This window comes from Tasmannia lanceolata, unplaced genomic scaffold (genome assembly GCF_043159265.1).
Source record: "Tasmannia lanceolata isolate RefF3 unplaced genomic scaffold, GAP_Taslan_0.1 ptg000023l, whole genome shotgun sequence".
Taxonomy (NCBI): domain Eukaryota; kingdom Viridiplantae; phylum Streptophyta; class Magnoliopsida; order Canellales; family Winteraceae; genus Tasmannia; species Tasmannia lanceolata.
The window spans coordinates 17,720,193-17,864,371 of record NW_027518700.1 but is presented as its reverse complement, the minus strand read 5'-3'; the positions used below and the strand labels follow the sequence as shown (position 1 = coordinate 17,864,371).

The window sequence follows — 144,179 nt, the reverse complement described above, 5'->3', positions numbered from 1 at the left end:
GGGTAAGCTTCTTCACTCTTGATCCTTTTCTTTTTCATTAGATATACGACTTTATCGTTCTGATATCTTCCTCTTGCAGATGCAGCTTCCCCTTAGGCAGGGGAATGAGCTTCTCTTGATAGTTGAAGGCCTGAAGGCCAAGATATGTGAGCTCCTCGTGGAGGTATGATATAATGTTTGCATTTCTGCTTCTATGCATACATATATTGCTTCCTTCCTGTCCAAAATTCCTTTCATCTACAGGGAGAGAGAGCGAAGGCAGAGAGAGACACGGCAGTGGCTCATCTTGCAGAGGTCGAGGCAAGAGCCAAGGTGGTAGAGGATGAGGCTCAGGACTTGAAGGAGGCAGTGTCTCAGAGGGATGAGACGATCACGCTTCAAGAGCTTCGCATTCGAGAGCTGGTACACTTTCTCTATTTTCTTGCATTCTTCTTTGTAGATTTTGTCCTTTGTTTTATTTGATTCCTCTCTTTTTCAGCAACAGCAGCTTCGCGATAAAGACTACAACGTGGGCAGAGAGGAGTTCGATAGTGAGGCCACAATATCAACAAGACATGACGGGCTTGAGCTAGACGTTCCACGTCTTGGTTATAGCAACACCCAAGCTCAAAGAGACATCCCAGCTGACACGAATGAGCAGCTCCTCAATGATGACCAGGTCCAGGCTGATGAGCAGACACATGTTGACGACCAGGTCCCAATTGGTGATCAAATGCAAGCCGAGGATCAGTTTCCTCCAAATGAGCAGGTGTGCGATGATGATCAAGTACTGGCTAATGAGCAGATACAGAATGACGAGCTGGCACAATCCGATGATGATCAGAACGACAATCATGCTATTACCCCAGCGCCGACAGAGGAGGGTACAAATCTTGATGGATTTCCTCCGAGGAAGAAGAGGAAGATTTTGACTATTGAGGATCTAGAGATCGACCCTTCCTGGAGATTGAGAGGCGGCGAGACTTTGGGCACTATAGAGTCTGAGCTTCCGGGTGAGAGCATTCCTGCTTCTACCATTGAGGAGCCTGCTCCGACCATTATCCCCTCTACAGACGGTACTGTGCCGATGATTATTGAGTCCCCCATGACTCTAGACAACTTGTCGGATGCAGACCGAGCTTTTGTTGATTCCTTGTTGGTCCAGATGAGTCCACCCTTTGACGGTCCCACCCAGATTTCTTCATCATCTGATACCGTCCCTCCAGGGAGTGTGCCACCATCCTCTGTTGATGATCCACTGGTTGCTGCTACTCCATCTGCACCTCCACAGACTGATTCTCTTGCTGCACTGATAGCCTATGATGGAGGGGACTCTACAGAATATTCTCATTCCCTATGATTACATACATGTTTATTCTTTTATTTATTTTCTTGATGATGTGGCAGATTCTTTCTTTATTCTTTTTGGGTATATATATTGGTTGATCCTCTTCTGGTGGATTATATTTTGGTTATACACATGGCTACACATTTTTTTTGTTTGATTAGTGCTAATAGTGCTCCTGTACCTTTGGCTAAAGCATCCACAGACTCTAGACATAGTGGAAATGCTGCTATAGAACAGTGACCCTCTCAAGCTCTGATAAAATCAATTTCCTAAGTAAGAGGTAAAAGGGATACTCTCAAGTCCTAATAAAATTCTAGAGTCTCTCTCTGTCTCTCTCTCTCTCTCATGTGTGTGCATTGTCGCGTGCCTTTTTCAATGTCTAAATCACTACAAGAAATACACTCATTGGTGACGAACAAATCCGTTGCCAAAGTCACAAAATTCGTCGTTATATCTTTTTTGCTACATAAGTTGTTCTGTTGCAAATAGCTAGTGTTGGTAAATCAGATTAGACCCAGATTTTGTGATGGTTAGCTAATTGTTTAAGGCTGATATAATTCTGAAAAAACTAACATAAGCCAACAAAATGGTATGAGGATTTGAAAAGGTGAGAAATGCCATTATCAAAGCAAGGGACCGAGGATATCTTTTCCCTTCAGAGATATTGAGAAGAAGGGTGAGATTAGTAGTACTTCCCAATAAATAAATCATTGAGTATTCTTAGCCTGGAGTGGAATCTTAATATGACAAAAAAGGACTTCTATGCTTGCATCTGCTATATCATTTTAAGCTTAATGTTGATTTAATTAAATAGAAATTTAATCTAATGATGATTTAATTAATCCTTATTTGAAGCAAAAGTCACATATCATTTTAAAATACTATTCAAATCTTTTTAAAACTCCAGAAAATATTATTATAAAGGTTGTAAAAACCCCGAACAAAATCACTACACATAGCGGAAGAATAAACCGTGTAGAACAAATTTTTTCCTCTAACCCAGGATTCCTAGGGACTAATTGATTTTATTGTGATTTAATAAACTCAAATATAAATGCCTTTAGTTGCTGTAGAAAAGAACTTGTCTGCTTGATCTACTAAAAAATTCGCAGGCGATCTAATCGACGCGAAACCGCAAGTTGGATCGATGGATTTCTTTTGTCCCACAAAGGATCTTGTGTATAACTCTTTGTTCACTTTATAATCTGATCTAAATCGATTATAATATGAGAATATGTCTTTAGATCAATGGAGCTTAGTTGGATGATTGTCTTTGACCTTCCAAAGACAAAACTAGTTGATGGAATTGAGAGAGAAGAAGAAGAGAAATACTTCGGGGTGTCTCTACCAATTTCCAACACATGGAATTATGGAAGAGCTGTTGAAAACTCCAACAATATTTCTTGTATTTATAGAGTTTTCAATTTCCATATGCACAATCCAAAGTTTTTAAAGAAATCCCAAAATATAAGAAAACTAGCCACAATTGGAAGCTTCTATTGGGAAAGCAAGCAACCCCACAATTGGAAACCCATATGGGACGACCAAGGGTGGCTTGCTTTCTGCCCAAGCAATCCTTGGTTGCCCCATGTGGTTCCCATGTTTCTAATTTTGTTTGTTCTTTCTTTCTTTCTCTCTCTCTCTTTCCAATTTCATCACATGTGTTGCTTTAATTTGAAAAACAAATCTAGCAATAATATTCTAAATATTATTTGAATTCCAAATTGATAATGGCACACCACATGGGGCGTGTGGGCATGGGTCCCACCCAAATTCGTCCTATGTTGGTCCACTTATCCAATTCAAACTCCCATTGCATGTCACATTTAATTCCTAATTAAATTAATGCAATCCAATCCTATCCAATAGGATTAAGGATCCAATATAATTTATGATATTCCTAAAATACCCTTATGGTTAATACTTAACCATTTTGGTATTCCCAATGTATCCCATAGTGCATATACACTATATACATTGTGTATATCCTTTCAATGCATCCAATGCCACGAAACTAGTTCGTGTAAGCAACTAAATAAATACGGGACCTCTATCCAATAGATTATAATAGGTCAATCAATTAGTGAGTGGGATCGTAGCGGGGATTTAACGGTAGATCCTGTAAAACCCACAAGTGGGCCCCACTGCGATTATTGCTTCGTAGCTAATACTACAATCGCATTGAGTCATTGGCCTCCATCGAGACGTAACCCTAAAGATAACAGTCAAATCATCATTCACGTAATCACATCAAATGTGCAAGTCCTTTCTCCAAGTCCACATCTACCTAGTTGATTCCTACGGGAGGTAGACATCAACTACCCCCTGGGCTTACTCATGGTATACCTTTCAGTAAAGCAGCGTCGGCCCGCAAATGCATTTGCTAAAACCATTTCAAAACTTATTTTGAGAAATCCTTTTTGATAAACATCTTATCAAATCCACCCGGCCAGGTAAGGTTTGTCCAACACTCCAGTACTACCGTCTGGTGACTCCAAGAGAATCAAGTTTAGATAGATCAAAAATGAGAGACTCGCCAACAGACTAATATGACCCCTTAGGTCAAAGGACATGTAAAGGGTCATGTCCAGTAGAATAGCTTAACGTTCTCCTGTCCACAAGCTATTCTGATGTGATCATGTTCAGTACACAATCTTATTGTCGTACCCATTCTACCTTGCTTAGGGTCCACTACCCAAGTGATTAAGATAAGTCACTCCACATCTCGTGCATGTAGGCAATATAGATGCTAGTTGTTTACAGGAGGAGGTGTCCAACCTCAATCCCAACTAGGAACTACTAAGGTCTGCAAAGAATCGGAGTCCCATATCTCTCCCCTTATTATTATGCACATTTAATAGTTTAAATATGTGTTTAAATAGCTGTGTTTAAATAGCTTGGGAACTCAAACATATTGACAATGAAATAACCAAATCTTGAGTTTCCCTTAACCCAAAGTGATTAAGTAAATTAAATATGATTAAAGTACAACTTAAGAACTAATGAAGTGTGGGTGATATTTTGGTAATTTCATCAAAGAACATGAGTGTCATTACTATAGATGAACAAGGGTAGTTTGGTAATTTCTGTTATTGAATACAAGGGTAATTAAAACAAGTCAAGGAGAGAAATGGAATGGTATTTTGGTCATTAGCTAAATGTATGGCAGGGATTGTTGTGAGAGTGACACATGGAAATCCAAGTGTCACTTCTCTTTCATGCTAGCTTTATCTAAAGCAAATGAGAGGAGAAATTCATTTAAATATTAGAAAATCAAAGAAAAAATGACAGAAAAAGAAATAGGAGAAAAGCTTGGTGAAAGGATTGAATTGGAGAACAGAAGGTGAAGAAATTCCAAGGTAAAAGATTAAAATCCAGAAATTCGCTATTATTCGTAACTGATTTGGATGTTCTGAGATTTTCAGGCAAGAATTGGCCAAAATATTCAACATAAAAGTTGTAGATCTTTTTTTGCTTATCTAAATTCATATACGGAATGTGGAATTTGGTGAATTATTGAATAAGTTATGTTACTTATAAGTTTTTAGTTTTAAAATGGAATTAAAATGGTAATTTCCATGTTTTATGGCCATCTCGGATGAGATTTGGCCTGCGGTCTAAACATAAGAATTGTTGGTATTAATATTAGGAATAACGTTTATGTTATTGAATTGTCCCAGTTTTAAGTGTATAAAGAGATGCGCTAAGTCATAAATTTCAGTTTACCATGAAACCATCTTTTGAAGAATCAGTTCGAAAAAGTGAGTTTTTTGGCCATCTCCAGCAAGATTTGGCCAGAGGTGTAAAAGCAGGGGTGAAACTACGTATAGCGTGAGAGGGCCCACGGCCCCCCCAAAGATTTGCAAAAATCGTTAACTTTTATTTTAAGTAATTACTTCTTAATTTCCACTAGGATTTAAAAAAATCCCAATTTTGTCGAGAATTCATCCCTATAAAATAGGGATATTATCAAAGGAAGTGATTTCCCCCCTAAACCGATAAAACCCCCATTAATAGTTAAATGCTCGAGGATAAATTCACCCCCCCTTTAACGCTTTACATAGCCTTTAAAACTTAATGAACAACGTTTGGATTTTACTAAAGGGAAGTGATACTCTACTCCCCCTTAACCAATAAAATCCCCTAACCGCTCCAGGATAAATTCACCCCAAACTTAACCAATAAAGTTAAGGGGAATTTCATCCGTCGGATGGGGGAATATCATTATTTCCCTTTATTAAAGGCAAATGTTATCAGCACTACTGTATTTTGATCAACACTACTGTATTTTGATGATCTCAATCCTCAATCTATTAAAAGTACGGTATGGCCCACACCATAGGATGATCCAAACCGTCCATTATATCGGCCACACCATAAATAGGTTGTGCCCCAAAAATAATTTCCATGGGTTGATTCTAACCCTCCGAACTATAGAGGGTTAGGATCATTCAGTCCCAAAAATTACTTCTATTTTCTTTTGCTAATTGAATTGGTGTTTTTAAGGTTTCTCAGTAGATTTTTTTAACGCTTCACTCCCCTTTCCTTGAGCACTCAAGAACGGTTTCTGACTTTCTGCGAAAAAATTGCTTGAGTTGGTTGACTTGCTTCAATCTCCATCGTGGAAGAAGAAGGAGAAAAGGTTAGTTCTATTCTTCTTCCCTGTATTTATAAGGTTTCTTATTCTTTTATGTTCTTTTTATTTCATTTTTTTCTAGGATTTATCAGTTTATGCTTATGTCTTTTCTAGTGTTCTTTCGTTTTCTGATTTCCTTTTTTTTTTAGAGAGGGAGAAGGAGAGAGATTTGAGACTTGAGAGGGCCGATTGAAGTTAGAGGGGTTTGGACTCTGGACCATTAACACCATGTTTGGCAGCATGAAATTTTTTCCCATGGAAAAATAGTTAATAATTTTTTTCCCATGAAATTTTTTAGCGCCCCCCCCCCCCCCCCCCCGCCCAAATGACCAATGCATACAAAGTGTAAATTGGTCCGACCCCCCCAAGTGTAAATTCCTGGCTCTGCCCCTGTGTAAAAGTGAAAGTTGGTGTAAATATTTTACCAAACAACTCTTATGATTTATAAAATGTCCAGTTCTAAGTGTATAAAGAGTTATTCAAGCTTAAAGATTTCAGTTTTCATAAAAATCTGTATCCCTCATGTCTATCGGAGATTTGAGTTTTCCGACCAACTCCGGTAGGAGTTGGCCAGAGTAGATAACTGAAAAGTTGTTTTTTAATTTATATATAATAACTTTTCTGTTTAGTTATAAGGTCAGTTCAAAAAGGAATTTGAGTTATGTGTATTTTAAGATTTCAGATTTTAGGTAATAAGGGCAGTTTATTGCCTGATAGGAATTTTGTGTTTTTCGGCCATCTCCGGTGGTAATTGGCCATATCTGATAACTGAAAAGTTGTTCCTTACTTCACATGTAATAATTTTTATGTTTAAGAGATTTTTTGATTTTGACATTTAGGATGTATAAAAGTATTAGTAAAATCCACACTTAAGTTATGTTTTGGGTTTCGAACTATGGTTTTTCGCCTCGAGTAGGTTGTGCATGATACATATGAAATGGAATTGGCATTTATGTAAGACCCCTAATATGTAGGGTGGCAATAAGAGGAGAAAGAAAGAGGATAAAGTGGCAGAAAAGGAAAAAGCGAAGTATTTTCACGTAAGTAACTCCGTAACTTTCCCTGTGCTTATTTTGTTATGCAGACCACATGAATAAAAGATATGATTGATAAGAAAGTTATATATGTATTCCAGTAACTAGCCCGGTAGCTTTTAGTGTGAATATTTTGTTATGCAAACCATATGAATAAAAGATATGATTGATAAGAAAGTTATATATGTATTCTAGTAAGTAACTCGGTAGCTTTCAATGTGCATATTTTGTTATGCAAACCATATGAATAAAAGATATAATTGAGAAGAAAGTTCTAAATGTATTCTAGTAAGCGATTCAATACCATTCAGTGTGCATATTTTGTTATGCAAATTAGGTGAATAAAATACATGATTGATAAGAAAGTTATAAATGTATTCCACTAAGTGATTCGGGACCTTTCCGTGTGCATATTTTGTTATGCAAACCAAGTGAATAAAAGACATAGTTGATAAGAAAGTTATGTATGTATTCCATTAAGTAACTCAGTACCTTTCCGTGAGCATATTTTGTTATACAAACCAAGTAAAAAAAAGACTTGATTGAGAAGAAAAGTTATATATGTATTCCAATAAGTGACTTAGTAACTTTTCGTACTCTGAAATTTGTAGTAATTTGAGAGGTAAAATTAAAATAGTAAAGCATGTCTATTTATATTGGTAAATCCAAATAAACTTCTATGGATTAAAAACTTATGCTTTCTTCTGTGATGCATATTGCAAATAGCATGTTACAAGTACTTAGACATTACATGATTCATTGACAATTAGAAATTCTATTATTGATTATATTGAGAATGCAATTCTTGCAAATGCAATGTGGAATATTGTCAATGATTTGATTATTGGACGCCTTGGCTGGGTCTTCCAGTAAGGTGTCATCTGATTATTGGTCGCCTTGAATGGGTCATCCAGTAAGGTGTCATCTGATTATTGGTCGCCTTAACTGGGTCCTCCACTAAGGTGTCATTTGATTATTGGTCACCTTGACTGGGTCTTCCAGTAAGGTGTCATCTGATTATCCTCGCCATAAGGGCATTGGGTATCGTGGCTTGTGCAAGTCTTTTGTTATTATTTGTAGACCCATTAAGATGTGGTTGTATGTAAGATATGATCTTTGATTATCAATGATTGATTCTTTATGTGACTAACTCTTTGAGAAGAATCATGTTATAATGTGTTTAATGCATACTATTATATGTGATACATAACATATTTCGATGTGGTAATATGGTAATGTGGTGATGTGTTTGATGTGATTTATGAATATTAATGATGATTCTCTATGTGAAAGAGTCTAATGAGATTATCTATATGTGCCTATTTTTCATGTGCTACTCACTTTTTTGGGGAAAATTATATGATGGTGTGATTAAAGTCAACTAGCTAGTATATGTGATACATAACTTATTTCGAATGTAGTTTTATGTACGATAAGACTCTTGAATATTAATGATTGATTTGTTATATGAGTGTCTCAGATGGTATTTTCTGTACGTATTACCTACAAACTTTATGTTTATGTATTCGATGTTCTAGTTATATAACTATGTGTGCCTATTGACTTTGAATATAAAACACAAGACATATCTTGAATATTGATTCTATATGTGAATAAGTCGGATAAGATTTTCTATGTAAATGTCTTTGATTTGCCATGTGTTTCCTATGAAAACTTAGAGAAAGTGCATTTGTAATGGGTTTTCAGCAATCTAGTTTATGTGACACGTGACTTGTGATTTGCTCATTTAGAATGACTCTTTGGATATTAGATATGAACCTTTAAGTATTGGTAAATAAATATGAATAATGAATCTGAACTTTGAACCATTGTTTATTATGTTTAACTTAGTAGAAAATTGAACATTGGATATGAATCTTTGAAAGTATAATAGAAAATGATTACAGATAATATGTATATGATACAAACTAGTAAAAAATTATGATACACTACTAGATTATTATTTTGCTTATTGGCTATTTGCTAATGTGCTCAATGTTGCACATTTCAGATCTAGAGTAGTTTCCCATTTGTGAGCTTTGCTGATGTAGTGAGAGTGTGACCATACTAGAGTGAGTATGGGCTTGTATATTGTATTTATTTTCTATTTATGTAGAGATCCTCAGAGGTTGTGTAAATAAAAGAGTTTCTTTTATTTCCTGTCTCTTAGTTACTGTGGATATTATGTTTCTACCATGCTTATTTGGATGATTATGTGTTCAAAGGCCTTGCACGCTTGTCGGGTTTGCTTAGCTAGCGTGCGGCCTACCATGTGCTCCGTGGATCCGGGTCGGAGGCGTGACACATACCTTGCCAATGAATAAGGCTCCCTTTACAGGTTTTCGACTTAGTAGACCGTTTGTGCCATAAGTTTTGCCAGAAACATTTTCTCAGGTTTTTGTTCCTATGGGCGTGATGACCCTAAATTTTGTCTAAGTCGCCTTCTCAGGTTTTCGACCTAACAGGTCTTCAGACATTCTTGTTTTTCTTTATTTTTCTTTTGTCCTACCATCCTCTTACCTTGAATATTGGGAGGACTTGCTGGGGAAGTCTTGAGGATTTTGGGTAGTTTTGCAAAATGTGGCCGAACATGGATTTGTCAGGCTGCCTACGTTCCCCAAAAAAGGTTGGGATCAGGCCAGCGTAGTTCAAGGCTTTTTGGGGAATTTGAAGAAAAAGGGTTTGTTAGTTTTGCAGAAGGTGACCAAACCTGAATTTGTCAGGCTGCCTACGTACCCCAAAGAGATTGGGATCAGGTCCGCGTAGTTCGAGGCTACTTTGTGGGGAAATGAAGTAAAAGAGATAAAGCGAAGGATTTTGTTGGCTTCGTCGAAGGTGACTAAACCTGAATTTGTCAGGCTGCCTACGTACCCCAAAGAGGTTGGGATCAGGTCCGCTTAGTTCGAGGAAGGGTTTTAAAGTTTGGGTGAGTCATTTTAGGCTCTGATCACCACATGGGGGCCTTTGATATTCATGTGTAATATCTTTTGAGTTGATCGAGGTTGGTAGGTTCTGACATTTTATCTCTATTTTGGTCAAGAAGTCTGACGGCTTTTCCAGATAGGATTTCGTCAACTGTGTAGGGGCCAGAACAGTTAGGTCTAAATTTTCCTCTAAGATTGAAGACAGGAGCTCGGCATTCTCTAGGCACCATATCCCCCTCTCTGAAATCTTTGACTCGGACCCTCTTGTTGAAAGCTCTCTTTATTCTACGCTGGCTAACTTGTACGTGATATGATGCTCTTAGTCTTTTCTTATCCATCATACACAACTCTTGATGACGGATACGACCCCATTCAGATTCAGGTAGATTACTTTCCATCTGAATTCTGGGTGAAGGGATTTTCAACTTGATTGGTAGTACCACTTTCATACCATATGTCCGCGAGTACAGAGTAGCTCCTGTAAATGTACGGACTGATGTTCTGTATGCCCATAGTTCAACTGGAAGTTTGTTTGACCAGTCGTGGTAGGATTTAGTCATTTTATGAAGGATCGTCTTGATATTCTTGTTAGTTGCTTCAACAGTGCCATTAGTCTGTGGTCAATTTGGCAACGACTTATAGTGCTTGATCTTGAATTCTTCGCATAACGAGGCTACCTCTTTCTTGAAATGGGAACCGTTGTCCGGTATCAACTCGTGTGGGATACCATATCGACAAATGATGTTGCCCTTGATGAACTTGGAAACTGATGTTGATGATATCGAAGCATATGACTGAGCTTCAATCCATTTAGTGAAGTAATCAATTGCCACCAGTATATACTCATGTCCGCTGGATGACTTAGGGGAGATCTTGCCAATGATGTCGATACCCCATACTGATAATGGCCATGGAGTGAGAGTGAAGTTCTGATGGCGGTACATGTATCAGGTTCGTATGGATCTGGCACGGGTGACACCTCTTGAAGAACGAGAAACAATCTGCTTCAAGCGTAGTCCAGAAGTAACCAAGACGACGGATCATTCAAACTAACATCTTGCCATTCATATGAGGACCACAGACCCCTGAGTGAACATCTTCTAGGATTTTCGCTGCTTTGTCTTCATCAACACAAAGGAGCTGAACTCCATCGAAGGACCTGTGGTAGAGCTCTCCTCCACAAATGACATAGCGGGATGCCAGTTTCTGCAAAGCTCTTTTCTCCTTGGATGAGGTTTCTGGGGGATGCCCCCTACCGGAGATAAGATTTTTTACATCAAAATACCAGGGTTTTCCATCTAGACATCTAGCTGCTATCTCAATCATGTGTACGTGGGTTGGAAACACATGTCGTTTTATGACCAAAGGTCGGACCTTTACTCCTACAGGAATATCGACCATGGATGTGAGTGTGTCTAAGGCATCAGCAAACCTGTTTCTCAGTCTAGAGATGAAGGTAAAGTTGATATTGCTGAGGCTCTTAACCAGGTTTGTGACGTACATGTGGTACAGAATCAATCTTCTTTATTCTGTTACTTCCCATTTGTCTGACAAATGATCAACAAGGAGTCTCTGTATACCTCGAGGTCTTGTACTTCTAATGATAGGGCCGCTTCGAGACCAACTATGCAAGCTTCGAACTCAGCCACATTGTTGGTGCATTCAAATTATAACTTGATGAAAATTGGTATGTGTTCGTCCCAAGGTAAAACAAGCATAATGCCAACCCCCTTCCTCTGGTGTTTGACTCATCGTCGAAGTACATGGTCCATGTAGTGTTTGACGCATCCCTTCAGTAGGTGCCCCAGCTAACAGTTCTGCGATGACTCTGCCTTTAACGGATTTCTGGGTGACATGTAATGTCGAAGTCTGACAACAACAAGAGCCAGCGAGCAATTCTTCCAACTTGAGCTGGTTTTTCGAACAGGTACTTCAACAGATTCATTCGAGATATGAGAAGAATCTTCTGCGATAACAGGTAGTGCCTAGTATAGACACCCAATTTTATCAAGGTGGTACTAATGATAGGTTGTCACGAGGAAGAGTCTCATGACGAGCCCAGATCACCTGTTCTCTTTCTCTTAGTCTCTCTCTCTGGTTCATGAAATGGGAATGATTTCTACAAATTGAATTTTTCCCAGAGTTACAACAAAAAGCCCGTCTTTACACGGCACCCGCCTTTTCTGGCACAGTCAGAAAGCCCGTTTTCACACGGCATTTCAGCCAAAAGTAGTTAACTTTGAGTAAAAAACGTACATTTTTACCCAAAAACACTTCGCACCCTGTGGGACCCGATCCCGAGAGAGGGTCGCGAGTGCACGAGGCTCTACGCTCTCTCTTGGTCTCTCGTACCCACGCGAATGGCGTGTGCTTTTTATTATTGATTTTAATTACCCAACCAAGCAGGCAGCAACCAAGTCATAGGGTGAAAACAAACGTGCAACCCAGTACCCATAAGGGCAGGGGTAAGCCGCCGAGCCTAGCAAGGTATGATTTAATTCATCTTTTCCGTGAACTTAGGATCACTAAGGCAATCCGAATTCCACGCAAAAGAGAGTGACAGAGTCGCCACCTAGATGAGGGATCTAGGACCCATAATTGACCAGAAATCTAGACTCGTTACCTGGTTACGAGAATGGAAGGTATGGGGAGTTACCACCACATGCACCATTCCTGCTCGATAATCGGTCTTCAATTCCAAAAGTTAACTCTTTTGAATTTCTTTTAAATGGCTCATTTAACTCTATATTAATGTGCGAACTATGTGACATGCATCCTAAGATCTAATTTCAATGTAATTCCTAAATGTGTATCTTGATTTTTTTAATTTGTTTGAATTCAATCTAAGTGAAAGTTCTCCTAAAATTCTAATTTCATGGAAAGTCCTAAGTGATTTAATTACTTTTAATTTAAGGATTAATGACAAAACCCCACTTATGTCTGGAGCCGACTCGTGATTGGTATGCCATCAAGCATCCAAGCTGCCCACGTACCCAAGCCTCATTGGGATCAGAGTCGAGAAGTTCGGGGCACCTAAGCTAAGCTACTTATGCCTAACTCATCTAAGACACCAATCTAGACTGGATTGACTGTTTTAACAGCTTAAGAGAAATATTTAGTTCAAGTTGAGGATTTTATTATCCTAGGACTTCATCTAAGATGCTATATGATCCTATCTAAGTGCAAGGTGTCCCTTAGACTAATGCAGGTTAACCTATATCCTAAGTAACTAGGCTTGTCCTAGGAAAAAATTAGGTGACTAGTGTAACTAGATCTATGACACAGTTGCTATCCATAGCAAACGCCCGTGATGAGGCTGGACTCCTAACTCTAGGACTCCCTAAAACCTAGGACACGACATGACGTACATGTTCCTAAATAGGGTTCTAATGGTTCTTACGATAGGAGACCGTAATCCAACGGCTCCTAAGACACGGATCGAGTTAATTCGATTTGTTGAACTTAATGATTTTTAATTTTTGATAATTTTTTATTCCTAAACATCTAAGGAATACCAAAGGCTCTATGGTTCGCAAGTTTCAGCCTCGGATCGCAACTATGGAAGGGAATTGTGCTCTCAACACTTGTATAATTTAGCACGTAAATTATAGTATCTTATTGCCTGGCATATTTCTCAGGATTTCCGTGGACAGTGGACCTCAGAGCCAATATCATACTATAATTTACGCACTCCAATTATGCAGGATTAATCGCAATTAGTATACGATTACGGTTGCGATCTCTGCAGTTAAATTGTCACAGAATAGCCAATTTACAAAGGCAATCTATGAACCCTAAGGTTTCTGTTTCAAAAAAGTTAGGGATTACATTTATGATGAAAACTTAAGGTTTTTTGGATATTTTTACTGACTTTTGTATTGATTTGCTATTAAATTGTGATTTAATATCATTAAGACCATATTGCTAGGAATAAACAGTAACCCTAAGCAATCAAATTCCAAATCAGTTGAAACTTTTCCAGTAACAAGATATGGATGATTGTGGCTTACTGGAAACATTTCATGAATTACCATTAAGATTTAATATCAATTCCTAATTTTTTAAAATCCAAATTAGATTATAGATTAACACAGCAACCTATATCATATCACTTTTAAATTACTCCAAACTTTTATAGAATAAAGATATAAATGATTAAATCTTACTGAAAAATTTGCATGAATTATCAGTAAGATTAGATATCAATGTCCGATATTTCAAAATTCAAATCAGATTATAGATTAACACAGTAACCTATAGCATATCAATTTCAAATCAACTTAAACTCCTACAGTATAAAGATAATCATGAAATTAGACTACTGTATAACGTTCATGGATTTTTATGAAGATTTGATGCCCATTTAAATTCACACAAAAATCAGATGAAACCAAAGAATTACTTAAAAAGCAAACCTAATGGTATCATAAAATCAAATTAAAAATTCCAGTAGATATATAATAGATTATAGAATTATTATCAAAATTTCAAATCTTAAAACTCAAATCTCCTCCATAAAATTGGTTTTTAAATATAAGAGATCAATTTGTTTCCTAGGCGTTAAAACCCGTTTATTAAAATAAATTGTAAAACCTTATCAAATCTATGCAAAATTAATTGAAAATATTTCTCTAACATTCCAGTAACCAAAGTTACTGGTTTGTAAAGAAAAATTTTAAAAATATATTAATTTAATAAGAAAAAGAATTATGGCATGTAAAACAGGGAAGCGATTAGAAAACAGTAAAAACCATATTTGTTTCAAAATAATTTTCAATGGAAACTTCCATTTATTATTAGGCTTTAATTCTGGAAAGTTTCATCAATTTTTAAAATGATTTGGTATTTATTAAAAATACCCAAAATTTAAAATAATTAATAATCCGATTAAATAAACTCCAAAAAATATGAAAAATTTTGGGTGATATAAAAACCTTGTAAAACTACTGGAAAAAAACTTTCACTAAATTTGGACATGATTTGATATACTTTTGGCTCAATTCATCAAGAAATAACCCTTTTCGGGGTTATTCTTTGAAAAATAGAATGAAAAATAAAACGGCTGAACCGCGGTTAGAAATTAAGTTTCCAATAGTTTTGTATTTTATATAAAACCCAGAAAATATTGTTTTTTAAAAAGAACCATGTTTTCAAACACTTGCTTTGATAATCTAATTTAAATCCATATTGAATAAAAACAAAAAAAAACCATTTTTAAATGGAGGAAAATTAATTTTTGGATCAAATTTTGGATTTTGAAAACTCATAATCTATATTATAACATACTGGAATTTCAAAGAAAAACTCGTTGATTTGATCCATTAAAATTAAAACCCTAGCATGCTTTTTCTACTTCACAAAGATGAGGAATCCTTACCGTTGATCGCGATCCTTGTCTCTAGGGTTGGTGATCCAAGATATACGCTTTGTCCAACCCTTTTATACGCTAAAAAAAGGTAGAAAGAACACTCCAATAATTCTTGATTGTGTGATGCCTTGGAGAAGAAGAAGGAATTCAAGAATTCCTTTTTGTGAAGAACACTTGAGAGAGAGATCACACTTAAAGAGAGATAAAAAAAATTTCTTGGGAGGAGAGAGAAAAATGACGAATTTTGATTTTTTCCAATTCTTTTCTTGGATTGTTTGCTTTGATTTTTATATAAAAAAGCTAGGGTTAAGAGAGAAATAGTAGTTTTCAATGTGAGAGCTCTCTTTTTGGCTTGTTTCCAATTTTCCCCTATTGCTTTCTTTCTTTCTTGTTTCCAAATTGGATTTGATTCCAATCTTAATTTCTTGTCAATCAAGACATACTATTCTTTATTCCACATTGCTTCTTTGGAAGAAAACATTTTTTAAGCAATCATTCATCTTTTCCTTCTTTCCTTCTTTTTATTTTTCTTTTAACAAATATGATGTCACAAAGGTTGGGTGTTCAACTCATGTGGGTCAACCATGTGGGCCGCCCACCATGGTGGTTGACCCATATGGGTGAACCCACATGAGCTCCATCTTTGCGGGCTTTAGCCCAATGGGCCATTTCACACAGGTTTCGGGTTTTTCCGTAAAAATTAAATAAAATCTTTCTAAATTCAACATTCTATATATGGACCCAACCCATTTGACATTTATGGTGCATCCCTCACACATGAACGAACCATCTTTTTTGGGAAAATAATTTTTCGGACCAAAATGCCCCTATTTGACAATTACACATCCAAATGTGACCAAAATAACCTTAAATTGGTTCACCCCTAAAGAGAAAAGTTAAAAATGGAAAGTCTTTCTGATCAAACTTCAAAAATAGAAACTTTTAAAGTTGGGTCCTTTTGATGAGCAATATCAAGCAGAGTCATTTGGTACCCCCTGAAAATACCCAAAATGCCCTCAACGCTTAGAAACACCTGAGAAATTCTAAATTTAGCAGGTTTTTCAAAAGTCAGGAAATCATTCATAATCTCTCAGACATATTTCGGGGATCAAAAGAATTACACAGGACAAGACCAAATTACCCCGAGGTGCTAGAATTTGGCGAGACTAGGGAAAACCCTGAGAAATTTTAAAAATAGCAGATTTTCAAAAATTTATGAACGGACTCAAGATTTCTTAGACACAACTTAGGGACCAAATATGATATGTTTGGAAATATTTAAAATACCCCCGAAGTGCAAGACTAAGAGAAAAACTTGAGAGATCTAAATTTAGCAGGTTTTCCAAATCTTATGAAATTACTCTTAATCCATCAGCCGTACCCTCGAGATGGTTTTGGACATATGACAAATGATTGAAATATCCATAAGATGATGAAAATGTGGACGCCCCATGAGTTTCTAAAAATAGCAGCTTTTTCAAATTTTGTAAAATCACTCAAGATTTCTCAAATATAACTCGGGGGTCAAATGAGACACATCAGGAATGACCAAAATACCCTTGCAGTTTAAAATAGGCAAAAATGAGGGAAACCCTGAAAATTCTAAAAATAGTAGGTTTTTTTCATTTGCTCGGAAACTTGAACTTTCATCTTCTAGAGGCCAAAGGAACCCCCTAGAGACCTTCAGGATCGCGAATTCACTTCAAAACTCCCATAATGAAATGAAATCTACCCTAAAATGCATGGATTCCTAATCTAATGCTGAATACGGATTCAAGACTCGATGATACTACCGAATCTTTTGCTTTTTAAAGCGTAGCAAAATGGGAGTGTCTACACACCCAAACCAACTCGTGAGACCAGAATTGTTGGATTATCCTTGCATCAAGCAATCCAACGGAGCTGACCGTGTGCGATTTGGAGTCCAAACAAACAAAATATGGTCTTTCGAAGTTTCAAAAAACCCCAAAAAACCGAGTTTTGGACCAAAAATAACCCCCAAAACAAACATGCAATTTCGCAAATTATGAAATTCCCTTGGAATTTTGCAATTTGCAAAATTCTTGCCGACCTGATATCTGACAACCGACCTGACCCGGCTGTCAGACCTTGCAAATTCAATTTCATAAATTGCAAAATTGCCATCGAACCTTACAAATAGGGGATAAGAGTAAAATCAGAATTTAACTGGTTTAGAAGTTGGTTTTTAGATAAAAAAAAACCTCTGACTCTTTCCTTTTCAACCCTTTTCAAAGTAAACTCTGTCCAGAAACCCAAGTTTCTTTACCTAAGAGAGAGAAAGTAGAGAAATTTTTAAGGTGCTCATACTGGGCATCGTCATTCTACCGAATTTTCGAAGACTCGGAGTGATACCCTCCAACTAGCGTCGTTGTTCTACCGAATTTCGGAGAACTCAAGGCTATCTATAGACACCCAATTTTGTCAAGGCAGAACTAATTATAGGTTCTCGAGAGGAAGAGTCTCATGATGAGTCCCAGAGCCCTATTCTTTTCTCTCTCTCTCTAGGTTATTTAAGTAGGCAAATACTTCTCAAAAATAATTTTATCCCAGAGATGCAACAAAAGCTCATCTTTACACGGCACCCGCCTTTTACAGCACAGCCAAAGAGCCCGTTTTCACACGACATTCCAACCAAGAAGTTAACTTTGAATAAAAAACATCTGTTTTTACCCAAAAACACTTCACGTCCCGAAAGTTAGCGATATTAGACTCGTTGGAATCTCCTCAAAACGAGAAATCCAACAATTCTGACCGCGCGATTTGGAGTCCAAACGGAGGAGTTACGGCCCGCCGAAACTCCCCCAAAAGAGACAAACATCACATTTTTTGAAATGTTGCCGACCTGACACTGACATCCAGGTGTCAAGTCCAATTTCTCACTCTGCGAAATTGGATTTTTCCAATGTTGTGGAGTATGAAAATTTTCGCAGTCTGCAAAATTTTTGCCCGATTCCTATATATAGGGGGGTAGAAGTAAAAATCAGAATTCAGAAGTTACTGAACTCAGAAAGAATTTTTCTCTAAGAGTTTTCTGGTTTTTCTAGTTTCAAATTAGGTTTCCAATTATAGAAACCGTAGTTTTCTGCTTTTCAAACCCTTTCTGAAAGGAGGTTCTACCCAAAAAACCCTAGTTTCTTTGCTTTAGAAGAGAGAAAGTAGAGAAATTCTTAGGTAGCTTACACTAGGCGTCGGCACTCTGCCGAATTTTTGAAGACTCGGAGCTACATCTCTCAACTAGTGCCGTTGTTCTGCCGAATTTTGGGAGAACCCAAAGCCCATTCGTTCATATAGCGTTGTTGTTCTATCGAATTTTCAGAGAACCCGAAGCCCCTTCGTCCGAATAGCGTTGTTTTTCGGAAGAACCCGAAGCCCCTTCATCCGAATAGCGCTGTTCTTTGTTCGAAATCGCGGCAAACTCGAAGCCCCTTCGTCCAAATAGCGCCGTTGTTCTTGGCAAACCCGAAGCTACATCGTCCAACTAGCGTCGTTACACCGCCGATTTCTCTGAAGACATCTTTCTGCACTTCTGTTACAAAACTCGGTACAGGGTAGTTATGGGATTTAGGGCTTCATTTTGCCCTAGATCCTGTGACGTAAATCCCTCTCCTCTCTTTATAAAAAAGGGCTATGTTCCCTCTCCTTATATCCTACCACTCTGTCTCCGGTCCTACCATAGACAAAAGAGATAGAGACGAGAGCCCTGGTTCTCCACGGTGTTGGACAAACGGAGGGAACCATAAACCCAATATTTTATTTCCCTTATGTCTTGTCATTTTCCGTTTATTTTTGTTATCCTGATTGATGTCAACTGAGAGATCCTCCTGAGACTCAACTTGTGGGTCTGTGGCATTTAGAATGATCATGGTCGTTGGAGGAGTAGATCAGGCAATCGTAGCCCTTGGAGGAGTATCTCAGACAATCGTGGCCTCAACCCTGACCCAACCCAAAATTAAATCGGGTTGGCTTTTCCCAACCCAACCCGATGAAATGCCAACCCAACCCAAGCAAAAATTGGGTTGAACCTATCGGGTTCGGGTAGAGCCCAACCCAAGTTGCACCCCTAACTGTGACCATGGTTTTAAATTTTGGTTGAAATCCATAATTTCAGATTTCGGTTGAGACTGAAACTGAAATTTGATGAAATCCAAAATTTTGGGTTTTACCAAATTTCGGTTGAAATTTCGAGAAATTGAATTGTTTTTTTTTAAATAGAATTTTTTTGAAATTACCAAAATTTCTGCTGAAATTTGGTAAGTCATTAAATATTATTTTTTTATTAGAGAAAAGAGTTCCTACACCCTAGTGTAGATAACTTATCTACTCCCTAGGCTTAAAATATAGTGGGGCCGCATTGTTTGGGTGATCCAAAGCATTCATTTGATGGGCCCTCACATAGATAGGGTGTGCCCAAAAATCAGCTCAATAAGATCATCCCAACCCTACGATTTGTGGAGGTAAAAAAGGACGTGTATAAACCTTCATAAATCAATCCATTTTTTGCCTCCATAATTTGAAGGGTTAGGATGCTCCTATGGAGCTGATTTTTTGGGCACACCCTCTCTATGTGAGGGCCGAGCAAATGAATGCTTTGGATCACCCAAACAATATGGCCCCCACTGTATTTTAAGCAAGGGTGTAGATAAGTTATCTACATTAGGGTGTAGGAACTCTTTCCTCTTTTTATTATTACGAGATTTCGGCTGAAACTTCGGCCAACACCGAAATTTAGTCCTAAACCAAAATTTAAAACCATGCGTGTGCAACATGATAAGAAAAGTTCTACATGCATGCGGACCTGTTTTTCGCTTATAGTATCATTGGACTGTGTGACTGTAATAGCACCATGGATGCATGCAATACTTCTAGATCTTTTTTATCTATTTTTTACTATTACTGCCACAACTTTACAGCTAATGTATGTTTTATGTTTTATCCATCATAATTGTTTAAGTTTTATGTTTTTTAGGTACAATATTCAGTTTCTCTAGTTTTGCCTAGCCCTTGAAAAAAAGTTTAAGTTTTTAATATGAAAATAAAATATTATATTTACTCAACGTTTTAAAAATTTTAATTTATTGCTTATAATAAGCATATAATTAATTAAAATATTTTAGTGAATCCACTAATCTTCTATTTTTAGGTTTGTCAATTAGTGTTGGATTCCAATGCTCGTACCTCCACACTAATGCAACATAACCGCTGCCTAATCCTTGTAACTTTTTTTTTGAATGGTAGCCTATAGTCTTTACAATTTTCATTTGAATTCTCCTGATCCAATGTAGGATTGTCCTATCAGCACGATTTTTTGACCATTGAGATCCAAAAGCATCCATCAGCTTCATGGACATATTGGGGTTGTTCGCCAAGGGGATAGAGATCCTTGATTAAACTGTTCCGATACTTGATTATTCTACTTGGATAAGTTTATCTTGAAATTATTTTGTTCGTTGTTCCCCAAATTTTGTTCAGCTAATATTTTAGCAAAGAAAGGTCTACCTGTGTAGCTAGTCTCTTCAATTTGTGCAACTGAAGGCTTGCAATTTATCTCTCGTCGTCTAATCATGGTCATGGTTTTAAATTTCAACCTAAACCGAAGTCGGCAATACCCAAAACGGTTGTTTATTTCAGCCGAAATTTTGAAATTTCGGTCAAAATTTCGTTTATACCGAAATTTCGTCCTAAATTTAAGGAATTTCACCCAAAAATCTCATTTTTTGATAATTATTTAATATTATCACGAAAGTTCAGCAGAAATTACCGAAATTTCAGTCTAAATTCTATACGAGATAAAATAGCCGTTAATTTGATTTGGTTGGATTTCGACGAAAATCTCGGTTTCAGTGTGGACCGAAACGCATTTCGAAAACGAAATTTGAAACCATGCATCTAATGACAAAAGTGCTTGACAAAGTAGAGAGCGCCTTTGATGAGAATTGTGTTGGTGGGATTTGGTGATGATGGAGATCTAAGATCAACAAGTAGTTATGCTTCAAGGCGCGTAATCGCTTTCCTTAAGACAGATTTCGCCCCAACAAGTAGTGTGCAAAGGGGATCCACGAATTGCCTCCAAGATACAATGAAGCCTTGTAGGAAGATCCTACAAATGTTTGACAAAGCTTTGCACAAGCGAAATAAAACCCAAAACGCCCTTTGAGAATTACAAGCCTTAGAGAAACTTCTAAATACTGTTTCTGCAGTATAACAGTATTTAAAACACAATTTATATGAAAACCAACTTGAAAACAATTGAGTGGGGAATTAAAAAAAAAGATAATGCTACAGCAATAGCTAACTCTTTTTCACATTCTATTTATATATATTGAAAATGATAGGTTTCTTGTCTTTATATAGAGCCATAGATGTCTTTTCAATGTGAAAAGCATCCCTTCAAAGTACCCTTTAGATTGGTTTGTATAATGGCAGTTAGATCGCACCTCGTCGCGATATAACCAATTTGGATCATTCATAAAGTGTACCTTGAGTTTTAAATCATCCATGACTGTTGGGAAGCAAAAGGACACGAAGAGATTCAAATTTGGAAGTAAAAAGTTGTGTCCACTTTTGCCCCAACGGATAGATTTTCTCACAGCTACAGTCGACCGGGTTAGGGTCGGTCGACCGCCTTTAAGCATCTAGAACTCTTTATTTTTTATGATCCAAAGAACCGCGGTCACCTGCCCATGCCATTCTGGAAATTGTATACATTTCCAGATTCCAATCCGCGGTCGACCGGCCCTATTTGAAAATCGGTTTTATTTCTCTTTTTCAAAATATATTTTTATAAAATATTTTCAACTATTTGACTTGACCCAAAACATTTTAAAAATCTCTAACAATCCCCCACCATTTTCAAAATCAAAGAAAGTTTTCTTATCAGGCTTGGAAATCTTATGCCTAAATAAAGGTATCTCTCGATTTGAACCTTCACTTAGTGAAAACACATCAAAGTTAGCCAGAATTGCATAGTAGACTAATCTCTGAGCTAGCGATTCTATTCGACTAACCGAACATATCTCACACATAAGTTTTCATCTCATTAGGCAGAATCTAAGAGCTAACACATGTATTGGCCTTGTGTCTATATGTTGGTTTCATAAGTGCTGTAGAGACTAGCCAGGTCTCATAGGAAGCGGCACCACTCCCACACTCACATAGGTAGACTTATTAGAGTGCCCCTGTAATTAAAACACTCCAACGCCATGTTATAAGTCTGTTAAGAGCCCAATTGCTCAGCCTTTCCCTTTTAAACATTACAGATACCAAGCACTTTACCTTGGGATGGCAAATAAAATTATATTATAGTAGTGCATGCAACCACTTCATATGATGTACTTGGGCTCATTGAACTCAAGAGTTGATGTTTATTCAAGTGTTGAGTCGAGGTTCCATCATTGGTGATTATTGGTTAATGGCCTTAACCCATCCCCTTATGGCGTTTAAACACCAATCATCTCGCGAGATCTTTCAATCAAATTTTGGTTTAAACTTATATAATCAACTGTTACCACACCATCTGTGAGTAGCTTCCTTACATAACCACCCTATCAAGGCATACATTAAACTACCAATAAAATTGGTACAGAAAGACTGAAAAACAGTTCTTCTACTTTCCAATTTTGGGTTTGAACAAAAAATATATACCTTGGTGTACGTTCAAATGATTGAACCTTTGGATAGTTTCTATATTGAGACATAACACGACCATTACTCTTTCTCACAATTTTTAATACCCAACATCTATAATACCAATGTCAACATCAAAATCACATGTCATCCAAATACGATAACAATTTTAGCATTTCAGATTTGCTATACGCATACTTATTTCGTTATGAATCTTCAAATCATTTGATATTATAACTTTATCAAATATTACTTATTCAATTTGGATACTTGAGCAAAACATACAATGACTTGCATATCTTATTTCCAAACTAGAAATAACTGAAAACTTGAAGTCATTCAATATATATATATATATATATATATATATATATGTATATACTTTTCCATCAAGATTACTGCCAAGATACAATCTCGACCATCCATTTAATACTCATGAATCTTAGAGATTAAGAACATGGTTTTCAATCTTAGCATTCAAAGCCTAATTGTCAAAGTAATTTATCTTGGCTTACTTGATAAATCTTTTGCAACCATCTTGCTTCGGATTATTTTACTGACCTTTATCTCTTGATCTTGGTCTTGATCCTTTTTAAAGATCCACTTATACCAAAAGAACTTCCACAACATAGTCTACTTCATTACTATCTCCATTCTACAAAGAATCTAGAGCCATTAATTCTTCTTTATAATCTTAAGGATCAGACTCTACTCTTAGATTTATCATGATGGAAGTTTAAGATATTATTTAGTTTCTCCTACTAAATAAATTATGAAAACCATATCACATTCTCTTTTATTTCACTTTTTCTTATTCTTATTCATTGGGTGTTTCCTCTTTAGGCTGTTATAAAGATTCTAAAATGGACTAGAATCTTTTAACTTTGGATAGGGGAGAACTTTATCTCAAAAGATTACAACCCAAAGGTCAGCCACTTGCTTGACCTTACATAGAACATTATGTTTTTTCTCTTAAAGCATGTAAACTTTACTTTAACTTGTTCTTGTATTTGGGTACTTGAAATTAATCTTCTTATAATTTCTTCTTTTGAGATCACCTAAGAGAGGTTTTGCTTTCTTCCAGATTTTATAATGGTATACAAGATGAGTTTAGTGGTTAGTAAAACGTACCCACTAACTAGGATATTTGTTAATATGCAATTCATTAGTTTTGCTTTACTACTTTTTCTAAGTATATAAGCAAAAACTATTTCACATCTTTTCTTTTACATTTTCACAAAATCAAGAAAGTGATATTTTTCACTTATTATGATATCTAAGATACTCAATCTTAGTTTCATCTTGATTTTCTAATCTTATGTCAAAAGTTTTACCTTTCTCAAAAAAAATTAGGGAAAAATACACTTAGACCGTCTGTGGTTTCTGACACATTCAACTTAACCCCTAATGTTTAAAAAGTTACAAGTAGACCCCCTGTGGTTTCAATTTGTGTAAGGTAGACCCCCTCAGTTGACAGTTCGTCCACAGATTGAAGGGTTAGGATGATCAGATGGAGTTGATTTTTTAGGCACACCCTATCTATGTCAGGGCCCATCAAATGAACGCTTTGGATCACCAAACAATGTGGGCCCACTGTGTTTTTGGTAGTGTTTGGATTCGGGTATGGGCCCAGATTGTTTGGATGATCCAAAGCGTTCATTTGATGGGCCCTGACATAGATAGGGTGTGCCCAAAAAATCAGCTCCATCAAATCATCCTAACCCTTCAATCTATGGACGGACCGTCAACTGAGGGGTCCTACCTTGTACAAATTGAAACCACGGGGGTCTACTTGTAACTTTTTAAACATTACGGGTTAAGTTGAATGTGTCAGAAACCACAGGGGGTCATACTTAAAGTATAACATATAAAATAATTCATACTTTAGAAAGTATAACAATATGCATTTTCTTATGATAACCATGTTTCATTATGTGATATCATACTTAAAGTTTTCAAACACTATCGAGTTTAAACATGTAATTATTCAAGATATCATTCTTAACATGAGATTGACACATACTAACAAGAATGCGAATAACTTGAAAGACATCAACATTATGCAACTTATTAATTCCAAACTATCCTTGGAAGATATTACTTGTTTTATTTAAAACAAGTTTATATCAACTTTATCAAAAGTATCACTAAAGACTACAATATCTTTAGTTTCAAACAAACAACTTATATCAGAAATACCAAGGAATTTTTTAGAATAAATCTATTCCAACATTCCTTATCGTTTGACTTCATTAGTGACGATTGCCTTTGAAGAGAATGCTTTCATTCTTAATTTGATTCTTAAATCAAAACAGGCCATTGTCTTATATAGACATTACTTATCACAACCAAGTCAAATATCAAACATTTTCATCTACGAGGATATATCCTCAAATATCATGGCTTCAAAATTCCTTTATTATCTTGTGCATCTAACTTCTTCCAAGAAGTATGCACCAACTTAGGCCAACTTGAGCCACAAGGAAAACCAAGCCATAGTTGTTCTTATCAAGAACACTTGGATGTTTTTCTAACTTTCGATTTTCAAACCAAGGAATAAAAAGTTGCCAATTATGTCTATATCATACACGAATTTTATCTTGAATTCAAATTCCATTCTCTTTTCTCAATTATAACTTCCATGTCTTAAATGACATTTTAAATTTAAAGGTGAATTAAAAGTAATTATTCTTATATGCCTTAAATATATCTTCACATAAATTTTCCTCTTAACAAGAATCTTAATTCTAAACAAGAAAGTGTTATTTATGCCCTTTCTCACTTCTTCACCAATTGACCGTGTATATGATAGTAAGAGTTTATACTCTACTTTCTCTAATTATTGACATTAAGTCTTCTAGAATGTGAGCATGAGAAGTAATCAAGGTAGCTAAGTTTCCAGATGACTTTCTGCTTAAAGCATCTGCGACAACATTAGCCTTTCCAGGGTGATAGCTAATGGTCAAAGCATAATCTTTCAAAAGTTCCAACCATCTGTGCTGTCTCATGTTCAGTTCTTTCTGAGTAAACAAATATTTCAAACTTTTATTGTGAAAATTCCACAAGTTTCCCCATAAAGATAATGCCTCCAAATTTCCAATGCAAAGCCTACGGTCGCCAATTCTAAATCATGGGCAGGGTAGTTTTCCTCATAAGGTTTGAGCTGACGCGACACGTAAGCAACTACCTTACCCTCTTGCATCAATACACATCCCAATCCTTTCTTAGAAGCGTCACTATACACCACAAATCCTTTACCACTAACAGGGAGGGTTAGAATAGGTACAGAAACTAGTCGATGCTTCAACTCTTGGAAGGTCTTTTCACAATCATCTGACCACACAAAACGGACTTTCTTTCAGGTCAAACGGGTTAGACGAGCGGCCAAAAGAGAGAAGTTCTCAACAAACCTTCTGTAGTATCCTGCTAACCCCAAGAAGCTTCTAACTTCTACTACATTCTTAGGCCTGTACCATTGGACTACGGCTTCAATCTTTTTCGGATCCACTAAAATACCATCCTTAGACACTATGTGGACAAGGAAGGATATACTGTCTAACCAGAATTCACACTTATTCAATTTGCCAAACAGTTTTTCCTGTCTCAACACTTGCAAGATAGTTCTCAAATGATGCTCGTGTTCCTCCTGACTTTTGGAATATATCAAAATGTCATTGATGAATACCACTACAAATTTGTCCAAAAAGGGTCGAAAGACCCGGTTAATAAGGTCCATGAATTCTGCAGGGGCATTAGTCAATCCAAAAGGCATCACAAGAAACTCGTAATGTCCATATCTAGTATGGAATGTTGTTTTCGGCACATCATCAGATTTAATTTTCAGCTGGTGGTATCCTGATCTCAAATCAATTTTGGAGAAGACACAAGCTCTCTGAAGCTGATCAAAGAGGTCATCTATTCTAGGCAAAGGGTACTTGTTTTTCACAGTGACCCGGTTCAATTCTCGATAATCGATGCAAAGTCTCAAATTCCCATCCTTCTTCTTTATGAACAATACAGGCGCTCCCCATGGAGACACACTAGGTCGGATAAATCCTTTTCAAGCAACTCTTCTAACTGCTCTTTCAGTTCTTTCATTTTAGTTGGGGCCATACGGTAAGGAGCCTTACATATATGAGTAGTACTCGGTACCAAATCAATAGAGATTTCTAACTCCCTATCAGGTGGTAGACAAACAAGTTCTTCAGGAAACACATTAGAAAATTCTCTGACTACGGATATGCCTTCAATCCTTAAATCTGAACGTGGAGCTTCAGCCATAGCTGCCAGGTAAGCCTCATTTCCTTATCTCAACAATCGACTAATTTGAAGCACTAACACAAATTTAGGGGTTGATCTAAAGCCAACAATTCTCTATCACCTATCACAGTTTACATATTATGTCTGATACCATCACCCCTCCAACAGGTGTACTAACAAGCAGATCAGACTCCATACGCACATATAACATAGAATGGGCAATAGCATAATCAAATGAAACAAAGAATGGGTGGCACCCGAATCAAACAAAACATATGCAGATGAAAAGGTGACATGTAAGGTACCTGCAACCACGGTGCATGTTATCTGAGCATCCTTCTGCATAAGAGTGAAGAGTCGCGCTGGAGCTCGTTGCTTATCTGCCCTCTGCTGTCATGAAGGTGGTGTTGGTGCAATCCGACTTTGTACAGTCTGCGCGAGTCTATGCCCGAACAGACTGAGGTTTCTATGATCCTTCCATCATCAATGGACACTCAGCAATCTTGTGACCTTGCTCGCCACACTTAAAACAAGACTCAGTGTTCCATCTACATTGAGCTTCTACGTGGAAGCCATCACAGTGAAAACACCTCAGCTTGCCGTTCTGAACTGTCTCTGAATTTGTCTTCCGACCACCACAGTTTCCTTGATTCTTATTTCTGGCACCTGATCCAGATGGCGCATATTGCTTTCCAGAAGGTTGATTTGATGTAATCCCAGACTTCTGTACATTTTGATTATTTTCTCTTCCTCTCATTTTCTGCTTTTTGGCATACGTTTCCTTAGATTCAATCTGGAGCAACTCCATCTTCCTTGCTCGGTTCAACAGAGGTTGTTCCTCCAATTTCCTTTCGGATATACAATGATAACCCTTGTTCAAACTTGTCCATTTTGATGGCCTCAGTAGGCACTAATGCTAGCACATGCCGAGACAACTTATCCAATTCGATTTCATATTCTTCCACCGTCCTATCTCTGTGTGTCAACTTGATGAAGTATCGCTGGATCTTAGTTATCGTACTTTGAGGGAAGTAGCTTGGCAAAAAGTCATCCTTAAAATCTTCCCAAGTGTAGGGCTCTTCAATTACTACGTTTAATTTTTCAATCCCCTCCAACCAGTGAAGGGCATTATCTTCTAGCATATAGCTCGCAAATGGCTTTAAATGCTTTTTCCGCTCCAACAATCTAGGTTTCCGCACTTTCAACATTGGTGGTACCTCTGAAAACTCTAGGGGCCAACCTCATAAATTTTGTGACTGTATGGGCAGGATGATGGCGATCCACCACTAGTTGTGGCTGAACTGGTGCTGGTGATTGTTGTCCCTGGTGATTTATCAATCCAACTATAGCCCTCATCAAATCACATACTTCTCCTTGCTCCACATTTATGACCCCAGGCTGAGGATTGACAGGCTGATTCACAACAAGTGGTCCTTGCTGAGTGCCCTGTTGAGGGTTCTGATCTTCCAAATTCTGAGGCCTGTTCTGTTACTGATGGTCATTCTGAGGTTCTTCCTGGACTTCCTCAATTGGAGCCACGAATTGCTCTTATTCTGCTAACTAGGGAAGCGGCTGGGAGCGGGTTCCTCGAGTGCGATAAGTTCGTGATCCATGCGGTGCCATTCTATAGACAATACAAAACTTTAATTAGAATATAATATATTATCAAAACATTCAACACAAAATACAATAAAAGCCTCACATGGAGCTCTACTCTGTTACTCTTATTAACCTGTCCACAACTCCAATACTCTTTATGTGCCCCCAAGAGTATTAGAATGCGTAACAGGGTCTTAATCGTATGATGAACTCATGGGTCATTGTGGGAGCCAATTTTTTCCCTCGTTGCGCAGGACGACAAGGAATCACCACAATCAGGTTTTACATAGGGGTGTTATTTGATCTGCGCTACTTGCGGACTCGGGACTGTAGTCCTAACTTCGTAAGATAGAGAAATTCAGAGTCGCCACCTAGGTTAGGGCCTCAGACCCGTGTCTATTCTTCCAAGGAAATGAGTAACGACTCAAATTTCATTGGAAGGATAGTAATCAGTGGTTCCTTTGCTCTGGGCCTAGAACCTTGTATTTTACTCTGTTCGATTAAGGCATGGTCCTTACAGATATCTGGGTAAGGGTTATGGTAACAATTGGGGAAGGTCTTAGGCACCCCTCTTGCCCGGCTTAATCCGGTCTCTTAACTTAGATTGGCATTTTGGAAGGATTTAAAATAAAATGATTTGATTTTTATTTCCCTTGTTAGATTATGCTTAATTCCGAATGTAAATAGAGTGAATTTACAAAAGAAAATGAAAATAAGCGATGATTAACTTGATCGGTGTTGTAAGTTGTTTACGACTCCGAAAGGAACTCGCAACTACTCACGATCAGGTTAGCTTAAATCAAACGGAAAATGACTGTACAGAAAGTAGAGAAGGTGAAGGGATTTACATCATAATTTCCTGGGTTAAACCCTGTGGATTTTATGACTACACCACCTCGCACCCTCTGTGTGCAGAAAGCTATAAATAGTAGAAAGTAGAGAAGGCGGAGGGATTTACATCATAATTTCCTTAGTTAAACCCTGTGGATTTTATGACGACACCACATCGCACCTTTTGTGTTCAGAAAGCTGTAAAGTACTGGAATTGGTAAAAGGCATGTAGAGGGTTTAACACCAAAAACCTGGGGGCTAAATGAGCCGAAGGTTATATGATGAAAACCACCCTATAAGTTTCTTAAATACACAACTGTAAAGTAAAGGGATTACATTTTTTTAGGTTTGTATCATATGTTGCTTGCGGCAGAGCCTGATTTCGCTACTTACTTTACACCAGAAAATTAACTGAATTACCCTTGTTTTAGATTTGTATCGTAAGTTGTTTGCGGCAGAACCTGATTTCGCAACTTACATTACAACAGAAAAAGTAAATGGATTACCCTTGTTTTAGGTTTGTATCATAAGTTGCTTGCGGCAGAGCCTGATTTCGCAACTTACTTTACAACCCCGCTTTGTAAACACACAACTGGAAAATAAATAAATTACATCTTACCAGTGAAAATTGGGCATCATAATCGCGCTTGTTTGAGAAGAACCTCCGAGGCTACGGAGAAATCGGCTGTGTAACGACGCTGTGTTGCCAAATCGCCTCCGAGCTTGTCGAGATTTCAGCAGAACAACGGTGCTACTATTGAAAAGTAGCTCGTAGTTCTGCGAAATTCGGCAGAACAACGGCGCAAAAAGGAAAAGACGCACTGAACCTTCTGAAATTCGGCGGAATGCCGACGTTCGAAAAGAGCTACCTAGTATTTCTCTACTTTCTCTCTACTAAAACAAGCTAACTAGGGTTTTTCTGATTTTCTGTAGGGGTTTGAGGCTGGAAAGGGGGAGCAATACACCGAAACAAGGTGCATACACTAGAGAGGGAGAGTGAGAGAGAGGAGAATGAGCGAGAGGGAGGAGAAGGAATGAAAAATCCCTTACCCCCTCTCCTCTATTTATAGTGGAGAGGGGGGTATTTCGGTTATTGTGGGGGTTGACATCACCAAAAAGGTGGGTGATGTCACACCACACCCCCCCTTAGTTCATCCTCTCTTGGTTTCGTCCCGTAGTGTTTTTATTTTAGGTCGTCCATATCTCTCCTGATTGGACTCCGATGTCCGTTAGATCCTTGTCTCCAGCGCTTTCTAATGAACCATAAATCGGGCACTTTCGGGAAGTCGGGTGTCGTTTGAATGCAAAAAAAGAATTTCGGACCCAAAGTTAACCTTCCGATTGGGAATCTCGTGTGCAGAGGGGCTTATCAGTTTGTGCCGTAAATGGTGGGTGCTGAGTAGACAGGCTTCTAGTTTAACGAAAAAGTCGTTTGTTGCGTGAAAACAGGCTTTCCAGTAATTCCGGAATGACTTTTTTGTCCTGTAGTGATTTTCGTGAGTCGTTTATATCTCTTCCGATTTGACTCTGATTCGCATGTGGTGAAGTCCGTTGGATTCCTTGTCTCCAGGGCTTTCTAATGAACCAAAAATCGGGTGCTTTTGGGAAGTCGGGTATCGTTTGGATGTAAAAAGAGAGTTTCAGACCCAAAGTTAACCTACCGATTGGGAATCTCGTGTGCAGACGGGCTTATCAGTTTGTGCCGTAAATGGTTGGTGCTGAGTAGACAGCCTTTTGGTTTGACAAAAAAGTCGTTTACTGCGTCAAAACAGGCTTTCTGGTAATTCGGGAATGGTTTTTTCGTCCTGTAGTGATTTTTGTCTTCGGTCGTCCACATCTCTTCCGATTGGACTCCGATTCGCACGTGGTCAGGTCCGTTGGATTCCTTTTGTCCAGGGCTTTCCAACGGACTAGAGATCGGATGTTTTTGAGAAGCAGGGTGCCCTTTAGATGCCAAAAGAGAGTTTCAGACCCAAAATTGACCTACCGATTTAGAATGTCGTGTGTAGATGGGTTTACCGACAGATGCCGTAAATGGCGGTGCCATGTGAACAGGCTTTGGGTTAACCGAAAAAAGTGGCTACTATGCTAAAATAGGCTTTTGGTGGTTGAAAACGGCTTTCGAAAATCGTTTGGTACCCTAAAGAGAGATTGAGAGAAACATAACTGGTGCTCTGGAACTCGTCATAAGGTTCTTCCTCGCGTCACCTATCACTAATACTCCCTTGACAAAATTGGGTGTCTACAGATGCCCCTCTTTGGTAGAGGGTGCAAGGCACCTGAATGCCAAAGTAAGGAGACAACAAAATTTTGTCAATGGAGACATGATAGGCTTGCAAGACTCACATCGGATCCTGAGGCGTACATCCCTCACCGAGGAACCTTGCTGTCAGGTCATTGAGTGGAAACCTCTCGCCGACGGTTTTTTGGAAATATGACTGTTACATTGAGCCCTGGGATGGACATCATTACTAACAGCCAGGAGGGTCATCGGAAGTCAGATTTAGGACATCTGACTTGGGGAGGGACCTCTAGGTTAGGTTAAGGACACCTGATTTGGGGAGAGACCTCGGGGGATGTCATTTTGACATCCAGTGCGGACAATGATCACAGGAATGCCAACTTGGCACCTGGTGATTGAAGTGATAGATCATACGCATGATCTTGATTTGATACTGTGTTTTAAACAGTGCTTGATTTTGACGAGATCCCGTGTACAAACGGACTGGCTCGGGCTTTAATTTGATTTGCAGGATCACTGCATGGATTTGATTTATCTTGATTTGGAGGTTTACCGTGGTGAAACAGACTTACCCTGGAGAGCTAACGCGTCGGAATGGGTTTGCTTTGGTTTGGAAGGGCTACATGAGCATTTGCGGATGAACTTAAAAGTCAGCAGTTGTGTTGATGAGCGAGTGAGCCAGGGCTAATGGAAGTGACTAAGCGAGCGAGTGAGCTTGTGTCAATCAGGGATTGGTCTTGCGAGGGAATGAGCTAAGGCCACACTATCAACCAGGCGAGCGAGTGAGCCAGGGCCAATGGAATCGACCAGGCGAGCGAGTGAGCTTGTGTCGATCAGGGATTGGTCTGGCGAGCGAATGAGCCAAGGCCACACCATCGACCAGGCAAGTGAGCGAGCCAGGGCCAATGGAATCGACCAGGCGAGCGAGTGAGATTGTGTCGATCTGGGATTGGTCTGGCGAATAAACGAGCCAAGGCCACACCATCGACCAGGCGAGCTAGTGAACCAGGGCCAATGGAATCGACTAGGTGAGCGAGTGAGCTTGTGTCGATCAGGGATTGGTCTAGCGAACGAACAAGCCAAGGCCACACCACATCGACCAGGCGAGCGAGTGAGCTAGGGCCAATGGAATCGACCAAGCGAGTGAGTGAGCTTGTGTCGATCAGGGATTGGTCTGACGAACGAACGAGCCAAAGCCACACCATCGACTAGGCGAGCGAGTGAGCTTGTGTCGATTAGTGATTGGGTACAAATTCCGTCGGGGATTGTAGACACCCCCATTTTGCTCCGCTTTAATCAACAAAGAAGTTAGTGTTTTTCTATCGGTTTTCCAGTATTTTCTATTTCCGTGTCCGTTTCTTACATTATCTCGATCTTTTCGATCATTTCCACCGTGTTTTCCATCTTTTCCAGCAAGTGTTGAGAAAGAGTGTTCATGAAGTTCCAAATAAGAGGAGTTTGTGCGAATTTCGTGGTCCTACAATTGTGATTTGGGTTGAACAAGCGAGCCAACATAATTTTCGATTGGAAAAAGTTCAAATTTCAAGGGAGTTTTAGTCTTGTTTGGGCCCACCAACAATAAATTCTGAAAATTATTCTAGAGGGATTCGGTCACTCAAGTGAGGCTCATTATTTCCACAAAGAAGTTCATGAGATGGACGGTTTGGACAATTCTAAAGCAATGCGGGGGGCGCAACTGGTTTACGTTTTAGCCCATCGAATGGATGGTTTGGATCAGTCCATGAGTAGCTTTTGGGAAGACAATCAATTTCTGTTGTGACCGTCAAGTTAAAGAATTCGGATAATCCTTGGCAATGATTTTTTAGGCATAACTTATCATTTGGAAATGGTTCAGCGGGGCACGCCCAACTTATGTGGTGATCCGTCATCCGTCAAATGAATAGTTAGGGTCGTCATTAGGAGGTAATCACCACTTTACAAGGAGCATCTAATTGGACGGTTTGGATCATACTTTGGAAATGGTGCAGAGGAGGGCACGCCCAACTTGTGCTGCAGCCCACTAAATAAACAGTTTACATCAACTCACGAAATTGAACTAAGGGGCATGGCCCATTTATTTTGCAGCTCATCAAGTGGACGGTTGGATCATTTCGTGTTCTATATTGTAAAAACAATACCCATGCATGATGACACCATCTGTTGAGACATATGCATGCATACATGCATGCAAAAGATGATTACAAGGACAACCCCCATGGAACTTATAAGGCCACGTATAATAATGTTTCCTGTGCAAAAAGATGATAAAAAGGCATATGTACATGCATGGAAAGGTGGCAACAAGGGTTTTTCTAGAAACTTGACTTTTATAGAAATTAGGTGGAGCCCACTAATTATACCAAGAGAGGAATTTGACATTACAATGAATGCTAAATAGACTATCCAGTGAGAGTGTAGTTGCTGTATTATTTTGGGAAATTACCATTTTCCAGTTATACTCGTGGCATAATTTATTTTTTTTGGCATGTTGACTCTCATGAAAGGTGGAAAGAGTTAAGGGAGGAAGGTATTATATTCGGCCACTTGCTACACCTGCAAGGTTGATTTTCTTTATTTAAAGATTTTCTATATTTCCCTATATACTTCTTGGACACGTGAAATCGTGGGAATGCAAACTACTCAGCTATATTCCATATTCATGATTTTGGGTAAGGAAGTGAGGTGTATTTGGAAACTCGATGATCCCTTGAAATATGTGACAACTTCCTTAGAAGCAATATCTTTCTAAATAGTTGAGTGTTTTATAGGGCAAGTTCAATCTACTAATAATAAAAAAAGAAGGGGAGATGTTATTTCGGTAAAGCATCACTTATAGAAGAAGGAAACTTGGCTTTTTGAGGGGGGTAAATCTAACCTTCGTAAATTTTGATTCCCCGGTTACTTTCTCTAGGCCCTTTTAAGTCTCCTTCAATTTTTGGTTCTCTTAAGGCCTCTTGATAGCACTCTCCTAATGATTTTTCTTGGACTCTCAACCTTCGTTCCCTCTTAGTAGCACTCTCCAACACAAAGAAATTCCGTCCATCCCTTTTGGAGGAGTGGGCCATCTCTCTTAAGGGTTCTCCATTGAAGAACAATCAGAGTTCTTCATCTCTTCTTCAATAGAAGTCGATATTGCGCAATCTTCGGGGATTTTCTAGCGTATAAAAGTGTGCGACAAAGTGTATACCTCGGATTTACTCACCCTAGAGACAAGGAGCGCGATCAACGGTATGTTCCTCCATTTTTATAATATCAAAGGTAGAAAAGCATGCTTAGGGCCGTTTCTTCTTTGTTTTCTTCATGATTTTCGTAAAAGCTATCATGCATGATCTAATATAATTTTCGTAGGTCAGTTTATTTGATTATCAATTTTGGTAAAAAAAGGAATCGTTATATGAGAAAATTGGGCCGTTTAACCGATTGGGATATCTAGTTGCTTTTGAATCGTTTTTTACAAAGTGAGTGTTTTAAAACCAAGGGTTTTTCGTGAAGCTATATTTTCTGAGTCTTAATGTGGTTAAAATAGTACCAAAAATCTAAAAATTCCTGTAGATTTCATTTATTTTGATGGCTCAAAAATTCGTTTAAATAATACCCGGAAATAGGATTTTGATGGTTCTAAAAATCGTTCATATAACAAAACCATTCAAAACTGATTGAAATTTGGTCCTCAGTAGATTTTCAATGTTTAAATATCATACAAAAATTTTTAAAAGATTTGGAGTTTATTTATTATTTTTACTGGAATTATTTTGATAAACCACTGATTTTTATATTAAGGACATATCATTAAACAAACTCCTTAAAAGCTAAAATTTGGTAGTAAGATGAACTGATCAGTCAGAATCATATTAAAAATTGCTCGGGAATTTTGGACATATTTTAATATTTTGTATCGATTTTTAATTGCACTAACCAGAACATAAATATATCTATTAAAAATAGTAAATTATCGAAATAATGTCTAAAAATTTTCTCATAATTTTTTATTCATCCGAGAATGTTTTAGAAAAAATTTGGTTGGATTTACAAATCGTTTGCTGTATATTGTAGTGAAATGTCATCAATCTAACCCGAAAGTGGAAAATCAATTAAAAATCAAATTTTAATCTTTAAAATCATGAAAAATTCAAGAAGAATATATGTTTTAATAACACATCATATCCTAAAGTTTCTGGAACAGATAAGTTAATTAACTATAGGCTTCTTTGTAAATTCATTAATCTGATCCAATTGTGATAAATTCATTTAAAAATCCAAATTAATTCAAAGCACCTTGAAAATTTTCAGAGAACTCTAACTTTTCATCATGTATTCAATCACTAAGCCATCTGAAGCAGATATCTTAGGAGTAATAGATTTCCTTTGTAAAATAACATGCTAGGATAATTTAGATGCCGAGATCGTAACCATAATCGTATACTAATTGCGATCGATCCAGCATAATTGGAGTGCGTAAATTATAGTATGTTATTGGCTCTGAGGTCCATTGTCCACGGAAATCTTGAGAAATATGCCAGGCAATAAGATACTATAACTTACGTGCTAAATTATACAAGGGTTGAGAGCACGATTCCCTTCCATGGTTGCGATTCAAGGCCGAAACTTGCGAACCATAGAGCCTTTGGTATTCCTTAGAGGTTTAGGAATCGAAAATCCTTGAAATAAAAAATCATCAAGTTCAACAAATTGAACTAGCTCACTCCATGTCTTTGGAACCGTTGGATTACGGCTTCCCATCGTAGGAACCTTTACGGCCCCCTTAGGAACACTTACGTCATGTCGTGTCCTAGGTTTTAGGGAGTCCTAAAGTTAGGAGTCCAGCCTCATCACGGCCGTTTGATACGGATAGCAACCGTGTCATAGATCTAGTTACACTAGTTACCCTCTTTTCTCATTGGACAAGCCTAGTTACCTAGGATGTAGGTTCACCAGCATTAGTCTAAGGGGTGTCTTGCACTTAGATAGGACCATATAGCATCTTAGATGAAGTCCTAGGATAATAAAATCTTCAACTTGAACTAAATAAGTTCTCTTAAACTGTTAAAATAGTAAATCCAGTCTAGATCGGTGTCATAGATGAATTAGGCATAAGTAGCTTAGTTTAGGTGCACCGAACTACGATCGACTCTAATTCCAGTGAGGCTGGGATACGTAGGCAACTTGGATACTTGAATGGCATACCAATCCTGAGTCGGCTCCACACATAAGTGGTGGGATTTTGTACATTAATCCTTAAATTAAAAATAATTAAATCACTTAGGACTTTCCATGAAATTAGAATTTTAGGAGAACTTTCACTTAGATTCAAACAAATTAAGAAGATCAAGATACATATTTAGGAATTACACTGAAATTAGATCTTAGGATGCATGTCATGTAGTTCGCACATTAATATAGAGTTAAATGAGCCATTTAAAAGAAATTCAAAAGAGTTAACTTTTGGAATTGAAGACCGATTATCGGGCAGGAATGGTGCATGTGGTGGTAACTCCCCATACCTTCCATTCTCGTAACCAGGTAACGAGTCTAGATTTCTGGTCAATTATGGGTCCTAGATCCCTCATCTAGGTGGCGACTCTGTCACTCTCTTTTGCGTGGAATTCGGATTGCCTTAGTGATCCCAAGTTCGCGGAAATTATGAATTAAATCACACCTTCCTAGGCTCGGGGCTTACCCCTGCCCTTATGGGTACTGGGTTGCACGTTTGTTTGCACCCTAAGGCTTGGTTGCTGCCTGCTTGGTTGGGTAATTAAAATCAATAATAAAAAGCACACGCCATTCGCATGGGTACGAGAGACCAAGAGAGAGGGTGGTGGCTCGCGCCTCGCGACCCTCTCGCGGGATCGGGTCCCATAAGGATTTGGTTGTAAACACCACTGGGGATTTTGGCTAGAAACGCTTGGAACGTATGCCTGTTGTTAATGATTGGATTCGAATGACTCCCTGGGGATGATGCCTCATGGGGCTTTTGCTGGTTTTGAATGCCTAGTTTGGTCACAAACTCTGTTGTGGACGCGGGTACAAACTTTGCTTGGGATTTGGTTGCAAACTCCTCTGGGGATTTGGTGGTAAACGCCACTAGGGATTTGGGTACAAAGTCCGATGAGGATTTGGTTGCAAACACCGCTGGGGAATTGGGTACAAAGTCTGCTCGGGATTTGGTTGCAAACGCCGCTTGGGGGTTTGGGTATAAAGTCTGATTGGGATTTGGTTGCAAATGCCGTTGGGGGTTTGGGTACAAAGTCCGCTGAGGATTTGGTTGCAAATACCGTTGGGGGTTGATTCTGATGATGGTGATCCAGACCATGTTAAGGGAGTCGATGTTATAACGGATGCTTGGAGAATTGATTCTGAAGGGGATGTAAACATCCATCAATCAGTGTCAGAATCGGTCGTGTTTGACCATGGTTTGATGAATCCGTTGACAGACGAATTGCCCGAGCAAGGGTTCTCATTCAGGAAGCATCTGACAAATGTTTGTTTATATTGACTCTACTTGGGAGAAGGGCTTTGGTATTTGATGTTGCGAGAGATAAGCCAGGGTTTACCAATCTTTTGGATAAGTGTCACGATGACGAGGACTCTCAAGAGAGTCTCTGAGTGACATTGGAGGGTAAACCAGGCTTTGTTTGGAGAGGTTTCAGATGGCAAACAATTGCGTTGGAATATTGCCAACGGGGAGTGAATGCTGATACACTCAGCTGGGAAGAAATCAAGACGATTTCACGCCTTGGATTAGATTTTGACATGGTTTGAGACTCCTTTGGCGTGAGTGGACTCTGCCACGGATAATGTAAGATATATTGGATTGTCTCCAAGGGTCTCAGAATTCTGATAAAAAAGATCTTTGGGGGTCATTGATTGCCTTGATCATGCTTTATACAGACCCTGTGGGGGAAAGATGTATGAATCATTGGTTATTCAAAAGCAAAAACAACTCAACTCTGCTAGGAGGACATCGAATAAATGTGCTTGGAAGACTCAAAGAGTGCCCAAAGATTCAAGGAATCCACGGATGAAACATCAGTGAAACGAGCTGAAAGTGGCGGGAGTTCTAGGACTCCTTGATTTGATTGTGAGCTTGCTAGAGCACCACCATGGAGAGAGGACAGCTGAGGGATCCCGAGAGCCAGGGGGTCTTCAGTTTCTCAGCCGAGAGTAGACCTGTCGTCCACCTCAGATGTAGTACGGGATCCTTTGGGGCAGGGTCGAACAGATCCTACTGATTAACAATGATTCTTGATTCCCCCAATTGGGGATGAGATGTATTTTATCTTCCGGATTGATCAGACATACATTTGATATATGAATCAGCTTCGATTTGTTTGCTTTTAGCTGCAGTTGTTCGTGTTGTTGTATTGAAATAAAGAGTATTTTTGTATAAATAGACATTTGTTCTTAGATGGGTATTTATACAAAAAGCCCCTAGTATAGTTCTTTTAAACAACTTTGGTTTGAAAGCATTTTGGATTATTAGCGAAGGGTAATCTTGATTTTGAGCATTTTGCATTATTAGCGAATGTTAAAAATGCAAACTACCCCTGGCATGGTTTCTTTAATGTTTTGATCATGCATTTTGTGTTATTAGCCATATTTCTATGACTAATAATACAAAATGCCCCTAGTGTATTTATTCCCATAGACAAGAGAAAGTTAATACATGATAACAAATAAGAGATAGCAATTTTGAGTGGAACGACAAGAGGGTTCTTTCCGAGCACTCCCGAGGTTATGTCTTTCTGAACATTCTTCTGATGTACACGGAGTACCAAACTGGATCTTGACCTTCTGAGACCTATGCACGGAGGACTAAGCTGGATCTTGATTTTCTGTAAGTGGAGTACTGAGTTGGACCTTCTGAGATAGGAGAATTTGCTGTGTTTTCCTCCGAAGTATGATTCCTTAGCTAGGCAACTGACTTGGCTGAGGAAAATGAGCTTTTCTTTTCTGAATTCCCATGTAGGGAGGAAAGGATGGAGACTCGATTTTACTGAAACAAATGCTTTTGATTTATTTAGATAAGTCGAACCCTAGATAGATGAGTTTAAATATTCTTACGCATAGGCAGCGTTCCCTACCTCTAATTTTTAATCATGGTCCAGAGACCCTTTAGATTGTTTGAAGTATTAACTCATTTTGTTTTGGACCAAAGAATTCTTAATCTGGTCATTTCGAAGGGTATGCCGTGCCAACAATTAAGTTGTCCTTTGCGGATTTTCAACTTAACGGACTGTTTGCACCTTAACTTTTGCTAGAAACATGATTTTGGTTTTGTTTCTACAGGTGAGATGATCCTAATTTTTGCCTAAGCCGCCCTTTCAGGTTTTCGACTTAGAGGATCTTCAGATCTTCTTGTTCTGAACATTGGGAAGACTTGTGGGGATCTTGAAAAAGGTTTGCTGGTTTCACCAACTATGACCGAGCCTGAGATAATCAGGTTGCCTACGTACCCCAAAGAAGGATTGGGATCAGGTCCGCGTAGTTCGAGATTTTCTGCGGGGGAACTAGTTGGGTGTTTGGCTTTGCCAAATGGTGACCAAACCTGAATTGCTCAGGCTGCCTACGTATCCCAAAGAAGGATTGAGATCAACTCTGCGTAGTTCGAGGCTTTTCATTAGGGAAAAGGATCGAAGGGGGATGATTTCTATTGGCTTTGCCAAAAAGGGTGATCGAACCCAAGTTTTGCCAGGCTGCCTACGTACCCAAAGAGGTTGGGATCAGATCCGCGTAGTTCGTGGCTTGAAGGAAACTTCAAAGTGGTTTCTAATTTTTGTAGGTGAGTCATTTTAGGCTCTGTTCGGTACATGGAGGCTTTTGATAACTTTTGATTTGATCGAGGTTAGTAAGTTGGAAATTCTATCTCCATTTTGGTCAAAAAGTCTGACGGCTTTTCCGGACATGATTTTATCAACGATGTAGGAGCCAGACCAGATTAGTCTAAAATTTTCCCTTAGGATTGAAGACATGAGTTCGGTATTATCTAAGCACCATATTCCTCTCTCTAGAGGTTCATGGCTCAGTTCTGTATTTTCAATAGGTGTATCATTCAACTGTTCTGTGACGAATGTGTCTTTGACAAACTTTTTATAGAAATGTTCATGACATCGAATTTTGACGAATGGTTGTTGGGCGACAGCTGGTGACAACATTAGGGGATATGACAAACAGTCCTTGATTTCTTTGGAGGCTTCTTGATATTCTGTGTTTCACTATTTGGATAGCCGTCCTTCGGACAGGGTTTGTTGAGATTCCTAAAATTGACATAACATCGAACATTTCCATCTTTCTTGGGTATTGGAACGATGTTTGCTAAACACTCAGGATACCAGAACACTTTTTAGGAATCTTGCTTTTAGCTGCTTGATCTTTGATCTTCGAGAAACCATTCTGGTCTCATTCTTCTGAGCTTTTGCTTCTTTGTCTTGGCTTCTGGGAAGAGAGGCATATGGTGCTGGACAATTTTCTCACTTAATCCTGGCATATCTTTGTAGGACCAAACGAAGACCTCTTTGAATTCTTTTAACAATTTAGTTAATTCCGCACGCTCTTCAAGGGATAAGGTTTTGCTAATCTTAATCTCCTATAGCAGGATTTCAATACCTATGTTAATAGTTTCAATCTCATCATCTAAAGGTTCTTGCTCGACGTTCCTCCTATCGTTCGTTAATTACTTATACGTGAGGAGAGATTCGTCTGCATCCTCGTCTGAGGAGAGTTTGTTCATTATTTTTCAAAGCATTTTGCTTAAGAAGAATCGAGAGAGAAAATCAAGTACAGAGAAAGTTCTTTTATTGATTTGCCAGATACATCAGAAGAAGAACTGCCTGACGCGCCTTATTCAGGCTACAGTTACATTTGACGCTCTTTCAAAGATGAGTCAGAATCGGAAAAGGAGTGTGACTCAGAGGATAAGAAGTTTGTATCCGAAGGGATAAACTGTAGTAAGGAGTGGGACAAAAGTATCCGTCCAGTTAGAGAGTTCTGAATTGCTAGTATCAGTAATCATACTTTGCGAAAAAAAGGTTGAATGGATTCCTAGATTATGCCGACGATTGGAAGATCTTTCAAGAACAGGGATTCTAACAGCTCAGGAGCCAAGTTGTCACTCTTCATCGAGTTGCGATATTTCATGACAGATTTTCTTCACTTTCATGAAATACTCGGGAATCATCATATTCCTTTGACATAAGGAGCCTATCTCTTTCTCAAGCATATGGAGTCTAGCATCGTTTGTCTTTGAAAACAAAGTAGCAAAGACATCCCATGCTTCCTTCGGAGTCTTGGCATCTTGAATATAATCGAGAAAATCCCTTTGGATGGTTGCCTTCAACACGAACATAGCTTTACCGGCTTTGATCTTCCACTTTCTCAAAGCATCTGAGGTTTCTACACCTCCATTGGGAGAAGTGATTTATGCACCATTCACTATCTCCCATAAATCTTGCCCTTGGAGATACGACTCTATGCAAGATTTCCGATATGAATAATTCGTATTATTCAACTTCTCAATTCCGTTGACGGAATTAGCGAAATCCATTTCTTTGATCAAAGCTTTTGACGAGTGACAAACTTGAAGTCAGATCCCAGATCTACAACTTCTACGTCTGATCCCTAAGCGTAGACGTATCAGATCTCGTCCCTAGAGGCTTGATCTTCTTCCTTTGGCTTCCGTTCACTAGTCCTAGACTAGTGGCTTCTTCTATGACCGTTCACCGTCCTTGACGGATGAATTCGACGTCCGTACACCTATCCCAGACCGGTGGCTCTGATACCACTTGTAGAAAAATAAGGATCAAAGACACCAAGGCTTTGGTACCCACTTGTATAAGAAGATCAAAAGCAAGAAGGAAACCCACCAAAAATACAAGCCACAAAGGAAGAGGAGAGAGAGAGAGAGAGATTTCTAAACAATATATTATTCCAAGAACTCAAATTGTACACAAGCAAGCACGTACTGTTACGTTTTCTCCAACTCTCTGCAATCTGTATGCTTTGCACTCTCTCTACTACGTTTAGGCACTTGTGCCTGGTTTATAGATAAGAGAAAAAGAGTCCTACTCTAATACAACCTCCCACTCTAACTCTAATACAACTTCCAAGAGACCAAGAAAACTTCAACTGTGAGTCACACACCTATTCTAACTCAAACAAGATTCCCATATAATTATACTTCTATCAGATAACTCTAACAACCACTTCTTTAATTAAAACTAATAAAAATTCCTAGTTTGGATAGGACTCTACTACCCATGTGGGCCTGTAACGTCCGTGCCAGCCCGAGCCCTCCGGCACGTGTGTAGAAAAGTCAGCAATGACTCTCAACAGTTAATTGTAGGGTAATGTTATCCCCTCCCCAGGTTTAATGATGGATGCTCTCATCTGAACATCTGTAGCACATAAGACTACAGATTTTGTGTCCATGTGCAAATTGTTTAGCTTCATAGGGAAAGCTCTTGGCTTACAAGGAATTGGTTTTCTTTTGATTGCTTATAGGGTTTGGGCTGTCGTTAATGTTTTATCTTGAAGTTAGAATTGTCAATAAATATATGCTCAAAAAGGTGTTTAAATTGTCATCTTCTCTTGTAATCTGTTGGTAGCATTTAGTTATTTATTTATTCTCTCTTTTCATCATTTTCCAAAATTAAATAGTAAATGTATGAGTGAAGCAGGTTAAGATCTGATTCAAAACTTTGAAACATCAGGTGGTACCGTGTACATCTCATGTTTTACTTAACTTTCATGGCCATAATTCATCCTTGATGAGTCTAAATATGACCCAAAAGGTTCACCATTAGCGCGCCACATCTACAAGCATACATAAGGGACATATATGAATATCATGGAGGAAGAATATGCAGAATTACCACCCTGCCTTTATATGCCAAATGCATGATTCATGTTATTTGCAAGGATTTCAAACTTCATTGGGTCCCTGCTCAGGTTAGAATACAGACTTGAAGGTAGTATTTATTTCTCATTAGTAATAAATAAATAAAAACAAGATCCTAAGCAATCTCCTTCGTATTGAGATGACCAGAGCAAACTCCTGTCTCCCTTTCGGTTTTATGCCCCAAACCTCTCTCTTAACACAACACGAAATGTCATTTATTGTTCTGGATTCTAAATTATCAAACTACATGAATAGCTAGCCACCTGACCAAAATGTAGCATAGTCTAATTTCATAATGCAAATGACAAAATTAAACCTCCCCATTTTGCAATTCTATCGAAATGCAGAGGAAACCTAAAACACAGAGAAATTAATGCCGTAGCAAAAGCAAGGAAGATCCAAGAAGATGTAACAAGGCAAATAATACAACAGCCAAAGAATAAAATTCACAAGTAGCAATGAAGGAAAGATGGAGGAACAAAACTAACCACACTACTGCACATCAGATATGAATTGCAGTTGAATTGCATGTGGATTGCAAACCCAAACTGACCAGCAAGAAAATTTTATGATCTGATCTCATCCAAATCTTTTCTATGGGTAATTAAGTTGAGGTTTGACAGAAGGACAGAAGAAGTCCCACTGTTCCATTCGTCAGTATCAAAAGAATTACGAGGGTTTTTTTTTTTTTTTTCATTTCCTCTTGTTTTTTAATTGCTGCCCAGCAATATGGACCATTCCAAGCTTTAGGCCTTGCAGTAAGTACTCTTGCTGCCTAAACGGTTGTGTACATGACTACTAAATCAACATCCATGTGCTTGGTGAGAGGGATTAGCTCCTTGATAAGTCCATGAATCAAAGGGATTTCACACAAAGGGCAACAAGTTGATCTAAGCTACTCTTAGCTCTAAACCAGAAGAAATATTTGATAAATGCTTTCTTGAGAATTGAATTAAGAACTACTGCTTAAAAGAGTTATCAAAAAGATAGATGGGCCATCTAGATCTGTTTGAATAAGAGGGCAATTGACTTGGACAATATAGCCCACCTTGTCTGAATCCAACTGTATGTGAGAAACGATATAAATGATTAATCTTTGCGTACGAGGCAACTTCAAATTCGAATACTCATGCCTTTCGTGAGGATTGTGTGTATGTGAACTGACAATGGCCCATAGCTGTTAATTGTGTTTTTCAATTTTTGGATGTGGTTTAGATCTTGGTGATTGGGTTGTATTTGCAATATGTTGTTATCTACATGATTTGTAATGTCATTAAATAATGGTTCTGCTAGTCTCATTAACAAAATAATCTGTTATCATGAAATGAATTGCTTTGCAAACCTGCTTAAAGGGATATTATCATACATTGAAGACCCCTCTAAGTAAAAATTTAATAGGGTTAGCTCAAGTCATATTTCATGGGTAAAAAAATTGGAAACTTTTAGAATATTTTTTCCATTCCAAACTTTTCAACGAAATTCCTGCAATCCAAACAGGGCCTGAATGAAACTTGTTCATCTAGATAAGCTGAATATTTGTGTGAACATATTGGTTTTTGTTGAATGAATCTGCATGTGCTCTTGATTTGTTGTATTGCACCCGTTGGACAGTTATATGAGCTAACATGGGCAGTTAATCCTAATTTTAGATCTCCTCTACATTTGTTGGGAACTCATACGTTAAAAAATTAGATATATTTTCTCTTAATCTTTTTGCTGCTTATGGATAAAATTTATTATGTGAAAAGTTGATGGCTGCTCTCTAGGATTAGTGTTGATTAATATTACAGTTTGAAAATTGATTAATCTGGGTGTCTCAAAAGTTTCAAGTTAGGCTTGCTTGATGATAATTTCTTTGATTTTAATGAACATGGTAGATTCAATGAGTGAAAAATGGTAGATCCAAACCGACCAAAATCCCTGCTGCTCCCAGACCCTTCAAATCTTCCACCTCGACCCCACCAAAAATCAGGGTTTGGCTCAGATTCATTTCTCGAAGAGCCAATATATACGATGGCATTCTTGGAGACAATGAAGGAAATAGAGGTGGAGGATCTATGAATTGTGTCATAGCAAATTAGAAACCAAATTAGAATTAGAAACCAAATTAGAAACCAAATTAGAATAGGAAAGGTTTTATACGTTATGCTTTTGGAAATAAAGCGACGAATAGGAAAGGAATTTGACGGTTTTAATATTTTTTGAAATAAATTGGTAATAGGAAATGAAATAAGAGTAGGCGGTTTGGGAATAAATGGGAATGGTGCGTTTTGAGTAGTTATTGTTTTAAATGGGAATGGTGGTACATGCAAAAAACTTAAATTTGAGCTTTAAATAGGGACACAATAATCATCACTACTGATAGAATAAAGGTTTTGTATACAGATCATTCGCTCAAAAAATAGTGGTCTAATAAGGCCTCTTTTATTTGAGATTGTAAAAACAGATTTTCAGCCCCAAACCGATTATTGAACTCAAAATGTCGGTTGGGGGCTTACAATCGGTTGTCACAATCCCAAACGAACATGGCCTAAGCATTACCATCCTCTGAGTAGTCAAACTACAAGATTCAATGGGAATAGTTCCCCTGTGAAATAGGATTGCAACTTGGATCGGGTTGGATTGGGTTGAGGCAAACCCTAACCCAACCCGAGATAGCATTCACTCAACCCTAACCCAACCCAACCGGAGCCTCAGGTTGAGTATGGTCAATCCTAACCCAACCCACCTCTAAATCTCTCAACCCTCACCCATCCCATCTAACCTGAAATCGGGTCGAGTTGAGTCGGATTGGTTCGGGTTCACCTCGGGCCAAACAAAAAAATACAACATTTCGAAGAAAATCAAGATAAAATTAGAGGATGTAGGTCGGGTTAGGATCAAACGAATCGAATCCTAAATAATTGACCCCCTGAAGGGAGGACCTTGTCATTGAAAGCCAAATTGTCAAGCTCCAACCCAAGGGTCTGTGACAGCGCCGCGCACCCACACGCCAACCTCGTGGACACGCAAGGCCAGAAACATCAACAAGCACCTATTTAACAGATACACAGAGCAGCTAAATGGAAAACATTAATTATTCCATAAACAACCAAAACAATTATTAAATTTCTATAAATCCACGAGCAAAAAGCACTTGTTCATAATCATATAAATGTCCTTGGAATGAATTTAAATGTATACTATGGCAGCCCTATAGGCGATAATCCTCTTGTTACACCAAGGGTCCCCATGTGTTCAACTAATCACCTTGTTTTGATGATTAAGAACTCAAATTAATTAAGTTTTAAGGAATAATGAGTTACCTTGGAGTGTTATTCTATAGACAGGTTATTCACAGGTCAATCCATGCTAGCAAACCACCATACTATGGCCCAAACTTGAGGATGAACCACTCAACTGTCAAAGCAGCTACAACACATTGGAAGCAAGTTTGAAATGTTATTCTTTAGAAGACCTTATAAGGAGAAGCTCTGTTTCTCTCTGTTGGTCCCGCCACTCTATCTTCGGCCCCACTATAGGTCAGGAGAGCTAGAGAAGTGAGTTTACACTCCAGCGGTGTTGGACATACGGAGAGAACTGAACCCATTTCTTTACTTTCTGTCATTTACATTCTGTATCACCGGCATTGAGGATAGTTGTACGATTTAGGTACTGGTGTTCCAAGTCATATATTAAGCTCTCAATTTATAGGTATTTCATTATTGCATTATGCATTACATTTTTCAGGCGACAGTAGTTATGAGATTCGGGGATCCAATAGCCCCAGGTCACATAGCAGAAATCCTCTTCCCCTTTGCCGCAAAAAACCACTTTCCTTTCGCTTTACGCTCTTTCATTCTCTATTTAAAACCCTAACCTGGTAATAAGCTCAATCGTAACAAGTGTTTTTTAAAACCAATTTTACTAAAGTTTTCCTATATCCGCCACGTCAGGTCAAGAGACCAGGTTTACCCAGGCATGAGGGGTGCCTAACAGCTTCCCCGAATATAACCATATACCTTACTCAAATTTCTGTCAACACCATGCTTAAAACAAAGTTAATTATGGGTCATAGGCCCTAACCTAGGTGGCGACTCTGCAATTCGCTTTCCTGTGGAATTCGAATTCTTATCCCCAGTTCACGAGAAGGGCGAGCGCATTTCCACTCGTTGTTTCAAGTAGGGAAAATTGGGTACAATTCGCTTAATGGCCTAAAATGGGTTTAAAACGAATTGTACTCGAGTTCAGATCTCATTTATACAATCAGACCTGCGAATCTCGTAACCGAAGAGCGACATGGACACCACGCATCGATGCACAACCACATGGGGCGGCCCGAAAGGTTGGGGGGGGGGGGGGGGGGGGTCCTTGCGACCCATCCCTGACAACGGATCCACAATCACTTACCTCTACCCATCTTCTAAGAGTAAAAACAAGACCCCTTCCACGGACTAAATCATTCTGCAGTGACAAGATAATGTTTTAAGAAAATATTCAAAGATTATGAGGACCGAAAGACCTTGGTTGAAAACTAGATAATCTCCATGCCTGAATCGTGTGCCATACGCATCGCCACACATCTCGAGAAAATACGGCTTCTATTTTCTCGACAAATCTGTTGATGGGAAAGAACAACAAAATTTTGCCTCGAGAACAGTTCAAGAAGTAGCAAGGATTTAAATTTTGGTTTCGATTTTGGTTTTGGACATAGCCAAAACAGAATTTTCAGCCGAAATTCGTTAAAAAAACCAAATTACATTAATGTACAGAAATTTTGGCCAAAATTTTCAAAATTCAGGCTGAAAGTTAAAACCATGAGAAGTAGATCCATAACATAAATAATTCAGCTCATACGCTGCATATGCTGGCAAATGCAGCGTCGCTGCACCAACGAGGTCTCTCCTCTGCTGCTTTGGTAAAGCAAGCCATTCATTTGATCTCCCAATAAACATAACAAAATTCTATCAATTACAAGATCTTTCTACGAAAAGAAATATATTCGCAGCTTTGTGCCCATGCGAGAAAAATAATAGTCATGCAAAACAAATTTTAGCTGAAATAGAAGGGCTTCCACAAAACTTACTTGTGGACTTCTTGATCACCTCTCCTTTTGGTCATCTGCCATGTTAAACCTCTGTTTGGTTCCAAACTAGGTTCGGAAATCTCCAACCCGCATTCTTCAAGCTTGTTTTAAGAACTAGAATTGAAGGAAAAATTAGTTTAATGTATCTAGAATTGAAGGAAAAATTAGTTTATACTTAAATAAAAAAATATTCACTAAATAAACTAGAAATTGTTTAATAAGGACAATGCCTTCTCTTCTACATTAAAATGCTCAACTCCTAGATTTTCATCCTAGATAAATATATACTCGTATTGTGCCACAATGTCAAGGTGTAAAAATCTTTTAGCGTACCACCTTGCATCAAGATTGAGTAAGGTAATTAGGTCAACATCGTCAAGAATGTAACCATTCAAAAAATAAAAAATAAAAAACTTCGTCAAGCATGTTTTAAGAACAGTAAACAACAGAAAACCGTTATTTCCTCACCATTTCGTTTGTTTCATAGCACACACATGAATATCCAGCTTTGACCACTCAAGCTCATCCTGATGGGGTCCGAACTCTGCAATGATGGGTCCGAACTCAGGACTGATGGGGTCCGAACTCAGCACTGATGGGTCCGAACTCAGGAACCAATTGGCTGTTGACACGTGGCCCTCACAGGGACCGCTGCAAAGCCAACACCTGTCCCTGCTAGGTGTGACACCTGGACCAACCAGGGACTTCCACCTGCCCCTCCTAGGTATGAGACCTGGTCCATACAGAGGCCACCACCTGTCCTGGACAGGTGGCTCAGAACTACCACCTGTCCTGGACAGGTGGCTCAGAATCACTATAAATAGCCATCACTTGTGCTAAGGTGAGGGATCTGAAAATCAAAACCCTAAGCTTTTGCTCTGACATTGCTCTGCACTCCTGCTCATACTGACTTGAGTGTCGAAGCGCCCGTCCGGAGCACCACTCCGGGTTGGTCCTCTGACCCTTTGTTTTCTTATCTGTGCCCTTGTGCAGCGCAGGACTCCATTAGCCCTTCAGCTGTGGCCTGCCAGATCAGCCCTTCCGGTCCTACCATAACCTGTTACCAATTTTAGACCTAACAGATTTGGCGCCATCCGTGGGACCCCGCAACAAAAAGCTGTTCGGAACCTCACTTAAGCAATGGTAGAGAAAAACGGAAAGCATGTGCCAACCTCCCGGACGACCCGGGCTACAGCCCCCCGCGAAGGAAGAAGCGAGCGATTGGCCTCGCAGATAGAGGTCGGGGCGGCAGGGGAGCGCAGTCCGACTCGCTCGGACCATTCAGACCCTACCCCGACCCCGAGGGAGATGCGGGCCCTTTTCCAAGAAATGACTGTTGTGATTGCGCAGTTCAGGAATCCGGCCACCGCACTCCAGCAGCACCCAGCCGAGGCCTCTCAGCCCGCCCAGAGGAGGGGAAGCTCCCGCAGAGAGCACACGCCCCCGCCCCGGGAGCAGACTCGTCACTCTACAAGACGAGATCACCTCTCCCGGGACAAGCATGTGCGCCCCGAGCCTCGCCTACATCACCGGTCACGATCTCCCTCCGTACAAAGGCATGGCAGCAAGAGAGACGCCACGCACGGAGAGGGATCGCGGCACCGGCGAAGGAGTCCGGCCAGTCAGTCCGGATCGGCTATGAGCCCGCCAGCAAGGAGAGAGAGGCCCGTCCACCGGGCTGAGGAAAGAGAGGACCCGGTGTTGCGAAGGATCCAGCAGATCGACCACCGGATCGAAGAGCTCGCCAGAGAGCAGGGCCGGCCTGCCTCCCGGATCTTCACAAGCGCTCAACCATTTTCGGAGAAAGTGCTCAGCGCGGAGGCCCCCGCGGGCTGGAAGATGCCGCAGATTTCGCAGTATGACGGGACCACCGACCCCGTGGACCACTTGGAGACTTTCAGGACCACAATGCTCCTCCACGGGGCGTCGGATGGATTCCTTTGCTGAGCATTCCCCACCACGTTGACTGGAGCAGCACGGGACTGGCACTCGCGGCTCAAACCCAGGTCCGTGGATAATTTTGATGATTTTGGGGATGACCTGGCCCATCATTTCATGAGCAGCAGAAGACCCAGGAAGACGACGGCTTCGCTGATGGCCCTCAGGCAGGGAGATGATGAGGCCTTGAAAGTGTTCGTTGGTCGCTTTAATAGGGAAGCTCTTCAGGTTCCCAACCTGGATCCCTCCGCGGCCACGAACGCCCTTCTGGCCGGCGCCCGATCAACTGACTTCAGGCGAGCAGTGGCCCGGCGCAATCCGCAGTCCCTCGCAGACCTGATGGCCGGAGCGGAGGAGTACATCTCGGTGGAGGAAACTCTCGCCGCCCTGGACTCTGCTAGCAAGAGAAGGCCTGAGGAGAAGAACCCTACCAAGCAGCGTAGGGATGATAAGTCTCAGAAGAAGGATAGAAGCCCTTCCCGCAGGGAGAGAAGCCCTTCTCGAAAGGGGAGCAGCCCCCACCCGAGAGAGCATTACACGCGGCTGACCGCGTCCAGAGAGCAGATCCTGGCAGCCATTCGGGAAGAGGACTTCATCCGGTGGCCGGAGAGGCAGACCTCGTCGGCAAAAAGAAACATGTCCCAGTACTGCAGGTTCCACAAGGACCACGGCCACGACACCAACGCGTGCCTTCATCTGAAGGAGGAGATCGAGAAGTTGATCAGCCGAGGGTACCTCGGAAGGTACTTGAAAAATGATGACAACAAAAGAGAGCGCAAGGACAAGCCGAAGCCCAGAGGCAGAAGCCCCCGGGGCGCTCAACCTCTAGGCGACCGCATTCAAGCTCCGGCCCCGGCCAGCCCCCCTCCTCAGGTACCTCAACCTCAACCTCATGGTGTTATTGGTACCATTTCAGGAGGGCCGACCGAAGGAGGAACCTCTTCATCAGCCCGCAGGACTTATGCCCGGCAGGCCAACGCCGTCCATACCTGCAGCAAGAAGGCCAGGCTAGAGAACGAGATATCCTTTTCAGATGCAGATCTCGACGGCCTGATCCTCCCGCATGATGATGCCCTGGTCATCACCATGCTGGTGGCGAACTGGGAAATGAAGAAGATCTTGGTCGACAACGGAAGCTCCGCAGACATCCTCTATTACCACGCCTTCGAGCGGATGCTGATCGGAACCGACCGTCTGAAGCCGGCCAACTCTGATCTGTTCGGGTTCTCCGGAGAAGTTGTCAAAGTTGAAGGGCAAATCGAGCTTCCAGTTCTTATCGGGGAGCCGCCCCGCCAGTCCGTCGCCATGGTGAACTTCTTGGTGGTAAGGGCCAAGTCGGCCTACAATGCTATCCTGGGCCGCCCCGGCCAGAATCTCCTCCGAGCCGTTCCCTCCGCCTACCATCAGAAGATGAAGTTCAGTACACCAGGGGGCGTAGGGGAAGTCAGAGGGGACCAGCCCCAGTCGAGGCAGTGCTATGCAGCGGCACTGAAAGGGAAGAATGCGTCCGAGTCTCTGCCGATCGAGCTGTTTGATCTAAGGGACGAAGCCCAGATCACAGTAAACGAGCCGGCCGAGGACCTTATATCTATCCCGTTGTATAGCGGTGACGACCAGAGGGTTGTTCAGATCGGCTCTGCCCTGCCAGAGGCCGCGCAGCAGGATCTTGCTCAGTTCCTCAGAGCCAATGCAGATGTCTTTGCCTGGGCTCCTTCAGACATGCCCGGCATCGACCCTGCAATCAGCACCCATGAGCTCGGGGTTGATCAGACCTGCAAGCCCGTGAAGCAGAAGAGGAGGCACTTTGCACCGGAGAGGCGAAGGGCCATTAGAGAAGAGGTGGAAAGGCTTCTGAAGGCCGACTTCATCCGCGAGATCCAGTACCCGGACTGGCTCGCGAATGTTGTAATGGTTAAGAAGTCTAATGGGAAGTGGAGGACCTGCATAGATTTTACATACCTGAATAAGGCCTGCCCGAAGGACAGCTACCCGCTCCCAAAGATCGATCAGCTCATCGACGCTACTGCAGGTCACGAGCTGCTAAGTTTCATGGACGCCTTCTCAGGATACAATCAGATCAGAATGCATGAGTCCGACATTCCGAAGACATCCTTTGTAACCGATCAGGGGACTTATTGCTATCGAGTTATGCCTTTTGGACTGAAGAACGCAGGAGCCACCTACCAGCGGCTCGTCAACAGGCTGTTCAAAGAGCAGATCGGCCGCAATATGGAAGTATATGTGGACGATATGCTGGTCAAGAGCAGAGCTGCCTGCAATCATGTTGCCGACCTCAAAGAAGTGTTTCAAGTCTTGAGGGAGCACAACATGAAGCTCAATCCGACCAAGTGTACGTTCGGCGTCGGAGCAGGCAAGTTTCTGGGCTTCATGGTAAGCCAGAGAGGGATAGAGGCAAATCCTGAGAAAATCAAGGCGGTGATGGAGCTGACTCCGCCCCGAACTATCAGAGAAGTACAGCGCCTGACCGGATTAGTAGCTGCCCTGGGGCGGTTCATCTCTAAGTCCGCAAAAAGATGTCTTCCGTTCTTCAACGCAGTCAAGGTTATAAAAACCGCGCCCTGGACTTCGGAGTGCCAAGTGGCATTTGAAGAGCTGAAGCAGTACTTATCCTCTCCACCGTTGCTGTCGAAGCCAGAGCCAGGAGAAGAGCTGATTCTGTATCTCTCAGCGGGACCTTTGGCAGTTGCAGCAGTACTGATCAGAGAGGAGTACCACTAGCAAAAGCCGATCTACTATGTCAGTAAGGTCCTCCATGATGCAGAGACAAGATATCAGCGAGTCGAGAAGCTCGTATATGCCCTCGTTATGGCGGCCAGAAAATTAAGGCCGTATTTCCAGGCGCATACGATCAAGGTCCTCACGGGACAGCCCCTCAGGCAGATCCTCCACCGTCCGTCCAGACACTTCAGGCCGACTTGTGAAGTGGGCCGTGGAGCTCAGCGAGTTTGACATCAAATATCTGCCCAGGCCAGCAATCAAAGCTCAGGTCCTTGCAGACTTCATAGCTGAATGTACCATGCCAGATTCAGACCCCGGGTCAGAAGCAGCGCTTCCTTCAGAAGCAGAACCGGTTATATCCGAGCAGCAGATCGAAGCCGAAGCGGTTCCGCTTCCCGGGCTTGAGAGTGCAGCTCCTACGACGAGCCCGCTTCCATGTTCTGAAGAGCCGCTCTGGGAGGTATATGTGGACGGATCTTCAAATAAAAGTGGCAACGGTGCCGGACTAGTTCTTACAGGACCAGATGACTTTGTCCTGAATTATGCCCTGAGGTTTGGATTCCGTGCGTCAAACAATGAGGCAGAGTACGAAGCGCTCATCGCCGGAATGAACCTCGCCATTCAGGCCCGCGCTCAGAGACTGAAGGCGTACTGCGATTCACAGTTAGTCGTATGTCAGATCCAAGGAGTATATGAGGCCCGAGAAGAGCGAATGATAAAATATCTGCAAAGGGTCCGTAGCCTGGCCAGTAAGTTTGGAAGTTTTGAGGTCATCAGAGTCCCCCGGACTGAAAATACAAAGGCTAATGTGCTCTCAAAGCTAGCGACATCAGGCTACACTGCTCTCAGAGAAATTCGTATGGAGTTCCTAAAGACCTCAAGTATTGATGACCAGCCCGTCGTAGTAATGCAGATCGACGATGAGCCGTGCTGGATGGATGAGATCAGCAGATATCTGCGCAGCGGAGAGCTCCCCGGAGAGAAAAAAGAGGCCCGTAAAGTCGTACAGCAGGCAGCAAGGTTTTCACTTGACGGCGAGACTCTGTACAAGAGATCTTACACCCTCCCGTACTTGAAGTGTCTCCGGCCAACTGATGCCCTGTATGCCCTGCGAGAGACCCATGAAGGGATTTGTGGAGAGCATCTTGGGGGCAAGGCCCTCGCCATCAAAGTCCTTCTAAGAGGCCTGTACTGGCCTACATTGAGACAGGATGCACTGAGCCTTGTGAAGAAGTGTCAGAAGTGTCAGAAATTCTCCCCCGCCGTTCACCAGTCTGCCGTGCCAATGGCTCTGATCATCAGCCCTCTCCCTTTTGCTGTCTGGGGAATGGACATCTTAGGTCCTTTTCCGCCGGCCTCCGGAGGCCGCGAGTTCGTCGTTGTCGCCATCGACTACTTTACTAAGTGGGTAGAAGCTGAACCTCTGGCCAAGATCACCGAGCAGAACGTCCAGAACTTTTTCTGGAAATCAGTGGTGTGCAGGTTCGGGATACCCCGGGTCCTCATAACAGACTGTAAGCCCAATGGTTTTTACCTTGGCATTCCCATCTTGTTTTGATGATTCCAATACACAAGTGATCATTTATCACTAATGTGTTTGTTTGTCTAAGTTGTAGATCTTGATAAAGTAAGATCAAGGATACTTGGATTGAAGGCCAAGAAGCCCACATTGGACCACTAATTGGAAGGCCTAAGTCATCAAGCAAGAAGTCATGAAAACTTGAAGACATGAAGAAATTCATATTGAAGACCATTTTTTGTCTTTTAGAATGTATTTGATCCAAACCTAGATTAGGTTTTTAGAGGCATAATTAAGTTAATCTCACACACCCTAAATAAACAAGTGATTGTATTTGTGGAGTTCCAACACCTTGGAACCCTCATAGCAATCCCATCTTGGTTGAGAATTGGAAGCCCAAAACAGAATTGAAAATCTGCTCTGCATAGGCTTCTCGGAACTCCGAGAGTTTTTCTCGGAACTCCGAGAATTCTCGGAACTCCGAGAATTATTCTCGGAACTCCGAGAAATGGTCCAGTAGACTTTTTCCAATTTCTGTGTGGCTTCTCGGAACTCCGAGAATTCTCGGAACTCCGAGAATTATTCTCGGAACTCCGAGAACACTCCAACGGTCTGAAAAAGAGCCGTTTGGAATTTTGCTGGAATTACCGTAATGCCACTGAACGGTCATATTTTGGTTTTCCTATAAATATGGGTGTTCTAAACATACAAACGATCAATCCTAACACTCTTAAACCTCATTTTAATACCCAAGAGTGAATCAAGCTTCAATTGTGCCTCTCATCACCAACTCTAGGATTTGGATCATAGGCTCTCAATTGTACATCTTTTGTAACCCTTGTGAAGGGATTTTTTTGTTCTCTCTTTCATCTTTCAAGATTTGTATTCGGGCGAGTATTCGGAGAAGCGGAGCCCTTTTTCTCCGTGGTGAGGATTTCCACCAAGGTTAAAGCAATTGTAATTGGCACCGATCTTCGCCAAGGTTAAGAAGATCAAATAGTGAAGCCATCAACGGGTTTGGTTGGTGGAGTGGAGTAGGCCTCGGGTTTGAGGACCGAACCACTTTAAATCTCGGGTGCACTCTTTCTATCTCTTTGCTCTTTCATTTGCATTGCACCATTAGATTTAACTTGTATGCTTAAAATATTGTTTTTGATCCCTTAATCGGTTTAAGTTTTTCAAATTGGTAAATTCTAGTTTTCTTAAACAACCGCATTCTCCCTCCTCATAGTTGCCATTTCTATTATAACTTGGGACCCCCTATATCGGATTTTCACAGACAATGGCAAACAGTTCGACTCAAGGAACTTCAGAAAGTTTTGTGCAGATCTGAAGATTGAGCAAAGGTTCACTTCCGTGGCACACCCTCAGACGAATGGACAGACCGAAGTGACGAACAGGACTCTGCTGCAGGGGATAAAGAAGAGACTGGATGATAAGGCCGGATGCTGGGCTGACGAGCTGTACCATGTGCTCTGGGCGTATCGGACTACCCCACGCACTGCAACGGGTGAGTCGCCTTTCAATCTCTCATTCGGAACAGAGGCTGTGATTCCGGTTGACATCGGCATTCCTTCCCCAAGAATTGTTAACTTCAATGAACAGCTGAATGGGGACGGGCTCCGTGTCAACCTCGACTTGCTTGAGGAAGTCCGTGAGGAGTCACAGATCAGAGCCGCATCGTATAAGCAGAAGGTGTCTAGATACCATGACACGAAGATCCGACCAAGGGAGTTCCGCACAGGCGACCTAGTTTTGAGGAAAGCGGCCGTCTCCCAGCCAAGAAGGGTGGGCAAACTCTCCCCGACTTGGGAAGGGCCGTACCGAGTCAAAGAGGTCATCCGTCCAAGAAGCTACCGCCTAGAGGCACTTGACGAGCAGCTGCTGCCGCACGCCTGGAATTCCAGAAATCTTCGAATATACTATCAATAGCCTTTTCTTTTGCCTTTGAAGGCCTGTAAAGAATCTCTGTAATTAAATTTCAAAGAGAAATAAAGTGGAGTTGTCTCTGAACTGTGTCCCTCACTTTTGAGTCACTAGTATATGCCAGCTCCCCCATAAAAAGACTCTAAGTGTTTGCAGACCTAGCTCTCATTCTAAGTGTTTGCAGACTTAGAGAACGGCAATGGTGCACTCCGATGCGTCCAATTTGGTATGAAGATCAGTTCCGACCACATGGACCCGCCCTAGTGGAAACCACCTCAAAGACCTGCCCGGCCTGGCCGCCCAAAGCCTTAGCCGGACAGGATATGGCGCAATCGCTAAACGCCAAAAGACCTGCCCGGCTTGGCCGTCCACAGCCTAAGCCGGACAGGATATGGCGCAATCGCTAGACGCCAAAAAGACTCTAAGTGTTTGCAGACTTAGCTCTCATTCTAAGTGTTTGCAGACTTAGAGACCGGCAATGGTGCACTCCGGCGCGTCCAATTTGGTGTGAAGATCAGTTCCGACCACATGGACCCGCCCTAGTGGAAACCACCTCAAAGACCTGCCCGGCCTGGCCGCCCAGAGCCTTAGCCGGACAGGATATGGCGTAATCTCTAGACGCCAAAAAGACTCTAAGTGTTTGCAGACTTAGCTCTCATTCTAAGTGTTTGCAGACTTAGAGAACGGCAATGGTGCACTCCGGCGCGTCCAATTTAGTGTGAAGATCAGTTCCGACCACATGGACCCGCCCTAGTGGAAACCACCTCAAAGACCTGCCCGGCTTGGCCGTCCACAGCCTAAGCCGGACAGGATATGGCGCAATCGCTAGACGCCAAAAAGACTAAGTGTTTGCAGACGGCAGTGGTGCACTCCGGCGCGTCCAATTTGGTGTGGAGATCAGTTCCAACCACGGACCCGCCCAAGTGGAAAACCACCTCAAATACTCTAAGTGTTTGCAAACTTGGAGACAGAAGTGGTTCACTCCGGCCAATGACATCCGGTTAACCACTCCGGCTCGGCAGAAAGATAAGGAAGAAGCACAGACGTCATAAATACAAAAAACAAGGCAGCCGTACAGACGGTTAGACAAAATTGAATTTGTATTCATATCACAAAAGTGCTCTTTTCGCCGAGCTGGCTTACAAAGAATGAGCCTCGTGGGCCATTACAAAAATTTACAAACAAAAATTAAGGATAGGAGCAAGAGGGCGGCCACTCAGGCCTCCCCGTCGACCACCTCGTCGGTGACTGCCTCTGCAGTAAGGGCTGCAACCTGGCCGGCCTCGGCAGTTGGAGGGGCGACCTCGGAAGCCAGAACGACTTCCTGTTCTACCTCGATGGGTTGGGAGGAGTCCAGTTCGCCTTCTTCCTCCTCGTCCTCTTCCTCCTCTGGAGGTGCATACGGGACGGTCAGTCCGTCCAGAGAAATGTCGGGGTGAGCCTTCTTCACCTGCTCGGAGCAGAGAAGGAACCCCGCCTTATAGGCCTGGAGGCCCAGGTTGAAGAACTGTGTGTCCTTCCTCTCTTCGGTTTTCTTCACGGCCTCCCGTACTGCCGCTTTCACGGCCGCCTCGATAGCCGCCTTCTCCCTCTGATCGGCTCTCTCCCTCGCAGTTAGGAGATCCTGCACGGCCTGGTTCTTGACCCTCTGCACCTCGTCCTTCAAGCTGTTGCATTCGGCCTCTTTGACCTGGACGGCTTCGCTAAGCCCGTCCTTGTCTTTTTGGAGCTGGCCCTTCTCGGACTCTATCTGTGTGAGCGTCTCATAGAAGAGATAACTCTTCTTCGCCTTATCCCTAGAGTACACCTGGAGCTGATAGAGGGCGGAGGCAATTGCCTCTGCATAGGTCTCCGGCGCCTCTTTCTCGACTTCCCGTCGGTCGCGTGGGAGGACGCCCTGGTACATCAATTCTGTGGCCACCCGGCTGTCCCCTAGGCCGGTGTCCATTTTCTGCACCGCCCAGTTTGGGCGGAAGACGTTGTCGCCTCTCGCCGCCGTGGCGGCAGGGATGCCCAGGACGGGCCCGCTGTGTTGGGGCTCTGTCACCCGTGCAGACCCGGAGCTCTGCCCGACGAGATTTGGCCGGCTCGGCTTAACTGCAAGCTTATGTGTCGCCCGGCTGCTTTTGAGAGGCTCAGCCAGTGCGACCATTGCCGGAGTTGACTCCGGCACCTTTCTTTTCTTGCCCTTGGGTTGGGGCTGCTCATGCGTTGGGGACGCCTGGGAGGTCTGCCTGATTTTGTCCAGCATGGACATCTGCTTCACCATTTCTGAACGTGAAAACAGAACAGAGTTAGAACTATAAAAAAAAAAGAGAAAGAAACAGTTCAAAAAATAAAAGCTGGCCTAAAAGAGTCTACGTACGTGCCGGCGTCGCACGGCTGATTCCGAGCTCTACCAGGACGGCCTCCTCGGAGAACTCCGAGCAGTTTATTTGACCGCGCTTCAGCTCTTCTTTGATCAAAGCGAAGGTCATGTAGTCATAGCCCTTAAGGGCTGGCTTCCGACTAAGGTTCTGGGTGTCCGGCGTTCTCCATTCCAATGAGAACGGCCAGTGGGAGCCCTGCTCGGTGTCCCTAGCGTAGAAAAACCTGTTCTTCCATGTGTGAATGGAAGTAGGTATGCCAGTGATCATTTTCACTTCGGGCCGTTGGCTGATGTAGATCCAGCCGCCGTCCTTGTGCCTCTTCAGGTGCACACACATCCTGAAGACGGGCAGGGTGGGATTCCTACGGAGCCGAACTCCCAAAAGGTGCAGGAAGCCGACCAGCGTCCTCCAAGAGTTCGGCACGACCTGTGTAACCGCCAGCCCGTAATAATTCAGCACATCGACAAAAAATGGATGCAAGGGAAGCCTGAGCCCGGCCCGTAAGGCTTCTTCGTAGAGGCAGAGATCTGCACTATCGTTGCTGGCCCGGTCCCCCTCAACGGCCGCCCTCAAAATGTACCGATCAGGGATGCAGTATTTATCCTTGACGGCCTGAAGTTTGCCCGGCCCCAGATGATTCACCTCGTACAGGGCCCCGACGTTGTACTGTGGGTTGGCCTCCATCCGTGCCCCCGCTATCACCTCAACGGGCGCGCGCGGCAAGCGAGGAACTACTGCTTCAACGTCTCCTTCGTCGTCACTGGTTTCTACCCGGTGCGGTCCGTCCCCACGGATCGGGATTGTGTCTAAGTCCACAATCACTTCCTCTCCGCTCTCCTCGTCTACTACGATTATTATCTCCTCGTCCTCAACACCGGCCTCCGCAGGAGAGGCCGGCCTCGTCCTCTCCGACGCCCCGGACCCCGTACTACTAGTCGAACTGGACTCCTTTGAGCCAGAGTCCGACTCGGAACTAGTGCTAGACATTAAAAGGGAAGAAAAGAAAAGCTAAAAGAAATTACCGAACTGAGGTGCTGACTGAAGATCTCCGGGCTCACTGATCCGAGGTGGGCAGAAATTTGACTAGCCAAGCAGCAGAGAAGGAGAGAAGAATGTAAAAAGTGAAAAATGAAGAGTAAAAGCTCTGGTATATATAGGCTTGGGAAGAGCGGGAAAAATCCCGCCCTTTTCCCACCAGCCGGAGTGCGCCACGTCACCTATCGCATTAAATGCGCCGCTCGCATTAAATGCGAGGTACAAGTTCCAAAGCGATAACGCCAAAAGACCTCTCCGGCCTGGCCGTCCAGCGCCTTAGCCGGAGCCGGACAGGATATGGCGCAATCGCTACGCGACAAAAGACCTGCCCGGCCTAGCCGCCCAGAAGGCTTAGCCGGACAGGATATGGCGCAATCGCTACGCGACAAAAGACTTGCCCGGCCTGGCCGTCCAGCGCCTTAGCCGGAGCCGGACAGGATATGGCGCAATCGCTACGCGACAAAAGACCTGCCCGGCCTAGCCGCTCAGAAGGCTTAGCCGGACAGGATATGGCGCAATCGCTACGCGACAAAGACCTGCCCGGCCCAGAAGGCCTAGCCGGACAGGATATGACGCGTTCGCTACCTGACAAAAGACCTGCCCGGCCTAGCCGCCCAGAAAGCTTAGCCGGACAGGATATGGTGCAATCGCTACGCGACAAAAGACCTGCCCGGCCTAGCCGCCCAGAAGGCTTAGCCGGACAGGATATGACGCGTTCGCTACGCGACAAAAGACCTGCCTGGCGTAGCCGCCCAGAAGGCTTAGCCGGACAGGATATGACGCGTTCGCTACACGACAAAAGACCTGCCCGGCCTTGCCGCCCAGAAGGCTTAGCCGGACAGGATATGGCGCAATCGCTACGCGACAAAGACTTGCCCGGCCTGGCCGCCTAGAAGGCCTAGCCGGACAGGATATGATGCGTTCGCTAAACGCCAAAACACCTGCCCGGCCTGGCCCTTCAGCGCCTTAGCCAGAGCCGGACAGGATACAGCGCACTCACTAGGCGACAGGGGACCTGTCCGGCCTAGCCGCCCCGTCCAGGAGATCTGCCCGGCCACGACGCCCAGGAGGTTTGGCCGGCCAGACTTCTGGTTCAAATTTCGACCGGACTGGATTGCACAGGGGCTCCTGCCCGGCCGTGCTCCTTCAGGCCAAGTTTCAAGGCCAGACCAGGCCGCCCAGAGGCCCCTGGCCGCCGCGGTTTTTTCTGGCCCCTGCCTGAGGCCGGCCTCAGCTGCCCAGAGGCCTTAAGGCCGGCCAGATGCTGTTTTAACCCTCTTTTTGCTTCCCCTAGCCGCTATCACGACTCGGAGAACCAGGGGGCAACTGATGGGGTCCGAACTCAGCAATGATGGGTCCGAACTCAGGACTGATGGGGTCCGAACTCAGCACTGATGGGTCCGAACTCAGGAACCAATTGGCTGTTGACGCGTGGCCCTCACAGGGACCGCTGCAAAGCCAACACCTGTCCCTGCTAGGTGTGACACCTGGACCAACCAGGGACTTCCACCTGCCCCTCCTAGGTATGAGACCTGGTCCATACAGAGGCCACCACCTGTCCTGGACAGGTGGCTCAGAATCACTATAAATAGCCTTCACTTGTGCTAAGGTGAGGGATCTGAAAATCAAAACCCTATGCTTTTGCTCTGACATTGCTCTGCACTCCTGCTCATACTGACTTGAGTGTCGAAGCGCCCGTCCGGAGCACCACTCCGGGTTGGTCCTCTGACCCTTTGTTTTCTTATCTGTGCCCTTGTGCAGCGCATGACTCCATTAGCCCTTCAGCTGTGGCCTGCCAGATCAGCCCTTCCGGTCCTACCATAACATGTTACCAATTTTAGACCTAACACATCCCATTCACTAGTCCGGTAATCATAGTGAAATAGAGTGAAATTTTCTGAGAACTGTAAAAGCAGTCACACCATATTCATGCGAGTGCAGAATAAAAGGCAGTGATAAAATAGATTTCAATTTTCTTGCTAACCTTTTTAACAGCTGCGTCGATATTTTTTTTCTGATCAAATCCAATAGTGAATGTTACAAAATACTTCTGCTGAATGCCTAGGGCCTGCATATCTCAACCAACCACACACGTTTAAATGAATGAAAAAAAAAACCATACCCTAAGATCAAGAATTATCAAGACCAAAAGTATTTTATCACTGGTATGTAAACATAAAAAAATTGGAAACTCGGAACTTTTAAGCAATCCAGATAAATGGAACTGTTAGAGAATGTCCAGCACTAAAATAAGGCTCTTACTATCCGTGTGACCATGTTCTGATATTGGGACACATTCAGCTTGTTTTATGTTCTCTGATTCGCTGCTGGGAGCATTTTGGGACTTGAAATAGCCTTTGACAGCTGGTTAAAACATATAAAACAAGGTGAGTTCATCCCAATATCAAAACATGGTTGCACAGATAAAGCATGCTCTTTTTTTTTCTCTGCTAATAATCATTTTTTACATCATGTATGGGAAGGACTTCTTGACATTCAAGGAAAGCCTAACAACCTACCATTTTACAATTGAGTTAGTAGTTTACAAAGTTTTATATGCTCAGGAGTCTTCAGCAAGTTAGTACAGATTGGGAGGAGTTCCTAACAGTCTACCCGTAGCAAGGTTACATTTGCGTATTCCAAGAACTATCTTTTTTTTTTTAAATTTTTGAATAAGGAAACAACATTGCAAATAAAACCAAGTACATGAGAACGAGTTGTCTCAGGAACAGAAAATAGTAAAAACAAACAACAAACTGATGAGATTGAGAATGCTCCTATCAACTCCTTGTTTAGCTAAACTGCTTCCGAATTGGATGATCTCCAATGATGACGTAGAAGTGGACTGAGTTGCTTACATAGATAAAAAATCACGAAAATTATGGGTGCTAACTTCCACGGACCTACCACCACCCCTTTGGCACATGCAATGAATACTTTTGAATGCCCTACAAAAATACATCAACCATCAAAACAGTCTCTAAAAAAGCGAAAACCGAGGAGTAATGCTCTAGCCCCCGCCTCATTAGAGTCCACTTTTCCACATGGGCCCGGAAAACATTTGAGAACATGACCCTTCCAATCCCTAAAGATACTCCCACCGCCTATGGGGCTAGGGTTTCCTTTAGAGCTGCCATCAATGTTGACATTATCTGATGAGGAGGCGGACACCATTGTAGAGAGGATTTTAGTTTTGGTTTTTTTTTTCCTCCCAAATGATCACTTTCCAATTCTTGAAGACAATACTAGAAGGAAAATCACCAATTGACAGATTTTCATTTGTCCTTACAGCTGAGTCCCGCTTGATTTACGATATGATCTTTCCAAGAGATTTACTTTTATTATTGAATATGTGAATGTTTTCTTCCTCCCAAATGAGCCACAAAACCATGAATGGAACAAGCTAACGGAATTGTTTTTCATTATCTCCAAATGGCCCCTTATGGCCTTATCCCATCTGAAAATAACCACCTTAAGGAGTTTTGGAAAGACCAAGCCATATCATTGAAGAAGAGAATTCCTTCCCACATTTGAAAAGAGATGTGCCAGTGGATGAATAGGTGCTAAATGGTCTGTTTTGTCTTTAGGCAAAGGATGCATCACTAACAATGTGAACATTCAATCTCATGAGATGATGGGAAGAATTAGTTTTCTTTTTTGGAGGGTCCCAAGATGATCACATTTTGAGCTAGCTGTAATAGGAATGATGGACATCCAAGTGGATGGAGAATAAGGATTTGACTGATAAGATGCTTTTAGGGTCAAGGATCCAGATTCTACTATCCGCTTCTTGATTAGATAACTATATCTACTCAAGAAGCCCAAATAGCAAAATGAAGTTATCAATTTCACTTTGTCTAAGGTCTCGCCTAAATCTAATGTCCCGATAAGTATTCTCATGCCTCCCCCTCCCCCTTTCTCTCTCTTATACATGTCTTTGATTCTCACCCTTCTATATGTGACTAAGATAAAGGTATGGATAAGCATGACACAAAGGAGACTAATGTACCCAAGATCTTTCCAGAACGTAATACCCTCCCCTCCCCTCAACACTAAAAAATAGAACACCATGCTCCCGAACCCCCCTTCCGACATATATTTTTTCTAAATGATTTTTTGTCATAAGGCATCTTTTTCTTCTCTAAACCTCCACATCCATTTTCCTAATAATGCCTCGTTCCTTGTCAGGAGGTTATCAATTCCAAGTATTCTAGTTTTTGGCTTGCAAACCATTTTTCCAGCTCAAGAGATGTTTAAGCCTCTTGTTCTCCTCTTTGCCCTTCCATAGAAAAACCCTTTGAAATTTCTCCACCTTCTTTTTTTACCTTTGAAGATATTTGATATAGTGGCATATAATATATCATCAAGTTTGATAGGGGCACATTTATAAGAGTGATTCTTCAACAAACTATCTAATAGTTTAGAGAATAGAATTTCCTTAAAGATACTGTCGGCTAGGAGGATTTCCTTATAGTCAATCCCTAACAAGGATATGCATTCAGGTATTCCACAAGCAATGCATACAAACAATAAACAATAGATATAACCCAATGATAAGAAATTAGATGAACTACCAAACACATATTCTGAAAATAAAAGATGTCAACAGTATGGGCCGTTTGGATACTGTGAAACTTCCAATAACTCCAAAAGTTTATGCTGATGGAGATGGCATTATTATTACTATTTTTGATTGAAAATGATCGCCAACTTTATTAAAGGAAGAGAAAAAGACCAAGATGGTCAAATGCAATGGGCAAAGAAAAGAGAAAAGTACAACATAAGAAAAACTCAAGGAGGAAGAGCATCATAGAGGATTAAGGAGACTCTACAAACTCCTTCACGGGCAAGCCGGTCTGCCTCCTTGTTTGCCGAGCGTCGAACATGTCTGAACTCAAGAGACAAAGAGTGCCTCCAATCTGACATCTCATCAAATATTCTATTAAATCTCCAAGGTGGCTTTTGAGTTCCCTTGAGCCAACGGATGACATTTGAAGAATTCCCTTCTATCACCGCATTGTTAAGATCATTCCTCACCAACAACTTCATTCCCTGATGAACTGCACCCACGTCGGCTTCAGAAGCTTCCGCCACCCCTATACGGCCTGCGAATGCCCATAACAGCTCCCCATAATCATTTCACAGGAACCCCCCAAAACCGGCTAGGCTGGGGTTTCCAAAGCTGGAACCATCAAAATTAAGCTTGAAGAATCCAAAGGCAGGAGGAGACCATTCTTCCACCACTTTTTGTTTAGATTCCACACTACAACAAACTTCGTTCCACCTATCCCATAAGTCATAAGCAAATATAAATTTAAATCTCGGAAGGGCTTTCTCACCCACGTTATCGTCAATGCAATAACTTTGATGTACACGACAACTATGTTTTAGGGCATCATTTGTTGCATAAGTATCAAAGAATATTAGTTCAATGAATTTATGTTCAAATTTTAAGATTTAGGAGCACATTGAGGTTCACGTTGAACTCCCCCCCCCCCCCCCCCTTCCTTTTGACCTCTAACTGAAGGGAAACCTCTTTTTCCTTTCCCTTTGACCTCTAAATAAAGGGTTAGGTTTCCTTTCCCCATTGTTATAGAAAGGATTTGTATTACAAACCCATCCATGGTATTTTTTTTATTGACATGACATTTCTCTGGGCCCGGGCTTTCTTGTTTTTATGGTTGAAAACTTGGAAGTTGGAACTTAAAACTTAATTATTATTTTTTTGAATGGTAGGCAATTGCATTAAATGCGAAAAAGACTAGGAGTTATATACAAATAAAGAGACAGCAAAACAAAGACAAGAACAAGCCCCACTACAAGGGTCAAGGAGGAACAGAGTCAAATAGCTCAACTCTCTCCCTAAAGACACTCTCTAGCTAAATTGTCTGCAACCCCATTAGTTGACCACCTAACATAATAGAAAGAAATCAATGCATCCCCACCCTATTTTGGATCTCATCGAAGAAAGAGGCAAATCTCCAAGGGAAGGAATGAGAGCCACTAAGCCACCTTATCAAATTGAGCGGGTCTCCTTCTACCACTACCTTATTCAAATCTTCATTCTCAAGATACCTTATCCTTGGTAGATAGTGCGCACTTCAGCTTCATTAGCGTCTACGACTCCAATGGGACCTGCAAAAGCCCATTTCATAGCTCCAAATTCATCCCTCAAGACTCCCCCAAGTCTGGCAAGACCAGGTTTTCCCATGCTAGACCCGTCAAAGTTTAGCTTCAAAAAACCATGTGTGGGAGGTTCCCAATCTTGGACAATCTTGGGTTCTTGGCCTAAACAAAAAAAAAATCACCTTCCAACCATACCATAAATCATGGGCGGATACAAATCTAAAGCAAGAAAGAGTTTTCTCCCATGATTAAGTTCCAACCAGAACTTAATTATTTTTGTGCATGAAAGTTACAAGCATATAGCTATTTATATTTTTGGCATAGTGTTTTCTCTATGTGCTTTAACTTTTGATATATATAATTATATTTTTTCAAATAAATTTTTGTTCTTGTCAAAAACTCTTTTGAGTCACGAGTCGAGTCGATTCACGAATCATAAAATTAAGAAATCGAGTTACGAGTTGACAACTATGCCTAAAAAGATTATCATATAATATTTAAGAAAACTTTAAAATTAGATGAGAATAATGATCCTTACTAAACCCATAGAGAGTACTTCACCAATATTAATGTACGTTGGGCATTCCATATTAGCTAAAAGAAAAGACTATTATTCCTAAGAAATTCAAGACAAGTCAAATTCAGATTCCAAGATACTTCTGCATGATAACATACTTTGCCTATGCATTTAAGAAACATTTACTATTCATTCGTTAGAGAGAGAGAGAGAGAGAGAGAGAGAGAGAGAGAGCATTATTACATGAAATGGCAGACATAACTCATCATGAGAATGACAGACCACTTACAATTTGGAATGAGAAAGTATGCCCTATTTATTCGTTATTTCTTTCTTATTAAGTTGTGTATTCCAGAATTGCAAAATCGAGTTTGTTAAGAATCCTTGTTTTCATAAATAAAAAAATTATCTCTTAAAGATTACTACAATTCGTTTAAATGCTTGCATAATTTTCACAAATCAGTAGTTATGGATGCACATGGCAAGATTTCATGCTAGTTAGTATATTCAGTCACTGGAAGTGCACATAAAGGTGCGCATTGTCCACGCACATCAAAATTTAGAAGCACTAAAAGATACAGCAAATCTATAGTTATATCTGTATTAGAGTAGAAAACATACCTCACTGGGCTTACCCCACAATCTGCGGAGATCGAAGTCTGATTCAGACATAATAATGCCTGGGGGTAGTCTCTCTGCACTTCGCGGATTTGTTGGAACATATATCTGTATGGAAATCAAAATAGGAAGAGTTAATATCATCTACTTAAAACATCATTACTGAAGTAATGAGTGAAGAAAAGACCAAGCTACTTCGAAATGACATAGTTTCGATATACAAACAGGAAGGAATCCTACTTAGCCATTGAATGAGTGCTAAATATTTTTTTTATTCTGCATAGTTTTCAAATACCTTATGATCCATCCTGGTCCCAGTAGTCTTGTTTACAATTTCATTTTAAGACTTCGGCGCCAACATAAATAAAGAGATCATGATTAAGTGCTAACAATATGAGTCATCCACAAGAACTTGTTCGAACGAAATTATGGCAGCAACCACATGGCAGATCATCAAATGTGCTAGAACATGCTTAGTTAGAGAGGAGGCTTCTAAGCATGGTTGAAAATTGGGTACTCTTTTTAATCAAAAATAACAAACTCCAACATTGAATCCATTTATTGATTTATTGACCAGATAGTTCTTTCTAGCGTGGAAATGTGCCCATGTTTTTTATTTAATGTCTGGTAGTGTTTACCATTGGATTGTAATTGCAATTTCTGCAGTTGCTTTTTATATAGTTAAATTTTTGGAGGTAAGCAAGGATTATACAATGGCAACTATAGATCTGGTTGAAGTACAACTGAGAGAGATGGTGGAAAAGGCTTATGTGAGAGATGAACAGATCATCACGGCATGTATTGACATCCTCCACAAGCTTGCTCAGCTCCTCATAGAAGAGGAAAGCGTAGGCGGGGAAGAATTCATGAGCCTTTTCACCTTCACCAAGGCTGAGCTATATGTTGTTTGTTCTTAAACTAGATTTCCTTTGTGCTTCTTGCGTTGTATATGGATATACCAAGAGACCATAGATTTCATCAATGGAAAAACCACGGGCACTAATGTAAACAAGGTTTTTGTCTATGTTACATTTTTTGTTGAGAAGCAAAATCCCACATGTTTTATGTAAACAGCAAGGGGTTATTGATTCATAACTATTATTTGCTATGGCATTGATCTAAGGCAATGGAGAAATCCCAGGAGTAGGCATTAATACATGTGGATTTTCCTAAATGGTGCAATAAATGCAAAGTTGAGCTGTTTGTGCATGTCTGGCTTAGGCCCTTATACTGGCAACCAAAGATTTATGAATGGTACAAGAAGAGGTCCTTCACGGTGCAAGAAAAGAGGCAGGATTTCAACATTTCGGCATTGAGCAAAGGTAAATCAACCTAAGGCCCTTGTATTGGCAACCTTATAAATTTTAATTTTTCTGTGGCTATAAATATAGGCTACTGAAATTCACTAACATGCTCTGTATGTTATTAGTTAACCAGCTATAAAAGGTTTTTACAATTCCCAAAAAGCTCTCAGAAGCCAAATTTGAAAAGAGAAGACAAGATGTGTTAGCGCAATCATCAAAAACATGGTAGTGGTATGAGGAACTTGGTATACAGAACACTTTAGGCTCACAGAACACTTTTAGTATCCAGAAAAAGTTTAATTCCAATAAAATTGTTCCTTGCAAAAAGTTTTACAATAAAAATTCCCCGTGTAAAGAAAACACATGACAAAGGAAAGAAACAAAAACACCATATACAGAATAGTTTCTGAACAGAACAACACTTCACTTAATGCTTCTTAAGTCTTAACATGATCACTGGTACAAGGAACTTGGTCACGTCATTCTGAATACCATCATGCCCACTGCAAACCTTTGGTAACTTTCTCAACATAATCATTCGTAGGAGGAAAGTCATCATGTTATCCTGATCCTCATCAAGTCTCTTACAGAGCTCATGTAACCTTCTTCTTGTCCGATACTTGAATCCAAGTTCAAATGGAAGAGAACAAAATCCTGTAATAAACTGACGCTTGGCGCGAGTTGTGCATATGTCTAGCAGTTCTTCATAGAGATACAGAAGCCTCTCCAAGAAAAGCATCACCATATGGCTCTCTAGCTCAAATTCTTCAACAGCCGATAATAAAAAATATATAAATTGAAGCTTTATACGTACTCTATCTAGCTCTCCTTGAAATCCCAAAATGAAACGGCTCTCAGTGGTACGGAGTTCGGCAACCTTTTGTAACAGCACTGGGAGTATTTGTTCAGCCATTGCAATCTAAAGAGAAAAGAAGAGAAATGAAAATATGAGTAGGAAAAAATGATTTTGAGAAAAATCCCCCTTGAAATATAAAAGACAGGCAAAGCCTCTCAACAATGAAATCCAGCAAAAAAATAAATAAATTACTTGCAGGAGTCCGAGCAATCCCAGATCAGAAATTTGAGATTAACAAGAAAAACCCACAGTTAAAACACTAAAATTTCCAAATTTAAAACGTAAAAAGGGTCCAAAGATTACAATTAGAGCTTAGCCACAGTCCAAAGACTACAATAAAAAATACCCAGAATCAGAGATAAGCCACAGTCCAAAGAGGGGTTTAGGGTAAAAGTTGGGTGGTTTAAACAGAACGGCAATATTAAATGATAATTAAAATTAATGGGTTGATCACTAAAACTTGCAGAAGAATCCTTAAAACATTAAAACTGAAAAAAGAAAAAAAAAACAGAGGGAGAGAGAGGGAGAGGGAGAGAGATTTACAGTTAAAGTAATGAACTTCTCTACTTCTATTCTCAGTTTTCTTCTTCTCTTCTCTTCTCTTCTCTTCTCTGTTGAATTTTCTCTTTTTTTTTCGTCGATTTGTATTGTATGGTTACTCTCTTCTTCTTCTGTATTTATAGCTTCACTTGTTTCCTTTTCTGTTCCTCCCTAACCTCCAACGGTCTGTATTTCAATTTTAGAAAGAAAAGTAGCTTATAAAAGGATACGAAATAAGGAAAACAATTTTGCGGGTCACTTTTCTGCAGAGTTTGTCTTATTGATTTAATTCATCTGAGGTGGCTGTTCTCTCGTGCAAAAGTCAGCCGTGAAATGCTTTTCGACAATTCCCATAGCAAATCCCTCTTAATACGCACATGTTGGGACCCTGGCTGTACATCTAGTCCGAGTCCGACTCTTATTGAAAATACTGGGCCACTCTTTGATGGGCTTCGGTATCGTGGGAACCACCCCATCAAAACAATGAGCTACAAGGGTGGGCCCTTCTGGTCACGAGTTGTGATGTCTAGAGTTTGAGTGGATTTGCTCGGACCCAACCATAACAAAACATGGTGTAAAATGATGCGACATGGTGGCCCCACGGATGGGGTGAAATCTGGGCCAAACCTATGCATGGGTTTGGATGAAGATGGTGGGCCCTACCATGTCAAAACATGACATGTAAAACAGTGGGACCCACCAAAATGACGGCCCTCATGTTAATTAGGTGGTTCTCTCTATCATGGTCTGCTCGAATAGGCAATTTAGAGGATCCATTTGAGAGATAAAGTGTTACTGATCTGAAGAGCAACTAATGCCCCAACAGTTGGGTTGCCTAGACAAGAGTTGCTCACTGTCCAATCCAATGGATGGATCTCTCTTTCTTTCCAGTCTCATCATGCTAGGTAGCATAGCTCCGGTGGTAGACTCGGTCACTAAAAGGTACACAAGCAGGGGGTTGCCTGAAGAGGGAGGTACAAAGATTGAAGGATTGATAGGCATTGTTTTCTTCTCAAATGTCTTCCATCTTTTGTCCCATTCTGTATGCCTCTTCTTTAATAGTTTGAAGATAGGTTTGCCAATAGTAGTGAAGTTTGCGATCAAACGACTCACGTACTGAACTTGTCTCAAGAATCTTCTTATTTCCTTTTCTCTCGGAGGTGGGGGGCAATTTCTTGAATAGCCTTGATTTTAGATGGGTCGGCTGCAATATCACTCACTGACCATGAATTCTAGGAGCTTGTCCAATGTTACACCAAAGATGCAATTTTGAGGATTCAGTAGATGTTGATATTTCCAGATTCTTTTGAAGTACCTTCACAATCATGCATCGACATACATCATTACCTCATTGTGCTTCATGTCATGCAGTAGGGCAGCTCTAGCATTCTTCAAATCGAAGGGTTATGTTGTGATGCAGGAGCATCTCCTGGGCACTTCACATCAGCCCTAGATTGCTCATTGGTCTAGGATTAACTAGTTTTCTACATTCCCGGCATGCAACATAGTTTAGTTATTTTGCACTTTTCTTGTCCTTTCTAGCCATTTAAACACTAGTAGGGGTATTTTTTGTTTTTACCTTGTAAGGGCAGCCTATATAAGCCCATTTTCCTCTCATTCGAAACTGGTTTTTGAAATTGAATTTGAATATGACTTTGATCCTAGTTCTAAGTTTTGGATGGGATTTCCTCTCCTTTGCTAGAAGAAGAATTTTGCAACTTAATCTTTGGAATTTGAAAGATTACAAGCTGAATTTTCAGCTTTTCTTCTCAAATCCCAACCTCTTCTTCCTTGTTTGCAAGGATTGGCATCAAGATTCATCGATTCGACATCCCTTCGTTGAATCTACATCCAATTTTTTAAATAAAATCTAAAAAAGCAAAATCTACAACAATCAGATCGGCTCTGCTGCACCAAAGTGCTATCAAAGGTGGATCGTAGAAATTTCTTAATTTCTACAATCGTTAGGCAAAAATTTGCAGAATTCTTTCGGATCTTACGACTGAGCTCTAGATCTACTAAACTACTTCAATATCCATGGTGAAAAGAACTTCTTTGATCGACATGCAAGAGGAAATTAGAATCAGTAATTAAGGGAAATTTGAGCAAATGCATGGTGAAAAGAACTTCTTTGATCGACATGCAAGAGGAAATTAGAATCAGTAATTAAGGGAAATTTGAGCAAATGCTGTCACGATTCTATGAATCCAATATGTTGCTTGTGAATTTTTTTAGGGATAAGCGGGGGTTAGGCGGACTCCTACCTGTATATTTAATAAAGAAAGATGATACAATAGAAGGAACAAGACCACTGCCCAATCTTTAGAACAATGTCTAAGGAGAAGGGCAGAATATCTAGGGTCATGATGCCTTTGAAGACAAACTCGAAACAAGGAAGAGAAAAAAAATACATGAGCTGGATTTGTGCAATTTGAGGGACTTAGGAGACACCTAATCCCTAGAGCAAGACCTCTTACTCGGGTGAAGCCTTGTTTAGTTTGATCCATGAGATCTAGCATCTTCTGGCTATACTTCCTTATTCTCTGGCTTTTCCTCAACTCCTGAACCATTGGGGGTTGACTCGTTAATTTCATTGGGAAGGAAGATAGCCCTCTTGTCGGCAAAGATAGGAAGAAGAGGGAAGTAAGTTTTCCTCTCTTTTTTTTTCTTTTGGACTTTTCCCATGACTCATTGCATGTGAATTCCCCATTGCTGTTGCATGCTCGTAAGTAGTTCTTAGTCTTTTGCTGAATTTTTATGAATCTCCACTGGAGTGAAATATTGAGAAGAGAATTGATATTCCCAAGACTCATTTGAGATCATTCTAATAAGATTAATCTTTTCAATGTGCATTTTCTCGTGTTGAAATTGTTGAGCCAATAAGCTTGACGACTTGATGAATTTCGTCTCTTGAAACCTAAAATGCTCGGTCATTTCCAGATCTAAGAAGCAATTGAGGAAGTTGTAATTCTTTAAGACTTTCATCTGCACTTCGTTTAATTTTTCATAACCAAATTTGATTTCAGATAGAGAATCGTGAGAACTAATTTCAGAACCTCAGCATTTTCTGCATGTTTCCTCTTCCATAGACTTTGGCCAATAGTCTACATGAATGTTGCTTCCGACAAGGTTTTGAGTCCATGTGATTTTAAGTTCATTGAAGAAGTTTAAGAGGAATTGCGTATTATTCCTTTCAATTGGGAATTTGGGCTGAAAATCCTCTCTTTATTTCCGTCGTTTTCATCCTATTTTTTCATTATTATTGTTACTGCTGCTACTGGTTTTTTTAATTTGATGACATTGACATTATGAACATAGAAGTTATCTTGGCAACAATTATATCACTGACAGGTTCAACATACACAATAACATGTTATCTTTGTATGAATAGATAAAACACATGTAATGAGGACAAAGTAAAGATTATAAGTAACTGTGTTTTCTTTGTTTTTTCTGGAAATGTGTAGTTTTTTTTTGGGTGCCTATTTGTTGATGCCTTGTAGTTTTTTTAGGCCCTATTTGCTTTGGATTTTGAGAATCAAATGTAAGTCCAAAACTAATTATTTGACTCAAATTTTATTTTATATTGAGTCCAACAATCAGTTTGAACTCATAATTGGTTCTCAAGATCCAAAACAAGCAGGGGCGAAGCAATTCTAGACCTTAGTAGAGACATTTGTCATGAGGAGAGAGTTGTTCTACAACTTGGATGAAGAGGATTTTTTCTGCAGTGGCAGGGGAATCTGTCCAAATTCTATATGTCATACATATGTAGAAGTGACCATATTATCAAATGGCTGTGACAAATCTATTTCTTAACAAGATTCTACATAAAATTTAAGTAGGATTTCCAATTTGTCTCCCTTTCAAGCATAAGTATGAAAACTTTAGATCAAAATCTAGGGCTGTTATTGTAGAGTATTTTCAGAATAAAAGTATTTTGAAAAGGTTTTACAGAAGAAAAGTGCATTTTGTTTGTAAAGTTGGGTGCTTTTGAAAGGAGGTGAAAAGTGCTTTGTGGGAATAGCCCACATTGGAAACTAAAGAAGTTGGAGAGGAGTATATAAAGCTTCTCCTACTTCTTCCTCTTGCTTTGTTGCTCAATGGGTTTTGGCAAGTGCTGGACCTGCGGACGCAAGCGTGGTGTTGGCAGTGCGTTGTAGGGCTGCCGGCGCTTTTTGGTGCACTATGGACTTCGTACGACACATCATTGTGTGGAGCGATTGGAGCGCTTATTTATTTTATTTTATTTTTGTGATTTTATCGGTCACAATCTAAGGGCTACAGGGGAGGATGGAGGTCTTACCCAAACCAACAGTCACTCCAGGATCATTCTAGACCATAGAATCGCTATTGGGTGAGATCTAAAGTTCAAATAAGTAGTAGCCCATCATGATTGGATGTCAGCAAAAGGTGCAATTCAATGTGAAAAGTCACCAAAAGGTCTATAAAATGACCATAAACTCACCATTTACATGGAATCCAAGAATACGAGGGAGAACTCTGATTTTAGAAATTCCAAAGCACCTTTCATCCTCTTGAAGCCTTTCTAAAATTCGGTTTTACCCATTTTTCAAGTTTTCTCTCAAGCGTACTGCTATTCTCAAGATACAATCACTATTATCTTGCATACTTGTTAATCCAAGGGTGATTCGAGGTTTGTTGACGTTTAGTGCAAAACGTCATCAGACAATTGGTGACCGGGCTTCATTGTATCTTGGAGGCAAATTCGTGGTTTCCCTTGCACACAATTGGTGGGGGCGAATATCGTCGTAAGGAAAGCGACAACTCGGCTGGAAGCATCTCAACCTCTATTTTTATTTCCATCATCTCATTCTCTAACAGGTAAGTAGTTTTAGTTTTTGTATAGGAGATTCTACTCATGCACATCTGGAAACATTACTTGCCCAGTTTGACTTGACATCCCAACCTATGAAAGTAACATCTCTGGGACGTGACACAATTTGGCAGGATCTGTAGCACATGCTGAATGCCAAAATTGTCTTTTTAGCTATTATTTTGGGAGTTAATTGTAGGGTAACGTTATCCACTCCCCCCTGGTTGAATGATGGCTGCCCTCATCTGAACATCTGTAGCACATAAGACTACAGATTTTGTGTCCATGTGCAAATTGTTTAGCTTCATAGGGAAAGCTATTGGCTTACAAGGAATTGGTTTTGTTTTGTAACATTGGACAAAAGAGTGAGAGACTCGGACAAGCTAAGATGGACGTCATGCCTAATTTTAAGGGTGTTTATATCAGTCCCATACCTTATGAATCATAACTAAATTGCAGGTGACGAGAATGCTTTATTTTATTGGTGAGAAGAGAAGAGAAGAAAAGAAAAAAAGCAATGAGGTGAGAGAAGAGAGGTTGTGTTGTCACCTCATCTAAACACCACAAAATCCAACCATGTCTAGAAAAATATAAATATTTTTTTTGGGTCTCCTACCCATATTGCTCTCCCACGAGCTATGCACGTGACCGTTACAATTTTAAGATAACTCTGATCGCCCATATCTTTTGTATCTTTTTGACCTTGAAATGCATGAACTTAGAAAAAATAAGAGTAAGATCACTTTCCTTACAGCTAATAAGATGCCCAAATTTCATATTTTTTTATATGTTGAAAGATTCAGATTTGTCGTGGATTTGTCTCTACGTAAAACCAATAAACTGTTGAGTTTTCAAAGAGTGAGAGACTCGGACAAGCTAATCTGAATTTCTTTTGTAGCACATAAGACTACAGTTGTTTGATTGCTTATAGGGTTTGGGCTGTCGACAATGTTTTATGCTCAAAAAGGTGTTTAAATTGTCATCTTCTCTTGCAATCCGTTGGTAGCATTTAGTAATTATTTGCTCTCTTTTTTTCATCATTTTCCAAAATTAAATGGTAAATGTATGACTGAAGCACGTTAAGATCTGATTCAAAACTTTGAAACATCAGGTGGTACAGTGTACATCTCATGTTTTACTTAACTTTCATGGCCATAATTCATCCTTGATGAGTGCTAAATATGACCCTAAAACCTCATCATTACCTCTCCGCATCTACAAGCATACATAAGGGACATATATGATTATCATGGGGGAAGAATGTGCAGAATGACCACGCCGCCTTTATATGCCAAATGCATGATTCATGTTATTTGCAAGGATTCAAACTTCATTGCTCCCTGCTCAGGTTAGAATACAGACTTGAAGGTAGTATTTATTTCTCATTAGTAATAAATAAATAAAACAAGATCCTAAGCAATCTCCTTCGTATTGAGATGACCAGAGTAAGCTCCTGTCTCCCTTTCGATTTTATGCCCCAAACCTCTCTCTTATCACAGCACGAAATGTCATTTCTAGTTCTGGATTCTAAATTATCAAACTACAAGAATAGCCACCTGACCAAAATGCAGCATAGTCTAATTTCATAATGCAAATGACAAAATTAAACCTCCCCATTTTGCAATTCTATCGAAATGCAGAGGAAGCCTAAAACACAGAGAAATTAATGCAGTAGCAAAAGCAAGGAAGATCCAAGAAGATGTAACAGGCAAATAATACAACAGCCAAAGAATAAAATTCACAAGTAGCAATGAAGGAAAGATGGAGGAACAAAACTAACCACACTAGTGCACATCAGATATGAATTGCAGTTGAATTGCATGTGGATTGCAAACCCAAACTAACCAGCAAGAAAATTTTATGATCTGATCTCATCCAAATCTTTTCTATGGGTAATTAAGTTGAGGTTTGACAGAAGGACAGAAGAAGCCCCACTGTTCCATTCGTCAGTATCAAAAGAATTACGAGGGTTTTTTTTTTTTCATTTCCTCTTGTTTTTTAATTGCTGCCCAGCAATATGGACCATTCCAAGCTTTAGGCCTTGCAGTAAGTACTCTTGCTGCCTAAACGGTTGTGTACATGACTACTAAATCAACATCCATGTGCTTGGTGAGAGGGATTAGCTCCTTGATAAGTCCATGAATCAAAGGGATTTCACACAAAGGGCAACAAGTTGATCTAAGCTACTCTTAGCTCTAAACCAGAAGAAATATTTGATAAATGCTTTCTTGAGAATTGAATTAAGAACTACTGCTTAAAAGAGTTATCAAAAAGATAGATGGGCCATCTAGATCTGTTTGAATAAGAGGGCAATTGACTTGGACAATATAGCCCACCTTGTCTGAATCCAACTGTATGTAAGAAACGATATAAATGATTAATCTTTGCGTACGAGGCAACTTCAAATTCGAATACTCATGCCTTTCGTGAGGATTGTGAGTATGTGAACTGACAATGGCCCATGGGGTTCTGTTCGTTGGTTTTTTATTGTGTTCCTTCGATTCCTTTATTTTGAATGAAATTAGTTGTCTGATGCATGAATTTAATATGATTTTTAAGATATTTTTCTTTTTATTTGGATGAGGTTTCGGGGATTTAGTTGTAGCTGTTAATTGTGTTTTTCAATTTTTGGATGTGGTTTGGATCTTGGTGATTGGGTTGTATTTGCAATATGTTGTTATCTACATGATTTGTAATGTCATTTAATAATGGATCTGCTAGTCTCATTAACAAAATAATCTGTTATCATGAAAATTTGAATTGCTTTGGAAACCTGCATGCCTAGATTGTTTACGTGAGAAGTATATTTACCTCGTGATCTAAGGCCCTGTTAGATTGCAAGAAAAACATTTCTGATAGAAATTTTTTTCATGCAATTTTTTTTTCTTTCCACGATTTAGAGGGAAATGATATGATTATACTAAATTTAAAGGGATATTATCATACATTGAAGACCCCTCTAAGTAAAAATTTAATAGGGTTAGTTCAAGTCATATTTCATGGGTAAAAAATTGCAAACTTTTAGAATATTTTTTCCGTTCCAAACTTTTCAACGAAATTCCTGCAATCTAAACAGGGCCTGAATGAAACTTGTTCATCTAGATAAGCTGAATATTTGTGTGAACATATTGGGTTTTTTTGAATGAATCTGCATGTGCTCTTGATTTGTTGTATTGCACCCGTTGGACAGTTATATGAGCTAACATGGGCAGTTAATCCTAATTTTAGATCTCCTCTACATTTGTTGGGAACTCATACGTCAAATAATTAGATATATTTTCTCTTAATCTTTTTGCTGCTTATGGATAAAATTTATTATGTGAAAAGTTGATGGCTGCTCTCTAGGATTAGTGTTGATTAATATTACAGTTTGAAAATTGATTAATCTGGGTGTCTCAAAAGTTTCAAGTTAGGCTTGCTTGATGATAATTTCTTTGCTTTTAATGAACATGGTAGATTCAATGATTGAAAAATGGTAGATCCAAATCCTTAAATAGGAAGTGAACTCGGAATTAGAAACCAAATTAGAATAGGAAAGGTTTTATACGTTATGCTTTTGGAAATAAAGCGACGAATAGGAAAGGAATTTGACGGTTTTAATATTTTTTGAAATAAATTGGTAATAGGAAATGAAATAAGAGTAGGCGGTTTGGGAATAAATGGGAATGGTGCGTTTTGAGTAGTTATTGTTTTAAATGGGAATGGTGGTACATGCAAAAAACTTAAATTTGAGCTTTAAATAGGGACACAATAATCATCACTACTGATAGAATAAAGGTTTTGTATACAGATCATTCGCTCAAAAAATAGTGGTCTAATAAGGCCTCTTTTATTTGAGATTGTAAAAACAGATTTTCAGCCCCAAACCGATTATTGAACTCAAAATGTCGGTTGGGGGCTTACAATCGGTTGTCACAATCCCAAACGAACATGGCCTAAGCATTACCATCCTCTGAGTAGTCAAACTACAAGATTCCATGGGAATAGTTCCCCTGTGAAATAGGATTGCAACTTGGGTCGGGTTGGATTGGATTGAGGCAAACCCTAACCCAACCCGAGATAGCATTCACTCAACCCTAACCCAACCCAACCGGAGCCTCAGGTTGAGTATGGTCAACCCTAACCCAACCCACCTCTAAATCTCTCAACCCTCACCCATCCCATCTAACCTGAAATCGGGTCGAGTTGAGTCGGATTGGTTCGGGTTCACCTCGGGCCAAACAAAAAAATACAACTTTTCGAAGAAAATCAAGATAAAATTAGAGGATGGAGGTCGGGTTCGGATCAAATCGAATCAAATCCTAAATAATTGACCCCCTGAAGGGAGGACCTTGTCATTGAAAGCCAAATTGTCAAGCTCCAACCCAAGGGTCTGTGACAGCGCCGCGCACCCACACGCCAACCTCGTGGGCACGCAAGGCCAAAAACATCAACAAGCACCTGTTTAACAGATATACAGAGTAGCTAAAAGGAAAACATTAATTATTACATAAACAACCAAAAGAATTATTAAATTTCTATAAATCCACGAGCAAAAAGCACTTGTTCATAATCAAATAAATGTCCTTGGAATGAATTTAAATGTATACTATGGCAGCCCTATCGGCGATAATCCTCTTGTTACACCAAGGGTCCCCATGTGTTCAACTAATCACCTTGTTTTGATGATTAAGAAACTCAAATTAATTAAGTTTTAAGGAATAATGAGTTACCTTGGAGTGTTATTTTATAGACAGGTTATTCACAGGTCAATCCATGCTAGCAAACCACCATACTATGGCCCAAACTTGAGGATGAACCACTCAACTGTCAAAGCAGCTACAACACATTGGAAGCAAGTTTAAAATGTTATTCTTTAGAAGACCTTATAAGGAGAAGCTCTGTTTCTCTCTCTTGGTCCCGCCACTCTATCTCCGGCCCCACTATAGGTCAGGAGAGCTAGAGAAGTGAGTTTACACTCCAGCGGTGTTGGACATACGGAGAGAACTGAACCCATTTCTTTACTTTCTGTCATTTACATTCTGTATCACCGGCATTGAGGATAGTTGTGCGATTTAGGGACTAGTGTTCCAAGTCATATATTAAGCTCTCAATTTATAGGTATTTCATTATTGCTTTATGCATTACATTTTTCGGGCGACAGTAGTTATGAGATTCGGGGATCCAATAGCCCCGGGTCACATAGCAGAAATCCTTTTCCCCTTTGCCGCAAAAAAACCACTTTCCTTTCGCCTTACTCTCTTTCATTTTCTATTTAAAACCCTAACCTGGTAATAAGCTCAATCGTAACAAGTGTTTTTTAAAACCAATTTTGCTAAAGTTTTCCTATATCCGCCAAGTCAGGTCAAGAGACCAGGTTTACCCAGGCATGAGGGATGCCTAACAGCTTCCCCGAATATAACCATATACCTTACTCAAATTTCTGTCAAGACCATGCTTAAAACAAAGTTTATTATGGGTCATAGGCCCTAACCTAGGTGGTGACTCTGCAATTCGCTTTCCTGTGGAATTCGAATTCTTATCCCAAGTTCACAAGAAGGGCGAGCGCATTTCCACTCGTTGTTTCAAGTAGGGAAAATTGGGTACAATTCGCTTAATGGCCTAAAATGGGTTTAAAGCGAATTGTACTCGAGTTCAGATCTCATTTATACAGTCAGACCTGCGAATCTCGTAACCGAAGAGCTACATGGACACCACGCATCGATGCACAACCACATGGGGCGGCCCGAAAGGTTGGGGGAGGGGGGGGGGGGGGGGGGGGTCCTTGCGACCCATCCCGGACAACGGATCCACAATCACTTACCTCTACCCATCTTGTAAGAGCAAAAACAAGACCCCGTCCACGGACCAAATCATTCTGCAGGGACAAGATAATGTTTTAAGAAAATATTCAAAGATTATGAGGACCGAAAGACCTTGGTTGAAAACTAGATAATCTCCATGCCTGAATCGTGTGCCATACGCATTGCCACACATCTCGAGAAAATACGGCTTCTATTATCTCGACAAATCTGTTGATGGGAAAGAAGAACAAAATTTTGCCTCGAGAACAGTTCAAGAAGTAGCAAGGATTTAAATTTTGGTTTCGATTTTGGTTTTGGACATGGCCAAAACCGAATTTTCGGCCGAAATTCGTTAAAAAAACCAAATTACATTAATGTACAGAAATTTTGGCCAAAATTTTCAAAATTCAGGCTGAAAGTGAAAACCATGAGAAGTAGATCCATAACATAAATAATTCAGCTCATACGCTGCATATGCTGGCAAATGCAGCGTCGCTGCACCAACGAGGTCTCTCCTCTACTGCTTTGGTAAAGGAAGCCATTCATTTGATCTCCCAATAAACATAACAAAATTCTATCAATTTCATGATCTTTCTATGAAAATAAATATATTCGCAGCTTTGTGCCCATGCGAGAAAAATAATATTCATGCAAAACAAACTTTAGCTGAGATAGAAGGGCTTCCACAAAACTTACTTGTGGACTTCTTGATCACCTCTCCTTTTGGTCATCTGCCATGTTAAACCTCTGTTTGGTTCCAAACTAGGTTCGAAAATCTCCAACCCGCATTCTTCAAGCTTGTTTTAAGAACTAGAATTGAAGGAAAAATTAGTTACTACTTAAATAAAAAAATTAGTTTAATGTATCTAGAATTGAAGGAAAAATTAGTTTTTACTTAAATAAAAAAATATTCACTAAATAAACTAGACATTGTTTAATAAGGACAATGCCTTCTCTTCTACATTAAAATGCTCAACTCCTAGATTTTCATCCTAGATAAATATATACTCGTATTGTACCACAATGTCAAGGTGTAAAAATCTTTTAGCGTACCACCTTGCATCAAGATTGAGTAAGGTAATTAGGTCAACATCGTCAAGAATGTAACCATTCAAAAAATTAAAAATTAAAAACATCATCAAGCATGTTTTAAGAACAGTAAACAACAGAAAACCGTTATTTCGTCACCATTTCGTTTGTTTCATAGCACACACATGAATATCCAGCTTTGACCACTCAAGCTCATCCCATTCACTAGTCCGGTAATCATAGTGAAATAGTAGGATAGTGAAATTTTCTGAGAACTGTAAAAGCAGTCACACCATATTCATGCGAGTGCAGAATAAAAGGCAGTGATAAAATAGATTTCAATTTTCTTGCTAACCTTTTTAACAGCTGCGTCGATATTTTTTTTCTGATCAAATCCAATAGTGAATGTTACAAAATACTTCTGCTGAATGCCTAGGGCCTGCATATCTCAACCAACCACACACGTTTAAATGAATGAAAAACAACCCATACCCTAAGATCAAGAATTATCAAGACCAAAAGTATTTTATCACTGGTATGTAAACATTAAAAACTTAGAAACTCAGAATTTTTAATTAATCCAGATAAATGAAACTGTTAGAGAATGTCCAACACTAAAATAAGGATCTCAGTATCCGTGTGACATGTTCTGATATTAGGACAAATTCAGCTTGTTTTATGTTCTCTGATTCGCTGCTGAGAGCTTTTTGGGACTTGAAATAGCCTTTGGCAGCTGGTCAAAACATGTAAAACAAGGTGAGTTCATCCCAATATCAAAACATGGTTGCATAGATAAAGCTGAAGAGTTTTAGAGAATTTCTATTATTCTTGAATTTCTTGGATGCTTTACAATAATCTCAAGGTGTGCTTATATAGAGCACTTACATGATAAACATAGAATGGAATTAAGATAATTATAGAAGGAAATAATCCTAATCAAATCTACTCAATCAAATGTACTTTCCTAATCTCTCTTGCTTGCCTCTTCTAATCCACTTGGCTTTATCTAGTTGCTTCATTTAGCCAACTTACCCAATCTACCTCTAAGATGATCCAACGGTGAGATCTTAACCCAATCCAACCGTTGGATCTCACACACATATTCTAACATGCCCCCTCAAACGTATATGGATTGAAAATCGATATACGTTTGACAATAATAATAATAAAAAATCCCAATACAATAGAATTCCTCAATTTACAAATTTAATCAAAATCAACCGATTTGATGCACACTTCCAGAAGTCGATGACGAAGATCCTCTGATAAAGATTGATATTGCTGCCAATTATTATTGATGATGGTTGCCAAAGAAGATGCCGCTTGACATTTTGTCACGAAGAGGGCTTAAAAGCCATTAGATCATAGCCTCGATGGGGCTAGAGGATACTCAAGCCTTGGTGGGCGAGCAGATATGGGTCACTATGGACCGATGACGGAATGGGCAAGAAAGAGCCCCAATGGGCAAGACAACATGGGTCGGTTTTAGAATACCGATCCTCATGGGAATTCGAAACTACTCTCGGGCACGCACCTCAAACCGAGGCACCTCAGCCGAGTAGAGCACTATTTCAGGCACGCACCCCAAGGGTCCGAGGCATATACCTCAATGGACTAAAGCACCTCAACTGAAATAGTTTGGAGAATGAAGAATTAGAAGAAAAAAAGAGGTAAAAAAAAAGGAACGGTAAGCGGCTTAAGGAAACAATTATTGGCAAACATCAAAGTCATATGAAGAAATTGGACTATGCGTAGAAAGAGGGGTGTAAATATCAAAATGAATAAAAAAGGCAAGGTGTGCTATTATCAACAGAAGAGGTGGGCTTATTTCAAAGGATAAAACCAGGGATGTAGGTTTAGAATAGATGATCTAATCCAAAGGGAAAATGGAATAGAAAGCAGACGTAGAGATCTAGACAGGATCCTATTTTGATTAAAAACAGAGGAAGGCTGACTTGCAAGATAGTGGGTTAAATAAATGCAAGGGAAATAAGAGAAAAGATTAGGTGTGCATGCATCAAAATAGAAGGTTGCACTTTCAGCCTTTTCTTTCCTCATTAACCAATGGAGATGAAGAGGCCGAAAGTCCAATAGAAGTGGAAGAGCACAGAAAGAGATGGGTGCCAAATGCCCACAAGCTGTTTGTGAGTAGGTCAAAGAGAGATACTGAAACATGGGTTGGATTTGCAGCAGAGGGAATGGATGGTTACCGGGCGGATGGCTAGATCAGCCATCCGCCGGAGAACGGAAGCACTTGTTAAGGTCAAACCAGAATCGTAGGCTCTGATACCATGAAGAGTTTTAGAGAATTTCTATTATTCTTGAATTTCTTGGATGCTTTACAATAATCTCAAGGTGTGCTTATATAGAGCACTTACATGATAAACATAGAATGGAATTAAGATAATTATAGAAGGAAATAATCCTAATCAAATCTACCTAATCAAATCTACTTTCCTAATCTCTCTTGCTTGCCTCTTCTAATCCACTTGGCTAATTTATCTAGTTGCTTCATTTAGCCAACTTACCCAATCTACCTCTAAGATGATCCAACGGTGAGATCTTAACCCAATCCAACCGTTGGATCTCACACACATATTCTAACAAAAGCATGCTCTTTTTTTTCTCTGGTTAGTACTCATAGGTCATAACTCTGCTAATAATAATTTTTTACGTCATGTATGGGAAGGACTTCTTGACGTTCAAGGAAATCCTAACAACCTACCATTTTACAATTGAGTTACTAGTTTACAAAGTTTTATATGCTCAGGAGTCTTTAGCAAGTTAGTACAGATTGGGAGGAGTTCCTAACAGTCTACCCCTAGCAAGGTTGCATTTGCGTATTCCACAAACTATTTTTTTTTTTTTTTAAATTTTTGAATAAGGAAACAACATTGCAAATAAAACCAAGTACATGAGAACGAGTTGTCTCAGGAACAGAAAATAGTAAAAACAAACAACAAACTGATGAGATTGAGAATGCTCCTATCAACTCCTTGTTTAGCTAAACTGCTTCCGAATTGGATGATCTCCAATGATGACGTAGAAGTGGACTGAGTTGCTTACATAGATAAAAAATCACGAAAATTATGGGTGCTAACTTCCACGGACCTACCACCACCCCTTTGGCACATGCAATGAATACTTTTGAATGCCCTACAAAAATACATCAACCATCAAAACAGTCTCTAAAAAAGCGAAAACCGAGGAGTAATGCTCTAGCCCCCGCCTCATTAGAGTCCACTTTTCCACATGGGCCCGGAAAACATTTGAGAACATGACCCTTCCAATCCCTAAAGATACTCCCACCGCCTATGGGGCTAGGGTTTCCTTTAGAGCTGCCATCAATGTTGACATTATCTGATGAGGAGGCGGACACCATTGTAGAGAGGATTTTAGTTTTGGTTTTTTTTCCCTCCCAAATGATCACTTTCCAATTCTTGAAGACAATACTAGAAGGAAAATCACCAATTGACATCTTTTCATTTGTCCTTACAGCTGAGTCCCGCTTGATTTACGATATGATCTTTCCAAGATATTTACTTTTATTATTGAATATGTGAATGTTTTCTTCCTCCCAAATGAGCCACAAAACCATGAATGGAACAAGCTAACGGAATTGTTTTTCATTATCTCCAAATGGCCCCTTATGGCCTTATCCCATCTGAAAATAACCACCTTAAGGAGTTTTGGAAAGACCAAGCCATGTCATTGAACAAGAGAATTCCTTCCCACATTTGAAAAGAGATGTGCCAGTGGATGAATAGGTGCTAAATGGTACGTTTTGTCTTTAGGCAAAGGATGCATCTACTAACAATGTGAACATTCAATCTCATGAGATGATTGCAACAGTTAGTTTTCTTTTTTGGAGGGGCTCGAGATGATCACATTTTGAGCTAGCTGTAATAGGAATGATGGACGTCCAAGTGAATGGAGAATAAGGATTTGACTGATAAGATGCTTTTAGGGTCAAGGATCCAAATTTTACTTTCCGCCTCTTGATTAGATAAGTATATCTACTCAAGAAGCCCAAATAGCAAAATGAAGTTATCAATTTCACTTTGTCTAAGGTCTCGCCTAAGTCTAATGTCCCGAACAGTATTCTCATCCCTCCCCCTTTCTCTCTCTTATACACGTCTTTGATTCTCACCCTTCTATATGTGACTAAGATAAAGGTATGGATAAGCATGACACAAAGGAGACTAATGTACCCAAAGATCTTTCCAGAACCTAATACCCTCCCCTACCCCAACACTAGAAAATAGAACACCATGCTCCCGAACCTTTGCTTGACGGTAGGTCTCTACACTCCGAATCCTCCCCCCCCCCCGCCTCCGACAGATATTTTTTCCAAATGATTTTATGTCATAAGGCATCTTTTTCTTCTCCAAACCTCCATATCCATTTTCCTAATAATGCCTTGTTCCTCATCAGATGGTTATCAATTCCAAGTATTCTAGTTTTTGGCTTGCAAACAATTTTTCCAGCTCATGAGATGTTTAAGCCTTTTGTTCTCCTCTTTGCCCTTCCATAGAAAAACCCTTCAAAATTTCTCCACCTTTTTTTACTTTTGAAGATATTTGATATAGTGGCATATAATATATCATCAAGTTTGAGAGGGGCACATTTATAAGAGTGATTCTTCAACAAACTATCTAATAGTTTAGAGAATAGAGTTTCCTTAAAGATACTGTCGGCTGGGAGGAATTCCTTATAGTCAATCCCTAACAAGGATATTCATTCAGGTATTCCACAAGCAATGGATTCAAACAATAGATATAACCCAATGATAAGAAATTAGATGAACTACCAAACACATATTCTGAAAATAAATGATGTCAACAGTATGGGCCGTTTGGATATTGTGAAACTACCAATCACTCCAAAAGTTTAAGCTGATGGAGATGGCATTATTATTACTATTTTTTTTTTGAAAATGATCGCCAACTTTATTAAAGGAAGACAAAAAGACCGAGATGGTCAAATGCAATGGGCAAAGAAAAAAAAAGTACAACATAAGAAACACTCGAGGAAGAGCATCCTAGAGGATTAAGGAGACTCTACAAACTCCTTCTTGGGCAAGCCGGTCCGCCTCCTTGTTTGCCGAGCGTTGAACATGTCTTAACTCAAGAGACAAAGGGTGCCCCCAATCTGACATCTCATCAATTAATCTATTAAATTTCCAAGGTGGCTTTGAGGTCCCTTGAGCCAACGGATGACATTTGAAGAATCCCCTTCTATCACCGCATTGTTAAGATCATTCCTCACCAACAACTTCATTCCCTGATGAACTGCAGTCACCTCGGCTTCAGAAGCGTCCGCCACCCCTATACGGCCTTTTAATGGCCATAACACCTCCCCATGATCATTTTCCAAGACCCCCCCAAAACCGGCTGGGCTGGGGTTTCCAAAGGTGGAACCGTCAAAATTAAGCTTCAAGAATCCAATGGCAGGAGGAGACCATTCTTCCACGACTTTTTGTTTAGATTCCACGCTACAATAAACTTCGCTCCGCCTGTCCCATAAGTCATAAGCAGAAACAAATTTAAATCTCGGAAGGGCTTTCTCACCCACGTTATCGTCAATTCAATAACTTTGATGTACACTAAGTCAGAGCTCTTGGACAGTCCGTAAAAAACTCTAGCATTCCTCTCCTTCCAAAGAACCCATATGGTAGCAAGGAAGGAAACTTTCTAAAGAATTTTGCCTTTCGACTTCCAAGGATTTTCCGACCAAGCCACAAGAAGATCTAATAGTCTATTAGGAAACACTCAACAGATGGCGTTATTTAATCCCTTATACTTTAACACTCCCCCTCAAGTGTGACCCATCATTGTAGGGTTGGCCTACACGTGTCACATGTGGTTCCTCTTTTAGGTTTGGCCATTGCATGTGGATTTTTGCTATCAAGGAGGTTTGAATGGAGGATCTTTGGCTCTGTAACATGTGAAACTACCAATCACTCCAAAAGCTTAAGCTGATGGAGATGGCATTATTTAATCTTCAATACTTTAACAGATACATAGATTTTATAATCCATGATTGTAAAATCTTGGATTTTACAGGCTAAAACCTAGGTTTTTAACCTGAAACCTGGATTTTACCAAATTGAGTGGTCACAGAACTTATTTACTCATTCAAAATCCAGGTTCTATGATTTAAAATCTAGGTTTTAGCTTATAAAATCCAGGATTTTGTATTGGATTATAAAATCCATGTTCCCAAATGGCCCCTTCTAGGTTTTAGCTTATAACATCCAGGATTTTACAATATTGGATTATAAAATCCATGTATCTAAATCATCTACATGAATATTGATCAAACCCATGAAGGTGATTAACTTCAATGTCTAGAAATTAGGGTCAATTTGGAGCTATCCTAAGCAAACACCTCCAATGGCTTATCTAAGCGAACTCCATTCAGCTTCGGATCCAAGTCAAATGATCTTGCAGAATTAGTCTTTTGGGTCAAAATTTGAGAAAAAACTCTGCTGAAAGAAGCAAGATTTGTCTAATGAAAACATCCAAAAAAAATAAAAAAAATAGAAAAATTAGAGTAATAGACTTCTGAATGCCACCTTATCACCAAAATCAAGCTCTGTAAAATGGCTCTCACGCAATATAGTGTTCTAGTTACTTAGCTTGAGATTCCCAATGCTCCAGAAATAATTAGGGCCCAGAGAAATGTCATGTCAATAAAAAAATACCATGGATGGGTTTGTAATACAAATCCCTTCTATAACAATGGGGAAAGGAAACTTAACCCTTTATTTAGAGGTCAAAGGGTACAGAAAAAGAGGTTTCCCTTCAGTTAGAGGTCAAAAGGAAGGGGGGAGTTCAACATGAACTTCAATGAGCTACTAAATAATTAAAATTTGAACATAAATTCATTGAACTAAGATTCTTTGATACTTATGCAACAAAAGATGCCCTAAAACATAGTTGTTAAACTCTTACAAGTCGTACGAATCAACTCTCGAATCGAGTCGAATTGTTGAGCTTTCGAGTCGATTCACATGGGCGACTCACCTCTGTTGAAGACTCTTACGAGTCGTCTGGTGACTCTTACGAGTCGTTGCGAGTCCAGTCGAAAAACTAAGACTCTTACGAGTCGAGTCACTGGCCTGGGCTTTCTTGTTTTTTTGGTTGAAAACTTTGAAGTTGGAACTTAAAACTTAATTATTATTTTTTTGAATGGTAGCCAATTGCATTTAATGCGAAAAAAGACTTGGAGGTATATACAAATAAAGAGACAACAAAATAAAGACAAGAACAAGCCCCACTGCAAGGGTCAAGGAGGAACAGAGTCAAATAGCTCAACTCTCTCCCTAAAGACACCATCTCTAGCTAAATTGTCTGCAACCCCATTAGTCGACCACCTAACATAATGGAAAGAAATCGATGCATCCCCACCCTATTTTGGATCTCATCGAAGAAAGAGGCAAATCTCCAAGGGAAGGAATGAGAGCCACTAAGCCACCTTATCAAACTGAGCGGGTCTCCTTCTACCACTACCTTATTCAAATCTTCATTCTCAAGATACCTTATTCCTTGGTAGATAGTATGCACTTCAGCTTCATTAGCGTCTACTACTCCAATGGGACCCGTAAAAGCCCATTTCATAGCTCCAAATTCATCCCTCAAGACTCCCCCAAGTCTGGCAAGACCAGGTTTTCCCATGCGAGACCCGTCAAAGTTTAGCTTCAAAAAACCATGTGCGGGAGGTTCCCAATCTTGGACAATCTTGGGTTCTTGGCCTAAATAACAAAAATTCACCTTCCAACCATATCATAAATCATGGGCAGATTCAAATATAAAGCAAGGAAGGGTTTTCTCCCATGATTAAGTTCCAACCAGAACTTAATTATTTTTGTGCATGAAAGTTACAAGCATATTGCTATTTATATTTTTGGCATAGTGTTTTATCTAATTGCTATTGGGTTATATTTTTTACATGCTTTAACTTTTGATATATATAATTATATTTTTTCAACTAAATTTTTGTTCTTGTCAAAAACTCTTTTGAGTCACGAGTCGAGTCGAGTCACAAGTCATAATATTAAGAAATCGAGTTACGAGTTGACAACTATGCCTAAAAAGATTATCATATAATATTTAAGAAAACTTTAAAATTAGATGAGAATAATGATCCTTACTAAACCCATAGAGAGGACTTCACCAATATTATGTACGTTGGGCATTCCATATTAGCTAAAAGAAAAGACTATTATTCCTAAGAAATTCAAGACAAGTCAAATTTAGATTCCAAGATACTTCTGCACGATAACATACTTTGCCTACGCATTTTACAAACATTTACTGTTCGTTCGTTCGTTCGTGAGAGAGAGAGAGAGAGAGAGAGAGAGAGAGAGAGAGAGAGAGAGAGAGAGAGAACATTATTACTGAAATGGCAAACATAACTCATCATGAGAATGACAGACCACTTACAATTTGGAATGAGAAAGTATGCCCTATTTATTCGTTATTTCTTTCATATTAAGTTGTGTATTCCAGAATTGCAAAATCGAGTTTGTTAAGAATCCTTGTTTTCGTAAATAAAAAAATTATCTCTTAAAGATTACTACAATTTGGTTAAATGCTTGCATAATTTTCACAAATCAGTAGTTATGGATGCACATGGCAAGATTTCATGCTAGTTAGTATATTCAGTCACTGGAAGTGCACATAAAGGTGCGCATTGTCCATGCACATCAAAATTTAGAAGCACTAAAAGATACAGCAAATCCATCGTTATATCTGTATTAGAGTAGAAAACACACCTCACTGGGCTTACCCACAATCTGCAGAGATAGAAGTCTGATTCAGACATAATAATGCCTTGGGGTAGTCTCTCTACACTTCGCAGATTTGTTGGAACATATATCTGTATGGAAATCAAAATAGGAAGAGTTAATATCACCTACTTAAAACATCATTACTAAAGTAATGAGTGAAGAAAAGACCAAGCTACATCAAAATGACATAGTTTCAATATACAAACAGGAAGGAATCCTACTTAGCCATTGAAATAATATCACGACCTTATATGTATTCCAATCGGAGAAATAATAACCTTATGTGTGAGTGTAGGGACCAATCCCGTATTCATAATAAGTTAAATGAAACCCTAGAGTCCACCCATTACAGACCCTCGTTCCTCATGAATAAGCCCACAAACCTTATTGGGCAACGGGCCCATACATTATTAACCCATTACCATACCCCTTCCAACATGAACACACGTGGATAAGGTGTTCCCGGATCAAAACCTTATTCATCATTAACAGTATATGAGCTGATCTGGATTACTATTTCCAATAATCAAACAGTCTCTACAATTCAGTTTTACAAAAGGAAAACATGTTTTATGCCAGTCCATAAAAGTCTTACAAGCTCCATAACATAGCTGATAGAATTAAGGTTCTGTCTATAGATCATTCGCTAAACAATTGGTGGTCTAATAAGGCCCCGTTCATTTGAGATTGTAACAACCGATTTTGAGCCCCAAACTGATTATTGAACTCAAAATATAGGTTTGGGGCTCCCAATCGGTTGTCACAATCTCAAACGAATATGGCCTAAGAATTACCATCCTTTGAGTAGTGAAACTACAAGATTAAATGGGAACAGTTCTCCTATGAAATAGGGGTGAAACTTGGGTAGGGTTGGATTGGGTTGAGGCCAACCCTAACCCAACCGGAGATAGCATTCACTCAACCCTAAACCAACCCAACCGGAGCCTCAGGTTGAGGATGGTCAACCCTAACCCAGCCCAGCTCAAAATCTCTCAACACTAACACATCCCATCTATCCTGAAATCGGGTCGGGTTGAGTAGAGGTTGGTTCAGGTTCACCTTGGGCCAAACAAAAAAAATAAAACAACTCAAAGAAAATCAAGTTAAAATTAGAGGACGGAGGACGGGTTCGGATTGGATCGAATCATAATAAATTGCCCCCTAGAAGGGAGGCCTTGTCATTGAAAGTCAAATTGTCAAGCTCCAACCCAAGGGTCTGTGACAATGCTGCGCGCCCACACGTGAACCTCGTGGGCATTCAAGGCCAAAAACATCAGCATACACCTATTTAACATATATACGAAGTAGCTAAAAGGAAAAGATTAATTATTCCATAAACAACCAAAAGAATTATTAAATTTCTACAAATCCATGAGCAACAAGCACTTGTTCATAATCAAATAACAAATAAAATAAATATCCTTGGAATGAATTTAAATGTATACTATGGCAGCCTTATCGATGATAATCCTCTTGTTGCACCATGGGTTTAACTAATCACCTTGTTTTAATGATTAACAAACTCAAATTAATTACGTTTTAAGGAATAATGACTTACCTTGGAGTGTTGTGCTATAGACAAGTTATTCAATGGCCAATCCATGCTAACAAACCACCATACTATGGTCAAAACTTGACGATGAACCATTCAACTGTCAAAGCAGCTACAACACATTGGAAACTAGTTTGAAATTTTGTTCTTTAGAAGACCTTACAAGGAGAAGCTCCATTTCAACCATCCCAAGCAAACCAAGCATCAAGAGGAACAAATTTGAATATCAAGTCAAAGAGAAGCCCAAGAGAATGAATTTGAAGTTTAGTTTGTATGTCCTCTCGAGGACTTGTTATTGATCAAGGCAGACTAAAAAATACCATATAAAGTTATGAAAAAATGTTTCAAAACCAAAGAAATCAAATTGGTTTTTGAAATGAAGAATCAGTTTTCTTTGCAACCCGATCGACTGGCCTTGGAAACAGAAGAAAAACGAACCAGCCGAAGAAAAACAAAGTGAAATAGAACTAGGATCCTGGTCGACCAAACGTCTAATGGACCCCATCTCAGATTGGCCTAGTAAGTGTTCTATTTTTTAAATAAATGACCAGTACGCATTCGGCAGTTAACTTCCCTCCTTAGTTGACCGGGTCTGGCTGAAAAAATATAGTCGTTGGGGCATAACAGCTAGTTTCCAAATTGACCTAGTTTCTACGAAAATGCCCTTCAACGGCTAGTTTTGGGTTAAACCTAATCTATATGTGTTTGAACTTGTATTTAAACTTGATGAAAAGGTTTTCCAACCCACCTAAGGCCTCTACAAATAGTCGCAACCCACTTTTATCTTGCACACCTCTCTCCATCTCTTGTGCCTTGATCGTGATTTAATCTTTTAGAGATTGGATTAATGTTAGCCTAAGGGTCACCGAGGGTTCAACTATTGCTTGTTTTGATGATTACCAAACACAAATTGATCAAGTTTTAAGGACTAATAAGTTGCCTTGAGTGTTTTGCTATAGACTTGTTATTCACAAGTTGATTCATGATACCACAATCACAATACATGGTCAAAGGTTGAGGATGAACTGACCAGAAGACAAAGGTGCAGAAACATACCTGGATCCATCGTCCCTTGAAGGTTCAATCAACGTGGAGCTCAATCACAAGAATCCCAAGCAAGTCACTACACAAAAGAAGATCATTGGAGGCCAAAAACCAAGAGAAAATAAAGAGCTCATAGTATGTACATCCTGTTAGAAGGGTTTTCACCCCAGGCAAAATCGCTATGCACGGCGCAAGTAGAAATCGCATAGAATAAAAATTTTCCATCAACTTTGCCAGTTAACCAGGATCCTTGGGTCTAGATGATCTAAGGATGATTCATAGAGTAAAAAAATACACATTATGGCCCCAATGAAATCATTTGCCTGATCTACTCCAAGGGACAACACAGTGCCCCAATAACACTCCCTCTGAGTCTTGTTCAGGGATAGACTCCCTCAGAGAACTCCTCAAAATAATAACGAAGAAACTCTCAAAGAAAAATACAAAATATAAGAACTCACCACACCAGTGTGAGAGTAGCCTGATAAGTGGTGCCGAGTGCAGAAGAGAAGCGTACCATGGTACCAAGGCATGGCACTCACATCCTCAATGCGCAGACCAGTACAGTCCTGAATTACCTCTCAGCTTCCTCTCACGTGTCATTGATCCATCACTAGAACCAGATAGATCAGCAATCGGCAAATGCAAGAGAGCCAGGATCGAGAAAAAACGTAGAACTATAGCCTCCCCCCTCCTGCTATTTTGGGGAGACCCTGAGATTTTGGATCCCCTCCCAAAAAAATCGAAGGATGCCCCGATTTTCACTAATTTTCATTCTTTTATGCTACTTTGTGCATTCTTGTTAGTTACCACTCAGGTTTCAGACCATATCGGGCAAAATCGGTCAATTCTCCACTCTCGAGTCTCGACCAAAACTTCCCAAAACTCGAAATGGTTGATTAAAAGTATTGGTTAAACTTTCATTTCGCTTTCAATTCTCCACCAATCATCCAATTCATTTTGCAAATGATCAATCCAAGCATCATCAAGGCCTACCAAAGGAATTTCCTTGGGATGGTCAGTTCAAATCTCCAATATCAAATCTGTTTACTCCCAGGAGCCTCCACGGTCAACCCACAAAGCTCCTAAACCTCAACCCAATTCCTCAATTGCCCTCGGACATTTCTATGCCCTTAGGCACCTTCATACCTAGCGGACCTAAAGCATTTATCAATCACCCTCGGGCATTTCTATGCCCAGAGGCGTCTTCATCTTCATTGGATCCTAAACATCTACCAATCGCCCCACGGGATGTTCTACCAACCAATCCTCTGGATTCGGCCGTTCTTAGCCGAGTAACCTCGATCAATTCAATCAATCCAATGCATCGGATGATCCCGAGCAAACCTCAATCAAATCAATCCTTTTTCAGCAAATTGGTCGTTCAGGCCAAGCTCCAAATGATCACTCAAAATATTCTTTCAACTCAAATCCGAATCTAGTATTGGGTGCCAAAACACATCATTTCCAATTCAAACCTTGTATTGGATGCCTGGTATCGTATGACAACAACGCATCCTTTCCGATTCAAACATGGTATCAGATGCCAACAATGCATCCTTTGCAATACAAATCTGGTATTCGGTGCCAACAACGCATCCTTTCTGATTCAAATGTAGTATCAGATGCCAACAATGCATCCTTTCCAATCCAAATCTAGTATCAGATGCCAACAATGCATCCTCCCCAATTCCAACTCTGCTTCGAACTCTGTATCGGATGCCAACAATGCATCCTTTCCATTTTGAAATCTGTATCGGATGCCAACAACGCATCCTTTCCAATCCAAATCTTCTATTGAATGCCAACAACACATCCTTTCCAATCAAAATCTTGTATTGGATGCAAACAAGAGATCCTTTTCAATCAAAATCTTGTATTGGATGCTAACAAAGCATCCTTTCCAAATCAAATCTTGTATTGGATGCTAACAAAGCATCCTTTCCAAAATCAAATCTTGCACTGGATGTCAGAAAGGGATCCCCCAAGATATCAATTCAATCTACGGATCGAGTGCTCAAATAGGAAACACTGTCACAACCCAAATTATCTTCAGCCAATAGCTTGACCCCCTCAATTGCCCCTCTCTGAAGTTAATGCGGCGAGACTTCCCTCAAGGACCTGCCTATCAGTGTATGTTTTCAACAACTCAAAACTGAAGCGAGAGATTTCCACTCGACGACCTGACCTCTTGGTGAAGGCCCGTGCACCTAGGAATCCAATAAAGGCTTGTGCACCTATCATTAGTTCTCATTGACAGAATGTTCTCGTCTCTCTGGCTTTGATATTCGCATGCCAACCACCCTCTACCAAAGTGGGGCATCTGTAGACACCTCATTTTGTCAAGACCAGACTAATGATAGGTTGTCGCGATGATGACTCCTATGATGAGTCCCATAGCTTCTCTGGTCTCTCTCTCGATTTTTCTCTCGATGTCTCTCTAGGTTTACAAAACTACGATAAAACCAGTAGCCCCCGCAACCAATCCCACATTACCCCGCTGAATTCTCCGAAACCTTTCGACCGAGTCTTGAGTTGGTCAAACTGAGATCCTGGAGATCAAATCCCTTAGGCCATTAGCACACGGCACCCCGCCTCTTACGACAACCCCAGATCCCGAAGATCAAACTCCCAAAGTTGGAAAAGGTCCACTGAAAACCACTTTTGGCTATCAGAAACCAGTTTTTGGAAACCGAAAACCACATTTGGGAATTGGGAACCACAATCGGTAACCCATTACCACTTCTAGAACCCAAAACCCATTCCCGGGAATTCAAAACCCTGAACTGGAGACTCGGAACCCAAAATTGGAACAAAAAACCCCAACCTGCATTTTTGGGGACCTCCCAAAATCGCAGGGTGAGATTTTGGGAGCCCAAAATCACAGCCTGTGATTTTGGCTCCCAAAGTCTATACAAGGGGACCACCCCCTCCTCTATTTCTCAAGTTCTCTCCCTCTCTCCCACTATTTGGTTATTACACCCCACTTTTGCTCTATTTCATGTCCTTTACCCTTTCACTTAGTTTTTCTAGGTTTTAAGTTGTGAAACCCTAGAGAGATAGAGAGAGAAATCCTTGAGAGAAAAACTAGAGAAACTAGTCAAGGTTATGCCAAAATCGGGAATGATCACACTTTGACTACCCGATCTCTTTCAAAATCTCTTCCAAAGCCACGGGACGTTGGCACTCTGCCGAATTTCTGAGGAATTGGAGTGACACCCAATCACAAATCGGGAGGCACTAGGTTAGATTTAATGTTTTCCTTACAGTTGTCCGTACTTCAAATACAAAATTGGAAGCGGGTTGCTACGGGGTTTGGAGATCCTTTTGACCCCAAACCCTATAGCCTAAATCCCCTCCTTTTTTCATAAAAAAAGTTCTTCTCTCTCTGCTGGTCCCGCCACTCTATCTCAAGCCCCACTATACGTCAGGAGAGGTAGAGAAGTGAGTTTACACTCCAGTGGTGTTGGACAAACGAAGAGAACTGAACCCATTTCTTTACTTTCTATCATTTAAATTCCGTCATTTACATTCCGTATCACCTAGATTGAATATAGTTATAAGATTTAGGGACTCGTGGTCCCAGGTCATATATAAGCTCTCAATTTATAAGTATTTCATTACTGCTCTCTTTCTTGCTTTCTACATTATATTTTTCGGGCGACGATAGTTATGAGATTCGGGGATCCAATAGCCCCGGGTCACATAGCAGAAATCCTCTTCCCCTTTGTAGCAAAAAACCACTTTCCTTTCTCTTTACTCTCTTTAATTTTCTGTTTAAAACCCTAACCTGATAATAAGCTCGATCGTAACAAGTGTTTTTAAAACCAATTTTGCTAAAGTTTTCCTATATTTGCCAAGTCAAGTCAAGAGACAGGGTTTACGCAGGCATGAGGGGTGCCTAACACCTTCCCCAATGTTGGGGTTCCATGCAAAAGCAAACAGTCCCACTTCAGATAAGTGAAATGGATGGGGATGGGTTACAAAGGAATGGGCACCCCCCCTCTAACGCTAGCTTTTAGGGGCTCTAACGGCTAGCTTTTAGGGGAGTTCTACCCGATTAAATTTCCTAACAAATGGTATCAGAGCTCAAGGCATGGTAACTCCAGTTTGCCTCCGAGGGCGGGAATGTCCCTCGGGGAAGATCTTGGAAACCCCGGTGTACTATCTTGTGGTTCTCATGTTTCCGCTGTGTGGAGGGGCGAGATTGTCCACATTGCTTCCGTGTGGAGGGGGAGATTGTTGGGGTTCCCGCAAAAGCAAATAGTCCCACATCGGATAAGTGAAATGGATGGGGATGGGTTATAAGGGAATGGGCACCCTCCCTCTAACGGCTAGCTTTTAGGCGTGGGTTCTACCCAGTTAAATTCCCTACATCGGAATACAACCACATCCCTTACTCAGATTTCTATCAAAACCATGCTTAAAACAGAGTTAATTATTGGTCCTATGCCATAACCTAGGTGGCGACTCTGAAATTTGCTTTCCTGTGGAATTCGAATTCTTATCCCAACTTCACACAAAGGGCGAGCACATTTCCACTCGTCGTTTCGAGTAGGGGAAAATGGGTTAAATTCGTTTCTCGGCCCAAAACGGGTTGAAAGCGAACTATACTCGAGTCTAGATCTCATTTATACACACATACCCGCGAATCTCGCAAACGAAGAGCGACACGGACACCGCGCACCAACGCACGACCACGTGGGGCGGCCCGAAGGGGGGGGTTCCTCGCGACCCCTCGTGGACCACTGATCCAGAATCACTTACCTCTACACATCTTCTAAGAGCAAAATCAAGACCCCGTCCATGGACTAAATCATTCTACAGTGACAAGATATTGTTTTCAGAAAACATTCAAAGATTACATGGACCGAAAGACCTTGGTTGAAAATTAGATAATCTCCATGCCTAAATCATGTGCCATACGCATCGCCACGCATCTCGAGAAAATACGGTTGCCATTATCTCGACAAATCTGTAGATGGTAAAGAACAATGAAATTTTGCCACGAGAATAGTTCAAGAAGTAGCAAGGATTTAAATTTCAGTTTCAGTTTTGGACATAGCCGAAACCCAAATTTCGGCTGAAATTTGGTAAAAAGAAAAGTGAATTCCATTAATGTACCAAACTTTCAGCCAAAATTACCAAAATTTCTAAAATTTTGGCCAAAATTCAAAACCAAGAGAAGTAGATCCATAACATAAATAACTCAGCTCATACGCAGCACGAGGTGGCAAATGCAGGTCCCTGCACCAACCAGGTCTCTCCTCTGTTGCTCTAGTAAAGCAAGTCATTCATATGATCTCACAATAAACATAACAAAATTCTATCCATTACAAGATCTTTCTATAAACAGAAATATATTCGCAGCTTTGTGCCCATGTGAGAAAAATAATATTCATGCAAAACAAATTTTAGCTGAAATAGAACAGCTTCCACAAAACTTACTTGTGGACTTCATGGTCACCTCTCCTTTTCGTCATGTGCCATGTTAAACGTCTGTTTGGTTCCAAACCAGACTCTGAAAATCTCCAACCCCCATTCTTCACCAGTTTAATGTATCTAATTGAAGGAAAAATTAGTTTATACTTCAATAAAAAAAATTCACTAAATAAACTAGACATTGTTTAATAAGGACAATGCCTTCTCTTCTACATTAAAATGCTCAACTCCTAGATTTTCATCCCAGATAAATATTTACTCGTATTGTGCTACAATGTCAGGGTGTAAAAATCTTTTAGCGTACCACATTGCTAAAAAGATTAAGGTAATTAGCTCAACATCTTCAAGAATGCAACCATTAAAAAAAAAAAACGTCGTCAAGCATTATTTCCTGACCATTTCGTTTGTTTCATAGCGCTCACATGAATAGACAGCTTTGACCACTCAAACTCATCCCATTCACTAGTTCGGCAATCATAATGAAATAGTAGGATAGTGTAAGCCCAATGGTTTCCACCTTGGCATTCCCATCTTATTTTGATGATTCCAATACACAAGTGATTTATGATCACTAATGTGTTTGATTGTCTAAGTTGTAGATCACATTGGTGCTAAGACAACATTGTTTGGATTGAGGCCAAGAAGATCTCATTGGACCACATCATGAAGGCCAAAGACATCGAAGTCCAAGACAAATGAAGACTTGAAGAATCCATTGAAGATCAAAGTCATATTTGAATGTATAAGATCCAATCTTAGTTTTAGATTTTAAGAGGCATAATTAAGTTAATCTCACACACCCTAAATGTATAAAAGATTGTCCTTGTGGTGTTCCAACAATGTGGAACCCTCATAACAATCCTAACTTGGTATAAAGTTGGAAGCCCAAAAACAAGAAGTGAAAATCTGCTTGACATAGGCTTCTCGGAACTCCGAGAGAATTCTCGGAGCTCCGAGCTCGGAACTCCGACAAATGGTCCAGTGACATTTTTCTCACTTCTGTTTTTATTCCCGGAACTCCGAGATTTTTTCTCGGAACTCCGAGAATTTCTTGGAACTCCGAGAAATATTCTCGGAACTCCGAGAACACTATAACGGTCGGATTTTTAGCCGTTGGAAATTTTCCAGGAATTACCACAATGCCACTGAACGGTCATATTTTGGTTTTCCTATATATATATGGGCATTCTAAACTTCAAGACCATCAATCCTAACACTCTAAAACTTCATTTGAACATCCAAAGAGTGAATCAAACTTGATTATGCCTCTCATCCTCTAAAGATTAGGATTTGGATCATAGGCTCAATTTGTACATCTTCTACAATTCTTGTAAACCCTTGTGAGAGATTTTTTTGTTCTTTCTTTCTTACTCAAAGAACTTGTATTGGGCGAGTGTTCGGAGAAGCGTAGCCCACTCTCCGTGGTGAAGATTGCCACCAAGGTTAAAGGTAATCGGAATTGTAATCGGCACCGATCTTCGCCGAAGTTAAGAAGATCACATAGTGAAGTCATCAACGGGTTTGGTTGGTGGCGTGGAGTAGGCCTCACGTTTTGAGGACCGAACCACTTTAAATCTCGGGTGCACTCTCTCGTGAACTCTAGCTCTTTATTTTGCATTGCACCTCTAGATTTAACTTGTGTGCTTGAATTTCATTGTTGATCTCTTAATTTCCATTTTGGATTTGAGTTTTTAAAAGGTTTAAAACGCTAGAAACCTAATTAATTTTCACTCCTCATAGTTGCCGTACTCGGGACCACCCTTGGAATTTCACTTGGTACCAGAGCCTTGGCTCTTAAAAGATTTTCATTTCTTAAAATCTTTGGTAAATTTTCTTTAAATAATTCAACAAGGGAAAGATCATAAGATCTTTGGCAACTTTCTAATTGTGAAATGGCGGATAGAAATGGAACCGGACTTCCGGAGGGCCATTCCACAACTAGACCTCCCTTCTTTAATGGGTCCAACTATGGACATTGGAAGACAAGGATGCGCATCTATCTACTTTCGATAGATGTGGAACTTTGGCATATTGTTGAAAATGGATACATTTTGCCTTCCACACCATTTGAAGAATGGAATACGGTAGAAAAAGGCATGCAAATTTAAATTACAAAGCTATAAATTCCTTGTTTTGCGCCTTATCTACGGAGGAGTTTAATCGAGTTGCTCTTTTTTATTCCGCCAAGATTATTTGGGATACACTTGCGGTTACCCATGAGGGAACATCACAAGTTAAAGATTCCAAAATAAACTTGTTAAAGAGCAAATATGAAATGTTTAGAATGGATCAACATGAAAGTATTTCCGAAATGTATACTCGATTTTCTAAAATTTCTAATGAATTAGCAAATCTTGGTAAATCTTATCCTACTGATGAGCTTGTAAGTAAATTGCTTAGGTCACTTCCTCCTTATTGGGACCCAAAAGTCACAGCCATCCAAGAATCAAAGAATCTCAAGACACTAACCATGGAGGAGCTTGTAGGATCTCTTATCACTCATGAGATGCTCCTCCCTAGCCGACAAGAGGAGAAGAAGCCAAAAGAGAAAGAAAAAAAGGGTAGATCCTTAGCACTCAAGGTGAAAGCGGACTCATCATCCTCAAGCGAGGCGGATAGTGATGAAGAAGAAGCTTTAAGGAAATTTAAAAGCTTATGGAGAAAAAAGCATAAAAAGGATAAAAATAAGAAGAAAGAAGAAAGTGAAGTTGAGGGACCTTTAAGATGCTACAATTGCAAGAAGATTGGACACAAAAGACCGGATTGTCCACTTCTCAAATCGTCTTCCTCAAAGTACAAGGGAAAGAAGGATTGGAAGAAGCACAAGGCTCTTGCCGCCGGTTGGGATGCTTTGAGCACCTCGGGACAAAGCTCAAGTGAAGAGGAAGAAAAGAAGGATGATCTTTGCCTCATGGCACTCTCCCATGAAGTTGAGGTATATTCTAACCCCTCTTGTCATTCATCTAGTAGTGATAGTGAAAAAATATCATATGATGAATTGTGCTCAACCTTGCACTCTCAAATTTCTAAAAATAAAGTTCAAAAGAAATCCATTTCAAAATTAGAAAATGAACTTAATTTTTTGAAAAATGAATCTTCTTCCAAATCTCAAGCACAACTTGAAAATTTAAAACTTGAGATTGAAACCCTTAAGGGTTGTTTGGATGAGAAAACTTGCCAATTAACACAACTTCAAAATGTGGCAAGCTCTTCCAAATCTTATGAAGATGAATTTAATGATTTTCTAAATCAAATAACCCATCTTCATAATGAAAATGAAAGGTTAAGATTATGTCTCTATGGATTCTTAAATGGTGACAAAATTATTGACATAATCTTAAAGAAGACTAGTCAAAGACTAAACATGCATGTTATGATAGGACTATCATATCTAACCCTCATGTTAGATGCCATTATTGTGGAATAAATGGTCATTGCCAATTCCAATGTGCATCTAAGATTAGGGATAGCGGTGAATCCAAGAAAGCTTGGGTTCCCAAAATGCCCATATGATTTTCATCATATGTGCTTAGATTAGGGGCTTGCTCTAAAATTGAATATCTTTCTATGGATAATTAAAATATCCCCTCTTATGTTGAATAAAAATTCTAAATAGGGGGAGTTCTAGGTTTGTCTTTTTCCTTGTAAAAGGGGGGGCCTTAAATTGAATATTTCATCCCTTTGTTTCTCTTCTACCCCAATCTTTTTGATTGATGCCAAAGGGGGAGAGAATTCTAGTGTAAGGAAAATATGTATGCTTTTATTGGGAAATCTCTTGTGCTTGTCATCATAAAAAAGGGGGAGATTGTAAGCCCAATGGTTTCCACCTTGGCATTCCCATCTTATTTTGATGATTCCAATACACAAGTGATTTATGATCACTAATGTGTTTGATTGTCTAAGTTGTAGATCACATTGGTGCTAAGACAACATTGCTTGGATTGAGGCCAAGAAGAGCTCATTGGACCACATCATGAAGGCTAAAGACATCGAAGTCCAAAACAAATGAAGACTTGAAGAATCCATTGAAGATCAAAGTCATATTTGAATGTATAAGATCCAATCTTAGTTTTAGATTTTAAGAGGCATAATCAAGTTAATCTCACACACCCTAAATGTATAAAAGATTGTCCTTGTGGTGTTCCAACAATGTGGAACCCTCATAACAATCCTAACTTGGTGTAAAGTTGGAAGCCAAAAAACAAGAAGTGAAAATCTGCTTGACATAGGCTTCTCGGAACTCTGAGAGAATTCTCGGAGCTCCGAGCTCGGAACTCCGAGAGATTCCTCGGAGCTCCGAGAAATGGTCCAGTAACGTTTTTCTCACTTCTGTTTGTATTCCCGGAACTCCGAGATTTTTTCTCGGAACTCCGAGAACACTACTCCGAGAACACTATAACGGTCGGATTTTTAGCCGTTGGGAATTTTCCAGGAATTACCACAATGCCACTGAACGGTCATATTTTGGTTTTCCTATATATATGGGCATTCTAAACTTCAAGACCATCAATCCTAACACTCTAAAACTTCATTTGAACATCCAAAGAGTGAATCAAACTTGATTATACCTCTCATCCTCTAAAGATTAGGATTTGGATCATAGGCTCAATTTGTACATCTTCTACAATTCTTGTAAACGCTTGTGAGGGATTTTTTTGTTCTTTCTTTCTTACTCAAAGAACTTGTATTGGGCGAGTGTTCGGAGAAGCGTAGCCCACTCTCCGTGGTGAAGATTGCCACCAAGGTTAAAGGTAATCGGAATTATAATCGGCACCGATCTTCGCCGAAGTTAAGAAGATCACATAGTGAAGCCATCAACGGGTTTGGTTAGTGGAGTGGAGTAGGCCTCGCATTTTGAGGACCCAACCACTTTAAATCTCGGGTGCACTCTCTCTTGAACTCTAGCTCTTTATTTTGCATTGCACCTCTAGATTTAACTTGTGTGCTTGAATTTCATTGTTGATCTCTTAATTTCCATTTTGGGTTTGAGTTTTTAAAAGGATTAAAACTTGCTAGAAACCTAATTAATTTTCACTCCTCATAGTTGCCGTACTCGGGACCACCCTTGGAATTTCACTAGTGAAATTTTCTGAGAATTGTAAGAGCAGTCACACCATAGTCATGTGATTGCAAAATAAAAGGCAGTGATGAAATAGATTCCAATTTTCCTGATAACCTTTTTGACGGCTGCGTCGATATTTTTTTTTTCGATCAAATCCAACAGTGAATGTTACAAGATACTTCTACTGAATGCCTAGGTCCTGCATATCTCAATCAACCACACACGTTTAAATGAATGAAGAAAATAACCATACCCTAAGGTCAAGAATTATCAAGACCAAAAGTATTTCATCACTGGTATATTAACATAAAAAAATTGGAAACTCAGAATTTTTAATTAATCCAGATAAATAGAACTGTTAGAGAATGTCCAACACTAAAATAAGGCTCTCAGTATCCGAGCGACCATGTTTTGATATTGGGACAAACTCAGCTTGTTTTATGTTCTTTGATTGGCTGCTGAGAGCTTTTTGGGACTTGAAATAGCCTTTGACAGCAGGTTAAAATATGTAAAACAATGTGAGTTTATCCCACAATCAAAACATGGTCGCACAGATAAAACATGCTCATTTTTTTTCTCTGGTTAGTACACATAGGTCATAACTCTGCAAATAATAATTTTTTACATCATGTATGGGAAGGACTTCTTGATGTTCATGGAAAGCCTAACAACCTACCATTTTACAATTGAGTTACTAGTTTTCAAAGTTTTATATGTTCAGGAGTCTTCAGCAAGTTTGTATAGATTGGGAGGAGTTCCTAACAGTCTACCCCTAGCAAGGTTACATTTGCGTATTCCACAAACTATCTAGTTTTTTTTTTTTTTTTTTGAATAAGGAAACTACATGCAAATAAAACCAAGTATATGAGAACGAGTTGTCCAGAGAACAGAAAACAGTAAAAAAAAACCAACAAACCGATGAGAATGAGAACGCTCCTGTCAACTCCTTGTTTAGGTAAACTGCCACATGGGCCAGGAAAACATTTAAGAACATGAACCTTCCAATCCCTAAAGATACTCCCACCGCCTGCGGGACCAGGATTTCCATTAGAGCTGCCACCAATGTTGACATTATCTGATGAGGCAGCGGACACCATTGTATACATGATTTTAGTTTTGCTTTTTTTTTTCCTCCCAAATGACCACTTTCCAATTCTTGAAGACAATACTAGAAGGAAAATCACCAATTGACATCTTTTCATTTGTCCTTACAACTGAGTCATGCTTGATTTCCGATATGATCTTTCCAAGAGATTTACTTTTATTATTGAATATGTGATTGTTTTCTTCCACCCAAATGAGCCACAAAATCCCATCCTAAAATAACCACCTTAAGGAGTTTTGGAAAGACCAAGCCATATCATTGAACAAGAGAATTCCTTCCCATATTTGAAAATAGATGGGGCAGTGGATGAATAGGTGCTAAATGGTCTATTCTGTCTTTAGGCAAAGGTTGCATCTACTAACGATGTGAACATTCAATCTCATGAGATGATCGCAAGAGTTAGTTTTTCTTTTTTTGAGGGGCTCGAGATGATCACATTTTGAGCTAGCTGTAATAGGAATGATGGACATCCAAGTGGATGGAGAATAAGGATTTGACTAATAAGATGCTTTTAGGGTCAAGGATCCAAATTCTACTATGCACTTCTTCATTAGATAAGTATATCTACCCAAGAAGCCCAAATAGCAAAATGAAGTTATCAATTTCACTTTGTCTAAGGTCTCGCCTAAATCTAATGTCCCAAATAGTATTCCCATCCCTCCCCCTCCCCCCTTCTCTCTCCTATACACGTCTTTGATTCCCACCCCTCTATATGTGACTAAAAGATAAAGGTACGGATAAGCATGACAGAAAGGAGACTAACCTATCCAATGATCTTCCCAGAACCTAATACCCCCGCGCCCCACCCCCGACACTTAAAAATAGAACACCATGCTCCCGAACCTTTGCTCGACAGTGGGTCTCTCTACACTTCGAATCCCCCCCCCCCCCAATCCTACATATATTTTTTCCAAATGATTTTGTGTCATAAGGCATCTTTTTCTTCTCCAAACCTCCATATCGATTTTCCCAATAATGCTTTGTTCCTCGTCTGGAGGTTATCAATTCCAAGTACTCCTCTAGTTTTTGGCTTGCAAACCATTTTTCCAGCTCATGAGATGTTTAGGCCTTTTGTTCTCCTCTTTGCCCTTCCATAGAAAAACCCTTTGAAATTTCTCCACCTTCTTTTTTTACCTTTGAAGATATTTGATATAGTGATATATAATATATCATCAAGTTTGATAGGGGCACATTTATAAGAGTGATTCTTCAACAAACTATCAAATAGTTTAGAGCATAGAATTTCCATAAAGATACTGTCGGCTGGGAGGAATTCCTTACAGTCAACCCCTACCAAGGATATCCATTCAGGTATTGCACAAGCAATGTATACCAACAATACATATAACCCAATGTTAAGAAATTAGATGAACTACAAAACACATCTTCTGATAATAAATGATGTCAACAGTATGGGCCGTTTGGATACTGTGAAACTACCAATCACTCCAAAAGCTTAAGCTGATGGAGATGGCATTATTTAATCTCTTATATATACTTTAACACTCCCCCTCACGCGTGGTCCATCTTTCTAGGATTGGCATACATGTGGCACATGTGGTCCCTCTTTTAGGTTTGGCCATTGCATGTGGATTTTTGCTATCAAGGAGGTTTGAACGCAGGATCTTTGGCTTTGATACCATGTGAAACTACCAATCACTCCAAAAGCTTAAGCTGATGAAGATGGCATTAATCTTTTATACTTGAACAAATACATAGATTTTATAATCCATGATTGTAAAATCTTGGATTTTACCAAATTGAGTAGTACACACCTTATTTACGCATTCAAAATCCAGGTTCTAGGATTTAAAATCGAGTTTTTAGCTTATGAAATCTAGGATTTTATAGTAATAGATTATAAAATCCATGTACCCAAACGGCCCCTTCTAGGTTTTAGCTTAAAACATCTAGGATTATAAAATCCATGTATCCAAGCGACCTACATGAATATTGACCAAACCCATGAAGGTGATTGACTTCAATGTCTAGAAATTAGGGAGTCCATTTGGAGCTATCCTAAGCAAGCACCTCCAATGGCCTACCTGAGCGAACTCCATTCAGCTTCGGATCCAAGTCAAATGATCTTGCAGAATTAGTCTTCTGAGTCAAAATTTGAGAAAAGACTCTGCTGAAAGAAGCAAGATTTGTTCTAATGAAAACATCCGAAATAAAAAAAAAATTAAAGAGAAGAAATAGAGTAATAGACTTCTAAATGCCACCTTATCACCAAAACCAAGACCCGGTAAAATTGCTCTCACGCAGTATAGTGTTCTAGTTACTTAGCATTTTGATTCCCAATGCTCCGGAACATAATTAGGTCCCAGAGAAATGTCATGTCAATAAAAAATACCATGGACCATTATTTGGTACACCTTATATTTTCAAAATGTGTTTGTAATACAAATCCCTTCTATAACAATGGGGAAGGGAAACCTAACCCTTTAGTTAGAGGTCAAAGGGAACAGAAAAAGAGGTCCCCCTTCAGTTAGAGGTCAAGGGGAGGAGAGGGGGGGAGGAGTTCAACATGAACCTCAATGAGCTCCTAAATCATTGAAATTTGAACGTAAATTCATTGGACTAAGATTCTTTCATACTCATGCAACAGAAGATGCCCTAAAAACATATTTGTCAAACTCTTATGAGTCGTACGAGTCGACTCGTTGGGCTTTCGAGTTGAGTCACATGGGTGACTCGCCTCTGTTGAAGATTCTTATGAGTCGTTTGGCGACTCTTACGAGTCGCTGCGAGTCGAGTCGAAAAACTAAGACTCTTACTAGTCGAGTTGCTGGGCCTGTGCTTCTTTGTTTTTATGGTTGAAAACTTGAAAGTTGGAACTTAAAACTTAATTATTATTTTTTTGAATGGTAGGCAATTACATTAAATGCAAAAAAAGACTGAGGAGGTATATACGGATAAGAGACAGGAAAAGAAAGACAAGAACAAGCCCCACTGCAAGGGTCAAGGATGAACGGTGTCAAATATCTCAACTCTCTCCCTACAAACACCATCTCTAGCTAAATTGTTTGCAACCGCATTAGCTGACCGTCTAACATAATGGAAAGAAATCGATGCATCCCCACCTTGTCTTGGATCTCATCGAAGAATGAGGCAAATCTCCAAGGGAAGGAATGAGAGCCTCTAAGCCAACTTATCACATTGAGCGAGTCTCCTTCTACCACTACCTTACTCAAATCTTCATTCTCATGATACCTTATTCCTTAGCAGATAGTACGCACTTCAGCTTCATTAGCGTCTGCGAATCCAATGGGACCCGTAAAAGCCATTTCATAGCTCCAAATTCATCCCTCAAGACTCCCCCAATTTTGGCAAGACCATGGTTCCCCATTCTAGACCCATCAAAGTTTAGCTTCAAAAAACCCGTGAGAGGGAGGTTCCTAGTCTTGGACAATCTTGGGTTCTTTGCCTGAACCACCAAAACTCACCTTCCAACCATACCATAAATCATGGGCGGATACAAATCTTAAGAAAGGAAGGGTTTTCTCCCATGATTAAGTTCCAACCAGAACTTAATTATTTTTATGCATGCAAGTTACAAGCATATAGTTATTTATATTTTTGGCTTAGTGCTTTATCTATGTGCTATTGGGTTATATTTTTTACATGCTTAATCTTTTGATATATAATTATATTTTTTTCAACTAAATTCCTTTTCTTGTCAAAAACTCTTATGAGTCACGAGTCGAGTTGAGTCACGAGTCATAAAATTAAGAAATCCAGTCACAGGTTGACAATTATGCCTAAAAAGATCATCATATAATATTTAAGAAAACTTTAAAATTAGATGCGAATAATGATCCTTACTAAACCCATAGAGGACTTCACCAATAATAATGTACGTTGGGCATTCCATATATTGGCTTACATAAAAGACTATTATTCCTACGAAATTCAAGAGAAGTCAAATTCAGATTCCAAGATACTGCTGCATGATAACATACTTTGCCCACAGATTTTAGAAACATTTACTGTTCGTTCGATCGTTCTATCGTGTGTGTGTGTGTGTGTGTGTGTGTGTGTGTGAGAGAGAGAGAGAGAGAGAGAGAGAGAGAGAGAGAGAGAGAGAGAGAGAGAGAGAGAGAGAGAGAGAGAGCATTATTACATGAAATGGAAGACATAACTCATCATGAGAATGACAGATCACTTACCAATTTGGAATGAGAAAGTATGCCCTATTTATTCATTATTGCTTTCATATTAGGTTGTGTATTACAGAATTGCAAAATCGAGTTTGTTAAGAATCCTTGTTTTCGTAAATAAAAAATTACTCTTAAAGATTACTACAATTTGTTTAAATGTTTGCATAATTTTCACAAATCAGTAGGTATGGATGCACATGTCAAGATTTCATGCTAGTTAGTATATTCAGTCAGTCACTGGAAGTGCACATAAAGGTGTGCATTGTCCACGCACAACAAAATTTAGAAGCATTAAAAGATACAGCAAATTCATAGTTATATGTCTTACAGTAGAAAACACACCTCACTGGGCTTACCCCACAATCTGCGGAGAAAGAAGTTTGATTCAGACACAATAAGACTGCGGGTAGTCTCTGTATGGAAAATAATGCGGGTGCTTAAGAGGGGAGAAGAAGAAAAATAGAACTCAAGAACACAACAAGAGAAGAAGAAGAAAATGGGAGCAAAGCTCAACCCAATTGATATTCCATCAATTACATAAGTTTATCAAAATCCAAAATCCCCTCTAAAGATGGTTTCTAACCCTTTAAATAAAAGAAAATAAGAGAAAATTAGTTCAACCTCCTCCACTAGCTAACTTAGGGACTAACATAACATTAATTGCATTGGAACTTACTAACTGTGACTGGTTTTGGAACCCACAGACACAGTCCACTAAAACTGCCATAACTTTCTAACCATTTGTCCAATTTTCGAGCACAAATACTTGTTGGAAAGATTACAAAAAAACCTACAACTTTGTAGTTTTCCACATTCCATGATTCTGCCTTTTAAAAGACCAATAATCAGGTACACAACGGGCTAGCAACATTAATGCGAGAATGCACATTGGAACTCCACCAAAACCACCTAGGCATGACATGGCTGCCATGTTGGCACTACAAGAGAAATCAAAATAGGAAGAGTTAATATCACCTACTTAAAACATCATTACTAAAGTAATGAGTGAAGGAAAGACCAAGCTACTTCAAAATGACCTAGTTTCAATATTACAAACAGGAAGGAAGCCTACTTAGCCATTAAATGGGTGCTAATGTTTAGTTTTCAAATAGCTTATGATCCATCCTGGTCTCAGTAGTCTTGTTTACAATTTCATTTTAAGGCTTTTGCTCCAGCATAAATAAAGAGATCATGATTAAGTGATAACAATATGAGTCATCCACAAGAACTTGTTTGAAAAAAATTATGGCAGCAACCCCATGGCAGATCATCAAATGTGCTACAACATGCTTAGTTAGAGAGGAGGCTTCTAAGCAAGGTTGCATTGAATCCATTAATTGATTTATTGACCAGATAGTTCTTTCTAGTGTGGAAATGTGCCCATGTTTTTTATTTAATGTCTGGTAGTGTTTACCATTGGATTGTAATTGCAATTTCTGCAGTTGCTTTTTACATAGTTAAATTTTTTGAGGTAAGCAAGGATTATACAATGGCAACTATAGATCTGGTTGATGTACAAGTGAGAGAGATGGTGGAAAAGGCGTATGTGAGAGATGAACAGATCATCACGGCATGTATTGACATCCTCCACAAGCTCTCTCAGCTCCTCATAGAAGAGGAAAGCGTAGGCGGGGAAGAATTCATGAGTCTTTTCATCTTCAGCAAGGCTGAGCTATATGTTGTTTGATCTTAAACTAGATTTCTTTTTTGCTTCTTGTGTTGTATATGGATATACAAAGAGACCATAGATTTCATCAATGGAAAAACCACGTGCACTAATGTAAACAAGGTTTTTGTCTATGTTACATTTTTTGTTGAGAAGCAAAATCCCACATGTTTTATGTAAACAGCAAGGGGTTATTGATTCATAACTATTATCTGCTATGACATTGATCTAAGGTAAGGGAGAAATCCCAGGAGTAGGCATTAATACATGTGGATTTTCCTAAATGGTGCAATAAATGCAAAGTTGAGCAGTTTGTGCATGTCTGGCTTAGGCCCTTATACTGGCAACCAAAGATTTATGAATGGTACAAGAAGAGGTCCTTCACGGTGCAAGAAAAGAGGCAGGATTTCAACATTTCGGCATTGAGCAAAGGTAAATGAACCTTAGGCCCTTGTATTGGCAGCCTTATAAATTTTAATTTTTCTGTGGCTATAAGTATAGGATACAGAAATTCACTAACTTGCTCTGTATGATATTAGTTAACCAGCTGTAAAAGGTTTTTACAATTCCCAAAAAGCTCTCAGAAGCCAAATTTGAAAAGAAAAGACAAGGTGTGTTAGTGCAATCATTAAAAACATGGTAGTGGTACGAGGAACTTGGTATACAGAGCACTTAGTATCCAGAAAAAGTTTAATTCAAATAAAATTGTTACTTACAAAAAGTTTTACAATAAAAATTCCCATCGTAAAGAAAACACATGACAAAGGAAAGAAACAAAAACACCATATACAGAACAGTTTCTGAACAGAACAACACTTCACTTAATGCTTCTTAACATGATCACTGGTACAAGGAACTTGGTCACGTCATTCTTAATACCATCATGCCCACTGCAAACCTTTGGGAACTTTCTCAACATAATCATTCGTACGAGGAAAGTCATCATGTCATCTTGATCCTCATCAAGTCTCTTACAGACGTCATGTAACCTTCTCCTCGTCCGATACTTGAATCCACGTTCAAATGGAAGAGAACAAAATCCTGTAATAAATTGTCTCTTGGCGTGAGCTGCGCATATGTCTAGCAATTCTTCATAGAGATACAGAAGCCTCTCTAAGAAAAGCATCACCATATGGCTCTCTACCTCTGATTCTTCCACAGCCGATAATAACCAATATATAAATTGAAGTTTTATACATACTCTATCTAGCTCTCCTTGAAATTCCAAAATGAAACGGCTCTCAGTGGTATGGAGTTCGGCAACCTTTTGTAACAGCACTGGGAGTATTTGTTCAGCCATTGCAATCTGAAGAGAAATGAAATATGAGTAGGAAAAAAACAATTTTGAGAAAAATCCCCCCTGAAATATAAAAGACAGGCAAAGCCTCTCAACAATGAAATCCCGCAAAAAAATAAATAAATTAATTGCAGGAGTCATAGCAATCACAGATCAGAAATGTTGGTGTTTTTGGGATCAGAGATTTGCGATTAACAAGAAAAACCCACAATTAAAACACTAAAATTTCCAAATTTAAAACATATAAAGGGTCCAAAGATTACAATTAGAGCTTAGCCACAGTCCAAAGACTACAATAAAATATACCCAGAGTCAGAGATAAGCCACAGTCCAAAGAGGGGTTTAGGGTAAAAGTTGGGTGGTTTAAATAGAACGGAAATATTAAATGATAATTAAAATTAATGGGTTGATCACTAAAAACTTGCAGAAGAATCATTAAAACTGAAAAAAGAAAAAAAATAGAGGGAGAGAGAGGAAGAGGGAAAGAGATTTACAGTTAGAGTAATGAACTTCTCTACTTCTATTCTCAGTTTTCTTCTTCTCTTCTCTTCTCGATCTGTTGAATTTTCTCTTTTTTTTCGTTGATTTGTATTGTATGGTTACTCTCTTCTTCTCTATTTATAGCTTCTCTTGTTTCCTTTTTTGTTCCTCCCTAACCTCCAATGGTCGGTATTTCAAGTTTAGAAAGAAAAGTAGCATATAAAAGGATACGATAGGAAATAAGGAAAACAATTTTCTACAGAGTTTGTCTTATTGATTTAATTCATTTGAGGTGGCTGTTCTTTCGTGCAAAAGTCAGCCGTGAAATGCTTTTCGACAATTCCCATAGCAAATCCCTCTTAATACGCACATGTTGGAACCCTGGCAGTGGCTGTACATCTTTGATGGGCTTGGGTATCGTGGGACCCACCCCATCAAAACAATGAGCTACAAGGGTGGGCCCATGGATGGGGTGAAATCTGGGCCAAACCTATGCATGGGTTTGGATGAAGATGGTGGGCCCTACCATGTCAAAACATGACATGTAAAACGGTGGGACCCACCAAAATGACGGCCCTCATGTTAATTAGGTGGTTCTCCCTATCATGGCCAACTCGAATAGGCAATTTAGAGGATCCATTTGAGAGATAAAGTGTTACTGATCTGAAGAGCAACTAATGCCCCAACAGTTGGGTTGCCTAGACAAGAGTTGCTCACTGTCCAATCCAATGGATGGATCTCTCTTTCTTTCCAGTCTCATCATGCTAGGTAGCATAGCTCTGGTGGTAGACTCGGTCACTAAAAGGTACACAAGCAGGGGCTTGCCTGAAGAGGGAGGTACAAAGATTGAAGGATTGATAGGCATTGTTTTCTTCTCAACTGTCTTCCATCTTTTGTCCCATTCTGTATGCCTCTTCTTTAATAGTTTGAAGATAGGTTTGCCAATAGTAGTGAAGTTTGAGATCAAACGACTCACGTACTGAACTTGTCTCAAGAATCTTCTTATTTCCTTTTCTCTCGGAGGTGGGGGGCAATTTCTTGAATAGCCTTGATTTTAGATGGGTCGGCCGCAATATCTTTCTATGTTTATCATGTAAGTGCTCTATATAAGCACACATTGATCCTCTAGTAAATGCATCCAAGAATTAGTGAAATCTTCTCCTAATTTTACATGTCTCAAATTTTACATGGTATCAAAGCATAACGATCCTCTGTCCTAGCACAACAAAGAGTATTGTCTTCCTCCGGCGGACGGCCGATGTAGCCGTCCGCCCGGCCCAAATCTCCTCGTCTTCTTCCGCTCTCTCTTAATAGTTCCACTTGTCAAACCATAAGTCTAGCCTCTGTTTGTTCCTTTTTAATTCCTAGTTGAATTTCTACCCATGTTTTCTTAGATCTAGCCCCACGCTTTTTTTAATGCCATGTCCATTTTTTTTGGCCGATATTTGCTTCATCGTTTTTGCCACTAATTGATGCCCATCCCTTTGTTTTTTTTCCCTCATCTTTGTTGCCCATTCCAGCATTGGTCCATCATGACATATTTCTTGCCCATTCCGGCATTGGTCCATCGTGACATATTTCTTGCCCATTCTTACATCGGTCCATAGTGACTCATTTCTTGCCCATTCCGGCATCGGTCCATAGTGACCCTTTTCTTGCCCATTCAGACATCGGTCCATAGTGACCCACCATTTCTTGCCCATTCCGGCATTGGTCCGTAGTGACTCATTATTACTCGCCCCATCGAGGCTTGAGTCTTCTCTAGGATTTATGATCCATTGGCTTTTATAAGCCTTCTTTGCGGCATATCAACAAGCGGCGTTTCATCAACAACATCAGGACCTTATAACATCAAGGGATATTCATCATCAAAATTCGTCAGCGTGCTCAAATCATAGGATTCTATTTTCCTATGGGAATTTCAAGTTGAGGTTTTTATTTTTCATATTGGGGATTTTTATTGTAGTCAAACCTATATCAATTTTCAATCCATATACGTTTGAGGGGGCATGTTAGAATATGTGAGATCCACCGTTGGATTAGGTGTAGGTCTCACCGTTAGATCTTCTTGTGGGAGATTAGCCAAGTTGGTTAATGAGGCAACCCACTAGAATAGGCAGCTAGATTTAATTAGTAAGTAGATTAGATTAGAATATTCCATCATTATCTCTTTCCACAGTCTGCTTGATCTCTTTCTATGTCTATCATGTATGTGCTCAATATAAGCACACCTTGAGCTCTATTGTAAATCATCCAAGATTAATATAATTCTCTCAAATTTTACATATGCCTCTTCTTTAATAGCTTGAAGATAGGTTTGCCAATAGTAGTACGTGAAGTTTGCGATAAAACGTCTCACGTACTGAACTTGTCTCAAGAATCTTCTTATTTCCTTTTCTCTCGGAGGTGGGGGCAATTTCTTGAATAGCCTTGATTGTAGATGGGCTGGCCACAATATCACTCACTGACCATGAATTCTAGGAGCTTGTCCAATGTTACACCAAAGATGCAATTTTGAGGATTCAGTAGATGTTGATATTTCCAGATTCTTTTGAAGTACCTTCATAGAGCTGTTGTATGACTGGCTCTATTTTTTAACTTCACAATCATGCATCGACATACATCATTACCTCATTGTGCTTCATGTCATGCAGTAGGGCAGCTCTAGCATTCTTCAAATCGAAGGGTTATGTTGTGATGCAGGAGCATCTCTTGGACACTTCACATAAGCCCTAGATTGCTCATTGGTCTAGGATTAACTAGTTTTCTACATTCCCGGCATGCAACATAGTTTAGTTATTTTGCACTTTTCTTGTCCTTTCTAGCCATTTAAACACTTGTAGGGGTATTTTTTTCTTTTTACCATGTAAGGGCAGCCTATATAAGCCCATTTTCCTCTCATTCGAAACTGGATTTTGAAATTGAATTTGAATATGACTTTGATCTTAGATCTAAGTTTTGGATGGGATTTCCTCTTCTTTGCTAGAAGAGGAATTTTGCAACGTAATCTTTGGAATTTGAAAGATTACAAGCTGAATTTTCAGCTTTTCTTCTCAAATCCCAACCTCTTCTTCCTTGTTTCCAAGGATTGGCATCAAGAGTCATCGATTCGACATCCCATCGTTGAATCTACATCCAATTTTTTAAATAAAATCTAAAAAAGCAAAATCTACAACAATCAGATCGACTATGCTGCACCAAAGTGCTATCCAAGGTGGATCGTAGAAATTTCTTAATTTCTACAATCGTAAGGCAAAAATTTGCAGAATTCTTTTGGATCTTACGACTGAGCTCTAGATCTACTAAACTACTTCAATATCCATGGTGAAAAGAACTTCTTTGATCGACATGCAAGAGGAAATTAGAATCCGATCTCAGTAATTAAGGGAAATTTGAGCAAATTTGTCACGATTCTATGAATCCATTATGTTGCTTGTGAATTTTTTTAGGGATAAGCAAGGGTTAGGCGGACTTTTACCAGTATATTTAATAAAGAAAGATGATACAAAAGAAGGAACAAGACCACTGCCCAATCGTTAGAACAATGTCTAAGGAGAAGGGCAGAATATCTAGGGTCATGATGCCTTTGAAGACAAACTCAAAACAAGCAAGAGAAAAAAAATACATGAGCTGGATTTGCGCAATTTGAGGGCTTAGGAGACACCTAATCCCTAGAGCAGAACCTCATACTTAGGTGAAGCCTGTTTACTATGATCCACGAGATCTAGCATCTTCAGGCTATACTTCCTTATTCTCTGGCTTTTCCTAAACTCCTGAACCATTGGGGGTTGACGCGTTAATTTCATTGGGATGGAAGATAGCCCACTTGTCGACGTAGATAGGAAGAAGAGGGAAGTTAGTTTTCCTTCTTCTTTTGGTCTTTTTTCCATGACTCGTTGAATGTGAATTCCCCATTGTCGCTGTATGCCAGGTAAGTAGGTCTTAGTCTTTTGCTGAATTCGTGTGAATCTCCACTGGAGTAAAATATTGAGGAGAGAATTGATACTCCCAAGGCTTGTTTGAGATCATTCTAATAAGATTAATCTTTTCAATGTGCATTTTCTCCTATTGAAATTGTTGAGCAAATAAGCTTGACGACATGCTCAATTTCGTCTCTTGAAACCTAGAATGCTCAGTCATTTCCTGGTCTAAGAAGCAATTGAGGAAGTTGTGATTCTTTGAGACTTTCATCTGGACTTCGTTTCATTTTTAATAACCAAATTTGATTTCAGATAGAGAATCATGAGAACTAATTTCAAAACCTCGGCATTTTCTGCATATTTCCTTTTCCATAGACTTTGGCCAATAGTCGACATGAATGTTGCTTTAGACAAGGTTTTGAGTGCATGTGATTTTAAGTTCATTGAAGAAGTTTAAGAGGAATTATGTATTATTCCATTCAATTGGAAATTTGGGCTGAAAATCGTCTCTTTATTTCCGTCATTTTCATCCCATTTTTTCATTATTATTGTTACCGGTGCTACTGGTTTTTTTAATTTGATGACAATGACAATATGAACATAGAAATTATCATGGCAACAATTATATCGTTGACAGGTTCAACATACGCAATAACATGTTATCTTTGTATGAATAGATAAAATACACATGTAATGAGGACAAAGTAAAGACTATAAATAACTGTGTTTTCTTTGTTTTTTCTGGAAATGTGTAGTTTTTTTTTTTGGGTGCCTATTTGTTGATGCCTTGTAGTTTTTTTAGGCCCTATTTGCTTTGGATTTTGAGAATCGAATGTAACTCCAAAACTAATTATTTGACTCAAATTTTATTTAATAATGAGTCCAACAATCAGTTTGAACTCACAATTGGTTCTCAAGATCCAAAACAAGCAGGGGCAAAGTAATTCTAGACCCTAGGAGACACATTTGTGATGAGGAGAGAGTTGTTCTACAACTTAGACGAAGAGGATATTGTCTGCAGTGGCAGGGGAACCTGTCCAAATTATATATGTCATACATATGTAGAAGTGACCATATTATCAATTGGCTGTGAAAAATCTGCTTCTTATCAAGATTCTACATAAAATTTATGCGGGATTTCCATTTTGTCTCCCTCTCAAGCTTAAGTATGAAAAACCAGTGAGCATTATGGTCTCCTCGTCAATCTTTAGTGTGAAAACCCATAAAAAAAGAAAATCTACGACTGGTATTGTTAAAGTATTTTCAGAATAAAGGTACTTTGAAAAGGTTTTACGAAAGAAAAGTGCATGTTGTTTGTAAATTTGGGTGCTTTTGAAAAGAGGTGAAAAGTGCTTTTTGGGAATAGTACCACATTGGAAAGTAAAGAAGTTGGAAAGGAGTATATAAAGCTTCTCCTACTTCTTTCTCTTGCTTTGTTGCAAAATGGGTCTTGGCAAGTGGTGGACCTGCGGGTGCATGTGTTGCGTGGCAATGGGCTGTAGGGTGCTAGTGGTGCACTCTGCACTTCATACGACACATCGTTGTGGGGAGCTATTCGAGCGCTTATTATTTATTTTACTTTTTTGTGATTTTATAGGTCACGATCTAATGTATACGGGGGAGGATGGAGGTTTTACCCAAACCAACCGTCACTCCAGGATCAATTTGGACCGTAGAATCAGGATTGGGTGCGATCTAACGTTCAAATAAATAGTCCATCCTGATCGGGTGTCACCAAAAGGTGCATTCTAAATTATCAAACTACAAGAATAACCACCTGACCAAAATGCAGCATAGTCTAATTTCCTAATGCAAATGAAAAAAATTAAACCTTCCCATTTTGCATTTCTATCGGATGGCAGAGGAAGTCTAAAACACAGAGAAATTAATGCAGTAGCAAAAGCAATGAAGATGCAAGATGTAACAAGGCAAATAATAGAACAGCCATAGAATAAAATTCACAAGCAGCAATGAAGGATAGATGGAGGACCAAACTGACCAAACTAATGCACATAAGAAATGAATTGCAGTTGAATTGCAAGTGGATTGCAAACCCAAACTGACCAGCAGCAAAATTTTAGGATCTGATCTCATCCAAAATTTTCTATGGGTAATTAAGTTGAGGTTCAACAGAAGGACAGAACCCCCACTGTTCCATTCATCAGTAACAAAAGAATTATGAGGGTTTTTTTTTTCATTTGCTTTTTTTTTAATTGCTGCACGTCAATATGGACCATTCCAAGCTTTACGCCTTGCAGTAAATACTCTTGCTGCCTAAACAGTTGTGTAAAGGACTACTAAATCAACGTCCATGTGCTTGGTGAGAGAAATTAGCTCCTTGATAAGTCCATGAACCGAAGGGATTTAGCACAGAGGGCTACAAGTTGATCTAAGCTACTCTTAGCTCTAATCCAGAAGAAGTATTTGATAAATACTTTCTTGAGAATTGAATTAAGAAGTACTACTTAAAAGAGTTATCAAAAAGATAGATGGGCCATCTAGATCTGTTTAACAAAGAAGGCAATTGAATTGGATAATATAACCTACCGTGTCTGAGTCCAACTGTATGCGAGAAATGATATGAATGATTAATCTTTGGGTACGAGGCAACTTAAAATTCTAATACTCATGACTTTCGTGAGGATTGTGTTGATGTGAATTGACAGTGGCCCATGGGGTTCCGTTCATTGATTTTTGTTAGGCCCGAAATCGGTTAACAGATATGACAGTGACGTAAGAGCCGAGCTGGAGGGCCCGAGGAGCCGAAGTGATAGAAATAGAGTCCGAATGAACTGTGCTCTGCACAGAAGCAAACGAGGTCAGAATGACCGACCCGGAGTGTACTCCGGACAGGCCCTTCGACACTCAAGTCAGTATAAGCCGGAGTGAAGAGGGAGTTTTAAGAGTGGTGGGTGAGAATTCAATACCCTGATTTATGAGCTCTGGAAGCCCTTTTATAGGGGGAATTTGGGGTAGGTGGGGAGTTAATGCTCCAAGGCAGGTGTCCACCAGCTATAGGTTCAGGCTCACCTACTCTGTGGTAATTACCGAACTACCCCTGCTGACGCGGGGTCTGTAGTGGGCCTCCCCTCTCGAGACATGTGTCGGCAGCTGATAGGCTGGTCTGCGGTGGGCCCCCTCTAGCCACGTGTCGGAAGCTGATAGGCTGTTGCGCTTTTACACCCCATAAGTTGCCCCCCAGTTCTCTAAGTTATTATGGTGACTTGGGGAAATGTGGTAGAGTACATCTCTGATTGATGGTGGTCGAGGGGCCTGCGAAGCAGTCCGGATCTCGGAGCAGTCCGGATTTTGGAGTAGTCCGGAGTTTACCAGTCTGGATTTTGGAGCAATCCGGAGAGTGGAGCAGTCCGGAGACTGGAGCAGTCCTGATCTTGGAGCCGTCCGGAGACAGGAGCAGTCCGGATTTTGGAACAGTCCGGAATTTACCAGTCCGGATTTTGGAGCAGTCCGGAGACAGGAGCAGTCCGGAGTTTACCAGTCCGGATTTTGGAGCAATCCGGAGAGTGGAGCAGTCCGGAGACTGGAGCAGTCCGGATCTTGGAGCAGTCCGGATCTTGGAGCAATCCGGATTTTGGAGCAGTCCGGATTTTAGAGCAGTCCGGAATTTACCAGTCCGGCTCGACGTTTAACGAGACGCGTCATACCCAGACCGGCTTAGGCCTGACTGTTTTTTGTCGTTTAGCTATCCAGTCCGGCTTGGGCCGGACTGCTTTTTGTCGTTTTGCGAGACGCGTCATATCCAGTCCGGCTTGGGCCGGACTGCTTTTTGTCGTTTTGCGAGAAGCGTCATATCCAATCCGGCTTGGGCCGGATTGTTTTTTGTCGTCTAGCTGTTTAGTCCGGCTTGGGCCGGACTTCTTTTTGTCGTTTTGCGAGACGCGTCATATCCAGTCCGGCTTGGGCCGGACTGTTTTTTGTCGTCTAGCTATTTAGTCCGGCTTGGGCCGGACTGCTTTTTGTCGTTTTGCGAGATGCGTCATATCCAGTCCGGCTTGGGCCGGACTGTTTTTTGTCGTCTAGCTATTTAGTCCGGCTTGGGCCGGACTGCTTTTTGTCGTTTTGCGAGACGCGTCATATCCAGTCCGGCTTGGGCCGGACTGTTTTTTGTCTTCTAGCTATTTAGTCCGGCTTGGGCCGGTCTGTTTACAAGTACGGACCGGACCGGACTGATGCACGAGGACTTGACGGATGCCCTTAATTCCTTGGGGATACGCGCGTCTTCATTCGCGCCTTTGCCTCGATGCGTGTGTCCATCATAAATGATAGGACACGTGGTACCAGTGAAAAGCCCTCGAAATGCGTGCCCCTCATTAAATGCACACCGCCTCAGGTAAAACTTATAAAAGGAGGTTTTTACCTTCTCATTTTTCACTTTTTACTTCTCCTCCTCTTCCTTTCTCTGCTAGTTCGGCGAAGGCCAGTTCGGCTTGTGTATTTCTGTGGTTGTGAACGACGGTGGATTTGGGAGCTTCCAGCTCGATACCCGGAGGTTTCAGTTCGGACCGGTAATTTTCTTGAGCGCGTCTCATTCGTTTCTTTTCCTGCTTTCATGTCTAGTAGCTCTAGTTCTGAGTCCAGTTCGGGGGACTTGAACACCGTTTCGCTTCTGACAGATAGTTATGTCCCACTGGAGGGGAGTGTTGGTAGTGACGCCGGCGAGGCGTCCACAACGTTAGTCCCTGGCCGGGCCGTTGAGGTCGTGGCGAGGGCCCGGATGGATGCCAATCCCAAATATAACATACAGGCTCTCAACGAAGAGAATCACCTGGATGAGTCCGCGTTGGCGGTGATTAGGGATAGATACTGTATCCCGTCCAGGTTCCGGATGAGGGAGGCAACGGAGGGAGATAGGGCTTGTAACGAAAGCTCTGACGTTTGCATATACGATGAGTCGTTGAGGGCAGGACTCAGATTTCCTATGCACCCATTCTTTGCCTCGGTGCTTCAATACTACGGGCTGGCCCCTGCTCAGGTAGCGCCGAACTCATGGAGGTTACTGACATGGTTCGTATACCTCGTTCAGGGCCGGCTCCAGAGGAACTTGTCATTGCCGTTGTTCCGTGTGTGTGCGCAATTGAAAAGGCACAAGGGCGGGGGTTGGATTTACATTAGCAAGCGCCCAGAGGTGAAAATGATCAGTCATTCCCTCCTCGATACACTTGTGGAGGAACAGATTCTTTTATGTGGAGGACAGGGAGTCCAGCGAGCCCTGGCCGGTTCCTTTGAAATGGGGCACCCCGGATACAGCCACGATGAGTCGCAAGCCGCTTCTCGAGGGTGAAGATGCGAGGACGCTTGCTTTGCTTCGAGAGGTGCTGGACCGCGAGGGACCTACCGATTGTTCGGACTTCCAAGGGGAAGAGGTTCTGGTTGGGTTGGGCCTTAGTACTGCGACCCGGGCACGTACGTGGCTAGTCTCGTTTAAAACTTATCTTTCCTCTTTTTCCTTGCTTATGAATGGTTTCGTTTGTGTGTCGATTTTCAGAGATGCAGCAACAGTCTTTGGTAGACAAAATGAGGAAGGGAGCGTTTGGGAAGGCCTAACAGGGCCAGAAAAGGAAGACCGTAGAAATGGCGAGTCCGGCGCCATCCCAGGCCACGGCACTGCCCGCTAAGGCACCGCTTGCCAAGGCCAAGACAGTGGTCAAGTTGGTGGGCGCTCATAGCCGTGGCCTGGAATCTTCCAAGTCAGGAGGAGCATCAGAGGGAGCCCGTCCTCCCGCATCCAGGACTGGGGACAATGTTTTTCGGCTGAACTGGGCAGTCCAGAAGAACGACACCAGCCTGGGTGAGACCGGGGTGGCTAAGGAGCTTCTTAGCAAAGTCCTCCTTAGTAGTGACAAGCAGCAGGTTCTCCACGAACCTCCTGCCGTGGCTGAAGAGGCCATTTTTTCGTCAACTTACCAGGTGAAGTGGCTTTTAAGTGTTTATTGAGTTTTGCTCAATCCTTCACTCTTCTGTACACTGGTCTATCTGCTTGCAGATTTTGTTGTACTTTAATGATCTCAATCAAAAGAGTCAGAAGTTCGCTGAGGCGATAACAAAATCCGAGGAGGAGAACGGCAAGCTGATCCAAGAGGCGAAAGAGCTTCAGAAGACCATTGAAAAATCGGCTGAGAAAAACAAGCGGCTCAAAGAAGACTTCGCCGCTCAGCTGACTGCGGAGAAGGAGAAAGCAGTGGAAGCCCTCAACGTCCAGAGGGAGAGAGCCCGAGAGAGGCAAGAAGTGGCCGTTCAAAGAAAGGAGGATGAACTCGTCGCCCTATCTAGCGAGGGGTACAAAATTGGGTTCTATGACTACCTCGAGCAGGTCAAGGAATCCGACCCGGGTGTTGATTTGTCCAGGGTGGTTATGCCTGACCCACCGACGATTACCGGCGATGAGCCGGCCACAGCGGACACACTGCTGCCCCCGGGATCAGATCCAGCACGGGATGATGGCAACGAGGCGTCTTGAGCTCTCCTTCTACCCTTTTGGTGACTTTTTGACTTCTTTTTGTAATGGCCCTTTGGAGGCCCAACTTTTTGTAACAGCCCGTTGAGGCGTTGTTTTTGTAATGGTCCTCTGAGGCCCTCAGATATGAATGAAAAGCAAATTTTTACTGTCTACTTCTTCTCCGCTTGTCCGTCTCTAGTTTATACTGCTTGGCCGTATACTGTGTAGCGATTGCTCTAGGCGGTCGTCATGGGCTGAAGTTGACCCTAATGTGCTTGGTTTCTGAGGATACTGGGTCTTTGCCTTCGGGCTGGTTCCGGACCAGGAGTGGGCTCCCAGTCTTTGCGGAGACGAGCCGTGGCAAACCAAGCGTCGAGTACCCTAGTTTTAGTGAACTGGATTTCCAAGGAGCTTTGGTTTTTGCATCCGGGCTGGTTCGGGACCAGGAGTGGGCTCCCAGTCTTTGCGGAGACGACCCGTGGCGAACCAAGCGTCGAGTACCCTAGTTTTAGTGAACTGGCTTTCCAAGGAGCTTTGGTTTTTGCATCCGGGCTGGTTCCGGACCAGGAGTGGGCTCCCGGTCTTTGCGGAGAGAAGCCGTGGCGAACCAAGCGTCGAGTACCCTAGTTTTAGTGAACTGGGTTTCCAAGGAGCTTTGGTTTTTGCATCCGGGTTGGTTCCGGACCAGGAGTGGGCTCCCGGTCTTTGCGGAGACAAGCCGTGGTGAACCAAGCGTCGAGTACCCTAGTTTTAGTGAACTGGGTTTCCAAGGAGCTTTGGTTTTTGCATTCGGGCTGGTTCCGGACCAGGAGTTGGCTCCCAGTCTTTGCGGAGACGAGTCGTGGTGAACCAAGCGTCGAGTACCCTAGTTTTAGTGAACTGGGTTTCCAAGGAGCTTTGGTTTTTGCATCCGGGCTGGTTCCGGACCAAGAGTGGGCTCCCGGTCTTTGCGGAGACAAGCCGTGGCGAATCAAGCGTCTAGTACCCTAGTTTTAGTGAACTGGGTTTCCGAATGGACGAGTACGAAGAGATTTGTAAAAGAGTTTCTTTCATTCATATTCAGAATATATTTACAAAGTCATTTTTGCACCGGTTAGCTCGCTACTGATGGTATTTGCGAAGGTTCTTTGAGTTCCAGGCGTGGGGTAGCGGCTGTTCCTCGAGTGTTTCCACCCTATAACTTTCCGGACGAACCACCTCTTTTACTTGGTATGGCCCCTCCCAGGTTGGGGAAAGTTTTCCGACCTTCTTGGGTTGGGAGATGGCAGCTTTCCTTAAGACCAGATCTCCAACTCGAAACTCTCTGGGACGAATCTTGGAGTCATGATAGCGAGATACTTTCTGCTTGTAGGCGGCGACTCTTATTCGGGATTCTTCTCTGGCCTCTTCCAATAAGTCGAGATTCGTGCGGAGCCCGTCACCGTTGAGCTGTTCGTTGAAGCTAGTGATCCTGGCGGACGGGGTGCCTACATCGACAGGTATTACCACCTCTGTTCCAAAGGACAGGTTGAATGGTGACTCACCCGTTGGTGTGCGTGGGGTGGTGCGATACGCCCATAGGACATGATAGAGCTCGTCTGCCCATCGGCCAGCTTTTTCGTCCAGTCTTTTCTTTATACCCTGCAGTAGGATTCGGTTTGTGACTTCTGTCTGCCCGTTGGTCTGTGGGTACACTACTGAGGTGAACCTCTGCTCAATTTTCAGGTCGGAGCAGAACTTCCAAAAGTTTCGGCAGTCGAACTGTTTGCCATTATCTGTTATCAAGGCGCGAGGGATCTCGAATCTGTAGACCACTGATTTCCAAAAGAAGTTCTGCACATTCTGCTCGGTGATCTGGGCTAGAGGTTCAGCCTCCACCCATTTGGTAAAATAATCAATGGCCACCACTACGAAGGTGCGCCTTTCGGAGGCCCGTGGAAAGGGGCCCAAGATATCCATCCCCCAAATCGCGAAGGGTAGCGGGCTGATGATTGGAGCCATAGATACAGCGGGCTGATGAATGGTGGGGGAGAACTTTTGGCATTTCTCACACCTCTTGACTAGGGTCAGTGCGTCTTGTCTCAATGTCGACCAGTACAGACCTCTCAGCAGAACTTTGATCGCCAGGGCCTTGCCCCCTAGATGCTCTCCGCAGATACCTTCGTGTGTCTCTTGCAGGGCGTACGCGGCGTCGCTGGGCCGGAGACATTTTAAGTAGGGGAGGGTGTAGGATCTTTTGAACAAGTTCTCGCCATCGAGTGAAAAACAGGCTGCTCTTTGGATCACCTTGCGAACTTCTCTCTTGGCCTCGGGTAGTCTCCCACTACGCAGGTAGTCGACGATCTCGTCCATCCAGCAGGACTCGTGTTCCACCTGCATTATCTCAGCAGCCTTTCTTTCGATGCTGGATGTCTGTAAGAACTCCATGCATATATTCCCGAGAGTCGTGTATCCGGATGCGGCCAGCTTAGACAGTACATCTGCCTTTGTGTTTTCCGTTCTAGGGATTTTGACGACCTCAAAACTTTTGAACTTGGAGGATAGCTGTCGGACCTGGGAGAGGTATTTAATCATACGCTCGTCGCGGGCTTCGTATATCCCTCGGATCTGGTTGGCGACCAACTGGGAGTCACAGTAGGCTCTCAATCTCTAGGCGCCAGTCTGGACTGCAAGATTCATTCTGGAGAGGAGTGCTTCATACTCAGCCTCATTGTTAGATGCGCGAAATCCGAACATCAAGGCGTAGTCTAGGGCGAAACTGTCCGGCCCGGTTAAAACCAGACCGGCTCCGCAACCAGCCTTGTTTGAAGATCCGTCCACGTGCACTTCCTAGAGTGGTTCGGCGGTTGAAGGACCCTGTTCAGCTGGTGGTACGGGGATGATTCTTGTTCCGGCTCCATCTTCTGCTGGCTCCCCAGCTGCGATTGCACTTTTCCCTGCTGGGGCTTGGGCGACTTCTGGTTCGGTGATCTGCTGGGGGATGGAGCATTCAGCTACGAAATCTGCCAATACTTGAGCCTTGATCGCGGGCCTGGGCATGTACCGGATGTCAAATTCACTCAGTTCCACGGCCCATTTAACGAGTCGTCCCGAGGTGTCCGGCTTATGGAGAACTTGCCTGAGCGGCTGGTCAGTTAGGACCTTTATCGTGTGAGCTTGAAAATACGGTCTCAACTTCCTGGCTGCCATCACCAGCGCGTAAGCCAATTTCTCGACCTGCTGGTACCTTATTTCAGCGTCATGCAGGACTTTACTAACGTAGTAGACCGGCTTTTGTTGGCTGTGCTCTTCACGAACTAGGACTGCTGCTAGAGCCAGGGGGCTTATAGATAGATACAAGAGTAGCTCCTCACCAGGCTCCGGTTTGGTCAATAGCGGTGGAGAGGACAAATATTGTTTTAACTCCTCGAAGGTGGCCTGGCATTCCTCTGTCCAGGGCGCGGTCTTGAGTCCTTTGACTGCGTTGAAGAAAGGGAGACACTTCTCTGCAGATTTTGAGACGAAGCGCCCCAGCGCGGCTATCATCCCTGCCAGTCGATGCACTTCTCTGATGGTTTTCGACGGATTGAGCTCCACCACGGCCTTGATTTTTTCCGGATTGGCCTCTATGCCTCTTTGGCTAACCATAAACCCTAAGAATTTTCCGGAGCTAACGCCGAAGGTGCACTTGGTGGGATTGAGCTTCATCTTACTGTCTCTCAGGACTTGAAATGTCTCTTCCAGATCGGAGACATGATCCTGCACGCTTCGGCTTTTGACCAGCATGTCGTCAACATAGACTTCCATGTTACGGCCGATCTGACTCCGGAAGAGCTTGTTTACGAGCCTTTGATACGTGGCCCCGGCATTTTTCAGGCCGAAGGGCATGACGCGGTAGCAGTAGGTCCCCTGGTCCGTTACAAAGGAGGTCTTCGGGATATCTGACTCATACATTCTGATCTGATTATATCCGGAGAAGGCGTCCATGAAGCTCAATAATTCGTGACCTGCAGTGGCGTCAATGAGTTGATCGATCTTTGGGAGCGGATAGCTATCCTTGGGACATGCTTTATTCAGATCGGTGAAGTCGACACAGGTTCTCCATTTCACACTTGCCTTTTTCACCAGGACTACGTTTGCCAACCAGTCCGGGTATTGGATTTATCGAATGAAGTCAGCTCTTAGGAGCCTCTCCACTTCTTCTCTGATCGCCTGCCGCCTTTCAAGGGCGAAGTGTCTTCTTTTCTGCTTTACTGCCCTGCAGGTCGGGTCAACACCTAGTCTGTGCTTGCTGACCTCCGGGTTAATACCGGGCATATCCGAGGGGGCCCATGCGAAGACATCTGCGTTGTCCTGAAGAAACTGGGTGAGGCTGCGCCGAGTGCGGTTGTCTAGGTAAGAGCCGATCTGAATGACCTTCTCATCATCATTCTCGCACAGGGGATGGAAATAAGGTCTTAGGCGGGCTGAGTTCCCTGAGCTTCATCCCTCAGGTCCAGTAGCTCGATCGGCAATGACTCCGTCGAATTTTTGCCTTGAGTGCCATTGCATAACACTCCCTAGATTGCGGCTGGTCCCCCTTTACCTCTCCAACGCCGTTTGGAGTAATAAACTTCATCTTCTGGTGATAAGCAGACGCGACGGCGCGGATCAGGTTCTGGCCAGGCCGTCCTAAAATAGCGTTATAGACCGAAGTGGCCCTCACTACTAGGAAGTTGACCATGGCAAAGGCTTGGCAGGGTGGCTCTCCGACGAGGACAGGAAGCTCGATTTGTCCCTCAACCTTGACTACCTCTTCTGAGAAGCCGAAGAGATCTGAGTTTGCCGGCCTTAAGCGGTCGTCACCTATCATCATTCTCTCGAAGGCGTGATAGTACAGAATGTCGGCTGAACTCCCATTGTCTACCAGGATTTTCTTTAACTCCCAGTTTGCGACGAGCATGGTTAGGACTAGGGGGTTGTCATGTGGTAATATCAGGCCGTCGAGGCCCGCATCTGAGAAGGAGATATCGTTCTCCGTCTTCATCTTCTTGCTGCAGGCGTGCACGACATTGACTCGGCGTGCGTATGCTTTCCAAGCAGCGGATGAGGTGCCTCCAGCAGCAGGACCACCCATGATTGTGCCAATGACTCCCCTCGGTTGGGAGCAGTGTGCCTCTGGCTGCGGACTAGGCGGCGGAGGAGATTGTCTTCGAGCTGGGGGCGGTTGAGACCACCGAGGGCTTCGGCCCCGGGGACCTTTCTCCTTGGGGTCACTTCTGTGGGTGTCACTTCGGACATATTTTTTCAAGTAGCCCCTGCTGATCAACTGCTCGATCTCCTCCTTCAGCTGCCAGCAGTCGTCCGTATCGTGGCCATGGTCCCTGTGGAACCGGCAGTACTTCGACTTGTCTCTCCTGTTTCCCTTGGAGATCATTGGGGTTGGCCACTTTATGAACTCTTCTCCGCTGATGGCGGCCAGTATATGTCTTCGGGAGGTGTTGAGAGGGGTGAAGTTCTCCTCCCTCCTCTGGGAGGATTTGTCTCTTCTGAGAACCTTGTCATCCCTGCGCTGCTTAGCTGGGTACTTGTCTTGGTGGTTGTCATCAGAGGTTCTCCTCCGACTCGAGTCCAGAGCAGCCAGTGTTTCTTCCACTGATATGTATTCCTCTGCCCCGGCCATTAGGTCTGCTAGGGAGTGACGATTCCGGCGGGCCACTGCTCGGCGAAAATCATTTGATCTAGCACCTGCGAGAAGCGCGTTCGTAGCCGCCTAGGGGTCTAAATTTGGCACTTGGAGTGCCTCCCTGTTGAAGCGGCTAACGAAGGCTTTGAGAGGTTCATTATCCTCCTGCCGCAAGGTCATCAGGGATGCTGTTGTTTTCCTTGGCCTGCGGCTGCTCATGAAGTGGCGGACCAAGTCTTCCCCGAAGTCATCAAAGTTGCTGATGGAGTTCGGTCTGATCCTTGAGTACCAGTCCCTTGCTGCACCTGTCAGGGTCGTCGGGAATGCTCTGCAGAGGAAACCGTCTGACGCACCGTGGAGGAGCATCATTGTCCGGAACATCTTCAAGTGGTCCACGGGGTCAGTGGTCCCATCATACTGCAGGATAGTTGGCATTTTAAATCCCCTGGGTGCTGGGGCACCCATCACGTCGTTGGTGAACGGCGTCCTGCTTGAGAACGCCCTAGACACAAGCCGGCTTTGATCCTTAGCCAGCTCTTCAATTCTGTGGCCCATCTCTTCGATTCTCCACAGCATCGGGTCAGCTCTACGGTCTGGTGACCTGTTTCTTTCCACAGATTGGCTCGCCGCGGAGCCAAAGTGGCTCTCCGGACTCCTACGACGGGACCGGGATTTTGCCTGTGGTGCGCGTTCTTCATGAGCTGGTGGCTTTGCACAGAGCAAGACCGCAACCTCCGACGGCGGTGCGGCTCTGTCTGTGCATGCCTGGCTGTGGGGTGACGGACTTTCCCGGGGGAATGGTGAGTTCGGTCCTCACCATGGCGCGATGACTCTCCCCTGTGGACATCTGGCCTCTCTTGGACAGGTCGTGGAGCCTCCGGAGGAGGTTGGGGAGGTGCCTGGAGTAACTGCTGGTACTGACCAATGAGAGTTGTCATTTGCTGAAAGAGAGCTTGGACTTGCTCTGGAGTGGGCATGGGGTTCAGGTGCTCCGAACGAGGTTGGCTCTGTTCGGCCGTAGCAGAAGCTGCCACCACCAGGGAGGCGATTCGCTCACTCCGGGTCCTGCGGGGCAGGACGGCTCGGGTAGCCCGCGCGGTTGGCACCCGCGCAACCTTGCGCCCTGTCATTTTTGTGAGATATCTGGGAACAGCTTTTAGTTCTGGGTCCCACGGATGGCGCCAATCTGTTAGGCCCGAAATCGGTTAACAGATATGACAGTGACGTAAGAGCCGAGCTGGAGGGCCCGAGGAGCCGAAGTGACGGAAATAGAGTCCGAATGAACTGTGCTCTGCACAAAAGCAAACGAGGTCAGAATGACCGACCCGGAGTGTACTCCGGACAGGCCCTTCGACACTCAAGTCAGTATGAGCCGGAGTGAAGAGGGAGTTTTAAGAGTGGTGGGTGAGAATTCAATACCCTGATTTATGAGCTCTGGAAGCCCTTTTATAGGGGGAATTTGGGGTAGGTGGGGAGTTAATGCTCCAAGGCAGGTGTCCACAAGCTATAGGTTCAGGCTGACCTACTCTGTGGTAATTACCGAACTACCCCTGCTGACGCGGGGTCAGTAGTGGGCCTCCCCCCTCGAGACACGTGTCGGCAGCTGATAGGCTGGTCTGCGGTGGCCCCCCTCTAGCCACGTGTCGGAAGCTGATAGGCTGCTGTGCTTATACACCCCATCAGTTTTTTATTGTGTTTCCTCGATTCCTTTATTTTGAATGAAATTAGTTGTCTGATGCATGAATTTAATAAGATTTTTGAAGTTATTTTTCTTTTTAATTGCATGCGGTTGCGGGGATTTAGCTGTAGCTGTTAATTGTGTTTTTCAATTTCTTGGTGATTGGGTTGTATTTGCATTATCTTGTTATCTACATGATTTGAAATGTCATTTAATAAGGATCTGGGAGTTTCATTAAAAAAATAATCTGTTATCATGAAAATTTGAATTGCTTTGCAAATCTGCTTGCTTAGATTGTTTACGTGAGAAGCATATTTACCTCGTGATCTAAGGCCCTGTTAGATTGCAAGAAAAACATTTCTGATAGAAAAAAAATTTCTTGCGAATTTTTTTTCTTTCCACGATTTAGAGGAAAATGATATGATTATACTAAATTTAAAGGGATATTATCATACATTGAAGACCCCACTAAGTAAAAATTTAATAGGGTTAGTTCAAGTCATATTTCACCTGTAAAAAAGTACAAACTTTTAGAATATTTTTTTCCTTTCCAAACTTTTCCACGAAATTCCTGAAATCCAAACAGGGCCTAAATGAAACATGTTCATCGTAGATAAGCTGAATTTTGTCTCTTGAAACCTAGAATGCTCAGTCATTTCCTGATCTAAGAAGCAATTGAGGAAGTTGTGATTCTTTGAGACTTTCATCTGGACTTTGTTTCATTTTTAATAACTAAATTTGATTTCAGATAGAGAATCATGAGAACTAATTTCAAAACCTCCGCATTTTCTGCATATTTCCTTTTCCATAGACTTTGGCCAATAGTCGACATGAATGTTGCTTTAGACAAGGTTTTGAGTGCATGTGATTTTAAGTTCATTGAAGAAGTTTAAGAGGAATTATGTATTATTCCATTCAATTGGAAATTTGGGCTGAAAATCGTCTCTTTATTTCCGTCATTTTCATCCCATTTTTTCATTATTATTGTTACCGGTGCTACTGGTTTTTTTAATTTGATGACAATGACAATATGAATATAGAAATTATCATGGCAACAATTATATCGTTGACAGGTTCAACATACGCAATAACATGTTATCTTTGTATGAATAGATAAAATACACATGTAATGAGGACAAAGTAAAGACTATAAATAACTGTGTTTTCTTTGTTTTTTCTGGAAATGTGTAGTTTTTTTTTTTTGGGTGCCTATTTGTATTTGTTGATGCCTTGTAGATTTTTTAGGCCCTATTTGCTTTGGATTTTGAGAATCGAATGTAACTCCAAAACTAATTATTTGACTCAAATTTTATTTAATATTGAGTCCAACAATCAGTTTGAACTCACAATTGGTTCTCAAGATCCAAAACAAGCAGGGGCAAAGAAATTCTGGACCCTAGGAGACACATTTGTGATGAGGAGAGAGTTGTTCTACAACTTAGATGAAGAGGATATTGTCTGCAGTGGCAGGGGAACCTGTCCAAATTCTATATGTCATACATATGTAGAAGTGACCATATTATCAATTGGCTGTGAAAATTCTGTTTCTTATCAAGATTCTACATAAAATTTATGCGGGATTTCCATTTTGTCTCCTTCTCAAGCTTAAGTATGAAAAACCAGTGAGCATTATGGTCTCCTCGTCAATCTTTAGTGTGAAAACCCATAAAAAAGAACATCTAGTGTCCCCTGATACTTTACATCAAAATCTAGGACTGGTATTGTTAAAGTATTTTCAGAATAAAGGTATTTTGAAAAGGTTTTAGGAAAGAAAAGTGCATGTTGTTTGTAAATTTGGGTGCTTTTGAAAAGAGGTGAAAAGTGCTTTTTGGGAATAGTACCACATTGGAAAGTAAAGAATATGGAAAGGAGTAAATAAAGCTCTCCTACTTCTTTCTCTTGCTTTGCTGCAAAATGGGTCTTGGCAAGTGGTGGACCTGCGGGTGCATGTGTTGCGTGGCAATGGGCTGTAGGGTGCTAGTGGTGCACTCTGCACTTCGTACGACACATCGTTGTGGCGAGCTATTCGAGCGCTTATTATTTATTTTACTTTTTTGTGATTTTATAGGTCACGATCTAATGCCTACGGGGGAGGATGGAGGTTTTACCCAAACTAACAGTCACTCCAGGATCAATTTGGACCGTAGAATCAGGATTGGGTGCGATCTAACGTTCAAATAAATAGCCCATCCTGATCGGGTGTCACCAAAAGGTACATTCTAAATTATCAAACTACAAGAATAGCCACCTGACCAAAATGCAGCATAGTCTAATTTCCTAATGCAAATGAAAAAAATTAAACCTTCCCATTTTGCATTTCTATCGAATGGCAGAGGAAGTCTAAAACACAGAGAAATTAATGCAGTAGCAAAAGCAATGAAGATGCAAGATGTAACAAGGCAAATAATAGAACAAGCATAGAATAAAATTCACAAGCAGCAATGAAGGATAGATGAAGGAACAAAACTGACCAAACTAATGCACATAAGAAATGAATTGCAGTTGAATTGCAAGTGGATTGCAAACCCAAACTGACCAGCAGCAAAATTTTAGGATCTGATCTCATCCAAAACTTTTCTATGGGTAATTAAGTTCAGGTTTGACAGAAGGACAGAACCCCCACTGTTCCATTCATCAGTAACAAAAGAATTATGAGGGTATTTTTTTTTCATTTGCTTTTTGTTTTAATTGCTGCACATCAATATGGACCATTCCAAGCTTTACGCCTTGCAGTAGGTACTCTTGCTGCCTAAACAGTTGTGTAAAGGACTACTAAATCAACGTCCATGTGCTTGGTGAGAGAAATTAGCTCCTTGATAAGTCCATGAACCGCAGGGATTTAGCACAAAGGGCTACAAGTTGATCTAAGCTACTCTTAGCTCTAATCCAGAACAAGTATTTGATAAATACTTTCATGAGAATTGAATTAAGAAGTACTACTTAAAAGAGTTATCAAAAAGATAGATGGGCCATCTAGATCTGTTTAACAAAGAAGGCAATTGAATTGGATAGTATAACTTACCATGTCTGAGTCCAACTGTATGCGAGAAAGGATATGAATGATTTATCTTTGGGTACGAGGCAACTTAAAATTCTAATACTCATGACTTTCGTGAGGATTGTGTTGATGTGAATTGACAGTGGCCCATGGGGTTCCGTTCGTTGGTTTTTTATTGTGTTTCCTCGATTCCTTTATTTTGAATGAAATTAGTTGTCTGATGCATGAATTTAATAGATTTTTGAAGTTATTTTTCTTTTTAATTGCATGCGGTTTCGGGGATTTAGCTGTAGCTGTTAATTGTGTTTTTCAATTTCTGGATGTGGTTGAGATCTTAGTGATTGGGTTGTATTTGCATTATCTTGTTATCTACATGATTTGAAATGTCATTTAATAAGGATCTGGGAGTCTCATTAAAAAAATAATCTGTTATCATGAAAATTTGAATTGCTTTGCAAATCTGCATGCTTAGGTTGTTTACGTGAGAAGCATATTTACCTCGTGATCTCAGGCCCTGTTAGATTGCAAGAAAAACATTTCTGATAGAAAAAAAATTTCTTGCGAATTTTTTTTCTTTCCACGATTTAGAGGGAAATGATATGATTATACTAAATTTAAAGGGATATTATCATACATTGAAGACCCCTCTAAGTAAAAATTTAATAGGGTTAGTTCAAGTCATATTTCACCTATAAAAAAGTACAAACTTTTAGAATATTTTTTTCCTTTCCAAACTTTTCCACGAAATTCCTGAAATCCAAACAGGGCCTAAATGAAACATGTTCATAGTAGATAAGCTGAATTTTTGTGTGAACATATGGGGTTCTGTTGAATGAATCTGCATGTGCTCTTGATTTGTTGTATTGCACCTGTTAGGACAGTAATATGGGCTAACATGGACAGTTAATCCTAATTTTAGATCTCCTCTACATATGTTTGGAACTGTATTTATGGGATATGTTAAATAATTAGACATACTTTCTGTTAATCTTTTTGCTGCTTATGGATAAAATTTATTATGCAAAAAGTTGATGGCTGCTCTCTAGGATTAGTTTTGATTAATATCACAGTTTGAAAATTCATTAATCAAGGTGTCTCAAAAGTTTCAAGTTAGGCTTGCTTGAAGATAATTTCTTTGCTTTTAATGAACATGGTAGATTCATTGGGTGAAAAATGACATAGGAGAATCCTAATGATTGAGAGAAGAAATATAGATTCATTTGTCATGGATTGCGATTGGTAAATATTATTGTTACATCTTTGAAACATGTATTTTGTCGCATAAGATTTATTGCTAATGTGTTGTGTTCCTTCTATTCTAGTTGGCATGCTAGCTCTGGTATTAATACATTTCAGATTCTTGTTCTATTTAGGCCAGTTTGCTTTGAATTTTGGGAATTGATTTTGAGTCCAAAACTAATCAATTTTGTGTAGAAGGCCCTTGATCTCCTCTTTAGGTGTTCTGATTCATGTGGCTCTACCTGTGGCATACATCATGATCCAAATTCGAATCGGTTCCTTGACCTGGTCAGGGACCACTGTGTTCATGCTGGCGATCCAATAAAGATGCAAAGTAGTGGTGTCTTTCTTTCATTTATGAACAATAGCTTATCTGCTCTCGAGAGCAGAAAACAGAGGTGGGCCCACATTTTTTGGGAGATCCAAAGCATTCATTTGATGGACCCTATCATAGATAGGGTGTATACAAAAAATAAGCTCCATTGGATCATCTAAGAGTGTCCATATGTGGAAGGAAAAATGGACAGATACTGTTTGTCCACAATTCTGCCCATTTTTTCCCTCCACAAATGGAAGGGTTAGGATGATCCAATGGAGCTGATATTTTGTGGACACCCTATATATGATAGGGCCCATCAAATGAACACTTTGGATCCTCTTGGATCCTCCCAAAAATGTGGGACCACCCTGTTTCCTCGAGCGCAAGAACAGTAAGCCCTATATATATATAGAGAAAACGGTTCCTACACATGTGTAGATAAGTCATCTACACACTAGCTTAAAATACAGTGGGGGGCACATTATTTGGGTGATCCAAACCATTCATTTTTAAGGCCCTCACATAGATAGGATGTCTACAAAAAATCAGATCCATAGGATCATCCTAACCATTTGAACTGTAGAGGCAAAAAATGGACTAATTTGTTAAGGTTTAAAGACATCCATTTTACCTCCACAAATCGTAGGGTTAGGATGATCCTATGGATCTGATTTTTTGTAGACACCCTATCTATGTGAGGGCCTTTAAAATGGATGGCTTGGATCACCCAAACAATGTGGGCCTCCACTGTGTTTTAAGCTAGTGTGTAGATAATTTATCTACACATATGTGTAGGTACAAAAAATCAGATCCATAGGATCATCCTAACCATTCGAACTGTGGAGGCAAAAAATTGACTAATTTGTGAAGGTTTAAAGACATCCATTTTACCTCCACAAATCGTAGGGTTGGGATGATCCTATGGATCTTATTTTTTGTAGACACCCTATCTATGTGAGGGCCTTTAAAATGGATGGCTTGGATCACCCAAACAATGTGGGCCCCCACTGTATTTTAAGCTAGTGTGTAGAGAAATCTCTACACATATGTATAGGAACCGTTTTCTCATATATATATATATATATATATATATATATATATATATATAGAGAGAGAGAGAGAGAGAGAGAGAGAGAGAAAGAGAGGGAGAGAGAGAGAATGGTTTATGAGCAGCTGCTCTGATAGTTATCGGAGCATGTTTTTTAAAAGACACCCTATTGGTCTGTGAAGTGGGTCCCGAAATGATTTTAGAGATGAAATTTAGATTTTACAGGTCTTTTAAAAAACCATGCTTAGATAACTATCTGAGCAGCTGCTCATAAACCATTTTCTCATATATATATATATATATATATATATATATATATATATATATATATATATAGAGGAAACTGTTGGTGAGCTTAAGCGCACAAAACTTATGGTGTGCTTAAGCTCCCCAATCACATGGGGGCCCACTTTTCTGTGGTGATCCAAACCATTCATTTGCAAGGCCTTATGATAGATAGGGGGTGTACCAAAAATCAGCTCCATAGGTTCATCCTAACCCCTCCATTTGTGGAGGACAAAAAATGGGCAGATTTGTGTCTGTCCATTTTTGTCCTTCACAAATGGAGGGGTTAGGATGATCCTATGGAGCTGATTTTTGGTACACCCCCCGTCTATGTAGGGGACTTTCAAATGAATGCTTTGGATCATCCTAACAAAGTGGGCCACCATGTGATTGGGCGCTTAAGCTCACCATAAGTTTGGTGAGCTTAAGCGCACCAACAGTTTCCTCATATATATATATATATATATATATATATATATATATATATATATATATAGAGAGAGAGAGAGAGAGAGAAGAGTTTCTACACACTAGTGTAGATAAGTTATCTACACACTAGCTTAAAATATAGTGGGGGACACATTTTTTGGGTGATCCAAAGCTTTCATTTGATTGGCCCTCACATAGATAGGGTGTGCCCAAAAAAACAGCTCCATAGTATCATCCCAACCCTACGATTTGTGGAGCTAAAATGGATGTGTATAACCCTTCACAAATCTGTCCATTTTTTGCCTCCACGGTTCGAATGGTTGGGATGATCCTATGGAGCTGATTTTTTGGGCACACCCTATCTATGTGAGGGCCCATCAAATGAATGGTTTGGATCACCCAAACGTGGCCCCCATTGTATTTTACGCTATCCAGTCCCCGTTAGTTTACATGGAATCCATTTCGAATTTCATTGCTTCCATCCATTTTCTCGTATCGATGTCTAACATTGCTTCTTTGTAGTTGAGGGGATCATTATTATTTTTATCCGAGATCATATCATATGTCTCACCAAAGTAGACATGTGTATCGGGTTGTTTGATCACCCTACTACTACTACTACGAAGTGTTTGTATAGGTATTATAGGTTCTTGCTCAGTGTCTTCCTCTTTCTCCATTGGAATCTTAGGTTGCTCTTCCAAGGCAATCCTATCCCCTTTGACAGTATTTTAGGTGAACTCTTCTTCTAAAAATACTGCATTCCAGCTTACACAACGGTTTTGCTCGCTTGGGTTATAGAATATATAACCCTTTGTTTCCTTGGGATATCCAATGAAAATACACATTTCAGTTATTGTCTCCAACTTATCAGTACTTATCTTTTTAACATGTGCGGGACACCCACATATCCTCATATGATTCAATGAGGGTTTTCTGCCAGTCCATATCTCATATGGAGTAGATGGTACTGATTTAGTTGGGACATGGTTTAAGACAGAGGGCTTTTTATAGGGCATATCCCCATAGAAACAGAGGTGCTTGTGCGAAACTCATCATAGACCGGACCATGTCCAACAAAGTCCTATTTCTACATTCTTAAACATCATTCAATTCTGGTGTTGCAGGTGGGGTCCATTGAGAGATACTTTCATTTTTCCATAAGTAATTACTAAACTCATCCGTGAGATACTCTCCAACTCTATCAGAGTGAAGAGTCTTTATTCTTTTGTTTAACTAATTTTCTACTTCATTCTTGAACTCTTTGAACTTTTCAAAGGTCTCAAACTTACGTCGCATAAGGTACAAATATCCGTACCTTGAATGGTCATCCGTAAAAATCATGAAGTATATCAGCTGTCCTCTTGCAAAATGAGAAATGGGTCCACATACGTCACTATTTACAATCTCCAACAAATCTTGGGATTTTCCACTCTTGCTCTTGAAGGGAATTTTGGTCATTTTACCTTCCAGAAATGGTTCATAAGTTGGAAAAGGTTCCACTTGGATAGAATCCAATGGACCATCTTTTACCAATCTTGTAATCCCATTTAGGTTAATATGTCCTAATCGAAGATGCCATAGATGTGTGGGATTAGTAGTGTTCCTTGCCCTTTTGAGGTTTGGGATACTTTGAATAGGAATATCCTCAATGTTACTTACTTTTTCTAAGACATTTACTATAAATTATCCATCAACTAATGTAACTTTTGTAACCAAGGAATTACCGTGTTTTATAAAAATTTTACTTTTATTAAAAATTGTTGAATAACCATCAATCAATAGTTTGGAAAATGAAATTAAATTCCTTCTAATGGAAGGTAAATATAGACAATTATTTAAACGTAAATATCCTCCTAAAAAAGCTAGTAGTAGATCACCCACAACTTGGACTACAACCGTTGCATCCATTCCAACCTGTAGGTAGAGTTCGCCCTCAGTCAACCTTCTACTTTTCCTGAACCCCTGCGAAAAGTTGCATACACATGAGGTCACCTCAGTATCCACACACCAGGAATAAGCAAGACCAATCAAATTAGTTTCTGCAACAAAGATTTGCAACATACTTTGAGAGGTCTTGTTGCTCTTTTTACTTGCTAAGTAATCCTTGCAATTACGCTTCCAGTGACTAAGTTTTCCACAATGGAAGCATGCATCATTGGATTTGATTAACTTCTTCTTGAAAGTTTTCTTGTTCTTGATTTTGGAAATATTTTTCTTAGAATCCTGGCCTTTATCCTTTCTTTTTTCCTCGCCTTTCGGTTTGGGGGTTGAGAATACATTATCTTCAACTAAGAAAGAGGATGTCTTATTCTTTTTCTGAAGATCCTTAGTAGATTGAAGATGATTCAACAATTCTGTCAACGTCATTGATAATTTGTTCATGTGGTAATTCATGACGAAGTAATTGAATGATGGTGGTAGGGATGCTAACACGATGTCGACTTGCAACTCTCCATCTAACATGGCTCCTAAAACTTCGACCTCATTTAGATCGCCGATCATCTTCAACATGTGATCTCTAACTGGGGTACCTTCCACCATTTTAGTGGAAACCAAGCCCTTAATCACTATTTGTCTGGCACTGCGATTTTGTTCTCCAAACATCTCCCTAAGATTGTACATAATATCCATGCACGAAGCCATTCTGACATGTTATTGTTGCAACACATTTGACATCGACCCAAGAATATATAACACTTAGCTAGTTCATTATCTTCATGCCATTTTGTGGCTCTGTCCCTGACATCATGGGGGACATCGGGACCAGGCAACTCAGGTGCCTCAGTAGCCAAGACCCAATAATCTTTCGCCGCAGTGAGAACTAGAATTAAGTTCCTCTTTCAGTCCACATAGTTTGGACCAGTAAGTTTGTTGTCTTCAAGGATCCTAGCTAATGGATTGAAGGATGCCATATCTAATGCCAATGAAAGGAGGCATAAAATAAGCAAGACTAACCATTTTAGATTTTATCATAACATCTAACCATTGGATCTGAGTTTTTTTATCTATAATGTTATTGCCCATTATTTGTCTCTTTTATGTGCCCCTTAAAGACATAAACCAAGAGAAATAACATGATTTCTCCAATGGGCATCGGATGCTCATCAATAGTAACTTTGTTGAGTATGAGTGGATTTATCTAGTCCATCATATTATAATTATGATTTCCAATTTTATTTTGGCCTCCAAGCATCGCAGTGTGTCTATCCTTTGGGCATCAACACTCTTTGCCTGGTTGAGTTAACACCCACCGCCTCGGAATCATTTTAATAAACATACTAGCTTCTGCTCTGGCATATGACTAATGTATTTTACAAATATCTCTTATCCTTATAGGAATTTATTAGTTACTCTAGATAGAAAATCAAGATCGGCTTCTGCTTTGGCATATGACCGTCTTGTTCTCTAAACTAGTCAACCAATAGATGGCTATGGAAGGCCGTGGAGATTAATCATTTCGATTTAAATCCCCATTTACAACTTAATATTTTATAAAGAGGGAATATTTTAAGTGGAAAAATTTGATTCCTATGCATGCATATAAACCAAACCATCTAATGGAAATACATACATAAGGAAAGATAGATGCAATCATCCATCACACATTCAAACCACGAAAAATAAAACAACCACATCCACAAGCTTAATTTTGGCATCTTGGATTTATAGGGATTCTCCCAGTAACCATTTAAGAATTATCAAACAATTTTAGAGTTAGTTAATCCCCATAATTCTATATTACCAAAATTAAGGCTGGAATTTGGGCAACTATTCACTATTCACAAGAAAAACTCCTCGACCTCAAGGCAATTTTCCAAAGGTATTAGTACTGATATACTTTATCATATGAAGTATTTTAGATCTGAAAAAATCATGGAAAATGTGTCCGCCCTCCATTGAATCAATAAAATTGAGGTGCGCCACCATCTAAAGCCTTCTTGAAGCATCACCATGTCCAAGTTCTCTTTTATTCTTCAATTGACCACCTCAAGAGCGATTTTGAAATCCCAGGAGTGATGGCCACCCAAGAGGAGGGGGTGAATTGGGTTTAAAAACTTTTGCCAAATAAAATGCGAAAATTAAAAATAATGGCAAATTAAAACCTTTAAGCACACAAAAAAAAACAAATTACAAATGCACAAAGAGATAAAGAGAGATAGAAAGAGTGCACTCGACATTTATAGTGGTTCGGTCACTACCAAGGACCTACTCCACTCTACCAAGACTTCTTGATGATTTCACTACGGATTTCCTTAATGGCGGGGAATCAACCCAATTGCAAAGATGGTTCGGCTATGCCTCACAAGACTCGCAACGAACCGGAGAAAGCTCCTCGTCTCCAACACTCGCTTTCAGAATGGCTCCACGTCTCTTCGCACTTGCCGAATATACAATGATCTTTTAAAGAAAGAAAACTAAAATTCCTTCAAGAGGGTTACAAAGGATGGATAAAAGATGTACAAATATAAGCCTAATCCACTTCCTTGCTTAGAGATGATAGAGGCACTAAAACACTTTGATTTTCTCTTTTAAGATGTTCAAGATGATGCAAAAGAGTGGTTTAGAATGGTTTAAATAGTGTATATATAGCCCATTTGAAAATATGATCGTCTGGGTGTAAAACTGTAAAAAAATGGGTTGAAAAAGTCAACCTGTGAAAGCCCCAACGGCTCTTTTTCCAGGCCACGGCTGACAGAGTCACGGCGGTCACCCACCCTTATCGGGCTCTCTTTTATAAATTCAAATTTCAAACCTTCGCGGTTGACCGACCCTATGGCGGTCACCCGGCGTGGACTACCTGTTTGATAAAAAATTAAGCTCAAAACCTTTCCGCGATCGACCGACCCATGGCGGTCGCCCACCCAAACCATGCCGGATTTATTTCTATGAAACAGAAACCTATCCGCGGTCGCTCGAAAAACCCCGGTCGACCGCCCCGCTATTGAAAGCCAAGTGCTGGATTTCCAGCACTGCTTCTGCCGTCGCCCGGGACACCCTGGTCGACCGGCGCTGCATAAAATTTCATTTTTACTTTAAATGATCAGGGGCTTTTGGGCCATGGTCTATGGGCTTTAGTCCTACATTTTCAATTACATTTTCAAGTTTGTTTTAAACCTTTGTTAAGTGTCTTTGATATCTCTAAAAACAAAGGAGAGGAGTACAAACTAAATTGACTTGAAAAACACTTCATTCTTCTCTTGAACTTCAAGGCTTCAAGACAACTTAACTTCTTGGATCTTCCTAGCTTTGGCACTTCAAATGCTTTCCAATTAAGCTTCTAGGCCTCGATCGAAGCTTCCTTGAATGCACATTAATGAGATCTACAAATTAGACAACCAAAAACACATTAGTGATATAAAATCACTTATGTATGGAATCATCAAAACAAGAAGGTAATGCCAAGGTGGGAACCATTGGGCTTATAGATTTACTTTCTTCATTACTTATGATGTTCTACGAAAGTAAACTACCCTAGTATCCTATACTAGTCTAAATAATATATGCATCAAAAGAAATTCTCCGTGGAAAACCAGTTGTCCGTACAACTGCCCAGAGGGAGTGTAAATAAACCAAGAAAACCATTAATTAATACATTGATGATTTTTAATTGCTACATGTGGGACCCGATCCCGCGAGGGGGGTGGGGCGCGAGCCGCCACGCCTTCTCTTGGTCTCTCGTACCCACGCGATTGGCGTGTGCATTTTATTATTGATTTTAATTCGTCTTTTATGTGAACTTGGGATCACTAAGGCAATCCGAATTCCACACAAAAGAGACTGACAGAGTCGCCACCTAGATGTGGGATCTAGGACCTATAATTAACCAGAAATCTAGACTCGCTACCTGGTTACAAAAATGGAAGGTATGGGGAGTTATCCGCCACATGCACCATTCCTGCCCGATAATCGGTCTTCAATTCCAATAGTTAACTCTTTTGAATTTCTTTTAAATGGCTCATTTAACTCTATGTTAGTGTGCGAACTATGTGACATGCATCCTATGATCTAATTTCAATGTGAATCCTAAATGTGTATCTTGATTTCTTAATTTGTTTGAATTCAATCTAAGTGAAAGTTCTCCTAAAATTCTAATTTCATGGAAAATCCTAAGTGATTTAATTAAGCATTTACAAGAAAATTAATATACAAAACCCCACAATTTGTTGTGGAGCCGACTCGCGGTTGGTATGCCATCAGACATCCAAGCTGCCTACGTACCCAAGCCTCACTGGGATTAGAGTCGACGTAGTTCGGTGCACCTAAGCTAAGCTACTAATGCCTAACTCAATTAAGACACCGACCTAGACGGGACTGACTATTTCAACAGTTTTAGGAGAAGTTATTTAATTCAAGTTGAGGATTTTATTATCTTAGGATTTCATCTAAGATGCTATATGATTCTTATCTAAATGCAAGTTGTTCCTTAGACTAATACACGTTAACCTACATCCTAGTTTACTAGGCTTGTCCTAAGGAAAGATTGGGTGACTAGTGTAACTAGACCTATGGCACGGTTGCTATTCATAGCAAGCGTCCGTGATGAGGCTGGACTCCTAACTCTAGGACTCCCTAAAACCTAAGACTCCCTAGAACTTAGGACACGACACGACACCGGTGTTCCTAAATTGGGCTCTAATGGTTCTTACGACGGAAACCGTGATCCAACGGTTCTGAAAGACACGAGATGAATCGACTTCAGTTCTTGAAGTTAATGAATTTCAGATTTTAAGGATTTTCAGTTTCTTGACATTTAAGGATTACCAATGGCTCTAGGGTTCACCAATTTCGGCGCAGAATAACATCCAAGGAAGGGAATCGTGCGCTCTTTCCTTGCGCAATTTAATACTTAGGTTATAGCACCTTATTGCCTGGCATATCTCAGGATTTCCGTGGACAGTAACCTCGGAGCCAACAACGTGCTATAGCTTAAATATTCAAATTGTCAAAGATCGGTTGCAATTGAGATACGATTATGGATGCACTGGTCATTTTTCCAGGGAAATCTAAAGATCCTAAGATTTCTGTTTCAATGGATTAAGGAGTTAATATGTGACAGAGTTTTAAGGTTCTTTAGAGATTTTCAGATGATTTTCAATTAATTTCGGATTTCCAATGAATTTTATCAATTTTAAACATATAAGTGATTTTAGAAGTGAAATTGTTGTAAACGAATTCGAAATGAGTTGAAACTTCTACAGCAGCAAGATATGATGAGATGTAGCTTACTGGAAGATTTTTACAGATTTTTACATTAAGCTCATATTTAATTTTGATTTAACAATTAATTAATCAGATTGCAAAAATAACACAGAAACTACTAGAAATAGGAATCTAAATTCATTGAAATTTATACAGTAACAAGATATAAGTAAAAATGGCATGCTGTGAGATTTTCATGAATTTTGGAAACGATTTACTATCAGTTTCGAATTTTTTAATTTTCAAGCAAGATTATGAATTAACAATACATCCCATATGAAACAAGATCTAAATCACTTGAAACATTTACAGAAACTAGAAATATGGAATATAAAACTACTGTAAAAATTTTGGGAATTTAATTATTGATCTGATGTCTGTAAAAATTCTTCCAAAATCTGATAATTTTCAAAGAAAGCATA

General features: G+C 40.7%; 2 long non-coding RNA genes and 2 pseudogenes across 3 annotated transcripts; 1 reads left to right on the top strand and 3 right to left on the bottom strand.

The window, feature by feature from the left end:
- Positions 1–6,902: 6,902 nt before the first annotated feature.
- LOC143856082 (uncharacterized) lies at positions 6,903–20,856 on the top strand. The gene is made up of 2 exons (XR_013238097.1): positions 6,903–7,003; positions 20,593–20,856. It is a non-coding gene; the product is annotated as an uncharacterized LOC143856082 (long non-coding RNA).
- A 27,828-nt stretch (positions 20,857–48,684) lies between these two features.
- Positions 48,685–67,917, bottom strand: LOC143855893 (uncharacterized; annotated as a pseudogene). The gene is made up of 7 exons (XR_013238086.1): positions 67,906–67,917; positions 67,614–67,718; positions 62,334–62,417; positions 62,200–62,253; positions 49,292–49,350; positions 49,054–49,159; positions 48,685–48,924 (listed from the first exon to the last, which is right to left on the bottom strand). The product of XR_013238086.1 is annotated as an uncharacterized LOC143855893 (transcript).
- Positions 67,918–69,198: 1,281 nt separating this feature from the next.
- Positions 69,199–70,405, bottom strand: LOC143855664 (uncharacterized). Its single transcript, XR_013238030.1, has 2 exons — positions 70,314–70,405; positions 69,199–69,833 (listed from the first exon to the last, which is right to left on the bottom strand). It is a non-coding gene; the product is annotated as an uncharacterized LOC143855664 (long non-coding RNA).
- Positions 70,406–79,431: 9,026 nt separating this feature from the next.
- Positions 79,432–109,535, bottom strand: LOC143855892 (uncharacterized; annotated as a pseudogene).
- Between the last annotated feature and the right edge of the window lie 34,644 nt (positions 109,536–144,179).